The following is a 144,179-nucleotide window of genomic DNA, read 5'->3' as shown; positions in this document are numbered from 1 at the left end:
GACTCTCACTGCAAACTATTGTCTTTGTTACTGGACAACTGTTTCCTTGAAGATGGAGAAATATGAATCACAGCCTATTAAGCCCCCAGACCTTACTTTCAGCTCCTGAAGTCCCTGAGCAGCAATTTGCTGGAGTTCTCCAGGACACTGTTACGTTTGGTTGCCTGGACACCTTCTTCCTAGAGCACTTGCTGTTGGCTATTATCAGGATGGAATAACAAGTTTCCTTAGGCTTTAGTTTCACACACTGTGTTTGTTCTCACCTGTCAGTGCTGCAGCCATGGTAATGTGCACTGAGAGCTTGAGATGGAGGAGAGGCAGGGAGGCAGGGCCAGGAGATATTTTACCTTTCACTCTGCAATGGAAAGAGAAACCTCATTCATGTGCCTGGTCTGTTATCTCTGCCCAAAATCATGATGCAGTGCATCCAGGCACACCACGTGGTTCTGCATGCCTGATGATGGCTGCACTCATTGTACAGTTGTCCAACACCAAGACAAATGCCCCCCAACAGCAAAACATTGTGGCTGATTTCTGGAGCAGAAATACCAGTCATTTCTTTACCTGGAGGCTGGTGAGGTGATCTGGGCACACTGCTGTAGCAGCACAGCTTCCCCAGCCTGAAGACATGAGGAATCACACATATTCTTCAGTGTCCCAGGAGACCACTCGCCCTGGGAATTCCCACTGCAACCATGTCCCAGGAGGATGGGCTGCCCCAAAAAAGTATCAAATAGGAAGCACTCTATCAGAAAGAAGGATGCTGAAAGCTCTCTGTTGGCAGCATTTCATCAATTTACTGCAGATGAGCTTTTTGGTTTGATAGTGCCCACTGCTTTTGATACCCACTGGAGTGCTGATGCTGGAGCCTGGCTGGCTAAGCCCAATTTTTGTTATTGAGTATGTTGGGCCTTGTTGTATGGTACTCAGAACCTTTCCTCCATATCTCACTGGGAAAGGTTAGATTGTGTGGTTATTATTAGCACACATTCAGGCTCTTAGCAGCAGCAGGACACAAGCACTAGCACATGTAAGGACATTGGGTAATGTGACCTTTTGTTTGTGCCAGGGTATGGGCACGAGTTCATAGATACAGAGAGTACCTTAGACCTTTCTTTCCTCCCTAGTTCTATTTACAACCTGAGAGTATTTAGGCTATAGGGAAACAAATCAAAACTGACTTAGACTTTATTTAGCACTGCAGCTGCAGTTCTTATTTTGACCCTGTTAAATATTTTCTTGGTAGATTGATTTCCTTTGGCTCATTAATTGATCATTTCTGATTTCCTTTGGCTCATTAATTGGTCATTTCATACGAGAATTATTCAGGAATCTTATTTATTTTTTCCCACTTTTTTGCCTCTACAGGTAATTTTATGAACTAGTTCTTCAAACCAGTAGATGAACAGTCAGTATTTCAACATAGCTGTTACAGAGACGTGCACCTGGTGTTATCATAAAATGCTATTGAGGAGTAAACCAACCAATATTTGTCAAGCGTGAGCTCAGCTTGCTCATTTAACAGCCTTCTCATGCTTTTTCTTTTTAAAATAAGAAAAGATGCAATAGTAAAAGATGATCATAAAGGAATGCAAAAGTAAGCAAATCAGTAATAATATTTAGGAAGAGTACATCATCTTTTACCTCAAGATTTGAGAGTGCTTTATCAACTACTAATCAAGACTTAAACCCAGCAGGGTGCTACTGTAGTGAGCACTGAGACATCCTACTTCATGCGGAGCTGAAAATGGTCTTGAGCATGTTAATAAGTTTCTACTGTAGACCTCCCTACAGTCAGTATTAACAGGGGCTGAGATATTATGAACAGGATGGCCAGTCAAATATTAAGGCCATAGTAAAAATGGGTGTGATTTACAAAGATGACAGAAGTAATTCCTTTTCAAAATGCCTCTGAGGAAAACAATATTTTTGTTTTATTTCTATTAATACAAATACTTGTTTACCTAGCTGGGAAAAGGTTCCCCTTCTTAAAGTTTCAACTGTAAATCAAGTTCTAAAACATATCATATGAATGTTTTCATTGTTTTACTCTCTTTATTTATGGGGGAGAAGGGTTTTTTGTTTTTTTGTTTTTGTCTTTTTAACCAGAAGTATTCACATTATCATGTGATTTTAGAGGTTTAGTTTTTAAATGAAACATCAGATACTAGGAGTTTTATGATAAAATGGTGAGAAGTAGCAAAAATTAGGAAAGAATTTTTTATTGAATCTAAAGCAATAGGGATTTTAAATAAATATGAATTGCTATAGAACAACTCGAGGGGAGGGGTAATAAAGGTGATACTAAATTCTTACATGGAAAAGGATGAAGCCAGGAGATATTTCAGATTTCTGAATGGGATGTGACACTAAGTTTGTTGTACAGAGCAAAATTGTCATGAATAAGTTTTACGGAAAGTTTGTATTTCTAGTCTCACTGTGAGCAAGACTTTAGTATTTCTCAAGTTTTTATAAACATCTCTCCCAATGGTACTGAACTTCAACAACTAAAAAAATTAATGAGGTCACAGAATGATGCTTTTGTGAGTATTTGTTGGTAAACTAACAAGGAGCATGAAACTCTGTTGGAAAAGAGTCTTAAAGTGCCTTTAATCACATAGAATCTTTCTGGAATTTACCCAGACACAAGTAATTACAGCTCAGTACTTGCTGGATTAATCACAAATTAAACCAGTGATAGTCCATCAAACATGACATTTTCAGCTAAATTAGAAATAGCTATTAATGTTTTCTATTAATGGATTTGGTATACAATTACTAGATACTGTCCTCATATACACCATAGGCTTTTTACCCACTCAGGCAAGGATATAGTTTTATCCCAAATTTGCTGTATGAAAACTGTGGTCTTTCTACACATAAATACCCTTGAGGTTTCTAGCTAGCCAAGCACTTTTTGTAGCCAAGTCTGATATATTGTTCTGGCTTGATCTATTTGTGCTACCCTTCTTTCTTCTCTGTTACACAACTGAAAGATCAAGGAATGAGTTTCAGACAACGAAAGGTCTCTTCTGTCTCCTGATTCAACAGCAGAAGTAGACAGCTTGGAAAACTTGGAAGCTGATGCCTACTATTTTATTTTCTGCTTTTTGTTCAGCTGGGAACATTTTTCTTCTTTTGGTACTTGACCAAAAACATATGCTCTCCCCAGTGTTCAGCACGTGCCTATTTTATGTGTTGCCATAAAGGCAGCTTTGAGCTTCAAGGCAGCTACATCGAAGCACACACTTTATTGCCCATTTCTTGGTAAGATGTAACTCTTCCTTGCAGATAACAAAAACCATACTCACTAAAATGATTTGTGTTGCCTTTGCACTGAGTGTCATTTCTACATATTTTGCTTCTGTTACATTGCTGGGACAAGAATTGTGCACATGACCATTGCCAACACCACATGCAGCCCGTGGCAGTCAGGCATGCAGCCCTGACCATAGCATTGGCTGATGAGCAGTGTTGGTGAACTGATGAAATGAACTGTTTAAACCCACCGTTTAAACTGTGGGTTTTTATTAGGAATCTGTGGGTTTATCTGTGGGTGTTTATTAGGAATCTTTAATATCTGCGTGAGGAGACATCGCAGAAATATATTGTTCATGAGGAGGCCTCTGTTCAACAGTTCCTCTTCCCATTCAGCTAAGTGGCATAGCTTCATGATGCCAGGTGACAGAGATGTGGGCAGGTACAACCTTCTCCTTTTAGGAGGTAGGGGATAGAACCTCTTATTTCACCTCTGAAATGCCTATATTTTTTTATATGGGAATGAACGAACTCAAATACAGCATTTCAATTTGTAAAGGCTGGCTGATCCCATTACCTGTAAAGAAAAATCCCAGTAGCCAGTGTTACAGGGAACAGCTGAAAAGACACAATGGTTAGATACCAGCACAAGAGACAGTCCCAGTGCACTGCCCTACAAGTTACATTCTGACTTTAGAATTATAGCAGACTAATATTAATTTCTTAAAATGCTTCTCTTGTACATGCTTGTGTCCTGGCTTGGGAATCCACCAGCTCTATGGTAAAGTCCTGATGGATTTGGCTCTCCCCATAACTTGGGAGAGGTGTTTGCTACAGGTGGCACAATAAGCTCAGAGAAGCACCCGAGGAATAACCCTCTGTGGTCAGCATCCACCCCCAGCTCAAAGGAGAGCAGAAGCCTGCCTTGAGAGTGATGGAAGACAGAGGGGCTTCAGGGAGCCTCCTGTTGTGAGTTGTGGTTTAGCATTATTTCAATAGCAGATGCAATTTAATCACCTTTCAGTCAATACTCAGACTATTTAGTTTCTGCTTAAGTCAGGCATATACCTCAGAAAAGATATATAGAGCTATTATTTTAAAGCCAGTTGATCACTTTTCTTTGCATAGCCAAAAAAAGTCAGGAACAAAATGGTCTTAGATGTTTTGTAGACACGTTTTTGAGAACTATAACTCAAATGCTGTGGAAACTTAAAGTAGCTGGCAGGAAAGCAGAGCAACTCTGTGCTGCCTTCAGAATCCCTGCATTTTTAACTCTTTTATTGATGTCTCTGGTTTTCCCACAGATATTGATTCTATCAATTCTGATTTCAACCAGGCTGCATGTGGGAGAAAAGTAAGGTCTGAGCAGATGGTTGACATGAAATGAACAGCAAATTATTCCACAACTCTAGGAAGCCCAGCACATTCGGCAGTGCTCTAAGCCTACATGAAATACAGATGCTAAAGCAACCAGAATCAAGGGACACTTGAACATGTAGGAATAGATATAAAGTATACAGCCTGAAGACTGAAATCCTTGATCCTATGAAAAGAAACGCTTAATCAAAATTTCTATAGATTGGACTTCTTGTTACCCTCATAAGAAAGCAATATTGATGACACATTGAGGGAGTATGTAGAAATCCAAATTATCCTTGACCTTGCAGTGAAGCTTTCTGCAGAGGAATCGACAAGATATCACAAGGCACAGGGCTTAGTTATTTTGAACAACTGAACAAGAGCTAGGAAAAGATTAGGCAATTGTCTTGATAACAGCAGTACCTGCAAACAGACTAGACAGAGTGAAACCCCTTGTGCAGTAGATTTCTAGCTCATAATTTTGTGTCACAAGTTAATCAATATCTGAAATGGGGTTGAAATAAACCATTTTTCAGGGCAAATTATTGCATGGCAACCTTGGGGGACAGTTCTTCAACTTTTGGATCCTCCAGAGATGGCTTTTCTCAGAGATGGAGGACTGGACTGTGAGCACTGCTTGGGGTGAAGCTGACCTAGTAGTCCCTTGCTTGCTGTATATCCTACCTAAATAAAAGGCCTGACAAAAACCAAAAAAATAAAAACTACGGTGTGCTCATCATGAGAATGTGTTGTGGTTGTCATCATAGCTGAGCGGTTCCACCCCACCTATGTAGTATCCCTTTTTTCTTCTGGGTAGGAAGAGAGAGATCATAGTTATGGATCTTGTTTTTACATCTCTATTCAACACACCACCTGATTTCAGTCATGAGTGAAGTGTTCCCTGAATTAAAGATATCTCAGAAGTTGCTGACTTTGCAAAATATTTTGAAACCAAAAGGGTGAAAAGTGCTAAATGAAGGCCAATACACAATTTGCTTATTAAGGTGAAAATTCAGTAGTTCTTGGATGATCTGGCAGTGCTATATCCTAACAGTAATTTTTCTGGCCTGAAATTTGTCTTCCCCAGTTTATCTATGTCGCAGAAAAAGTTAATTCAGTATTGCAGCCGTGAGTGCTCTGCTTGGGTGGATTAATGGACTACACTGAGCCTTTACCTCTTCCCTCCTGATACTATGTCAAAGACCATTAGTCAGTAATTATTAATACTATTGGCCTACATTCCTGACTACTTTTATATATACATTCTGTAAAACTATCTTCAGTTTTAGCCTGAGGAAAGAGGTTTTTTGATGTTTTCATTTACAGGCAGGCAGCCGGATCACAGAGAACGAAGGTTCCTGGGCTGAACACAGCACTACCTGTCTCCTCTAAACCTTTCTAGTATGATAGCCAACAAAGCATCCCTTATCCATTACAATCCTTAAAAAGGCAGGCAGGGTGATCTGGGCCTGAAAATCTGGATGGCAGCTTTAACATCCTTTAGAATTGCAGTTTTAGGGGCTGACATAACTTTAAGCCTGTTGGCCTGGGGTGAGCTGGGGAAGTGGAAATGCCTCAGTGCTGAGCACAAGCATAATCAGTGATGCCTTTTTTGTCCTTTCGTCCTGGTGCTGTTTTTCAGCACTATTCTTGCCTTCTTTCACAGAAATAAGGGCTGATCCACCTTGTTTGAGAAAGCAATTGTCAGAGTAGTCCAGGCCACAGGTATATGCCATACAAGTGTTTCAAACAGCTACACTGCTTGAAATGGGAATGGTTTGTCATAGAGGATGTCATGGGATGGAACCAGGTGTTCAAAATAGCTACACAGCAACTATTAAATTTCCATTTTGATAAGTGCTGTGCCAGCAAATGCTCTGTAGGGAAAAAATGGCCAAACTACACATATGTCATTTAGAAACAATGAAGAGAGAGGCCAATTTACTGAGTGCTGATCTTCATGACAGTTTACCTTTTCACATACTGGAGTCTCAAAAATGGAGAAGGCATGGGAAAAATACCTATGTTTCCTTGACTCTGACCTTTATCTTCCTTTTGGAGAGCCTAGAGGGACCATTAAGTTTTCAGTAGTGTCTGGGGAGAAGCTAAACGGAGGAATTGGGAAAATACTAAAGGTTTTAGCAGGATGCTGAATTGCTTGTTTGTTGGGCCATTTGCTTCAGAAGGGATTGACACTAGCTGTTCATGTATTTTAAAGGGCTGAACAATTAAATGAAGTCCTTGTGATACAAAAAGAAAATCAGTTTTAATTTGATGAGGAAGAAGGTGCTTTCTAACACTCTTACTCCTATGACCAGGGATGTTATTCAGGTACGTTGAAGGTATGTGGAAGTATATCATTCATGACCATTCTGGCACATGATTAACTCCATAAATAACCGCTTAGATGTCTGTAAATGGAAAGATGATTTAGGTCAAAAGACCTAAAAAGAGTTTTGATATAATTCTTGTGTGAACAAATTAATTACCATTATCAAAATGCAGCGTTGGCTGCTACTGTTTAGAGCAGCTAAATTTTACAGCCTGGATAGAGAATGGATGCACATCTTGTTTTGAAGAGATTTTGGTAATAACAAAGAAGGTACTAGACAGGATTTTTAAAGCCTTTTTTCTAATAGGACAAAGCTTATGGAACTGCGTTTTCATCTGTCTGCCAGGGAGTCATTGCCTCCCAATACTTCTCAAACCCATCTTTTTCATCAGTCTTGACAAAGATAAGGAGCCTGGAATTTAGTAAGTGGCAGTAAGTTTCAGAGAGGTGGAGAAGAGAGAAATCAGTCAGTCTCACCGTGGCAGTGAAGATGTCTGCAAGCTCCTTGGCACTGGGCAGCATGAGTATACTGCCTGGAGCCTCTGTTCTGGTAGTTCTGGTTTTCTTTACCCCTTGAGCAAGCCAAAAAATGATGTTTATATCTTGTGTGCTAGATGGGCATGTCCAGGTTCAGAGAAACAATTCCTTGTGCAATTAAGGTGCTCTAAAAGTAGTATATATTAATCTTCTATGGCACCTAATTAAGAGGTAACTTGTTCAACAAGCAAGAACTGTTGTGCCAGATTAATTCCCTGTTAGCACAGGTTGCTCTTATTGGCTATCCCAAGCTTTTTCTCTGCATCATTCTGTGCACAGACTGACAATTTACTATGACTTGAACAGCAACATTATTGAACTGGACTCATGGACATATCTGACAGCCCTGTCTCCCTGATGACAGATGCAGTCATCGTCCTTAGTCTGTGAGATACTGGATTACACTGAGCACCCTGCTTGCTTCTTATTCAGTTCTCTAGATCTTTCTTCCATACGTACAGGGCCCTGCCTTTACCCCAGGATGCTGTAAACCCCCAAAAGCTCACAAACAACAAACAAGACACCAAAAGGATCATGAAATGGCATTTAAGTATCCCCAAAGTGGTACTTAGGCATCTCTTTTGTCCATATTTTGGTCCCTAATGTTTGCAGGCAGCCAGTTCTCCAGAATATGTCCATGCAAAGGAGTTTGTGTCCCACAGCTGCAGTTGTCACCATATAATTCAGCTGAGCCCAGTTACTGGATTAGGGTACCAGAGGTCACCTTCCAACGTGACTTGTAGCAACTTTTGAGCAAGTGTTCCCTTGCTCCTTTGATCATCTTCCAGCCCCAGAAGTTTTTCTCGAAGGACTAAGAGAAGTTACAAGAAGTTCTCCCTATTTCCCAGAAGTGCATTTGTAGGGCAATCTTTTTCTCCCAGTTTATTCACAGCCTTATGTGTTCAGAGACAGAGCATAGAAGTTCACAGCAAAAGCTCAAGCTTCTTCCTTAGGAGAGTAGGGAAGAGGGAGCAAGCAGAGCTCTCCCATGCCACTGGGTTCTCTCTACCTTTCACTGTAGTCCAAGTCAGTTGCTCTTCTGATTTTTCTGTCTCAGTATCATGGCACAGTTGCTAAAGCAAAGCTCTATTAAAATGGTTGTTAGATCTTGCCAGGGCACACCTCTCAGGCAGGGAGTCCCTATGAGTGTACCCAAATGGGTTTTGCAGCTGAAGCATTTTGATTTCTCTTTTACATCTTTCCAAGGGTAACTTTAGCAAGGCTATATTCCTTTCCTGCCCTCCTCTTTTCTGTCAGGATGTGCACCCTGAAATTATCACCCACCATAGTTGCTTCTGACCTATATTCATCAGGCCCATGGCTGTGCTGCAAATAACAACATTAGCATAGGGAAGCTGCAAGTCAGCAAACATATTTTTTAGGAAAACAAATTTCCCCTTGCTATTCTACCCTCTCAAACCTTCCTCCCCAGCATTCCTTTGAGCTGTCTGGGGTGGGGGAGCGCTGGGGCAGCTGGCCAGGACTGCTGTAGCTCTGCGGCTCCACTCTCTGCTGAAAGAAAAGCAGGAAACCTGCAGTGAGTTCAGCAGCTCAGAGGTGACACGAAGAGCTGAAAGGAGTTTGGAAAGCAGAGATTAATTCTGGGCAAAGGCATGTTTGACATTCCCAAGCTATTAAAGCTTTCAGATATGAAAAACACTGGCCTGTTTTATTACCAGTGAACCCAACTAGCTGAGTTTCTTTGCCGTGGGAACTGAAATGGTGCTGCTTTCTGATCCCATGAGTCTGTTTTATAACTGTTTAATTGCCATTTCTTTGCCTACACTCTTCACTACATTTGCTTGAGTCGGAGCTGAGTGACATAAACTGGCGTTTATTCCATGTCTGGATTACGTCACCAGAAACAGAGATATTTTTAGCCTGAGCTAAACTGTTGCTATTCTTAGCTTTTTGGCTGGAGCTTCTTCTGTACTCTCCCATCTTCACCCTCTTATATCTCCTAATAGGTTTTTTGCTTTATTTCTCCCAAAGCTCACTAATGAGGATATTGGGAATATATCACTAGTAGAGGAGGGAGTGCCTTGGGATTGCTCTAAATTTTAAAACACAATAAGAATAATGTGCAAGTCTTCTGTAAGAAACTTGCACCACTGAATTATTGGAGGTGGCTTACTTTTAAAATAAATCTGTTCCCAGATTTTTTCATACAGGCAGGGTCTGATCTTGACTTGTTTAGACTAGGAGAAACATAAAGGTAAAATACATACAGCTCCTGACGTCTTACTTTTAAGTGGTGAATAATGAAACATAGGAGAGTTGAAATCATGAGAGGTCCCTGAAAGCATCACCATCAAACTCAGGTCTTCCCACATGGGAATGAGGTTGTCTTTGCCCTGTGATTGCAATTGTTCCCATTTTTCCCACCTTCTGTGCAGTCTTCTGAGAGAGCTGCTGGTTTGAGACTGTGCTGCAGGGGAAAACAAATGAGCTGGTAACATCTCTTATTTTCCATTTTTTTAGAAGCAGAGATATTAAATTAATGCCAAAGTTGTAATTTAAAGTCTTTATCGACAATAAGAAGTTGAGCACCCTCATTTAAATTATGTAATTTAATTAGATGGGAGTGATGGAGCCCATGTCATTCTAACAGATTATAATAATATGTAATAATAAAATTGATAATAGTAATATACAGAGCTCAGGTACAAACAGAACAGGATTTCTCTTGAGATATTACCATGCACAAAGCTGCCAGCTGGAGACCCCGGGGGCTTCATGACAGCCAGACATTAACAAGTAAGCACGTGGATGCTGTATTGAGATAGTTTTTAATTCAGAGGCTGAGCAACTCCATTCTTTTAGCTACTCAGCTCAGTGGCTGTTTCTGACCTTTTGGTTACTCAGGCTGGAATGCAAGGAGGACAGAGCTCAGCCAACCCAGGATTGCCACTCCCACCACCCACAGGGCACTGGACACCAGTGAATAATTATGCAGGTCCCCATAAGAAAGGGATAGAGCTGTGTGGTGACTCTCAGAGCTGTCTCTCTCAATTCACTTTTCTGCTTCTCTTATTATCCTAAATGGAATTTCTCTCAGCTGTAGTAGAAGTCTATAATCCTACCAGCTAGCTGGACTAGTGAGGAAAGCATGTTAGCTGCCATTCCTTATTAAATTCCAGTGTCAGAATATGAAAGTAGATTGTTTATCTTGCACCATAACAGTCCTTTCAAACAAACTCTTTCAGAAGGAGAACACAACACTACATAACATGAAATTACTTTCAAGGTAGGAAGAGCAAGATGACAGACCAAAGTGTGCAGCTGGATGTAATAATAGATTTGATGCTATTGGATCATCTGACATCAACCATTGCAAAAACATACTGGTGCATCACTGCTTCTCTTACCAGTAAGCCTGAAAGATAGACTCATCTCTATCCTTCATTAGGCAGTTACACAAAAACAGATCACTTAATTGCATTTTAATGTGTCTAAAACTATAAAGAGCTGAGCTGCAGAAGGGAAGCTTCAGTTCCACTTCTCTGTACTGGAGGTGATCAGATTTCTGTGTCTCTGCAGGTTTGCTGCCCACTTATGACCCTTACCAATTTGTCATACCCTACCCCAATCAGCTGTATTTCCATATTTGAAGCTTCCTGAAGGTTTGGGATTTTCAGCTGGTGCTTGATTATTCTGCCACTTACACAAGAAAGCATCTGGAGAGTTGAGAGAAGCCCGAGGGCATTTGGGACTGAGTTGTGACATGACAGATTTTGGTCACTTACGTGTAACTGCAGCATCTTGATGTGGGTCTTGGTTTGATATAGCATGGAGAGCAGGCTTCTCCTGGGGTGCAGCGTGGAAATAAAAGAAGACACAGTTTCCATGTTGAGTTAGTGCTGAGATAATGTCCCTGCACACAGCTTGAGAAAGCAGGTTTAATGAGTTTTCTCAAAAAACTCAGTCTCCACACAGAAAAACAACAGAAAAATGTCAGTCAGCCTTGAAGAGAAAACGCGTCTTAATACTGCAACCATCTACTCCTTGTGTCCTCCCAGAGAGCCCTTTGGGAAGGCAACAAGCATTTGTAACTATCACATAGCTCAGTACAAGGAGCTTTGGTTGGTCTTGAGTGGCCCCATTTTGGAGCTTTGAACTCTCCTGAGATCTGATGACAATATTAAACACAAGAGGGGACACACCAGCTCCTGGTCTTGTTCTAGTCACACAGCAAGCCCTGACTGGGGAACTGTAAGGTAAAACACACACAGGTATTCTTCCCAAGAATTCCAAGGCAGTGGAAGGATTAAAACAAGATTTATTTCAAATGCAAGGATCATTTCTTGACTTCGGTGCACGCACCAGGCCCCCAGGGGAAAAAAGCAGTGCCCTGCCTTCTCCAAGGCTTTTTGTATAGTCTCTCTTTCCTCCCCCCCCCCTCTGGCCCAAGGAGGCCTGGTACATGTCTGCAAACATGTAATGTCTCTGCATACCAGGGAGATAGCTTGCTGACAGCTTCCCCCTGCAACCTTCTTTGAAATGCAGAAGGAAGGAAAAAAACCCCATCTAACCCGTTTGAGAAAGCATTTTACAGTCTTCCTAAGACTAAAATTGAGTTCTAGCTTTCTGCCACAAATTCTTCATGTACCTATCCCTACAGGAACACAGAACTCTAGAACAGCCCAGCTTGGAAGGGACTTTGAAAGGTAATCTGGTCTAGCCAGGGAGCCTAGATGCAATGATCTGGCACCCTGCCTCATCCTATCTCGAAAACCCAGTCTCTTTCTCATTTCAGACTTTGAGTTCTTTTTTCCTGGTATTCTCTTGCAATCTAATTTCAGAGTGCCATGGTGCTACTAAAGTTACCAATGTAGCAAATAAATACCAAGTGAGGTTTTCTCCAGAAGTATGGACTGATTAAAAGTGTTTATCTCTAATACATCAATGTGGGATAGTGTATGTGGGTCATGTCACCCAGTCTCCAAAAGGATACAGTACAACTTGAAACAGAACTGAGAAAGGCAACAAAGATGTTTTTACTACTTTAGTATGAGGAAAGGCTTTAAAAGGGACTTCAGCCTGAAATGTAAACAAGAGAAGGAATGTTACAAAAGAGGATAGGAAAGAGTATTCATTACTTTTCACAATCCATGCCACAGGTAGAATCCAATTAAATTACCATGTAATAGGTTTATAACAAAGAAGAGGACATACTGGACATAACTGGAAGTGCAGCTTAGCAGTTGGGCTTCTTAAAGGAGGTCAAAAGTACAAAGAGGCTCTGAAAGGGAATAGATAAATTCACATAGTAATGGGCTATCAGTAGGTATTAGACAGTTATCTGAATGAAGATTCTGTCTAAGACCAAAACACCGCTTAAACACATTATAATTATTTTAGAGTGGATAATTTGGACTGGCTCCACTCTGGCTCTGAAGACTGAACACCCATCAGCGGTGGGAGTGCTTGGTGTGCTCCTGGGGCATAACTCAGATTTTATTTCAGCTGCAAGAAGCTCAGGTCCTGTCCAGCAACACTTGGGGACACAGACTGAAGCAGAATAAGACAATCAAGAGATTTTTTTTCTGGAGTACTCTCTTAGATGTGAATTTTAATACATGTGAAGGCTCATCATTATGTAGTCATGGACAAAGCACTTCGACTTCAGTGGATTCACTTTCTTTGGAAGGGGAGGGCAAGAGAAAGATTATCTCCCCACATTAATATGCAGATGGCATAAATACATGAAATGCATTTAGTACACCTAAATATAGAAAATGGCCTAAATATATAGTAACACCCATAAAAATGGTCATGATGACCATGTGGAAAATGGCCTTTGGGTGGGAAATGGATTTGGCTTTCAAGACTGCCACAAAGGCTTCAGATTTTTACCTGCAGGAACCTGTTTTCAGGACCTGTCTTTCTCTTCTTCTGACCCCAAAGCAGAAATCTTAAGGATCATATATGAGTATTCACTGGTTTGCAATTGACAGAGGATTAGATTCAGCCTTTGAAATTCCCTTCTTTCAAAGCAATGAAACACATAAAAGCTGCCTTGCTTTGATACACCAGAAAAGGAGAAAGAAAAAAAAGGAATGTGGGAATTCTGAAATTTAATTCTTTTTGGTGCAAAGATATCGCTGCTGTTCACAGTTGTTTTACCCCTCATGTTCTTGGAGCATATAAAAAAATTGTGTGAGTTTTAAAACTGAATATATGTAGGAAACAGTGTTTTCCTCAGCTGACTGTCTCCTAATGCCGCAGTGACAGTGGAGGACAAAAACTAGACATTTTTCCTGCCTTGTGAGTTCCGCTTTTCTGGGTTTTTAGAGGGCTGCAGCAATATGTGTTAGTTGATGAACACTTATTTCTCTTTGAGTATCACTCCTTTGTCTGGAGAGGGTAAATCTCATGGTTTGAGATGTCAAGAATCTGCTGATACTTCTGGTGTTGATTCTGGTTTCTGGGTGGTGTTGTTTAGGAAATTTTTTCTTGTGTATTTATAACAAGTTCACCCTTCTTTCTGTTTTTAAAAGTCTTTCCTGCTTGACACTGTGACAAATTAAAAACACATCCAGAACAAAATGTACAGGCTCAAGCAGCAGGAAGCAAGGAAAAAAGTTAAAATATTTATTTAAAGTTTTGCAAGGATTATATAAGTGGCTGATTTTTTTTGGCCTGAACAGAGATAAATGCAGGCATTCACTTCCACCTCACCTGGGAATGTTTTTGGCAACATGAATTTCTAAGATCAACATGAAAATCATATGAAAGTAGCAAGCTAATATTATTCAGTTGATTTCTACACATAATTTTACATTAGGTTGTTAGTGTTCCTAGGGAAATGTTAGGAAGTCGGTACAACATATGGACAACTAGATTAAAAAAAAAAATCAAGGAAAACAATCTCATAAGCTTCAGAATTATAATTTAAGCACCTAGCTTGGGGTAATAAAGTGGTAAATAAAAGTAAATGAGAAACAGATCACAAGGTAGACTTGCAAGACTCCAATCTGCTTCTTAGTAAGCAATCAGTCAAAAAACCTATTGAAGATTGCTGATAAGGTGCAATATTCAGAAGAATAACTGGTTTGCAAAAATTATTTCAGTTTTGTGCTTTTGTCAGAACTAATCACAAATGTTATTGCAGTCAGGAAGGAAGGAGAGCATCAGCATTAATTTCATGAGGACAGAGCTGTTAGATCCACAGGTCGTGCCAGTTCACTTCAGTCTCTGGGAGTCAGTAAATCTATTTAGTTTTTCCAGCTTTTTCCCGGAGACAGACCAGTTCTAAGCCTAGCACATGTCCTGTATTCTGTGATAACTCCTTCAAAGCATCAGGTACTTCTCAAGATTCTTATGAATTTGTTTTTACAAGCCCCTACTAAGGAAACAACTTTTCTCACTGCCATTTTACAAGTGAGGGGCTATGGCATAGGCAGATGAAGGACTCAGCCACACAATCAAGTCACTGTTTCAGCAGACCTGTAGTCCTTTTTCATGCTTTGGAGATGTGGCAAATGTGATTCACTTTGATTTTGTTTGATTCTGACATACATGCTAACCTGATTTGAACTGTTCCACCAGAATAACTGTCTCACAAAGATGTATCATTACACAGAATGAAACTAAGGCAAAATTGTTCAGCAGCCAATTAATGTTGAAAAAATTCTTCAGTTAAATTCAACAACTGGACAGAAACTGGAGATGGAATGACACTTCCAGTGTGCCTTGTAGATGACTGATGGAACCACACAAAATATTTTTGTAGGCCCTTTTCTGCACCTTTTGGTAATACAGCTGCACTAACAAGCCCAGCCTTGCAAAAGTTTCACTGTTCCTGGGGATCTTCTAGCCCTCAGTGAAAGCTGCATGCCTTGGATCCATGAAAATGTGGGTCCTGATTTTTGGCAGCAAGAATCTATTGTTTCAGTTTAATTCAATTAAAAAGGGCACATCTAATTATATCCAGTCCTTTCTGTGTCTATTTCCCCATCTGTGCAAAACACATACACACCTTCTAATGCCTTTTTTGGTTGCAAAGTCCTGTTTCTAAGTCAAGCAGAGTGCTTCCACCGCTGGAGGGATGGAGGAATGAATGCAACCCAATCTATCCGGCTTCTGTGCTGCCTCTCAGCTGCTCATCCATCCTCCCTTCTCACCATGGTCAGAAGCCCAAATGAGAAAAATGGTTAGGAAAACCAGGATATATTTCAAAGGCTCACTGAGTGATTGATGGAACTGCTTTGCCTAAACAATCCGTTCAGATGAGTGGGTTGTTTTCTGAGTCATGGTGTCTGCTGAGATGTATAAAGAACTTCAAACTATTAATTACTGAAGAATCAGTCAACCTGATAATTGAAGTTCTCACAAGACAGACAGCTGAGAGAAAATAATCAAAGGAGCAGCATGTCCTCAACATGTACATATGTTTGAAAGGAAGATGTGAATGGCTTTTATATTGAGTAATCAGAAATTTCCATCTCTTCATTTCATGTCTGATCAGAGGGTTGACTCCAGCTCTTGACAATTTGATTTTTTGTTCTCTGTATGAGTACATTCACCTCTATAAACACAAAAAATTGGCCCAACAGGAGGCAACATGCCGTGTGACCCTGTCTTTCCAGCATTTTGGCTTTATGCAGGAGAAAGGGCCTTTTTCTACCCTGTCAGTATGGTATTGTAATTCACTGTCTGAATAAATAAATCCTCTGCTGGATGTTCAACACTTCTAAGAAGGAGCGGAGGGAAATATTTTTCTCTGGATTCTGAGATGTAATTGAGCATCCACTCCCACAGTTACTGCATTGTTACTTGGCAGGGAGACTGTAAAGGAAGATTTAATTGTTGTTGACTAGGTCAAAGTTTTTTGAACATTCATAGTAACACTCTATGAAATGTAATTAACTTTTCCTATGCCAAAAAGTGACTGTAAAAACCAGCAAAAAGGAGGCAACCCCATCCAGTGTTCAAAATCTGATGTATGTAATTCATCCATGTAAAACCATGCTTAGGGCCTCTGCCAGGGAAACCTCCTCCTCCAACCCTGCACCTCTGATCTGAAGCACAGGAGTACTTTTGAGCTCTATAAACTTTTCTACATATCTGATTCTGAAATACTATGAGGGTTAACTATGGAGGTTCATAGGACAATTTTATCTGTCTCAGGAAAGGTTTTTGGGAACCTTAATGCCCATAAGTTTCTCCATCTTTCTAGTGCAGGATAGCTGGGAACCTAGTGTACCCATCACAGGCCATTAATTTAATAAGTTTCTCCAGAACAGAACACAATGCATTTTGTTTGCATAAAGTAATAACATCAATAAAATCATCATTCTGTATGCCATTTCATAGCAGCTATAAAACATAGTGCTAAAGTTTAAAGATCTGAAAATTTAGTACCTGACAGAGATTCATATTCCTTGGAAAATGTAAATCATTAGCTCCTAGGATAGTAAAACTCTAATCCTTGTTCTTGGTGGGTTGTGTGCTGCTATAAACCACACATTTGCTGATAGTCTATGATTGGAAGTTGCCATCATTTATGTAATATGAGTAAAATTCAGGAAGAAGGGAATCTAATATTAGCATACATAAATTCCTTTACCTTTTGTTTCCAGTCCTATATTTTATCCCTGATGAATGGTATCTAATGCCCAACACAACACTCTCACCTTGTTGATTTGAGTCCTGAACAGATAAATAATAACAAAGTGGCTGAAGACATTAGAAGAAGTCAAAGGGGGAGAGTGTATATAAATTAACCACAAAATTTTCTGTTTGTTTTCAGTCATTATTTAGAAATATATCTGAAATTATTGACTCTTTCTACCTCTCATCTTCTGGTGGCCATTTTCACATACCCCTAGTTTCTGACTACATGGTCATATTTGACACAGTCCAAGTTCCTTGTTCCTTGTGTTTTCAGTAAAACTTAAAAAACAAATTTAATTACTCAAATACCAGATAGAATACAAATTAAAAGGATTTTTTTTTTTAGATGTGATAGCTTTAAAGACACAGTTTGTGCATCTGGTTCCTGATTTTTTTTTAACTTTTGGAGTTAGCACTCAGAAGGATGCTCCCAAAGAGTTAAAATGGAAACGGTTAATCTGAGAGCTCTGTATCCAGACACCAGTGTATCCAGTGCTTATCAGTTCTGACCAGTTTCTCATTCAGTGGAGAATTCATCTTGCTGTCTAGAAAAGATCAGAACTGCAGAGTGCAGCTGCACAGCTCTGCTGGTAGTGCCAAATCCTCTCCCCACAAGACCTGTTGCATTCCCAGCCTCGGGGCTGGGATCTGGGGCTTTCCTGCAGACAGTCTGTGGGATGAGACTGTTACTGAAGCTGCTCTGCAGTCCAGTCTTTGATCCCGTGTCCTGTTGCATCCCTCCTGAGGAAGACTCATAAACAGCCAGATAGCAGAGATGCAGCAGAGCCTGGAGAGACACTTGTTCTATTTTTTTTTTAACTAAGTTTTTGGCAAAGGAAGGGCTTTGTGTCAGATTATGGCCTGGCTTGTTTCCACAGTGAAATCTAACCCCTTTCAAAGTGATGAAACCAGCTGTTTGTCCAAAGGCTGTATGGGATATTTTTGTATAAATAGTAGCTTCTTAGTGAAATAAGGCAGGAACATCAGCAATAAGAGGGACTGCAGAGCCCCACACAAGTGGTGACAACAAGGAGGTGATTTGCTCTTGACACTGGCACAGCACACATGAGCTCAGTGCAACCCTTCTTGGAGCCTGTGGAAGGAAAAAGGTTTGTGGAAGAGATTTCCTCAGCAACCTGGGGCGATACAACCTGTAGTCCAGGGGACCTGATGGAAACTCATCAAAATTACACCCCCTCCCACAGCATAAAGAAAAAGACTTTGGAACCAAAAAACCTGATCTACCAAATTGCTTGCTAGTGCAGGCATTGATAATAAGAGCCTCAAAATGACTACAAATGTCTTTATTTTTAAAACCACATTAATTCTGAGCTGTATGTAAGACTGAATGACCATAATGATGTTGTATAACATCTTAGTACCTTCTCTTCCCATCTGTAAACCCAAAATAGTAACATTAAATCTAACAACAGATATGAGACTAAATGAACTTCTGGCTCTCATCAAAGGATAGAGTTTAGGGCCACTGCCTTTGATAATGCTGTGCTCATACTAATCTCCAGATTTATCCCACTGACTGTTTTATCTGATCTCTTTGCATTGTAGGTATTAGATATAGAATAAATGGAAAAATATTTTCAGTCTGAAGAATGAAGCCATTATCAATTTTGCCAACCATGTAATAACCAAGAAAGTAAAATCACCCCAAAAATTAGTTAAAAAACCCCAACAACATAACCCAATGGAAGTATTTTAACTTGCCATCTGTTTTTTATTATTTAAATGCATAAATATTAAATCCAGCAAAGACTGTTAAATAATTTGTTGTGACAGTCTGAATGGAAGGAGCTTAGACTTCCTCCTTGGGACTCTCAGATGAAACCTAATAGCATGTGTTTGAGTAAAACAAGCCTTTCCAGAAACACTCCTTGTTCTATTAAGATTTCCAGAGAGAGGCAGAAGAGTCTCAGCTCAATACTAAGGTTTAAAATGGAAACAGCTTAATGAAAAAGTAGAGTTTTTTCACTGCCAAATATGACCCACCTCAGCATCAGGGACTTTCAGAAAAATATATTGTGAGGCCACAAGAGTTGGCAACTACAGGAATTTTAAATGACTGATGCTCAGTTCTATGTTGGTTGGGAACCATTAAGCAGACGTTTGCACCTCTAGTTTCGTGAAGGCTTTCCACTTTTGCTCCTGGTCCTCCACCTAAATGCTCTCTCTGATTGGGAGTGTACAACCCAGGCAGTACACTTGGAGTAACACTGACAACTTAACCCTCACCACTTTCTAGCCCTGTTTAAAGGCACTTCTTTTTCCCATCTCTATTTTATGAAAATAAATCTGTCCTCAATATGGCATGTGTTTGACAGATAAGTAAAAAAGGTTTTGAGCATACAAATTAGAGATATGTTCTAACAGAAATGAAAAGTGTACCTACAAATTTTCTAACTTGCCCTGTGACATGCTGGTACAGATCAAGAAGATAATGAGCCATGACCCTTCTGCCTCATTCCCATCTCTGGTAAAGCTGTGATGTAAGGGCAGTTGGACCATCTAGCATGAAAACACGTGCTTTGCCACAGAAAGACTCCCCTCAAATCGGAGGTCTCCTGGTTTGAAGGCAAGGTCATGCCTCCTGTTTCTAATTCTCACCTCTGGTCTATTTTTTTGAATGTTAACAAAACATTACTTTAATGTTTCCTGCAGCTGGCTGAAGACAGCTGTGTGAGCGGGACATCTTCTTGGGCTATTGCATGGTTGGTCTTGCTCCAGCGCTTGAGGGTGGAGAGGGTAAGAAGTACCTGCACATTTTCTCCCTCTGGAGTGGCTGACTGCATGACTTTGGTTCCAAATTTTGTGCATGGACCAGTATGGCATATGACAGGTCCCATGCAAACAGAATGAGAAGGCAGCACTGGATGGAGAGTGTATTATAAATACTGTCTTACTTTCCTCTTGGTGGTCAGTGCTGCAGACTGCAAATGTATCTGTGTAAGCAACTCACTTCAGACACTGCTGAAACCATATTTATTTGTTATTTTCATATTTAGTCGTCTGGCTCAGACCACAAACGGATTGCAGAGTCTGTTATGACACATGGTTGTTGCTGCTGATTGATCTTTGGTTTACCAACGCCACAAAATTTCTCCCCAACCTCCTTCTGCTGATCTATAGTGTGGTAGAACAAGCTGAAGACATATTCTCATTGGGAAATAAATTCTCATCTCATTGTTCAAGTAAATTTTCAAGATCACAGTGCTATGCTTCCTCTACATCTTGCCAGAACAGGAATGGCACATTTTTTTCCAAATATCTGTATTTGTCTCTGGCCAAACCACCCACTGGGCCTTCATATAGCACTGAGTCAATCAAAACTTATGTTAAAAGTGGATTTTGGAATGGATCTTTTATGTTAAGTTGTATAATTGATAATATGATGATGAGGCAGAAAAAAAAAGGAAAAAATAATGTAAGCTTATTTAGAAATCTGTGTTCCTTGCAGACTTTGCCTTCTGGATGCAGAGTAAATAATTTGTCTGTAGATACAGAAAATAATTGCCACATGTTCAAATAATTGTTGCAGCTGACGTTTGGACTTCTTAGAATGCCTGTCTGGCTCAGATAATACCAAAGAGTGGAGATGGAACAAGTCACCTCTGGTCTGCTGAACTGTCCAGGTTACTACACCATGGGGTAATGCCCTAAAGGGGAAGTAGGGGGTCAAAATTCAGTGGAAGACAACACAGACCAACTTTAAGCACCAGATAAAAAAGCATGTCACATTACTTTCTGACTGATAAGAGGCTGTTATAATAGCCAGGTTGGCTAAGGCTTGTCAAAATCACTTTGCACAGAATATTCTTGCATCTTAATCTCTTTGTTAGTCAATGAAGACAGACTTGTAGGGAGTGAGTCATTCTGGTCATTTAAATACCATCATAAAAAGAGACAAACTGAATATTAAATCCTCTTTGTCCACTCTGCAGACTTTTGTGGGTGCCTAGATAATGCAGTTCAGGTGGAGATATGGGGAACATAGTATTTAGTCAGATGAATCCTGGATGTACTACCTAGCTAAAGCTCCTTAACATGCTATATATCCGAACCTTGAGCTGCTTAGGATCATTGTGGATCAGCTGATCTGCAAAAATAACAAATTTTGGGTGTTTTTCAAATACCTGTCCAAAGAGTGGAGAGTTGAACACAGATGTGCACCAGAAATCCCACCCCTTCAAAATGCTAGAGGTTAGTCTGTAAAACTATTACCACAAATTCATGCTGACAATCATCTGTACTGTTTATTAGGTTGAAAGTACTTAGAGGGTAAAAATAATTTAGTTGTAATCATGCTCTGAAACTGAATTAAATTACTTGAGTACTTCAAGAGGTTTTCGTTAAGTTGGACTCTTCTTCCAGATTATGCACATCAATTTTCCTTTGGGAAACATGTGCACAACATAACCCTGACTCAACTGCACAGCAAATGCAATCACATGCACAGGCCACATATTTTCTTGTGCAAGTGAGATCTGGTCTTACAACCACTGAATTTAAATAAAAGGACCTATTAACTCTGGTGGTGCAGGACCATGCTCATGGGTACCTGAGAATGTGGTTTGTAATTTCTGATTTTTCTCTACCACTATCACTAAGCTCCTAAGACTTGCAGGATATATCTATACCATTTTTTTTCCGCTCTAGGAGTTCCAATCAATTTGTGTCAAGTGTCTCCTTGTTGTTCAGGCCAACTGCCCTTTGAGTCTGCCTTCCTATATTGCTAACCCCAGGTATTTGGTATCACTCACTGCCAAACACGACCAATGTTGTACTGCCCTTTTCTCTCCAGCTCCTGAATCAACAGTGTCACTCTTTAATTCAGCCCAAGACCATGTTCTTCGCTTTACCCCCCGTCCTCAGAATGCAACACTTGTCATTGTGGAATGCAAAGGGATTTGATGTTTCACTGAACTCGAGGGGAATTTTTAGCAGGTACCTCTACACACATAGGTATAGATGTATACACCTCTTTATCTGTCTGTATGCCTGCAAATTGACTATGGTATCCATGTTGTTTCCTTGAATCTATAGTTAAGTCACTGTTATAATTGTAGTAAATCCTATCTAAACAGCTCATAAATATTAAACTAGTCAATGGGTAAGTGCTGCTATAGCCTTTTGCACTTGTAACTTCTTGTATTCATATCCTTTGCTCCCTTCCCCTTTTGCATTCCTGGTCTCTGTGTAGATCATTCTAAATTGATTCTAATCTGACTTTTCTCTGTGTGCTTTATCTGTGCTGTAAGTAACAGAGTGAACCTTGCCAATGGACTTTGTTAAATCACACTTTTGTAAATTCATATTAAAATGTGATTTTTCCAGTACTTTTGATGGTGATTCTTTATGTGGCTTAACCACTCATTCACCACACATGAGGATCAAATACTGTCTTTGCTCTCTTTCTTGCTGTATCTTGTTACTTGCTCCTCTGTCTATAAGGGGTAGAGCTATTTCACCTGTACTATTTTAAACAACTACTTCACGTGACCCCAACAGTCATTAAAGGAATAATGTGGCAAGAAAACAGACTACGCACCGGAGTTTAGGTTTTTAACTTATTCCAGGAGAATTCACGCGGTCTGGGCACACAGTGGTAAATTATTATTACCTTCCCCTCACAATGTCTATAGAGAACAGACAGCTCTTTAAACGATTTGAGGAAACTCTTGTCATCAAATAATTGGATAGAGAGGATTAGCCCATCCTCCTTGCCCCCATGCTGCTCCTCCTGGCACTGGGACTGTGAGAGCTGGCAAACACTAGTCCCTTCCTTGCCCAGGCAGTGTGTTTTGGAGAGAGTTCTGGTGTTTGCAGGCTTCAGGAGGTTCCATCTGACATGGGAAAAAAGAACCTAAGCAATCAACATCAGTACAGGGCAGAGTACCACAGAACTTGTCTGACTCCATTTGTGCCCCTCCTGCTGCTCCCATTGGATTCGGCCCTTCCATTCTACTCCATGCTGTGCAAGGAGAAAGTAACATATGTCCGAGTGTCCTTGAACAATTTCCCAACACATTGCACAATCCTTGTGTTACTATGAGCTGGGAGGTACGTGACCTCCACGCATCCTGGGAAAACATTTGATACTGCCCACATGCCCTTACTGGCATAGTTGGTGCTGCCAATCTGTGATCAAAGAGCGCTCCAAGCTTCCTGGGAGCAGGGGGGTGAGATGGAGTGCCAAGGGGGATGTCCTTCTGAACACACCTTGGTGCAGACCCAAGGGAACTACAAGCTGACATGTGACAGCCTCCAGAAAAGCCTCTGAGGAGCCTTTGAGAAGTTCAATCACAGGGGCTGGGCAATTCCTCTTATCAATCAACCTCTCCAGACTAAGAAAACCCAAATCAAACAATTATGTAGTAAATGCATGTCATCTGCAGTGCTTCCCCAGCTGGAGCTGTGTTGGTTCTGAGGCTGGGTTTGGCCTGCCATGAAGACAAGGATGCCCAATGGCTTTGTAAAGCCAAAACCCTTGTACGCAAATTGGTGGCGCTACATCTTTTTCCAAGATGCATTGTCTTTAATCTGCAAAACATAAACCATGTTTATGATGATGAGATGGGTTGAACAGCTGTTAAGGAAGTCCACTCTCAAGGATTATTAAAGCAGGAGCATTGTTCTATGATCTCAGTGTTGGGTCGGGACAGAAAGTGCTACTATCAATCAAATTCCTATCTGTAGGAATATTCTTGCTTTTTCGCAGGGTGATGGGCTTCTATATCTAATGCTATGGCATTGTGCAGGACAGATTTTATAATAAAGGATTCTTTTTTCCGTTATGAAGGCCTAAAAGACTAAACTATCAGGAGGGTAGAGGAAGTTTTCCTTTAAACAAGGACTGAGAAGTAATGAGTGACTGAAAAGTATTTGAATGCTTTAGTGAACAGCAATTTACTTCTCCTGTTCTATGTTTAGATCATAGACAAGCATGTAGTCAGGTAGAAGGATATGGATACAGAAAACACAGAGTTTGGGGAAATGAAGGATTAGGGCTTCGTTTGACCTGAATTCATGTGAAAAATTTCCTACTTCCTTTCAACATTTATTATTTGTCTTAAACAGTGAGATTTCTCTGTGCTAAGCACTGGGAAAAAAAATCACAAAACTAAACAAAATTCCTGCCTGTATGAATTTACCATCTGGAGACAAATAAGGATGAGCATGGGCCACATGCAGACTCTTTGATGCATGTGTTCAGAGCTGAGGTTTTGGTCCTGACCTATCTACACTCAGGATTTCACCTGGATTTCCAAAGCTATTGGTTCTCACCACATTTATAGAATCATAGGAACATTTAGTGGTAGGGGTTTTTGATTCTGAAAAGTGGGCCAAAAAAGCAGAGTTGTGGGGGATGCATTAGAAAGGAATTACTATAAAACCAGATTTTGAGTGTCTTGAGCAAAAAAAGGAGTGTTTCATGAGAGATATGTATACTGTAATTATACACGTTATGTTATTATGCTTCATGTTTTGTGTGCTGTGTGATGCAGAACATGACTCAGGATGTCTGCAACAGAGCATGGTTCTGTGTCCTCTCCTGACTGAATGCTCCCCTCTGTCATTCAGAGCAAATATGCATAGAAACTAAAGAAAATTACTAAAAAAATTCAGATGAGAAACAAATCAGTTGTTGACTTGCTCTAAAAACACTTGCACAATTAACACATATGACCATGAGATCCTGGATCATGCATGTGCTACGTAGAGCCTAGTGTCATGTAAATGAACGAGCTTTAATACTCAAATGACCTTTTCCCAGTGTATTAGGGGAGTATAGCTTGAGGTATAAATCACTGCAAAAGCTACCGAAATTTGCAAGCTAAAACACTGAACAGCTGTGTATTTTTCCACTATTAACTCAAGGGCAATTACAAACTACAGTAATCAAATATGAAGATCATATTTAAAATAAGGACAGAGGTAGGAAGTGGGGAAAAAAATAAAAAGGAAGAAGTAGCAAAATTCAATGTGCTCTATAGCCTGGAGAAATGCAGAAAGGATTGGAATGTATTTCTGCATTTTCTTTCCTTATGTCAATCATTTCCACACAGCATGTGCTGTGGAGGAACCGGAGAAACAGTCATAAAATAGCAACAAGACCTCAATGTACAAGGAAATGTAATCCTGAGCCCAAATCAGGGTAGAACTTGGAGGGGTGACAGTGGCTGTGGCAATTCCTTACTGAGAGGAATTCAGCCAGTATAAAAATAGAAGTTGCCAGGCAAAACAGAAAGTCCTGGAGACAAGCAGGTGGCTGCAGCAGATATTTGTTTGAAATGCTAAGGTGAAGGAAAATTACCATCTTCATCAAGGCTTTCTGTTTCTTGAGATTGAGAAGAAGCCAGGAAAGCTCATGGAAATCTCTTGCCTTCACACTGAGCACCTCTTTCAATGGAAAAATGAAAATAATGTGCAATATGAACTATTGCCTCTTTTCCAATTGATGTATTGATGTTCTCTTTGCTCCCATAATTTGGGATGTCATTTAGAGGCTAGATATTATTCCAAATGTAAAATGTAATTTACTGCCTATGTCAAAGTTTTTTTTAGTTTCTCCAGAGCTCTGAGACACTCATTTGCATCCCTACTAACACTTGAAGGCAGTTGCCTCTGGCAAGGAAGGAAGGGATTTATTCCTGTACTAATCAGATTATATCAGAAATGGGAATAGGCAGGACCAGACATACAACAGCCAGAGCAATCTATCAGTGATTCCCAGGGACTCTCAGTGAACAGCCTTGACTCACTCTGTACAGGAATTTACTGGCAGTGTAACCAAATAAAGCTCAATGCACTGCAAGAAGAACAAAGCATTTTCATCGATTAGATGCTACAGGCAAACCAATAAACATGCCATCAGAGTACATGCTTTTGCAGAAAATCCATTTTAAACAGACTGGGCATAGTCTTTTCTGTCAAAAATACCTCTGCTATGGTTAGATGGGGAAAGACACATCATACCTAAGTTGGGACGAATGTCGTGCATGTATTTCCATCTGAGCTCCTCATCCTAAGCTCCTGACACTGCCAATGGAAAGAAAAAGTAGACAATTTAAAGTGCTATTTATATAGTGTGTTTTAGATATTGATTTTAGAGTGAGATAATGGACAGTTGGAACCACTATTAAGCAAAGTCAGACGAATGTCTCTGACATATTCTTCTCTACATCCCACAAAAGGATCACCTTAAGAGACCTTGGCCTGTGTAGGTTGCCAGTACTCCCCAGTAACCATAATCCTCTGTCCTGTGTGGATATGCTGGTTTATTTAACCCACAAAATTTGACAGTCATCTAGGACAACCTCACTGAACTGCCAGAGCTAGAAATAGGAATTATGGATAACAACAGATCCATGCCTTTGGGGCATTGGCTGAAACAGGTCTCTTTTCTGGACTACGTTGTAGTATCTTTGTGTCTTCAGGGATGGCTGAATGCCGTCCATTTCAATTCCTAAACAGCAGTAAGGACTGCAGTACACTGCCAGGACAGGCAGCCTAGTCTTTTCACACTCTGCTGAAACAGGTGCTGACAGCAGTATACCAGCTTACGAAGTTCTGAGGCATAGATAAGGTCCCTCCAAATCCTTTGGTCTTCAGTCACACACTCTGATATACTCTCATATTTAGGCGACTATTTTCCTCTTGGTTTTCTCCGTTGATCTGTCCGGCTCTCTTTGTCTTTCTCCTGAAGCTTCCTGGCATTTATTTGCGTTATTTTTTCAGAGAATTTTTTCATTTTGCAAATTTATAACTGTTCGATTTACAACTGTTTAATGAAATAAAAATCTGAGGAATACATTCCCAGTTAATTTCTCTCCTTGAAGTTCCTCAGAAATGGCAATTTCCACCATTGAGAAAATCTAGCATTTCTGACCTTCCATTCCAAACTGAAAAACCCCCAACCAACGGGGTTTTTTGTGAAATGTGAAGTTTTGTACCAGTACAGGTACTTTCAGCTGTAGCTGTGTGCTGAGGAATTAAGAGGAAAGTTCGAATTCCACAAAAAAAAAAGCATTTTGCAAATTAAATTGTTAATTATGACATTTTCAGCCACAATTTAATGAAGTTGATCTCCTTATTCAGTTCTGACTTTGTTCACTAAATTCTCTTGACTGGATACTGGCTTAGGAGAGATTATTTTGCTGGCACGCTGTTCTGCAACATTTTCTAATTTTACTCAAATAGTTTTTTCCCAGATAGCCCATGGGTAGGTGGTATAAACAGTAGCATATATATTGTGACTACCTTTCCAATTTCAAAGCAAGTTCAAGTTCATTTTACTACTGTCTATCTGGCAAATTACTTTTGATCATAATCTATGATACTACCTTCTGTGTTGTGCAATTAAAAGGAGATGATCAATCTTAAAAAGTCATATTGTAATGTCAGTGATGACCTTGTGTGCACATTCAGGTGAGGAGCATTTTCCCTGTATTTCTCCTTATGCTAATGAAGTGTCTTTGTTCTTGCTATTGTTATTGTGTTTTCTGTGGCAAAGGTAAGAAATGTTAGGTGCACTTCTGCTGTAAACCAATGCACTAATAAAGGGGCAGATTTGAAGAGCTTTTCTCCAACTGATAGAAAATATGAATATGAAGCATCAAAAAGTGCACAATGGGATACAAAGAGATTTTGCTCTGTGCATATGATAGAGAAAGCAATGTAAGTGCATATATTTCCATAGGCAGGATGCAAAAAGTAGGAGGTTTTATAATGTGTGTACTAGAATGTGAGTTTCTTCAGTACCTTCTGGGTCCTATCTAAAATGAGCAAAGCATTGACAAGCAAGCCAGTCCTAAGGGGACTGTTCAGCCTCACTTTACCTCTGTCCTGGCCTTCTAATATTTCCTCCATGAGCAACAGCTGCTTGTCAGGGTAAGCTCTGCTCAGGACAAGGCTTGACTGGCATTCTCCTCCCTCACCATCCTGCACTGGCAGAACAGTTTTGACCTCTCTTCCTCTTCCCTTCCTTTCTTTCCCAGTCCTCTTCCTCTACCTTCAGTGCTCAGAGGAGAAAAATGTCATTGTGACATCTGTAAGTGAAATCAATACTGGTAACACCTTATAGCTCAGATCTTCTGTGCTTCTCAAAACATTTCAGCCAAATCTGTAAGCTGGCATCTCATTTTTCTGAAGTAGAGGTCTCTGAGGCAGAAGGTGAAAACAAGGACTGTAGGGCAGTATCCATAACAGTTTTAGACATCTAAAAGTCTTCATGTTTAGTTTAAACTGATTGCACATGCCCTCTCTATAGCTATAGGCACCCAACAGAACAATTTTAAGAGTTGACAGAAACAGAACAGAACAGAATAGAATAGAACAGAACAGAATAGAATAGAATAGAATAGAATAGAATAGAATAGAATAGAATAGAATAGAATAGAACAGAATAGAATAATTTTGGTTGGAAGGGCCCTGCAAGGATCATCTAGTCAAATTGCCTGACCAGTTCCTGGGCTGACCAAGCTAAAGCCTGTTGTTAAGGGCATTATCCAAATGCCTCTTTATCACTGACTACCTCTCTAGGAAGCCTGTTCCAGTGCTTGGTCACCCTCTTGGTACAGAAATGCTTCCTAATATCCAGTCTAAACCTCTCGTGGTGCAGCTCTGAGCTATTCCCACACATCCTGTCACTGGATCCCAGGGAGAAGAGCTCAGCCTTCTCCTGCTCCTCTCTTCAGGAAGCTCTAGCAATGATGTCAACCCTTTGCCTCCTTCTCTCCAAACTAGATAAGCCCCAAGTCCACTGCCGCTCCACACATGACACACCTTCCAGCCCTTGCACCATCTTTGTTGCCCTCTTCTGGACACACTCCAGGACCTTCACATCCTTCTTAAATGACGTGACCAAGAATTGCACACAGTGCTCCAGGTGAAGACGCCCTAATACCTTCAACAGCAGGATAATCGCCTCTTTGGATATCTGCATTTGAACCTTAGGTTTCCTTTCCAGTCAGCAGACAGAAGTAGACTGTCATGCCTGTGATAGAGATGAACTGCACTTATTCCTCTCCATTGATCATAAAGGTAATGCAGTGATGACTAGCTTGGCAACCGATGTTTATGTTTAAGAATATGATGTGCTATGTTTCCTCTTTGTGATAAATGTCAGCATTCTCTGAGATTACTTTTGATACACTATCAAGACTACCTGCTGCCCTGTGATGAGAGTCATGTTCAGACTCAGCTCCAAGGTACGAAAGACACTGATGTTGCTTGGTCTTAGGTGTAACTTATAGCTCCTATCTAATGTCTTCAGCAAACTTTGTGACTAAAAAGTTCCATAAGGTAATTGACTATGAAGGACATTTTACAGCCATAACTTGTGTAAAAGGATGAGAAAACAAGACAAAAAGACTATTTTTGTGGTCGACATTACTCAGCATTAGAGAGTTTTAAAAGCAATTAGCCTTGACTAAGGAGAATAAACAACAGGAAAACAGAACAAGTGAACAAGAAATCACCTTGTAGGCTGTTGCAGCTTCTGAGATCTATGTCCTTCCTACCCATCACATTCTGGTGTACATCTCTCAAGAGACCCATTTTTTCCCAGGTGTGGGCCATCCCAGGTAAATTCCCTTTTCTGAATTACCACAGATTACCAGATTTATTCATTGTTAGTTGCTTCACCAGAATGTTTTGGAAAACAGCATCTGTAGGACTGGCATTATGCAAAGCTAAGATCTCTATGTAGGATGAAAATGTCGTATTCCTTTTCTCTTAATTTTCAGTTTTACAATCTTTTATGATAAACATAAAACAAAGCACTCCTCACTCATTACATCTTCCAGCAAAGAAGACCCAAAACATATCTCCTGGGTAGGCAGTGTGGAAAGCGTCTTGTAACATTGTGAGACACCACATCTCAGCACAGCCAGCCTTTGGCTGATAGAAATTGCAGTCATCCCATCATAGCCTGTACAGCCCTTCTTGAAGCAGTTAATCTCAAATCCCATTGATATCCTGATAGTCTTAGTACCACAGGAATCATTTACCTGTGCCTTAAAGAGCCATTTGGATTTAACTAGAGGAAACAGGGAGATAAAATATTATAATTTCATCCTGATTTAAAAACCCCCACATCTCAGATATAATTTTAATGGAGTGGGAGGATGGGTATGTTTAAAGAATCATATCCATTTGGCTGAATTAATAATTTAAATTAAAAGTTCTGATATAATCAATCAGGAAAGATGAAATCATATTGAGAAGCAAATACTGTATTCAGAAATGAAGACACTCGTGTGTATATGCCAAGAGAGAAAGATAAAGGGCGGACGGCTTCTTGATCATCATTTCAGTTGTCATCTGGGTTAAGTCTCACGCAGATGACAGCTTTACAGACCAGGCCAAAAAAACTAAACCAGTAAACTGAAGTATAAAGGAGGAATATGTTTGGGTTTTATATCAACCTTGTGATTCTCTGCGCTGGACAGACTCAGTTCTACCTGAGCCGTGCTGGGCTTGAGATCATGTAATTGTGTGAGCACAATTTCTGGTTATTCCAATGTCATCTTCTTCTTCTGCTGAACTCATTGAAATCATATCTGAATATGAAAACAAACAAACAAAGAAAAAAGTAAAAAACTCAACCAAAAAAAATGTTGAAAGTACAAAAGTACAAAGCCCAGAGGAAAAGGATTTTTACGTCTTCTGTTCAGCCAAGTCTGAAAGTCATGTGCCAAATGTCCCAGTAGACCGACATTTTCTTACAAATCACATACAACTGACTTAGCAGGAGTAGCTCAGAACTGACTGACCCTGCTCTCCTGCCTCACAGTGCTCATGAACTGACTCAACTGTTTCACAGAATCATTTTTGCTCTACATAGAAACACAAGCAGAAAAAGCAGTTTTAGGGTTCAAGCTTTGCTTGTTGTCTAAAGGTCAGCTAGCTGGTTGATTGAATGGATTCCTTTGTTATCCAGAGAGACGACTGCTCTAGACCTTACCTGCAGATCACTCATGGAAGGAAAGATGGACCATGAGCCTGGAAGTAACTGATATACCTGTATTGGCTATTTTCAGAAACAGGTTTCTGAAAAGATGGACATGCCTTAAAGTCCCTGGTACTCAGTTGAATCCCACTAAGGACTCCTTGGGGGAGACATGTTGACTTCAGTAGCAGCCGAATTGTGCCTTATTTCTCCACAGAATTATGATGGAGTATCCAAACTAACTACTGTTGCATTCTATATGTGCAGGCCTATAACCACTTAAGAGTGAACGTGATGAGAATATGAAGGAAAATAAAATATGATGTCCTGTGCTGTTACATTCACCTCCTGTGTCCCTGTACAGAGGGAAGACTGCCTAGACAGAGTAGTGTGTAGGAGCGTGTTGATCAGTCCAGCAAAGGAGTAGGTGCTCACAGAGATGGAAGAATCTCTGTGCTTGGAGATTTCCAAAACTCAGTTACACAAGGCCCTGAGAATCCTGATCTATCTTTTAAGATATCCATGCTTTGAGCAGGAAGCTGGGCTAGACGATCTCCAGAGGACCATTCCAAGCTAAAAGTACCGAAAATACAAATGAAACTGTATAAAGCTGCTGAGATGTTTGAAAATGCAGTAAGAATAGGAGAAACCTACTTGTTCTGAAAAGAAAGAGAGAGAATATTAAAAAAAAATCCAAACCAAAACTACCAACATACAATCTTTCAAATTGTATAGTTGTAATAATAATTGGAATTAGCCATCTTTTCTTCTCATTCTACACCCTAGTGGTAAAGAACAAGTTTTCCTTTTTGCAGCCCTACAGTTTCCTTTTTTCCTTCTTATTTTTGTCCCGCCCTTCTACTTCTTTGTAGTATCTGTTCACCACCACAAGAAAACACACTGTGAGAAGCTACATCTCTTGTCATATTCTCCAGTCACTGAGTTTCATGAATTTGAGTCCTTAGTGCTCCACTTCCTGTGGACACTTTCCTGTATACTCTGACCCAGATTTCGAAGGTATTTTGTGTCCTATCCTCAAAGCAAGGGAAAAAAAGAAAAAAAAGGTAGATATTTTTAATAGTTGAATTTTCTGGCCAAAGAACACAATGCTTCAAACTCAGAGTAAGAAGCAAATTTCACAAACTTCAGCATCTCAGTGAATGCGAGATACTGCTGACTGAAAGAAATTAAGACGCAAGAAACTCTGTGCTGTGAAGGAGGTTTATTGGCATTCTGTCCCTGCTGAACTTTCAGCCCTGGCAAATAATGAGCTCTTGTGTCCATGCTGATACATGAGGGATTAATGTGGTCTTTCTTACTACTTTATAATGCTGTGTACAGGGGGTGTTACAAGACAAAGACTGAAGCACACAGTTTAGTTGAGCAATGGATTCGTTGCTCATCTCAGAGACATGGCCCCTGCAATGCACATTTGCGGGGAAGGACCACAGCCTATTCCTCTGCCCACAAGCTCATGTGTCAAGGGCACAAAGATATCATCATTGCAAACTGCATCAAATGGGCTGTAAGAGGAGCCAGGAGGAAGATGAAGGAGCAAAAAATTAGCTCTGGAGTTGAGCAGTTCCCCAATTAGTGCCTGAGAAACATAAGGGCACCATTCTTATTTACCCCTGTGGCATTTGTGTAACACAATTCATGCATCACACTGGGAGTTTGGGTCTTGAGCTCAGGACTAGGGCTTCAGAGATGGGGCAAGTGGCTTGAGTCCTGATTCTGGGATATTGTGTGCAGCCAGTTCCCTTCATGGACCTCACTCACCCAACCTTAAGATTTTTCTGTGGTGGGTCACTCCCAGGGCTTGTTTGATGTAATATCCATTTTTTTCCTTAAAAATCCTTTGTGCCTATGTCTTTAAACTTGAATTAATATGTACCTATATCCTTTTAATATCCACTTTAAATTTCCCTCTAGAAAACATATAATCCATTTTATAACCAGTATATTAATTTCTTCCACTAGCAGAATCCAGTTTCTCTTACACATTTCTTCTCTTCCAGCCTTGGAATATTTTCATGTTGCATTGATGCAGACAAAAAACCTGCAGTAGTCTGTAGAAAATATGGGAAAATATTAATCTTATTAAATAAAAAAATACATTAAAATAGAAGAAAACTCTTCAAAAAAGGTTCACTGACTCTGGTTAGTTGAGGTGCAACCCCTCACAGTGAAATGCTGGTATCGTTCTACTGACTTTAATTGAAATAAAAATAACTGAGTGAAATTCTAAATGGATTCAACAATCTTCCAGAAACTAATTTCTCATCTAGAATTATTCCTAAGTAAGTCCTTAATTTATTTTCATTCACCATTCTTTGGATAGCTGCATCACTGCCTTTTATTATATCAGAAGAGGGATCATGAAATATAACAATAATCAGTCTTCTGCTTAACCTGTCACAAGTAATCCACTACCAACAGAAATGGGTGGCTGAGTTTGCAGTGGAAACAATCTTTGGAGGATACTGTTATGTGGTACATTTTATGTCTGATCTACGAAGTTCATTTAATAATTAAGATCTGACCTGAGGTCAGGATAAGACATAGAATTTAGATGACATGTCTGCCCTTTTCTTGGTCTTTGAAGTGTCCATGTTCTCTCTGAACCCTTATAGGAGCTATTTTCTTTCTATGTCTTCTGTTCAGATTCTGCATATAATAGTCTGTAAGGTCAGTCTGCATATAATGACACATTGGAGTAAAAAGGTTTAGGAATGTCCTTGTACAATTATAATGTCCTGAGACAGCTTCCAAAATTCGATGTATTGTGCACATCTGTTGTAGTGCTCCCAAAGCACCTATAACTGGAAAGCTTTAAGAACAGCTTTATAAATCCACTGGGATTAACAATAGAGAAAAACAAACTATTTTCTTTGACTATTTTCTTCCGAGTGGCTGGCTGCATTACATGCCTATGAAACATGGACAGCAGAGCAAGTGGCTGGATCTGCCTGACTCCCTCACCTTTCCCCAAGCAATACAGCTCAGCAGGTCACCCAGGCTAATTATTAAGGTGACTTTTGCAGTTAGACTACGAGGCCCCTGAGGTTACCCTGCTACCCTGTCCAGCATGAATGAGGTCTCACCTGGAGCACTCAGAAACAACAAAAAGGCCATGAAATATACATCTGGTTCTTATGAGGGAAAAAGGAATAATACCCATTTCCATCCCAGGATGGGCAGAATAAGAAGCAATTGAAGACACACAGAAGAAGTTACATATTGAAGATCAGAAAACACTTTCTGTGAGATTAATATCTGAGGAATTAGCCACTTGCCTGAAGGCAGGATCCTTCTAATCTTACAGTTTGCCTTACAAGCATGTCTCCCAGCACTTGTAAGTTTGCTCAGTTGTAATTGTTTGAGATGGAATTTCCCAGCCTGAGGTTTAGCAAAATTTTCAACCCAAATAGCAACAAAATTTTAAGTTCTACCACTTCTTTTGTCTCTGTTGCTAACTTGGATGGAAGGATTGGATTTGGGAAAACTGTAATTTTTGCTGTTCTCAACCATCCAATCCAAATTGGAGGAGCCACTTTAAATAAAAAAAAAACAAACCACAAATCTTTGGCACATACCCAACAGAGACATTTGTGTTTTGTAGCTTTCAAACAGAAAGGCTCTGCATTTGGGGAATCGAGTTCAACCCCTAGTGGCTCTTCAAATAAGTGATGTCTGATGAGGAGTTGAAGAAGTTCCTTCTATTGCTAATTTTGGCATTATATGGAAGACTCACAAAGTGCCTTTAACATCTCACATGCGGCTTTCTTTCCCTTGTAAACTAAATAAAAAAGTGATGCAAGTGTGGCTACATTTCCAATAATTGATATAAGGCTTGTCTCAGGCCCTTACCTCTACTAACTTCAAGCCCTTTCCTTGAATTTGGAAACTGAGGTGAAGCACAAACCTTTGCCATGTATTTTATGTCAATCCACCAGGTTCCCTAGATCAGCTGCTTCTATTGTCCATAGTGTTGTAAAAAGCTCCTGAACGTTCACGTGCATCCTGCTGAGCTTTGGGGGGAGAGGGCCATTCAGGTCCTGTTAGCCTTTCTCAAAAATATCCGCTCCCTACTGCCTCTCATGGAACCAACATCCATCTTCTGGGCTGTTTTCAAGATGAAATGGGCTTTTTTTCAATCAAACATCTACCTGAAGTACAGTTTAATTCATCAGCTAGTTAGCTTTAATAATAGCAATTAGTAGATTGGAAGACCATACTCGACCTCTGAAGTTTCTGCAGTAATTTTCCTGCTGATTACTTGAAGAGCAATGCCCTAAATGCTGAGCAGGAATGCAGGAAACACCTGTATCAGAACAGTTGTGAAAATGTGGCAATGATATAACCACTAAAAGAAAAATAAACAAATATCTGATATTCTCCAAAAGAGATGGTTGGATAAATGCTGTGATGACAGCAGGACAATAGTATTTTCATTTGGTCAAATACAGGGGTGAGGTAGTTCCTCCTTTCTTCATGGTTATCTCTTCATTGGTTGAGATGAGGCAGTGTAATCCATGCGAGGAGACAGAGATACCTGCTGGGGCAGTCGTGCTGGGCCTGGGTGGTGATTGCAGCAGGAACAAAACACAGAAAATAAATTCCAAAGGAGTAAAACCCACGTATCTTAGGGACAACCTCCCACAAAACTTTCCATTCCCTCGGACAAGTGAGGCACGGGCCAAAAGCAGACAAAAAGGGAAGGGTGCCTGGAGCTGGAAGCTGTCCCTCAGCTGCTGTAGAGGGACTTCTGTCTGGGAGCTGACACAGGGGAAAACTTCCTAATGAGCTGCCTCTGAAGCTCTGCAGGAGGCACACTGTCACTCGTCCTGGGTGGCAGATCCCAATGGTACTGCCCATGCAAATCTCCACCTCGCCTGCTGTAGAGCCTTCTCACTTTCACAAGACTTGTAGCAAGGCAAGGCAGGGATGGCAACATGACAGGTTTATTTCAGACAAGCCAAAGGATAGGTAGCTGCACTTCAAGTAGGAGAAAAGATTACAGAAGAGAAAGGCAGAAAAGGTCACCCCAATCTCAGATAAATGAACCTAACCTCAGATCCTACCTGTGCAGAAACATTGCTGCCTGGTAGTCACTGAGATGTCCCAAGGCTTTTCTCATCTGGAGAGTAGAAAGAAGTTCAGGCATTGACATTTACCTCCCTGCATGCTGCTATAAACCCTAAATGGTTTGGTGAGGTCTTAATCCTCCCCAAACACCTTCCCCATCCCTCCTAGGATAGCTGTGACTCTGAGATCTCTCTTGCTCATTTTATCTGTGATAGACCTCCATTACCTGCTGAATTTAAATTCTGCTAGCTGGTTCTACCCTATAGTAGGAAGGCAGCCTCAGTGGCTCAGATTGTTGTTGTATGGGACCATCAGCTCTAACATCTTCCCCTGTCATATCTTTTGGAGACAGGCTTGGAGGTAAACATGGAAACATAACAGGATCTCCCTCGTCCTCCCACGCAGCCCCTCAGTTCTAAAGTCTTCTTTGGTTAAAACCCTCTTCTGAATTTGTATGAGTCACACATTTTAAGATGCATTTACTGTACAGGCACCATATGAAATCCATGGCCCTACTGAGCTTTATCTCTCCACAGGGACCAAGAGCTACATCACTAATGCGGAGGTTGGAGTTATCCATACTGCTTGTTCCCACACCTGCCCACATATCCCTCAGAGAGGCCTTGCTGGGAAGTCAATATCTATTTATTTATTGTGCCATGGGGTATAGAGGGAGCAGCTGAAAGGTTTTTCATTACTTTGGTAACTTTTTCCTTGATTTAAATAGCTATGAAGGCACAATTTCAGAGTGCCTCAAACTCTTTGAAGGGTTTTACCACCTCCCTGACTGTGACAGTGTGCATCTCCCTCCCCTTTTCCTGCTTAAGCAGTAGTGACCAGTGGTGGTTGTGATGGCTGCATCCAGCTTACAGACAACAACACAACAGTTAAGGGCCACGAGTCTCACTCAACACCTGAGGCCAATAAGTCTTGCTCAGCAGCTGAGGGCTAGTTGAGCATACATCAACACAAAACACAGCTGCTGTGCAAATGTGACTGTAAGTCAATCACCTTACTCCATGAATAGCAGGCACCCAGAGCCCATTGAATTCTCCTTCAGGGCAGCAGGCTGCACACCAGGATCTCCCCTTGAGCAGGGACATTTCTCAAGGTTCCTGCATGAGTCTGAGATGCCTTGCATGGTAAAATTTGAATTCTCAGCAAAGGGATATAAAGGATTGATTGTGCTCATATAACCCTTTAGACATAAACCATTGACTAAGTCTGGGACTTAGCCTGGATCCAGCCGCACCTAAACTCCCATCAGAAAGGAGCTTAGAATGCAAAGGGGTCCTTCCTGAATGTCATAGTGGATGTAAGTCTTTTCTGAAGACAATATGTTGGGTTACGGGAAGGTATTCTTTGAATATACATGATATTCAAGCCGTAGCAAAGTTCACACACACACATATTCCTGCTAAGGAATGTGTTTAAAGTCTTTAAAAAGATGTTCCTAAAATCCAAACTCTTCTTGTTTTCTCAAAAAAAATTACAAAATCTTACAAAAATGATAAAACTTCTGCCAAATATGAACCTGGGAATTAAAATTCTAATCTTATTGCAAACCAGAAATCAGTGGCTCTGTAACAATATTGCTTTTACGGCGCATGATTCTCCTCTCCCCGATAAACTCTGTGCTCCATATTTTCTACACTATCTTGCCTTCTCTTTCCTCAGGTGATATCTACTTCAGCACCTTCCTCTCCGTCCTATTAGCATCTTTGCACTTGAGAGGCATCAACCACATTTCCTTGGCAATTGTCTGATACACAGCTCATCAAACTGTGACAATGTTTCTCTGCTGTTATGTGCCTGTGAAGCTTCCTGCTTCTATTGCAGATCTGAAGAAGCTCTTGTGTGCCCAAAAATTTGCTTAATTCTTTTTGAACTGAGTGATCTAAAAAGAGATGGTGTCCTAACTTACATTACTTGTCCTCATTTAATAATTTTTATTAATCTTTAACTTTTAAAGAAATGCTTACATAGGGATTTGGTTTAGTATGCCAGAATAACTCAGCTCAGTGCTGCCCTTTGCAGTGTAAGGAGTGATGCATTTGCATCACCAAGGTCCTCATTAGGCCAGGTGGATTTAGAGTCCCTGCAGCGTGGTAACTGCACTGGCAAAACAGCTTTTCTGCTGAAGGACTTACTCTAAAAATATAACTACATGTAACTGTGAACTACTTCTTTTACAAACAGAAAATGAGGAAAAAGGAACATATGATAATACTCTGGGTAGGTCACTCAAACTTTGCCCTTTAATAAACCCTGTCACTTTATGCTTTACCAGTTGGGTTATGGCAAGCCAATATACAACATTCCGTCGAGTTATGATGCAATGAGACACTTCTGACATGAATCTGCTTCATTTCAGTTAACAATAAGAGGTGATCAGGGAAAGCACAGCACAAGATTATGGACAAAAATAGATATCTCAATAAAAATGTAGTGAAAATGGCAGATATGTTTGAAAATTACACATGATGTGCTAGAATCTTCGCAACCTCATTCATGTGATCATATTCTCCATTTTTATTCTTTTTCAAACTGAAATGTTATTCATTCTTTTGCCACAGCTGAAAAATCATTTGATTAGACTCTTTTTCAGCTTTTGCAGTAAAAGACTGAAATCAGAAAAATAGGAAAGCAGTAGGTTTATCTATTGTTGCCCAGCTTGCCTCTGCTGAGCTTTCTGGTTTTTAACCCAGTCCCAGCTCATAACAATGATGGTTTGATTGGTAGGTTTGTTGAAACAGCTTGTTCTGGGTCTGCGCTACAACACAACCTGAACTCAGGAGATCTCTCTCCACTGTCACTCCAAATTGCACTACTGTGTGCTGTACGGTCCTTTTTCTAGCATTGAAATGTTCTTGGCTAAGAGGGTTCAATTCTGTAGCCACTGACTGCTAAAAATGCTTCATGGCATCACCTGCCCCATCTCAGTATGTCCAATGAAGTGTTATTTGCAGCAATAATTCATATCCAGGCTTGGATAAGCATCTGCAGATCTGGTGAGAATGGGCTGATGAGATCTTCACATCAGGTGCTGCAATATGGGATGGTAGGGTGAGCACAAGCAGCTGACTATCCTGCTTCTGCTGTCTCCCAGTGTCTACACCACCTTACCATTGCACACAGGGCATCTCATGGGGGTCCTACGCTGATGTCTCCAAGGTGATGTTTGTGATGTTTCTACATGCCACTCACAGCTTCAGAACTGCAGCCAGTGAGCCTGGATGGGGGAAACTGATCTCCAGGGCTGCAGTCACAGTGCAGGAGTTCAGAGAAGCTTTTTTTCAGAGAGGCTTGTTGTGGGCTTTTTTTCCCCCTTAGCCCTCATCTTTAGTCAGGCACAAAAAAAGTCTGAAAATGTGAAATACTGAAGCTACTTACAGCTTTTTTATAATGGAGCATTTGATCACAGTGGCTCTTTCTTTACTGTGTGTTCTGTTTCTTCCAACATACAAATCTATGAGAAGCACATGCATTTGGTGAGAACCAGCAGAGGTTTTCTCCAAAGCCTTCTGAAGCAAAGTTACTTACTCTCAATCTGTTGGCTGTTTGAAATCTAGCAATCTCAAACTCCACACACATCAGAAACACAACTCCCACCATGTTCAGCAAAAGCAGTGCAGCTTCCCTGTGTAATGGTTTGGGAGAGAGTAACTTCAGATTATTGTTTAAGCTGTGCTGGGGATGATTGACCACACAAATCATATTTTCAGTTAATTAATTGAGCATGAATGTTCTGGTGTAATAGTGTTTCAGGAGCTCTTCTCTGATGGTGGGTCTCACCATCAGAGCTTTGCAAGGTGTGAGCAGGACACGCTTCATCTGCACACAGCTCATCACGTACCTTGCAGCTGCACACAGGCCCCACTCAGTTTGCTTCCCTTTCAGTGAAGCATGTGGTAGCAAGTAAAACCAACCCGCAAGGATTCCTGAGTAAAAAACCTTAAAACCCTGGGATGACAGATATTTTGATGGATTAAAAAAAAGGAGATCACAGTCATGCATATTCATAAGTCAAGAGCCTGGTGAAAGCTCTGAGTGAATGTAATTATAAGCAGTGCAATCAAAAAGTTCTCACGTATGAAGTATTTGCCAGCTGCTCCAGGTTAAAATAATGTTTTTCACTTACAAATTTGCCTTGTTCTCTCAAAAGCACTGAAAAAAACCCATACTGCCTGTTTTTTTCTGAGACAGGGATCATCACTTATTTAACTCAGTTACAAGAGAAACTGCCAGAGGTTTTGAATCAACCATAACCTTTGAAAAACTTGCAAAATATACTGAAATGTCATCCAGCCCAGAGAGCTGAGAAGAGACGAGATTATGTAGGGTTGAGCTATTGCTGTCAAACACTGACCCTGATCGGTGCTGAGAAGCCTCAGCATCAGAGCTTGTCCTCAACCATACATCCCACAGGGCACCTTGGTCCGGCTGAAAAGTCTGCTCCTGTCATGTTCAAGCTGCTCTGAAACCCAGAGGTAGCAGGACCATCTGTGGAATTTGGAGTAGGTTCCTCCTCTGTGATTCTGCTGTGGGATGGAATATGCAGGAGCTGGATTCCAAATCTGGGTTTGATTTGTGCTGCCAAACCTTCTTGTAAAATGCTGAAGCTCATTTTCACTTATTTCCAAGCAGGCTGCAAGTTTTGCAGTCCCAAGGACTGCAGAGATGTGAACCACCTTCTTTTATGGTTTAATTTACAGCCAATAACTGAAGAAAGTCAATAATATAGGCTCAGTAAATAACATGCTGTGAGAATTTGCGCCACATGAAACAACGAAGACACCAGTTAAACCGGGTGTGTGACTGCTTTTCATTGCTGGTGGAAAAAGTTTACTGCATCACTATTTAAAATGAGGTTGCTTTCTTCCAAAGAGGGAATTACTTTTCTGCTCTTGCAGTACTGGGAACAGGTGGCACAGGGGAGAAGAAACAGGAGTTTTAGAAGATGGCTTGGCAATGGCGAATGTTTAATTTTAGCAGTGAGTGAAAGCTGATTTGGAAACCATGTCTTGTGATCATGGACTGCAGGGAGAACCTTGTACCCTTGAAGAATGCAGAGGAGAAGTCTGAAGGCAGGGAGTCACCCAAAGGTAAGGTAGGATTCGTATCACACTCTGCTTGTCCTTCAGCCCTGTTCAATGGGATCAATTAACAAAGCAAGGTATAATCAAAAGAGCTTGTTAAATACTGCAGCCATTCCAAGACCAGACTCAAATAGTGAATAGGTATTTCTCTTCCCAGGTGTCAGTCCCCCAGCCTTTCTGGGAGTCCTCAGGAGCATCCTGTAGGACTTTCTCATGAGAAACTTACTTGCAGGGGGAGCAAAATGAATGGGAGTAAAAAAAAGTCAAACCTTTCACTTTTTGAGAAGCTACCAAAATGTAAGTGATGGCGGCAGCCAGCCTTTAGGTTTGTGTGTAGCAGGATCATTTTCTTGCCATGAATAAATTGGCATATCAGAATACTAACCAAGTAGAACAACCTTTCAGGCAGATATCAGACCTTTCCTATCCTGTGCCTAAAAGAGGTTACATGTCTGGCATAAGCAGTGGAGTGTCTGGGGTCTGACACACACCCAGATACCACAGGGAATTCAGTCAGCATCCCAGTGACTACAGATTTAAGTGATCTACCGGTGCAGCTTTCCTCTTTGGCCCCAATGGGAAGAACACCTCGGATAACCTAATGCCTGCTGGGAAATAATTTGCCCAATGTAGTAAGAAAAGGCTTTGGCAAGGGGAAGTTCAGCTGCACAAGACCACAGACTCTGGGGTACGTTTGTGGAACAGGCCCCCAAGGATTGATGCAAAAACTCAGCTGCTTCTGGGTGGACAGAAGGCCTTGATGACTCCAATCTGATACAGAAAAACCAAGTTCTCATCAGTCTATGCTTCTCTATCCCTAAATCCTGCTGACTTCTAAAATCACTAAATGGGGAAAAAAAACCCCAACTATAAAATTTCAGCCCCCAAACCAAAGGTGATGTGAGAGAAAGTAAGATTCTTGGAAATAGAGATGCTTTGGCTCTTGATCCAAGGCACTGTGTGTGCTCTACAGTCAGTGGAATTATAATGTGCTGTAATGGGATTTGGACTACAAGCATGGTTCTTCCCCAACTTTCCCTTTTTAGCTGCCTGGACAATCTATGTTTTTACAAGCCAAAAATGCCCTGACCAAAGAATGTTGAGCCAGTAAAAAGTGTTCAGCCTTTCCATCTTTCCTTTCTTCATCACAGGTGTTACAGAAAAAAATATGCTGACAAAGCAGCCCAGCTTCACTTTTCAATCTGAAAAACCTTTTGTATCTCAAACTCCAACAACTTGATGAGCTAATAAATTCCCACTTTTTGTTCACATGTGTTGGCCCCACATTGCAAAGGTCTATGGTGGGAAGTGACCATCACCAGTGAGAGATGTTGACGCAGGATCACACAGAGAGCACTGGAGAAGGCAGATATTCAACTCTGTTAAATGTCTATCATGCCCCTGGGAGGGAAAATTGCCCCTGGCTTTGAAAACCATTCTCCATATTTGTCACATTTTACACACATAAGTGGTCCTCACAAATAGCTACTCCAATTCCTTTTGCCAAGAACAGGGAGACTTGGCCATGGTACATCAAAATCCAGCTTCCAGAGCCATCAGCAAACCCCATAGATGCTCATGGTATATTTGTGTAAACTGTACCCTTCCAGCATTCAGTCAAAGCAGAACTTGGGACATGCAAACTATTTCCAAATTAAGATATTGAAGGAGAAGAAATGTGCTAACTGAGCAGAATAAGATGACTCTCACTACTCCTCTTAATGATGGGTTACTCCTATTATCACAGTTTGTTTAACATATTGACTTTTCTGCCCTGTATTTAGTGCAGTTGTGTTCCAAGGCACTAAAATAGCCTTAGAAGCTGCTGTAGTGCAGCACTTTCGCACAAGCTGTGTGTGTCCATCCGTCTGCACTGTGGGTACCAATTCCAGAGAGCCAACAGTCGAAGGCAAATCTGCTCTCCTGGGTCGAACTATTCACACATCAAGAGCCAAGAGCATAATGATGGTGTCAGGAGGCATTTGAAAAGTGTTTTGTTAAGTGCTTTGGTGAGGTTTTATTGCTATGGCTAATTAAAAGTTCATCATAAGCACTAAACACAGCCAATGTTTATTTGCTGTACAGTCATATTGACAGACCAGTGCTTTGTCAGTATATCAGAGCTGTGTGCTTGTTTCTGGAGAGGATTAACTATTGCTTATCTGTCAGGAGAAAGAAACATCACTAACAAATAAGTAAACAAAAAAATAAATCCTTGTCTCTCATGATGCATCAACAGCCTTTGGAATTGCATTTGGTTCTTTTTCTAATGTTTTCCTCAAAGCTGGCATGTAAGCTGCAGTGCAGAATGACATGTACCAACATGCTTTGGGCATGACAAACCTATCAGGATTTCCTTGTGCCTGAAATCTGTCTCTTGGCAGCTGTAACCACTGCTCCTGGGTGCAAGGTTGCTTTGATCCAGAATGAAGGATTGATAGGCAGCTGGACTAGCTGTAGCCACTTAGGCTGCAGGTAGCAAAAGTGGGTGAAGGATCACTCTGAGGTATCCCAGGGTGGCTGACTGCCCTGGTTCAGGGACTGAGGGCACAGGAACACCCTTCTCGATGAGAACTGCAGAGAACAACAAAGAACCAGAGGAAAAGGAATCCACTGGAGGAAGTGTCAGCAGCACAACTATAATGTTCAACCATCCTACCTAAAAATGTAGACACCTGAAGAGATCTTGGTCTATATTTTTTATATATTTTTATATATATTACAGTATTTCCCAGTCTCCAATGATTCTTGATTTTGCCCACTATTGGATACCAAATTTCTGCACGTGCCTGTCCGAAAAGACATTTTAGGGAAGAAGTCTTACAGCACCTGCAGATATTGCCTGCAGGTCTGCCACGTTTTCAGTGCCTGACTTGCCTGGCAAGGGAAAATGCAGGCTGCACCTGGACACATAAATTGAAGGTGGTTTTCCCCCCATCGTTAGCCTCCTCTTCACTCCAATTTCTGAGCCAGCAGTTGCCTGCAGCCACACTTGTGACTTTCCAGTGGCTTACTGGCAGGAACAATGGTGCTTGGAAAACAGTATCAGCCACCATCACAGCAAGAGGGGGAGGCATTGCTAGTAATGCTGTTCTCCTGCTCCAGTGGGTCAAGCACAGTCCTTTTGAGGAGCTGCAATATGAAATAAATTCTGAGCTGTGATGAGCAGGTAACTCTGAAAAAACAGGGTGTTGGAATTAGCCAGTTAATGAGCTGTCAGTGTTATCACAGAGAGTTCAGCCAGGGCCACTCTTCAGTCAGAGGGAGAGAGAGAACAGCCAGAGATCTTTCCAGCTGATTCTTAATGAAGGCGGCCTCTGTTACTGACACAGAGTCCTGGAGCCACGGAAGAGGCATCCAGGAAGCAGACACACAGTTTCTGCTCATTAATGTAGCTCTGAGTAGTCTCCATACCTGCTTAGAGAAGTGATTAAAAGAGAGGCAGTCTGAAAGATTTTTATAAATTTTCCTTTCTCCATCAGAAATATATGAAAATTTATTTGTTTACTTTTGAGACAGAGATTAATTAGGAAGTGGAAAGGAGAGGTGGTTGTCATATACCAAATGTCTGGGAGGCTGGAACCAGATCCTAGGTTGAGCTTTTCCCCAGTCACAAATAGCTGATACAAAATGTATAAATTAGTCTGGAAGGAGACAGTGCTCAGCACTTAGGAGCTGACAGCAAGCAGGCTATTCAGCCAAGATCATAAATATCCCTTTGGAGCTCAGAGTCAGCACACAGAGCAATGAGGAGCTCTGCCTGGCAATCAAAAGCCATTTCTGTGACTAACATGTGGAGGAAAAAAATTCTTTTAGCACCTCATCAGGGAATTTGTTTCTTCCAAATGTGAGTGATTTAAACTTAGTCATTAGTCACTATGAGACCAATCTGCTGGGTCCAGTGCAGTTTGCAGGCTGGGAATAAGGCACAGAATATTCTGCAGAAAGCAGACAGGGAAGACCCCCTGCACACTCCCCTCCACCCCACTGGCTTCATGACCCCGACGAAACCACCTTCCCAAGAAACACCTCCAGAGCAGCAGTAACTGCAATGTTACCAGATACTTCTATGATTTGTGGAACAATTCAGTGCACTCAGATGGCAATTTGTTATATTCCATGTAGGGTGGATACACCTGTCTCATATCTATGCAGCCAGCAAGAGTGGTGGTAGTTAAACATGAAAGCTCTAGGGAACCTTTAGGTGAGGAATAAGCTTCAAAGATCTGGGTAATACCTTCCTTTTTCTGATATGTCCCTAGTATATCCTGAGTGGTAGTGACCTGTGGGAAATAGGGCCTGGAAAAAAAACAGACCTTTGCAGAGAACAGAGCAACTCATTACAGGGATGAGTTTGTAACTCCGAAAACTGCCATCTCCCCAGGTGACAGCTAGCAGCCAATCAGATGCTGCATTCACACTTTTTGCCTTATAAGGAATGTTTTCTGGTTTTGTTTGGCTATAAAGGGGTTGCGACCCTTTGAATAAATGACTCAGTTCTTCACCCCCTGAGTCCATGACTCTTAATGCACTGCTGTGACCACTTTTATTTGCCTTGAAATCAGACTGGAGGTGGAGAACATGTGGTCTACAGCCACCCCACCTGAGAATGCCTGATCTCATCTGATCTCGGAAGATAAGCGGAGTTGGGCCCAGTTAGTACTTGGATGGGAGACTGCCTGGCAATACTGGGTGCTGTAGGCTCTTTTAATTTTAGTTGATAAGGTGGTGTTAAGTCAAAGGTTGGACTTGATGATCTCAGAGGTGTTTTCCAACCTACTTGATTCTGTGATTCTGGGACATCTTGCACTTATTGCAAGGTTCCAAGACTGGCTTGAGATGGTCTAACACATACAGTGTAAAAAGGGGGAAGTCCAGGGGCTGGATGTAGTGGTAGGGAGATGCCCCACTGTCGAAGCTTTAGATAAACTAACTTCTGGGTCTATGATCACATGAACATCAACCAGAGTGCTCTCAAACCTTTTGAGCAGGAAAGAAATGTCTTTGCAAGTAAAATCTCTTCAATTTCTCCAGAATTTTAACCTTTCAAGAAGATTGGGAGGGGGACATGAACAAAAGCACCCCCCACCAAAAAACACAAAACAAAACAAAACAAACCCCACGACAACAAAAAACCAAACCAAACAAAAAAAAAAAATCTAAGCAAAAAATATCCAGTTGGAGCTGGGTGTTGCGTGCTATTTCATGAGCTATTTGTGGTCAGAAACCTGTTGATAAAACTCCAAGTTGCACCAGCTGGACTCAAAATTGAGCCAGCATAATTGTAGATTAATGTTGATTAATTGCTCAGGGTAAGGATCTCTTTTTTTTGAGTGAAATTGATAGGAGCTTTTGACAATAACAACAGTCCTCGGAATAAAACTCCCTCTCTGTTAACCACAAACCCCATGTCACCATAAACTCACTTAAGATGCAAAACTATTACATCTGTCATCTGTATGAGTAGTCCAGCATTGAGTGCTGCTATATTTTGTCTCTTTAACACTTACTGACAGCCCTGCCTCTCTACTTACTTTGTAGCCATCTGTGAGATCATCAAAAGGTGTTTGATTCAGCTTTGTCCCATAAGACAATGCTATCCAGCTCAGCCTACATGTGTTGAGTGTAGTGACAGGCAGTTTAAGAGCTGTGGAAGAGTTAGCTTGCTTGCATCTGGTCTGCATGATACCTTTTTTGTCTAGAATGCAGGACTTTCTCAGAGTGTTCAATGATACAAGTGGCTCAGGAATGATCATGCTGCAGGGGAATGAAGACCCCAGGGGCAGCAGGAGTGAAGGAGATGGTAATTTTCACTGGGATGCAAGGGATGAAGGAGGACAGGGTCTTTGTATGGTCCTTGCTCAGCCAGACCCTCTGGCAAGGGCAGGGGCCTCAAGCCACAGTCCAGTGATCCACACACTTCAAGGCAGCAAGAGCAAACAAGCAGAGTAAGGACAGATGGATACAGCAGCTGCCATGCAGGATCAGGACCACTGACCTAACACACTGGAAAAAAATCAGATCCATTGCCTTTCTGGCTGTCACAATACGCTCTGCTTGTCAATATTCATCTCTCACCTTTTGCACCAAAATAATTTGATTTGCTCTTATTGGAGCTTTTAAATTGCATTTCCAAAATTCATGGTATGGTGAGACATATTAGGAGAAACAATATTTCCTTTTCTGTTTCATACAGGCTCAATTGCCAAATAGCACAAAATTGAAAAACAAGTGGTTTCAGAGGAATGTGTCACTCATGCTGTGTAAGCAGAGAACTACCAGGTAAGGGCCCAATGAAGAGGGACACGAGACAAAGATGGACTCAAGGGTGATCAGCACCTTTCCACATCACTGTGTTGAATTGCTATCTTTAACTAGTGCAGATTCAACCATGTGTTCTAATGTCTTGGTCATATTAAATCCACTTCTAAAGGAAAATAGCCCAACAAAAAACCTCATCCACTGTGGTTCTTTGCCACATGTCTAGTTGTAATGTATTTACTCATATATCTAGATAATTTAGTTTTATTTACTGTATACTTAGAACATGAAATTTAGAAGAAATACTGAGTCACAATCTGCTGGATGGGTAGGGATCTCAGCCTGCCTTTAGCCATCTGCCTTTATCATAAGTGGAATGAGAAACTTCTAGAGCAATTCATCCCATCCAAAATAAGCCTCTAAAATGCTTTTCAAATGTAAAATACTTTCTCTTTGGAAATTTCACTGACACTAATTTTTTAGAATAATGCAATTACCTGAGCTGTAGGCTAGAGGGGAACACAGGGGCTCATTGCACAGCCTTAACAGGCCGGGTGCAAGCAGTACCAGACAAGCTTCCCTTAGAAGTGGCCTCTGAAAATTATTAAGATGTCTGCTTTTCTATTCCTGCACCCCGAGCTTGGCAGAATTATCAGCATTTATAGGATCTCTGTCTTGCCTTTTGATACTTCGAAGTGTGCAAAGGGTGCTCACACATTGTATGAGTGGAGCATAGTGGAAAACCTTTTCTGAAAGGTCACCTTTACAACATGTCTAACCATGGGTGAGACTGGAGGAGATTTCAATAGCTATTTCAAATTCATAACCACTCATTTTAAGGCCAAGTAAGGTCACTGAGTTATTAAACCTTGCCTTGAGCATGACACAGGCAGCAGCATTTGCTGTATTATTTAGGGTGAGGATTTCCACATTGACAACTGTGTAAGGTTTTATTCCTTGTTTTCTTTAATCTTCCATGGCTTGTTTCACTCTGCTGCCCTTCTGTTTTCTACTGTTCTTTGGCTCTGCTTTTCAAGCAGCAGGATTCTGCCTGCTCCCTGTCCTCTACAAGGATCATTTGCTACCGCAGTACCCATGGCTGAGTCCTCATCTTCCTGATCCCTCTCCTCCAGCAACCTCCAACACTTTCAAACTGCAACTGAAAAAGGTTCTTCCAGTCTCGGCTTCTACCTCACTGGCACGTACCTTATTTATGAGTGTGTGAGATGTTTTTATAGAGCACAGCATTCCTACTGAGAGGTGCAGGATGAATTTTGCACATGACATCAAATGAGACAATTTAACCTTAGTTTTTTTAACAAAACCTTTTATCTAAAAATAAGCATGTCATTATACGGTCATTGAAAAACAGTTAGAATAATTAAGAAAAACAGTTAAAATAATGAATTACAAAACTACGCAAAGACTACGTTTATCTTTGTATACAGATTTTGCTCTTAATATTTAATCATTTGTCCATAGAAATAAATACTTGACTGACAAATCAGTTTCTGCATAGTACTGAGGAATTTACTTTCAAACTCACTTTTAGCTACATAATGACACTTTCAATAATAATGTCAATAAAGCTGCACCAATATAGTAATGATAACATACATAAAGGCTGGGTGTGAATGAGCATTCAAGAAAGATATTAAAATATTCTGAGAGCTCCAGTTTCTGATGTAAATAGTTATTTTTCTTTTTACAAGGAATGAGAGGCATTTCAGGTTGATTAATTCTTATTGTCAGAGTTTTATTTTTAGCTGAAGTTTTTGTATATGATTTATTACAATGAGAGCCATAACCTACATTTTTCCTGTAACTATCCTTTGACTGATTGCACCTGGCAGTGTGTAGATGAAGAGCACCAGGAAGACAACGAGAATAAGAAGAATTATGCCGATGATGATGTACTTCTTGTAATTTTTCCAGATCAGGTGATACAAACACTTGAAAGGATTTACAAACCAAGAGAAGGATGTGTCTGGTCGGCTAAAGGGGATGAAAGAAAAAGAAAAACTTTTGTAAAGGCAGATCCATCTCTTTTCAAAGTTATCACACTGCAAAATATATACATTTGAGTCTAAAAAGGACCTTTAACTACCAGGAACCTACTACAGAGTTTAGAGGGAACATCCACGAGTTTCACAAAGCTATTGGGTCACTTTTCTTCCACCCGTCCACAAGCCCAAGCTCTGCACAACACTCAAAATGAAACTCCAGTTTACACTTCATAAATACTCCAATTTATGTCACGATATGGAGTTGAAAATTACAGATAAGATCATGATAAATCCTAAAGAAAACATGCAGGCATCTTGAACTTGAGTACAAAAGCTTTCCCATCATTTTAAAGAATTTAGCATCACGAAAGTGGTAATGAGCCACTACAAAATAGATGATTGCACAGTGATAGTCACAGTGCCATGACAGTAAGAACCAGCTCAGATCTGGCATATGCTGGAAAATGGTGTATTTTCAGGAGGAAATTTAAAAGAGCCCCCCTGAAAACAGGAAACGATGATAAGATGAAACTGGGGTAGTTTTCTTGTGTACATGAAGAAGAGCCACCTACTTCTAGTGGAGAATATCTGCATCCCACAACCCAGGTTTTTAACAAATGTTGCCCCATGTTGTATTCTCCTCCATAAGCAGAAGTTTCTTCACACTGTACAACAAAGCTGACTGCATACAGAGAGGAAAATAGTGTCCTTCTTAGGAGAAATGTTGGCATAGCCTCTCCGCTGACATTCCACTCAGCTTGGGAGGGCACTATGCCTCTGACTTCAACAGCCCTACCCAAAGCAGCTTTGTATGATGGGGTGACCTGATGAATACATTGGTGTGGAGCAACATTAACCTCTGCAAAACTGGGGCAGGTTGTTTTTCTTATCCAATGTTGCTGTAATTGTGCAGATGGTGCAGCAATAAGGAGAAGGAAATTAACTGAAGGTCACACAAAACTATGGCTGTGTCTCACTCCAGAAAGCTGTTTCAGGAATTTAAATAATGTTTTAGTTATCTGGTGAACTCAGCATTCAGCATGTGGAAGTGAATACCAATGTGACAGAAAGTCTGTAAATCTAAAAGGCCAACTAAATATCTTTTAATTAAAGACTGTATTTTATACTAAGGTGGAAATGACTCAGAAATAAATCAACAAGTAAGCCCTCCAGGTTAAAAAGAATTATTAAAAAACTGGATACTCTGAAGAATAGTCTGCATGTTCCATCTGCTGAAGGGCTTTTCATAACCTTTAAAAGCAGAGAAAAAACCCAGACTGTTGCTCATTTAATTTGTTTTCTTTGCAACGTAGGCAATAGAATTCAGTACCAGTTATAGCAGTGCATTTATGGTAACAGACTGCATCCGGAAAAGCATCCTGTCTGGATCAGCAGAGATGAAGAGATGGATAACCTCATGGTGCTTTGGCCAGCAGGAAATTATACTCATTGCACCCTATTTTTCATTTACATGTTTCTCTCTCTAGTTCGCAGACATTTAATCTTCATCCACCTTTGCTCTGGCATATTAAAGAGCCTGCTACTGTCTACAGCTCCTAGAAGATAATTTTGGTTTTGAAATTATTTTGTTTCTTAATTAAAAAAAAACTTAATTATGCAAAACAATCTGAAAATTTCTGTGCTTCTTTGGGTGATCCTACATGATGAGCAAAAAAAAAAGTAAAACTTACAGTACTGGCATAGAGATCTGGAGGTCCTGAAACAAAGCTCCTTGAGATCCCTTCCTTCCTGAAGAGGACTCATTTGAAGGGCAGCAACAGTTATCTCTCAGCTGATTGTGACTACTCTACATATATGAACCACATACTCCATCACTCAGAGGCACTGAGCTGGTGAACTTTAATACCTTTAAACTTTAATGGAACTGAGGCATGCAGTGTCTTCAACTACCAGTTTATTTTCTTCCCAGTAAGTGGGTGTCTAGCTAAATTAGTTTTTACTATTCAAAAGTTGATATTGCTTTAGTAACCTTAGGATTTATTTTGCCTAACTTTAGTGCCTGGCCTGGTCAGTCGAGGGTTGTCTGGGCAGAGGAAGGACCTTCTAAAGGACAAGTCATCTCTTTCCCCAGCTCCCATCCTAGGATATGTGGCACGTAAATGGGCTGACTCCCCCACCTGTGCATGAGCAGCTACAAAAGGAGCCTGAATGTTTTGCTTCTGAGATGGGTAGTGTTGACTGACACTAGCCCCACCCTAATCTTGATTTAATTGAGTCATATATCTAATTAAGACTAGAACTGCATTGAGCTATGTATTGGCTGTGTATTTCATCACAGAAATGTGATGTGGAGCCTCTGATTACTCACTGCAAGATCTGGAGGAAGACTCTGGTTTTATGGTTTCTGGATCAAAACAACTCCAGGCTGAGTGTGCAGCAGAGAAGGGGCCACCAGGCTAGTGACAACCTTTTGGCCCACCAGTACATTTGTGAACTAAATGCCCATGAGGTGAAAACACAGGGAAGACTTGGGCCCCAGGATGCCTGGGGTGCATGAGGTGGGACTGAAAATATGAGAGGAAAATGTGATGGTGCCTTTTGCAACCTGTTGACAACCTCCTGGACAAGTAATCCTTCTGTTGCACAGTACACTCTTCTTAAAACTCCCTAAGCTGATTGCTTCCCACCACGTGTATTTCAGAGCTATCCCAGTCCTTGCTCCTCTGTAAGATAGTGCTTTAGTTTCTATTACTGGGAATCTTTGAGGCAGACATGTGTTAGACATAGCTCATCCTGCCTTTGGGCAAAGATGTTGGGTGAAATGATTGGTTAAAGTCTTTCCAAGGTTAGTTTTCAACAAGTCTCTGATATCTCTAATTTTCAGGATAAATTTACACCCTTTTAAAGGGTATTGGCAATTCCTTTATGCTGTTTCCTCTTTTTTTTATGTTTATCAGGAGATATATATCAAACAAAGAAAATTAAACAGAATGTGTGATGATTACCATTATGATTAGCAATGGATTTTTAGAAGCTTTGGTAGCAGGAAATATAACATCAATTTCTCTCTCTCTCTCTTTTCTTTTTTATTTAATGTATCTCATTACTTTAGTAGAACAAAGCACTTGAACCAAAATAGACTATATGTACCTTTTCTCAAAATGCAAAAAATCTCAGACAATGATATTTTTTAATGTGACAAATACGGAAAGCTAAAATGCTCCTTCTAGATAATTTGCCTTTGCTAAACTACTTAAAATGTCCTCATTAAAAAGTCTTATGATGAAAAATAAGCATCTTCATCCTTTGAGTATGAAGTACAATAAAAGTAGAGAAACAATTTCAAAGTTATATCATTTGCATGACCATAGAAGGGCAATGGAGATGGTGAAGGGTCTGGAGCACAAGTCTTATGAGGAGAAGCTGAGGGAGCTGGGGATGTTTAGCCTGGAGAAGAGAAGGCTCAGGAGAGACCTTATCGTTCTCTACAACTACCTGAAAGGAGGTTGTAGCCAGCTGGGGTATGGCCTCTTCCTCTCCCAAGTAACAAGCAGTGGAATGAGAGGAAATGACATCAAGCTGCTCCAAGGAAGGTTTATATTGGATATTAGGACAAAAATTATTGACTTAAAGGGTCATCAAGCATTGGAACTGGCTGCCCAGGGAAGTGGTGGAGTCTCCATCCCTGGAGGTATTTAAAAAACATGTTGATATGTTATTTAGAGACATGGTTTAGTGGTGGACTTGGCAGTGCCAGAATAACAGTTGGACTCAACGATCTGAGAGGTTTTTTCCAATCTAAATGATTCTATTATTAATATAATAAATATAAGCCATCTGATCTTTATAGGTGACCAAACTGAGGTGTTGGGTATACCTGTAAATTATGATGATTTAAGATGTTATCATGTGCCAGGTCAGCTATTGAGCTAACCTGGAAGGTAATGCCAGCTACAAGTGCCAGCAGCCAGGCTGCCTCCCCTGTTTAATGAGTATACTCATACTCACTTGGGTTTTTCCAAGGGCTCAGGCTCCTTTCGAGCTTTTCCTACTGGATTCTTCTCAGCTTCTTCTGCTGTGACTAAGTGAAACTCAGCTTCCACCTTGCCCTGCATCAGAGACATCACAGGTAAGCATCCAATCTTGGGTTATTATCACTAAATCACAGTAGGACTCTTCTTGTGGAGAAATGATGAAACCAAATGAGGGCAAAGGAAATTGATTAAAGAAAATAAGATAGTCTTGGCAGTCTTAGGGAAACCACAAAGGAAAGCCCGGGCACCAGATTCCTCACTTATGCTAAAGAACTGTGAGGAAAGAGAAGTGGAATATTTTCTTCCAGGCTCATAAATGTATTTTCTGCTTCCTAAATTATAGCATAACTAATCTGAGAAGATATATCTTCTATGACACATCCTGGCAGATCTGGATGGCCAAGCTGGAAGCTGTGTTGCTGACATGGACAAGATGTAGCCCATCAGCAGGGGGAAATTCAGCAAGTCACAAGTGCTGTAGCAGTGTAGCTGTTGGGTCTCAGCTCACAAAAGGAAGATGGTTAGAAATAAGACCTTGTGCAGAAATATCATGCAGCCCTAGAGCTCTGTTTGGGCTAAAAGAATAGGAGACTAGCAGGGTGGTCCAGAGCCCTTTTTCTTCATGGGTGGCCAGAAGATGATACTCAGAGTTGTAACAAAAGGACAACTTTGTTCAGCACCAACTTACTGATAATTTCTAGATTTCAGAAAAGTCATAATGGAATATAACTCCTATTTTAGTGCTTGTTTTCACTGTGATAAGTCATTAAAGCTTGCTGAGTGACCAGTAGAATATTATTACTTATAAAAGATTGTACCTCCTGCAGCTTGCAGTAGGAATATGTAATATGAGTGATTTGAACTCATAGTAGAAATTACAACTTCTGCTATGGAAGTTAGATCTTCCTACACGTGGGTTAAACTTTTGTTTTTTCCCTTGCACTCGCAGCAACAAATCTGTTGATATTTCTGTTGTAATATTTCTGTCTGTGTTAGGTTACAGAGAGGTTCTTCCTTTTCCCTGTTCAGGGATCAGGTCTGTTCTTCAGCGCTGTCTCCACTAAAGATTTAATTAGGCCAAAGGAAAAAAAAGTGAAGATTTCCAAGATTTAAAGATTCTAGTTACAATGAAAAATGAATAAATCAAATCAACTTCATAAAATCTGTGACAGATTAAAAACAGACAAATGGCTCTTCATATATTTGTTATTTTCCTACCCCATAAATTTGTGGAGGGTGTTAATCTAAAGTGTTGATCTATGGCCAGGGGCTGGGATTCAGCACAGAATGGGGCTGAAAGAAGTATGCAGATAAAAGGCATGAATGTGGAAGACAAGGGCATCAAGAGACGAACGTAGACTGTGAGAAAGTGAATCGATTGTACTAGAGCTGAGAAAATGGCAGTAAAGAAGGGATTTAGGAGTGGAGTTCATTCACTAAATCCTTAGAAAGTACACAGTCACATTCAGTTTGAAGAAGGCAACGAACTTGAAGATGGCATCTTTTATTAAAACATTCTTGTTGCTGGAATGGACAGAAATAGGAAGGAATGGCGAGGTTTAGGAAAACCCTTAGAGAATCAATGAAAATTCTAGAGACAGTAGGAGATCCCCTAAAAAGGAGCAAAGCCCGTGAATTTGTAGAGGTTGTACTACAGGAATGTAGCTTGTAGCTCTTGGTCTGTGTCCCCACAGGGGTCTGAATGCACCTAAAAACCACACTAATTCTAGAATAGGGCTCCCCCAGGTTTGGGTTCAAGCTTCCAAAACATCATGGCCATGTAGGCACGTTAGTTTGGGGTTTCCTTCCCTAGGGTTGGACTGGGGGTTGGACTGGATGATCTCCAGAGGTCCCTTCCAACCCTAACAATTCTGTCATTTTGTGAAATGTTTAGGTACGCTCTGAGTGAGATTCACACCCTGCTGCAAGCCTCGTTATGCTAGAGGCTTCAGGTAAATGAAAATTTGTGTGACAGCATTTATATTCTTCTTAGGAGGATTCCTCTAACATAACAAGTCTTGTAGAGTTATGGGGAAGCTGTCATTGTCCTTTGCATTCCTCTATACCAAAAAATATTGAGCATACTGCAACAAGAAGAGGAGACTGTGCTTTTTCTACTTGAAATGTGCCACTGGCAAGGTGAATAATGGTAGACTCCAAAATCAATTCCTTTGCCTAGGTTGAAGTTAGACATAAACAGTAAAGAAATAAATAATCAGGTGAGATCCTTTCCTGGATTTCTTCAGCTGACATAAAGTTGGATGGAAACACCTGATTTTCCACTTTACCCATCCAGTGTGCTGGGAGACAAACAGTGGAAGAAAGCAAAAAAAAAGTACAAAGTGCTCTGGTTGCCTGGGTTTTTCTGAACCAAATCTATGGAGAATCACTAAAGCATTTAGAGGACTCCTACAGATTGCCAGTGGTGGCTGTTCTTCAGATGGCATATCCAAAATTAGCATCTGTTTCGGGATCTCAGTAGAGCATATCAGTCCCCAGAGAAAAGCTGCTCGTCTGTAGTGAGCTGCCTACCGTGAGCTCCCCAGCCTTGATGAAAGGCCACCAGCCTCTGACACGCTTCTGCTGAAATATGGAGATCTTCTTTTCTTCACTTGCTGCCAAAACTGTTCCTAAGTCACAGCTTTTGGCTGTCTTTACTGCTTGAGGGAACCCATTCAGGTCCAATTCAAGAGTACCTGGAGGAAGAAACAATGTGACACCACTCAGGGACCAGACAGACACAAAAGCATTCAAGCAGCATTCAAGTTTCCAGATGAGATACATAGAGCAATGCAGCAGCTTGGGCCCAAGCATCAGAGCAGGGAATCCCTCTGTACTGTCAGTCCTTCATTTTAATTGCCCTGGCATCATCATATCTGAGTGACTCTCCAAGACATGTGTAAGCTTGCAATGTGGTTCTTCAGAAAAAGACAAGCAGAATTTGGGACTCGGACACCATGTTGTACATACCTCTACAAAACACAGGTCTCGTGAGACCTCAGGTGAAGTTCAGGCAGACCCATTGCATACTTACCCAAGAAATCATCTGAAGAGAGTCTTTCGAAATCCCACACCTGAAGTACCAGCTCTGCAGGTATTTTGCGTTCTGTCTTTTCCAAGGAAAATATGTTTTCTCTTTTACTAACCACAATTTGTTTCTCTGCTGGGAGATAGTGGAACGGGAACACAAAGCGCCAGTTGAAGTTGCCCTCTCCTGTCAAGGAATTGTAATGTACATCTGTCTCCTGTTTGTCCTCTTCCAGGCCCTTTATCCACCTACAGGAACCACAGGGGAAAGCATCAGTCACCAGGGGAGCTTGAATTGTAATTGTGGTTATTTGGTTACAGGCAGGACCATTTACTACTTCCTGCCTAATCAGTAAGAGGCAATATGCTGTTCAGGACTGAACAACATATGCAGCAACAGCCCTGGATTGGGGATCTCAACCACCTCCCAGCTGTGCATTATTGGCAGAGGCTGCAGTAATGGCCTGTGGTGATCGAAAGCTGAGTGAGAACAGGATTTTTATTTCTATCAGACCCCGAAATACAAGTTGATCATTTGTTATTGGCCAGGACATCCTCATCTTTAGGCAATGACAGTATCAGTCATTTATCCAGTACTAATCACCCTTCATTCATGTGCCACACGAACAAATTCTATGTCAATATCCCAAGACAGATTTCAGGGCTTGGTGTTGGAGCTTAAATTGCTGTTTGGAGGTATAAACGTGGCATAAGTATGGCTGTAGAAGTCTTTCTGGGTTTTTTTGTGATTTTTTTCTTGGTTTCTGCTAAGGTGTGCACAATATTGGATGTGCTACGGTACAAAAGGACAGTGTTTTCCTAAGCATAATTTTCTCCTCTGAAGAGCTCCATGGAGGTAATGATCCAGGTAGGTATGTTTTAGTTCCAAAGATGATTATTCACAGCTTGAGTAAACATTAGCATTTTTGTGCTGTATCCAGAGTGATTTTTCCCCTGCAAGTCCCAATATTTCAACAAGGAATCGTGAAAAATGGTAACAACCTGAAACATGGCATTGCCCCAAGTGCAAATCCATGCATGGTGACAGATATAGTGCCATAAGCACTGTCTGAACATAATGAGATTCATGTCTTCATCATTAAGACACAGAAGCAGAAAGTTTTCCACTCCTGGCTTCCCTGTCAGACCACTCTGGTGATGTCCTCATGTTATCACACAGCTCAGCACAAAGGCTGGCTCCCTACTTAATTCCTCAATTTTGTGCTCTCAGAGCTACTCTGCTACTGCTCTGAAGACGTTAGTTCAGTGCTAAGTTGGATATATCTCTGTGAACACCAGTGATTTCAGACCAGCTCCTCTCAGGGAACTGCAAGGGGGGGTTTGCTCAGTCAGTGTGTGCAATACCTGCCCCTGTAGCACACTGGGGCCAAGTGGCTGTATTGGTGTGTACTTCATCTGGGCCAGTATCACCTGCTCCAAAGGAGTGGTGGCACTCCTGGTGCCCTACACAGCTTGGGGGCACCCAGAGCTAATGCAAGTTCCCCTGGTAAAATTCATGTAGGTATTTCCTACATAGGAGTAAGACCTACTACGAGACTGCCCTGTCCTTATGCTTTGGATATCTTATTATGTTCATGTGATTTTCAGAACCAGCAAAGTGGAAAACATCCTCTCTTTCCTGATCCATTAGCCCCAGTGCTCCCTCCTTCAGCTTTTTTTTTTATTGCATTTGGTCATTGGCAATACTGCATCAGGTTTTTAAGGAAATTCATTTTGCCACATGCCTAGTGCTCCACAAATTCAGATTTCTCCAGGATTCCACAATGAGAGAATTCATACTGGCATATTTATCCTGCTCTTCAGTAGTGGAAAAATGGAAAAATCTAAGATCAGTCTGGTACCTGAACTTTTCAGTACTTCATGCTGCCACTTTTGCCACAATTTCCTCCAACCAGGTACCTTCCCTCAAATCCTGCTCAGAAGCAGAAAGTGCAAAGCAGTACTCCAAAAGAGGCAAGTAATTAAGAAGTAACCTGCTACAATCGCATCATCCCATGCGATGTTCTCCTCATCTTGGCCATGGTCATTCACCCATATATGCTCCCCTCATGAGGTTAAAAGGTATTTCCAATAGAAATAGCCTGGCAAACACCTGCTTTCTTGTTTTTCATGTGGTCATAATACCCTTTTCTCTGACTATGTCAAACCTCTCTGCATCTGTGTAAGCTCTTACAGTTCAAGTTCTGTAAGTGCTTGATCTCTGTTTTCTAAACTGTGAGTTTTGTTCTCATCTTGTGCCATCTCTGTCTGCGTAGGAACTAACAACTAGTGTCATTTTACAGTTACTTTATTTTAAGAGAGAAAAAAAGAGAAAAAAAGAGAGAAAAAATAAAACAGAAAGCAGTATCCAACGTTGGGCAGGCGTTCAGAGAAAGTGCCAAGGTCACTGAATAGTTTATTGAATATTCTCACCACATGATTTTTTCCTCTGATTTTTTAATGAAATACTACGTTATTTTGAAGTGCTGAAGAACTTACCCTTTCACATAGATATCACTTGATTTTTGCCCTGTAAACATATTTTCATCTTCTAGAATTACATCCTCTGTATTCCAGATAATTACCCGCAGTTCATAGCTGAAAAAGAAAGCTCTAGTCAGACACTAATGCAAACCTCTATCAAATCATGCTTTTATAAAGTGAGAAATGTTGTATTTGTGCATCAGCCTCAGGCCTCTTCTATTTACAAGAGTTTAGTGATAGACTGTGGGTGTTGGTTCCCCTCAGCTCATGGAGTAGGATGGACAATAGCAGGGTCACTGCCAGCTTTGGAAGTGTGGAAAATTCCTTGCTTTTTATATGCCTGTTCATTTTCAATTCTTTTCACAAAAATGCTGCAGTGAAACAAGGCAAAGTTGATCTGGACAACATCATCAGAGTAGTCTTCAAAACAGTGATCAGATTGCTAATAAAAAACAGAATTCCCTGAGAGGTGCTTTTCAGAAGAAATGCCTAAAAACATTGCATTTGGTGCAATCTAGTGCATTAAAAGGGAAGAGAAGGACTGCTTAGATATATTTTCATTTAAACAAATACAATCATCTTTAGAAACAACAGTAAAAGGAATTAAAGTTTTCCCATCCTTTCCACTCCCTATCTACAGACATTTATGGTGGCCATCCATCCATATCTCTCAAAGGTTGAACTGAAATACGGATATTGCAGGTGACATAAAAAACTGATACTGAAAAATTGAGATATTCCTTGAGTCATTGTATGAACTGCAAAATTAATAAAAAAGACAAAAAATCTGTTTGAGAACCAACATATGATTTTTCTGATATTTCCAAGACATTTTGTCTTGGAAATAGCCTCAATCTCAGGGTGTGAAAAAATATGCTGCAGAAGTTACCAGATACTGTGCTCCAGAAGTAACCAGAAGTTATCAAGTCATGGAGCTTTTAAGGTGTTGACCAGGAAAGCCAAGTCTCTGCACTAGCCAAAGAAACTTGCATTTGCAATGCTCCATCAGAGCCTTGTTCAGCCAAAGACTGTCAAAAAGAGAGAGATGTTTTCACAAAGTGTTTGAAGTTTTATGGAGCCTGGAGCCCATTTTGGTGCAGCAAATATGCAATTCTCAGCAAGATGTGTAACTTGTGTTTGCACGTTTAGTTTTTTTTCTTATAACTAATATTTGACAGTATTTTCCTCTGCTACAAAAACAGCAACCACAATTTGGTTTTGTGGGCATGATTAGCTTTAAATCTTTTTGGATTGGAAAATGCTTGTTGTTAAGGAGTTTTATAGAAAGTTATGGTCTGAAGGAGGTAATTGTTACACGGACTCTTTTTTGTTTGTTAGTTTCTTTGTCAAATCTTGGCTTTTATAAAAGGAGAGGAAAACAAACACATTTTTGTTATATTGTATTCTGTTCAAACATAAATAATACAGGGATGCTACCTGATGCTGCTTCAGACACAAAATTCTCAGGAAGGGCCTTGCTAAAATATAGGATGGGTTGAGAAGTCTGTTGCTCATTTTTGTATTTTATTTACAAACATTCAATTAGCTTGAAGAGCTATGCTCACTATTGCACATAAAGCAGCATAAGTAAATGTGAAATTTGAAAGAAGGCCCTTCCAAACAGATCTTGCCTCTTTGTTACTGCTTTATGTGTTTCTTGATCTATCTTTGAACAAAGTGCTGGAAATCCAATAGGTATAACACTATTGCATCAGATTAAAGAGCTCAACCAGGGTCAAGTTATCTCACTGAAAGAGATAGTGAAACCGGAATTACTTCTTTCAGCTCAACAAGTGGATGATAACATCTGAATTACTAAGAAACTCTTGCCTCTAGCCACCTGTAATCTCTATATGAAAAAGGATCTTTCTAAAAGAGGTGTGTGATAGCCCCTGCTGAAAAAATCACCAACAGTTCTTTGAGTTGTTTAACAGAGGAAACCAACCTAGATGATCTTGTTGGACTTGAAGTCATGTGAACTCAAGAATACTTTTCTTGGGACCAGAGAGGTTTTTTTAATAGTTCTTTTTCTATTTATTTCCAGACACTTAAGAAATACTCAGTCTTTGAAAAGTTATTGCTGTGAGAAAGCACAGAGTATTACCCTTTGGGTTTTCTTGGTGAAATGTCCACTGGGGGTCCTGGCAGAGGCATATCATTAGGAAACATGTCGATCCACATCTGTACACGACCCTTGAAATCAAAGAGACAAACATCTTTAAAAGGCTTTAAAAATAATTATGACATCCAAAACCATCACTTTGTCTTGGAGCATCAACCATCTTACTCTCATGTAATCATGATTTCATCTATAAACTTTCTATACAATATATTTTTTTCATACACATACTCATTCAATTTCTCAGGAATTTGGTGAAGTTGGAATAGAGCTCAAACATTGTCAACTTCAAGGTAAAATCCATGTAAAAATAGTATTTGATGAACAATAAAAAAAGAACCAAATTTCAAATATAAGAAGAGGTTTTGTTAATTTAATAAACTAAAACATTTAAAATAATGAAAATAAGCAGTTACACTTGTGTGATTACTGTGTATTGGGTAATACACACATGGGTGACAATTTCCAGGTTGATACAGTACAAAGTTTCATGTATGGTGCAACACTTGGATGCTGACTCTGTAAGTTTGTGGCTACAAACAGAAACCACAACAACTGAAGGAAATGAAAACTGTTCCTGGGTCTACCATCACCACCACCTCTGAGCTGCTCTACCTGTTCCATGCCTGGCTTATCCTTATGGTAGAGAGGCCGAGTCTCAATGTGCTCTGGGACCAATTTGTGTCCAGCTCCAGGGATTTCCTCCCAGGCACGTAAAACCTTTAAGGAGAGATGTTCATACGATTCAACTGGCTCCTCTATAGGGAAGAGGAAAACAAAAAGAACAAAGAGAGCTGAATTATAATACTGAATCCCCTGGTAATATGTTCCATTAATTATTAAAAATAGTAATTAAAAATTTGCTTGAGTTAACAGAAAGACTATGTATTCCAGCTAAATAAAGAAGGGCCTTGAAATGCATTTAGTTCTCATAAATAAGGGTACCCACCAGAGTAACTAAAAGTTTAGCACTTAAGCAGCAGTTTAGCTGTAAAATAGCAAATCATTTCACTATTACAGTAGCAGTTCTTAACAAGAAGATGAAAGCAACTTGCAAATTATCCTTTTTACAAGAAATTGCAAATTTTTAAAGCTCATGAAAGACAAGGCGACTTGGATTTCACAAAGCTGACAGTAAATAGGCACTAACAGTTATCTACACCTTATTTTACATTGTGACAGCTACAGCAAAGACCCTCCTGGAGAACTGAATCACACCTCAAGGGAAGAGAGTTGAAGTCCATGGGCAAGCAAATGTCACCTTCTGACCAGCTCAGCTTGACCACTGGAAGGGAGACCCCAGAGAATGGCACCTCAAGGAAGGACTAGTGCTAATATTGAAAGTAGGGTGGATATTAGAAAGAAGAGAAAGTCTTTTGCGCTCTTGAGTTTCTCTTTCCTCCCTTTTTGTGTGGGCTCCACACTAAAGAAGCCCAGACTTTTGAAGAGTGATATTTCCTAGATTAGAAGTCCCTAAGTGAGAAGAAGGTTAAGATTTATTTGTGTCAGCAAACTGTTATCACTTTTCCTATGGGTGTTGCTGTCTCCAAATTGCTGGTAGTTGACAAAAGGCTCATTTGGAATTCAAACAGTAGGTATTAAACCCTTCCTGGTGGCTCAAAGAGTGAGATGATCCTGAGGTTATGAATCTTGGTTCCCTCATGTGCACCAACATGTGCTTGAGGTGCAATGTGTTTCATCTAATTTTAACCAGCTAAAAGCAAGGTCTCCAGCCTGAGCTAATCAGCCAGGCACCCTCAGTAGTAATGACACATTGTCTTATGATATCCCATATCCTCTCAAAGACATCTTTGTAAAGACTGTTTTTACCTCTGAAGATGCCTATTTCTTCCCATGGGCTACAGGTAGTCCTAGACTACCTGGTAGTAGTGGACAGGCAGTTGGACAAGATGATTGTGGTATGTCTCTTCCAACTGAACTATTCTATTTTATCTGAATTCTCCTTTCCCTTGCAATTTAAAGCTGGATGGATAAATACAATTTTCTCCACCTGTACAGTGGAAATGGTATTGCTTCCTTTTTTTAGTACTCCTCTAGAGCTCAAATCCATAGTATTTGTTAGTTTTACAGATCCAAATGATGACCACCACAGAAACCTGTCAGGAAATAATGATCCAGATGTACTTGTCAGAACAGCAATCTGGATAGGAATTATGCAAAGACTGTATGCTATAAACTATTTCTGTATATCATGTTGAAAAACTTGTGTACATAAGTACTTCGGTCTTAGCCATCTGGTTCTATATTTCCTTGCTTCACATTTCCATCATCTTGTCTGATATTGGTTTGTCTGAATCTCATTTTAGTGAACCAGAATCTTGATTGAGAGATCCTGTTGCTGGGAGTCACACGCAGTCGTCTGCTAGTGAGGAAAACAAACAGCAGTACTGGAGTTAAAAATCTCTTTCAGGCCAAGAAACCAAAAATGGATCAACTTTTTTCCCTTCAATAGTGCTACCTTAGCTGTATTTTGTGGCTGCCAAGAGGAATGTGGTCAGATAATGGAGTGGAGGTTTTCCTACACTGCCAGTGTCCACTACTATCTCACCAAGCCCAGCTCCTCTTTTTCCCCTTAAAAGGCTTCATTCTTACACCTCTTTTCCTTAATCTCAGTATAAAACTGAATTATAGAATAGTTTCAGTTGGAAGGAATCTTTAAAGACCACCTTGTCCAACCTCCTTCCATCAGCAGAGACACCCTTCTCTGATAACTCTGTCCCACTCCACCCTGATGTGATATGGACACACAAGGTCCTGGTAGTTTTGACCTCTTTTTAATCTGGGAGTTCTGAAAGTAAGTTCTGTCCTGCCATCTGGATTCATGGACCCCACAGATACCTGGATTTACAGAGTTCTGTGTTAGTACTTCAGAAGAGCAGTCAGAGTGGTAATAACCAAGAGGAGAAAAACCAACAAAGAGGAAAGACAAGTAGGTAAGGTAGGACTGGCAGATAAAGTGGCCTGGAGTCCAACTGTGGTCAGAGACTTGTCTAACCTTGGGTAACTCCATTCAAATCTGTATTTCTCTTCCCTCTTCTTTGCAATTCTTGGGTCTGTCTACTCTAGTGCCTCAGTTTAGACAGGGATTGCATTTTTTGAAAGGCTCTCCCTGACTTCCCATGCTTTGATATGTTGTGTGGAAGGTTCTCAGAGTGTGCAAGCTGGACTCCTTTCAGATCAACACTAAGTCAGAAGACATGTTCCAAGAGGGTCCCCTGTACTTCAACTAATCCTGGGCATACCATCCTTGGGATCAGGTAGGAGCTAGTCCAAAGTATCTCCCTGCAGCCAGCATCAGGATGTCAGGTCATCAGTGACAACTCTAGAGATTCTTTGCAATTAAGGTAATTTGCAAAAGCTAATATAAACACAACCTTAACTGCCACAGTTATATGAGTGTTTCAAAGCAGACACAGACACTGCTATCTGACTTTGGAATGCATAGCACAACAGGGCCCCTGCTACAGATTGGGCAGGCACTTAGTACTGCTACAATGCAACTGAAGAATGCCAAACTACTTCATTACCGTTCTCATCTTCTGTGAAGACTGTCTGTCCCTTAAAGACTTTTGTTCCTACTTGTATCTCCCCTGGCCTCATGAAGGGTCCATTGATTTTGTAGTCCTTGCACAGCTTAGTAAGGATCTCACTTGGCTTGGTTGCATCTCGCCATGCATTGTACCCTTCTCTGCAAGGAGGGAACAGAGAGAGAAGAAAGATGGGTGAAGTTTTCTTTCAGCAATGTGCACTGACAAATCAGGAATTTCCATGCAGAATTTGCTTTGTGGTCAGTGGCCCTGATATCTGCTCAATGAAACTTCTCCTTTGAATTGTTCAGCACCACCTCTTGAGAAACCCTCTCTGTCTGCTCAGGTCCTGGGTACCAACCACTCCTCTAAAAACACAGGGGAAGCTGAGGCAGCCTTACCCACAGCTTAGATAAAGTAACCCAGGCATTGGCATGCTTCCCAAGAGGAAAAGAACCAGAGCTCAATCCATGTCCTACCTAAAGAATTCAAGTCTACATGTGCTACCTCCATTCAAGAAGTGTTCTGCAGCTCCCAGAGGCAGAGGAGAAGCTGAGATTATCTGGGACATGGAACGAGCACATGAAGAAATATCTCACACTGGAAATGAGCTGGCAAGGGAAGCTTTGTGGTTCAGTCTGTGCTCCTGGATTGCTTTTTTCCATTTTCCACCCTTTGTTTGTAGATAAAATGAGAAACAATCATAGGGGAACACCAAACTCGCATCTGCCAGTTTAGTGCCCCACCCCAGGGCAGTGGAGTTATTTTGGATTGACTTTCTCCACACTAATTAATTTTGTGCACAACATCCTTGAGTGTGCAGCTGCATGGTAGGGACCAGGAGCTCAGTATCATCACCCTATGACTCTCTCCTGTTAGAGAGGCCATGTCAGCAGTCCCACTTTGCTCCCTCTTTGCCCAGTGCCACATGAGTCCCACCAGCCTTGCTGCAATCACTCCAGTTGCAGCTGAATAACAGAGAGCAGAGTAGAGCCCTGGCATAAATTCTCTGGGAGATTTTTTTTCCTATTTGCCCTTTATGCCTGTCCAAGGCAGTTTATCAAGCAGGTGTGTTATACATCAGCTGTTTACTACCTAAAATACTCCTTGAACAAACAGTGCTGCTAATTTTAAAATATCCATTTCCCATTGAGGCTGGAAGCAACTCAGAGCCATCACTAAGCTCTGTGGTGAATTTTAATTAAAAATACCTCCTGTGACACTTTTGTGCTGGAGAAAGCATAATATTTAGCTACATCTTGAATTTTTCTTTCAAGTCAAGTCACTCACTGTGTGCTCTGTTGCTGTCTGAAGAATTACTTACATTTCATATTGACTCTGTAACCCACAGGTAGCTCGATGCCTGCTGTAGAAACGATTTTCCAAATCAATTTTAGTCTCTCCAATGAGATCATCAGTCCCCACAAAGTCATGGTCATAGATCAAGACTCTGAGCAAGGAATCCTTGGGGAAGGTAGCTTGGATTTCAAATGATCTACAGGAAAAATTGAGACCTACATGCAGTCAAGTCAGTTTTGAAGCCTAAAAGACTAAGCTAATGAATGCTGTGCAAACAATGTGTGAATCGTGTCACTTCTAATAAGCAGTGGGTTTTGTGATAGTAGTTTTTGTTTCAATTAAATATCCAAACATGCTGGAAACACACAGTGCAAAACTGTTTTCTTCCTCCTCCTTCTCTACCATCCCCTGTGCAGTTCTAAGATCGCTCTGACAGTAGACAGAAATGGAATGGATCTGGTCAACTGCAATGATTCATCCTGAATCCAATACAGATGGAAGTCTGGAAATTACAAGGCTTATGAAGCTATGTAAGGGTTCTCACATGCTTTTCAGAACCCCCAAAAGGTTCATCTGAGTCTTTTCTATTGTCTTCCAAAAGCTGCAGGTTAAATATTGAAAACAGGAATCTGAGGGCACCCAGCAAAATGATCAGACAAAAGTTTTAAACAAGTCTCAAAAAAGCGAAGATCAGAACTCCTTTTTCACTCAGTGCATTTTTCAGGGACAGGAATCATTACTGTTGAGATGTTTAGGGAATATGAAAATATAAAAGGGATTTTAAAAATGATTTGACAAATTAGTGGAAGACAGGACATCCTCATCAGCACAACACTGGCTCCAGATTTCTCCAAAGCACAGGTGAAACCTGTCCTGAAGGACAAGTTTTGTTCTTTTTCTCAAGGTAGTAAAAGTCTATTTTGTAGCAACAGCAGAGCACTTTTAGGAGGAGAGATAGTTTTGGGGATGGTCTGGAATTGCTAGAGGTTGGTGGTGTCCTGCTGACCAGGGTTTCTAGGATAATGAGAAGTGTTTACTATGACTGACAGTACTGCTGCGAAGGAGTTGCTGGTCCAGTCACTGCAGTACTGCCAATGGCAGCAGCAGCAAGGATAAGAGTCCAAATCAACAGCCCATTCCTTGCCTAAAACAAACACAGTGGTGATTTCCCATTCCATCTACATGTGTCTGTAATGGCTGTGGTTTGTCATAATGATGGATCAGTTGCAAGCTCTGTTAAGGAAGAGCTTAAGGCACAGAAACTGAGATGGCATGCTCTGGAGGGACCACTCTTTTCTTGTCTGTTGTCCTTACACTTTTGTCTTTAAGTCTCTGTTTTTGCAGACAGGATCCTGTCCTAGCAGGCTTTCAGTCCAAAGTGGTTTCTCTGGTTTAATGTTCCTACAGAATAACTGCACCTCAATTCAGAACATTTTCAACCTTCTTAAAACAGTGAAACTTACAAGAAAAAAAAAATCACAGCTATTAGCATTAAAAATATAAATAAGTATAAAGCATTGATAATACAAAGTGGATGTTTATGGCAGCTTGCCCCTGGTTCCCCCATTCAGAAGGCCATACAAGTTCAAAAAGCTGTTTATTTTTGTCCTAGCTCTAAAATTACGAGATTTATTTGGCACTCTATTCAACCTGAAATAGCAACAAAGATTGTGAAATCACTCTTAAGTGTTCTGATATTTATTTCACTTTAAACTTAATGATTGTATTAATTTGCACAGAAAATGTCATTGTTACTTTGTTTCCTCTCATTCATCATTTTGCGAAACCTCTCACAGGTTGCATTACTTTATGTGTTTTGTCAGGTATGAAAATGAAATATTTTATAATCATGCAAGATGACACCAATTCTCAACATTTTAACCAGCATAATTACAAAACATCCAAACAGGCAGAAATCAGCATATAACAAACACTTTGTAATAGCAATAGCAACAGTTGTAGCAAGTGATAAAGCACAAATCACACCAAGTAAGAAAATAAGCCATCACTGACCTTCCAAATACAGGGTTTAGCTGCTTGGGGATGTAGTTTTCCCTGTCTTTAATTTCTGTGTTGCCCAGTTTCAGCACAATATAGGGATCTGACTTGCCATCTGGATCAGCTGGGCTGAGGTTAAATGCCTGTTAGGAAATAAAGCTGTTTTCTCAAGAAGTTTGCTTAAATGCAGCATGGTCACAGGAAATTTAGGTCTCCTGCCTGGTCCTGGATGTTCTGGAAGCTCAGGGGCTTTTCTTGCCTGACGTAATGCAAAATTTGGCCTTTAGCTTTGCAGGCTACTAGGAAAAGATGATCTGGAGGAGAAGACAGTTTGCAAAGGTGGAGCAGGTAAGTGCTGTCCCACTACTAAGATGGAAAAAGATGAGCAGGAGAGACAATGCTGAGGCAGAAGCTGGCTGCACAGGTGCATGTAGGATTCAGGAAAGGTTTTCCAAAAATAGTGTTCCAAGTCCTTGAACAGTGCAAAACAATTCTTCATAGAATCACAGAATTGTTAAGGTTGGAAAAGACCTTTAAATCTTTATAGTAATGAAATAAGACAATCTTTCTTTTCTTGTCTTCTGTTTTGTTGCCACTGTCTCTTCACATGCCATCTTTCTGTCTTAGATTACCTGCAACTCTCTTGTTTCTCCGAAATACCAGTTCCTTCTACCCTTTTTGCTTCTCACACTGTGCTCTCTCATCTTCTTGTCTTCTGTATTTCTATCTTTATTGATCCCAAAACTTGTTCACTTGTTCACACTACCACTTTGGTAATGTGCAATTCACAGCCCCCCAAAAATATGCTCTAATTTTCTCCTTACTGAGGTTTTGTTTAAATGTGTCTTTTTGAAACAACTCTACTGATTAAAACTGGTTGCATTTGCACAACGTGGCTGGAACAGGTTGTCCATACTACGTTAGTTATGCATCCAGCCCTTTCAGTTTGAACAACTAAAGTGATTCTCCAGTCTTGCAGAAATCTCCAGAATTCTCATTAGGAATATAGAAAATTTTCTGCCCTGAACACCCATTTCTACAGCATGAAACATTGTCTGAAATATGACCAGAAAAAATAATACCATATGGATGGGGATTTTCAGAAACTTCACTGCAAAGACACTGAAAGTAAACCGAGCTGAAAAGAAACATCCAAGTTATTTCAAGGTTCAAAGAGCATCTGTCTACTTACTGCCACAATATAAACCCTGATGAGTACTTTGACAGAGTGGTTTGGTGGTATCCCTTGCAGGATGCGGGGCTGCCCTCTGTCCATCAAGCTGCCGTCCTCAGGACTCGGGTATATGCAGAAGGAGCCCTGGTAATACACTGACTTTTATCTTCCTCAAAAATAGGTCAGGTGCAATACAAAACCAACTCTTTGAACCTAAACAAAATATCATTCATGCAGCCTATGCTTCAATACATACATATACACAACATATTTTGTGGTACCACTCACAAGGAATCCAGACTTCAGTGCACTAAACATAATCTTTTAAAAGGTCTTTTCTCTATAACATGGTACCATCACTACATTTAGATGTGGAAGTACCTGCATGCTCTTAGGTCTCTATTTGATTATTTAAAATTAACACCTGCAGGCATTCTAAATCCAGTTTTCCTGTCATTGATATTCTAAAAATAATATTTTGACCTTAACTCTATATTTGCAAATTAATAATTCCATCGGGTAAGTTTCAGAACAGTGTGACAGGAATCTAACTGTATTTTTGCAGCTGCCATATAACTCATATAAATCAATATTGACTCATGCTGCCTCATATTGCCTGAAAGCATCTAACTAGTCATTGGGACAGAAATTTGCATTGCAAAATAATTGAGACATCAATGAGTTTAATCAGTTCCTCTAAACTACAAAGTGCTTGAAACCCGATTAGCATTACTCATGCTTTGAACATTTCAGATTGCCTGATGGTGCCCTGACTCAGGCTGTAGCTGTGAGGGCCTCCATTTAAATTACATGAAGTTGCATATAAGGTGCTGTAACTGATAGTACAGTAATAAAGCTGCGTTAGTTAAAGCTGGACTGCATAATATATTTCTTCTTCCCCTTCTGTGATTTCCAACTCCCTGTAATTCCTTATTTCAAACCAGCAGTGAACACCTGATGCTAGAGGCTGCTTTTTTCTATCAGACAATGGAAAAGGAAAACACATGACTCTAGGTCTAATAAAAGAAATAATTCTATTTACAACAGACTGTCAATGTCTATTTCTTTCATTCCTGGTATACCTGAAATATGTACGAAAACCTAAAGTCTCTAAATTATTATCCATTTAATCAATATTAAAGTTTACCTTAAATTTTCCTATTATTCTGTCTTCAGCATCAGCATGAACTTCGTCATTAGATTTTCCTCTTAAAAGCTGGAAAGTTTTCACCCAGTCCTCAAAGTTATTAAATTCACTCTCCAAGTCTCCTTCATAAATCTTTGAAAACATAAGAATGCTTACTTTTTGGTGCAGTTAATATATTTATAGCCACTTTTTTATGACAGAATGACTAGAAATCCATTTTGACTCAAAATGCAGATTTTAATAAAAACGATGTTTTGCAGAAGTCCTTGAGGAAAAAAGTTAATCCCCCACTTAAAACAGGACCAGTTTTGTCCTCAACCAAAGTCTCACAAGTATTGAAATGACATGTTGATGCCACAGGGAGAAGTGATTTTAGAGGGGCCAAAATGAATGTTTGTGAGCCCTGGTGTGAAAAACAGTGTGGATGTGCTGCTTTTTGCTTCTGTTTCCTCTCTGCATTGTGCCTTTGATGTACTGACCCATTCTGGTACATTAACGTGTCAAAACTTGAGAGCAAACCAGACAATAACAAAGTGCTATGGGGACAGAGCTTTGGGATAGCTTAAAAGACCAAATCATTTTTCAAAGAACATGATTTCTTTCAATACTCTCCCCCTGTAATTTATCAAGTGTTATTCAGTGTGAAATAGAAGGGCCTATACTACTGCCATCTCTTAAAAAATGGAAATTGCAGTTTCAAATTCCCCTTTATTCAGCTACAATCTAATCCAAAGAGTCCTAATCTTTTCAAATCTCTCATCTCTCCAGTCATTTTGCATGACCCATATAGTTTTCTTTGAATTCCTTCTATCACTACCCAACTAAATTTATTGTGAGCTAAATATTATCTCCCATCAGGGAGGATGTAGTAGCGATTGCAGCAATGTTTTCCATACTCCTTTTTAAGTCATTCTTAATAGCCTGCAATACTTCCAACATGAAATTCGAGATTTCCAACTTCAGTATTTTACATGCAAACAACAACACTGATTTTTTACTGAAGTCTTTCTGGGTTTGTCTATAGCAATAAATTGAATGTCTAAGACCAAGTAGGCCACATCCACCCTATGAGATGTATGATTTCCTCTGGGTCCCATGTGCTGAAATGCATTATCACTTCACTATCATTTAGTGTGTTTTAGTCATTGTAAAGTGCCTGAAATAAACTTTAGGAGGGTTTGCCAAACTCAGCTGCTGATGTCAAATTTGGGGGAGACAGTGAATAACAACAGCCTTACCTCTTAGCCTTACTTCTCTCTTACCTGCAGTGTTGCTAGGTTTGGAGTTTCCTTTTGTCTCCTTTTCAATGTCTTATCCTTCTTTTTGTCTGGCTCATCCTCTATGATCAGTGCTATGTGGTCAGAAGTCTGCTTATCTACAGAGATTTAATGACATCATGTAGGTTTTAATTAGCAAAGCATATCATGCTTCAGATAAGGATGTAAAATACATTTTAAAGAGTCCCCCTTGTTCCTTTTCCATTAATTCATCTACTGTCAGGCATAGGGTCCTCTCTTTCACCACTGCTCCTCCCAGGCAAGAGGTGGCATTTTATCCTCTCTGTGGCTACCAGATGAACTTGCTGGAGCAAGTGTGATGGTGTCCTGTATCACTCCTTCTCTACGTTTCCCAGAATACCCTTTTTCTTTCCCAGAACACCCTTCCCTACATTTCCCAGAACACCTCAGTCTTTCTGACTCCTCCTCAATGCAAACTAACAGATCTTAACAGCTTCCACGTAAAATTTAAGGCTTATTTAGAACTGAAAACCAGTATTTAGGCTGACTGCAACTTCAGATACCAGGGTGACCCAAGTTCTTCTCTGCTTAATGGTATCACAAAATAGAGTGTATCTCACCTTGTGAAAGCCTAGAAGTATGAGAAATAGGGGGAGGTATCTGGCCAGCTCAAAGACAGATTCTCAACACAGAGAGGGAACTTCCCAACAAAGAGAGGATGAGCTCTCAAAAATCGCACTGAGATGGTTTAGTTCTTTGGCTGAAATCTGTATTTTGAGTTCACTTTAATTTTTTGAGTCATTCATGTGTGTTTGACAGCACTAAATACTTACAGATATATACATTATATCAGTACTGTCCCATATGTATAATTCTTATCATGACAGTGAAAATATGTAAAAAAAACTATCAGAAGAGAATTTACAAGATCTGAAGTCATCAGTCCAAACCAATATGCCACAACTGCCTGAATAGCCTGTGGGTGGATGTCACAATGTCAAGTAAATTTCTAATCATAAGTGAACATCACACCTTTGTAGAACATTTTCTATCTAAATATTTCCTCCATGTGGACAAGCGAGCTTCACTCAGAAACTGATCTCCAACTCATCTCTCAGCATCCCTGATGATCACCGAAGTACTTTTAGCCTCTATTTCCAAAATGATACCATGTGACATTTAGGTCATGTCTTCCATCCAGAGCAACCTCAACTCCTCCTTTAAACCAGAATTCACCTCAGTCACTGGTAGAGTGCAGTCAGCTCTGGCATGTGAAGGTGCTTAGTTTAGTGAATAGCAGCTCTGTGTAAATAGTAAATATTTGGTTTTTTCCCAGCCTTTATTTTTGCCCAAAAATAAAATTTTCCAGAGTTCTGTCTGATTGTGGGAGGACCTGCTAAGCCACAGAGCATACATGTATAGAGACATACACACATACATACACAGAGCCTATTTCCGGCCAATTCTTTCAGGTTATCGTGCGAAAAACTTTTCTAGAACCTGAGCTAGATAAAGCTTTTCAGTTATGGAAGTAACACACATGATCATGAGTCTGCTAGCAGAAGCTGTTGCTGCATCACTGATCCTGAACTGGATTCAAAATTGAGAGGAACTTCTTTTTCTGAACCTGTTACAAATGCAGCCTAAGATTAGGATAATCTCTACCTTGTATCATTTAGGACTTTGACTTTGCAAATCTTTGTGCATGAGATTTGAATCACAGGAAACCCATGTTAACCCAATGCTGACTGTGAAGCTTTTACCTACCCACCATCTGATCAGCTGTAGAGGAAAGAGCCCACTATACCAGCAGTAACCTGTCACCGGATGTTAATTGTTGTCAGTAAAATAGTAGAGAAGTAAAATATTAGTGGTACAAAATAATAGAAAAATGCAAATAATTTACTCACTGTCCTCGGGTTTTCCTTCACTGGGAAAAATCCCTTTTGCCTTTCAAAAGAAAAAGATGATGGACAAACTCCTCATTATGAATGTCATACCGAAAGGGAATCATTCAGCACTAAATCTATATTTACAACATTGCTCATCCATGAGAGTTTCCAACATACTGGGTGATTTACCTTTTGCATTTTGAGCACAGAAGCATAGTATTTTGACCACCAGTCAATAACATTTTCAGCTGATTCATCTGCAATTGTTCTTTTTCTCCTCTTTGTTGACCGTCGGATAGATTTTGTCATACCCTACCAAAGGATGGAGAAAACACTGTTGAACTCTAGAACTGAGCAAAACTAATCACCTGATTCATTACATTAAGCATGAACAGATGTATATATAGAAAATTTCAACCTCCAAGGGCGAAATAAAATGCAATATGAATTACTGTTTCTGTCTTTTATTCCAAGACACTTCATCATGATCATCATATTATTAAAGCTATCTCTATATTTCTTACTGACAATGCCAAAAGTTTGACCATTGGAGATGTTGCCACAGGAGCAATCCATACAACAGGCAAACCTACATAGATAAATAAATAATGGTGTTTTAAGGGATGCAAATATTCAGATACAAATTGGTTTCTCCACTTAAGTCTGCAAACATTTTAAGGGTCTATTAATGGAAGTAATGAAATTATGTGGGATCAAAGCTGCACTGATAATTAGTTCTCTTGAGGGCCAGCAAACTAGCGTGGGCATGAACATCAATACGCAGAATTTCTAAATCTGAGGTCCGTAAGAGGTTACCTTTTTATAAGGAAGAGCTAAAGTCTGCGAGATTGCAAGAGAAAGTTAGGTGGTAGCTTCAGCTATACCCACCTTCTTTTTCCTCTCTTTCTCTGTCTCGGAGGCAGAGTGCTCTGGTTTAGTGGCAGGAAGCACTCTCAGAGATGGGTCTGGCTCTACGACTGTAGATTTACCCTGCTCCACATCTACGTAGATGTGATCAGCTAAAAACGGTTCTTCGTGGAATAACTCAGCAGGCTGCGATGACTCAGGTGAAGCTGAAATCAAACCTCTACAAGTTAGGTAAAATTTTTGCCAGCAATGCTATCATAACATTTGATGATCATCAAATAACTATGTGGGTAAAGGTTTGACCCTACACTCAGCACAATAAAGCATGCTTGTGAGTGTTAAGATGCTAAGTAGGTCCTTTACCTTTTTATTTGGGGTCAGAATGGAACACTTACCTTCCTCAACTTCTGCAATGTCTAATCTGTTAGGTGCAGCCTGAAGATCCAAAGGGGTTTTACACAGGAATTGTTTAAGGCAATTGATGGTATGTGTTCCAACAAGAGTACTCCTCCCAAACGCTCTCCAGTCGACAACACAGATGCTTAGTGGTGGATGCAAGAGTTCATTTTCAGGCAGCTCCTAGTGCAGGGGGACAGACAGCAGCATGAGGATTGCTACAGAATATAGAACACGTGTAGAATATTTCTTGTGTGCAGCAATGAGGCTTTTACTCTTGACTCCCTTCTCCCCTTCAGCTACTAACATACTCAAAAGGCAAAATGCATTCAGCACAGGCAATATAATTTCATCTGTGGTTTTCTACAAAATCTGGAGAAAGCCTTGTTCTTAGGAATACAGAGTGGACTGTACAGACTGTGCTGCTGAGTTGGGTCCCATGCTGTCATATACAAGCATCTCTTGATAGAATAAACTGGGAGAATCAGGAACATCCAGAAGGAATGAATGCTTTGTTGGAAGTTGGGAGTCTCAATGGCACTGTTACTGTGGCAAAGGCTCTTAATCCTATGTGCCTGAGTTTTCCCAACCAGGAGATGTGGACACTGAGTGGTTACATGCCTTATAAGATGAACTACCACAAGCTCTTTGGACTTGTGACATACAATGGATGCTAAAAATACTGTAGAAACTGTACTTTGGTATCAAGGCTATTGTTTTGATATCCTTTTCTCTTATAAATAAACCTCTCTCTAGATCCTAGCAACAAGAGCAAATTGAACAGACTAATTTTTTCTGTTGCTGACCTTTGTTCACTGAAAGTACCAGCTCTTATAACCCAACCAACAGGCAATACACAACTTTCCGGTTCAAAAAGGCGAGGGTGACAATGTGCAAAGGTCCAGAGCTCATAAGCCAGAAATGATCAGTGCCCTTAACAGCCCGTTAACACAGGGAGGAATATTAAAAGAATGGAAAGAAAATAAAGGAAACTGAACTGTCAACAAGTTCCAACCTATCAGCTGGAAAATAGGTTGGTAAGTAAAAATCTGATTGCTACATATTTCCTTGCCTACTTGGGACATAATATGAGGAACAACATCTTCTTTTGTCATAGAGTTTTAGCAGAAATCTTTTAAAGCATCTTCAAATCAGTAGCTTTTGCATGAGAACTGACATCCTTTAGTATTTGATCAAGACACAGAGGAAATTATTTGACATGAAAGGAAGGACAATGATAGTTAACACCTTGCCTAACCAGAGCAAGACAGGCAAGGGGCAGCATGGTGTACGCACCACTTCAAACCAGTCTGCAAGGCCAGTGAAATTGGGATTTTTCTTGTAGCTCTGTATGACAGAGGATTTGACTCCTTTCCCTGCACATTCGATGAGAACCTGGGGGCGATCTACAGAAAGGAGCTGGACTTTCTTCAGCTCTCGAAGACCCCAGAACAGGACCTGTGTTATGCAGAGAGAAACACTGTTAGCCTGCAGAAACCCCTCAGTCTGAGGAAGCCACTGCTGGGATCCTATAACCACATATCCCATTGGGAATGCACAATTACCAGGAAAAAAAGAAAACCAACATAAATCTAATACTCAATAACCACCAAAATTCATGATGGAAGTTAAAACAATTAATAACATCCAACTGTTATCAAGGAGTTATTGCCAACAGCAAGCCCTAATAATATATTTGCAAAAGGTGTTTTTTCAGCACGGCAAGGGGACTACTCATCTGAACAGCAGGGGCTTGATTTGTTTAAAGTGTTGGAGCTGTTGAAGGAGCAAACAAATCCCACAGGAGCAGAGGTGATTAACAGAGGTTTGTCAGCCAAGCTAGCCCTCAGGTCTGCACTGGATGGCAGGAGGTCTCCAAGCAGCTTTCCTTTAAAGGACTGTGCTCCTGGTCTGGAGGACAAGGAGACTGGCTCTGTAGAACAGGGGTCTGCAGGTAAAATGGGACTTTATACAGCACATGTTGGGAAGCCCTAAAGCAGAGGGCTGGGACAGTTAGAGATGGTTATGTTGTGGTTGGTGAATGAAACTGTGAGTCTCATGAACTGAAATGAAGACTGGTAAGGAGCACTGGAGAAGCATGAGGATTGATGAGATCCTGCTCTGTTGCCAGAGGTTCCCAGTTAAAACTGGGGCACACTTGTGTAGTGACAATGGCTACGTGGCCATTGTTGGATCTTTGAATGCAAAGCTAGAATTGCTTTGGGCTTCCAAAAAAGGATTTCTGGGGAAAGACCATCAGGTAACACAAGCAGGATCTGACTTGGCATGGAAAAATGGGCAAATAAGCAGGTGGTGTTAAGGCTGTAGGATGAGTGACAGTGATTGGTGAGGCTGGGCAGGATCTAGGCATTGCATTGATACAAAAAGCTGCCACATTACCCTACTCTCTGACATAAGGGTACTTTAGACACAAATGGTGCAAGAGAGAAGGGCAGGAAAGGTGTGGACATTTGTAGGTAGGCAGAGGCATTGTTTGGCTTAAGGTTGGGCCTCAGAAAAAGCCTGTGAGGTGACTGATGCCACTGGAGCAGACAGCTCCAGTGATGTTAGTTGCAAGAGGAAGCTCTCTATCTCCTATAGACACTTCCTTGTGTTGCACAGAGTGGGGTCCATCATCTATGCTCTGCCACAGGAGCAGTCCCTTCCCAGCAGGTCAGGACTAAGACACAGCCCTTGCTGACCTTAGTGAAAGTGCTGCCTTGCATTCCCAGCCTCAGAGAAACAATTTGGTCTGAGCTTTCCACATTCATTTTGGGATCTATATGCTATTTTCATGTGATTCCTATTGATCAGGATTTTAAAATCATCATCCCTTACTGTTACATTTCAATAAGAGAATAAAAGGAGCTGAGGTTCGCAAATGGAAATGTTCAAAGTAACTCACCTCCACTCTGTATTTGCTTAAAACAGGTCGTATGTTAGCTGGGACTGGGAAAATCTGGCCAGCCTCTGGTGGATCCAGTGGGGGAAGTCTGTCTGGATCTGACTCAGGAATCTGAAAAATGAAGCAGTCATAACTTAGGCCAGTTTTTGGAATAATAAAATCAGTATCAGAAGTATCTGTGAATGACACATACATAGAACACACAAATTTAATGCTGTTTTATAAAATACATTGCAGAGCAGAGCAGTTGTGCTGTGAGAGGAATGTGACCTGGATTGCTATTGCTCATGCTAAAATATTTGGCAGAAACAGTATTCAATAGATTGCATTTATGCACCTTTCTGAAAAAAGGACTCCTTTGTCCTAGCAGGACATAGTCTGCCCTAAAGATATGCATATGCTGAAGCATGGTAATTCTATTTACTAAAAATGGAAAGCATCACAATTCTATTTAACAAAAATCCTGAGCAAAACTGCTTGGAAGACTTCCACAGGAAAATTCTAGATCTGATTCTAGTTAGAAAGGGCTGTTGGACAGACAGTGCACATCAGCTAAACCACACATTTGCCAGAGAGACATAATGCTCTCCAGCTCTCATGGAATAGTAGTCCTGAGTTATTGCATGCTCTCTCCATTGGAGGACTTGCAAACCACCTCTCCAGCATTAGGGTTGGGTCTTCTCTGTGCAGCTTCTAAAATCTTGTAGCAGGTGGCACTTATGTTCTCTGCGTGTGATTGCACATGAGCTTGTCCCACATTCAGGAGCTTATCTGGGTGCACACGACTGCTCTGTGCCAGCTGGGTGGGAGGAGAGCAGGCTCCACTGCAGTTCTGAGGCTTGACCATTTCTGCCTCTTGCTGTACTCCAGGCTTTGCTGCCTGCTTGGTTCACTTTCTGTGAGAAAGCTCCTTGGCTTAATTTCCCAATAATTTCCTAAATTTTAGCAGTGTAATTATGACCTTCTCAGTCCATAGAGGGCAGATCTCAAGCTTGGCCTGATTTAGCAAATTTCTACATAAAAGAGCTGAAGCTAGCACCTGATGATGAGTCCTGTCAGAAGCTAAGGCTGTGACAGCAGACAACAACCTATGGACAGAGCTCTCCTCAGCTTTCACTTGAAGCACAGTACCTAAAGTGTACTGTCCATGCAGCTCCTGGGAAGCAGAAACACGTTTTCTGGAGTGCATCAGGGTCCCTAAGCTAACTCACACCGTTGAAAGGTGAAGCAGGTGAGATACAGCTCTCAAAGGATCTGTGAAGTCTTCTGCTTCATTTAATTAGGTCGTCTGTCTATGGATGTGTGGGAGTTTAATTACCACAAGGGAGAAAGGATGTGTTCCCTAGTACCTTGTAGGTGAATGAGGAGATAAATGGAAAATTAATTACTTATGTAGCATCTGCAGCATAGGTGAGTATTTACATAATTAGCAGTAACATTTCACATGTATATGTGATCTTTCCTTTATCAGTAAACCCAAAGCAATTAATTTAATAAATGCATAGAACAAGAGGTAAAGAATGATCTAGCACTCAAATGACAGTAAAAGAAAATATCCACAAGATGTGTTTACATGGGGATTTTGCTTTTTTGATTAAAAAAAAAAATAAAAAATCAGTAAATCCTGAGCTCACTTTGAGCAAAATCAAGACTCCTAGTATTCATTAGTCTGTATTTTTTTAGTCTACTATTTCCTTAAATGCCCGGAAGCTTTGTTCTAAGTATAATTTTATTCCTTCATCAAGACCCAGCATTCATTTTGAGAAAGGAACATGCACTTCTTACACAACACTCCTTCAGCTGAACCAAACATCACCTACAGATTAGAGTTACTGAGCACAGTATGTCAGGAAATGTTATGGATTCAGAATGATAATAAATCAGTAATGAGAGATTTTTGTTTCCATCCTCACACAGAGCATCATCGGGAATGCACTGATTTTGGAAGCAGCCACCAGCATATCAGCTCTGGGAGAGCTTTGAAGACTGGTAGGTGTATATATTATATGGGGTTTTTTCCCCTGAAAATGTCTTTAATGTTCATATTGCTATTATCTGCCATGTGAGATGCTGTGCAGTGTTGTTACTGAGAAAAAGTGCAGAGTGTGAAGATAAAAGACTCTAGAGTTTTTATTTTCTAGAGAATTCTTAGGAGTACATTTGAGCATATCCCCAAAACAGCGCTCTTTCTTTGTCCCAAAAGATGGCAAAACAAAATACAATACTCTTTTGTTCATGTGAAAGTGAAATTCAATTTAAAAATGGAAAAATTATGGCTAAGATACCAGTCTCTACCCCTTGGTACCTAGCACAATGAGGAAATACTCCACATGGTGTCATATTTCAGGCTTTCACCACAAACATAATTAGCCATCATGCTTAAAAGCCTGTTTTATATTGGTAATATCTATAAACCATGTCACAACGTTCCATATTTTTCCCATTTCAGATTTCAGAATAAATTGCTTTAGGATTTCAGAAGATAGAAGTTTCCTCTAACTGGTGGCTCTGCAAATTTCATTGAAATTCCCTGAAATCCCAGGCATGATGCACCCCAGTCATGTATCTATCAGGCTAGCCCAGGAGGTAAGCTGAATTTTCCTTTTGTCTTACAGGTGGAAATACAGTAGGGATACCTGAGGAAATACAGTAGGAATTTTAATACAGTAGGGATACCTGAAAACTCAGCCTACCTAATCAAATCTGTATTATTCACCACTTCCTCTTCCTACAAGTAAAAGCAGCATTGGGAGCTTTGAGGCTGGTAAAGTCAGGGCCATGTGCTACTCCAAAGACCAAGCAGTGTGATTTTCTCAGGTGTTTCTCAGGTCAGAGCATAGTTTAGGGCAGGGCAAGTGACAAGCAAAGGAGGCTCAGAGCATGTGAAGGGCTGGCAGTGGTGTGTACGTGGGCAGTGGCCCCTGGCAGGGTGGAGGGGGTGACAGAGATTGTGTGGGGACTATGAGGTTCAACGGCAGAATGACCCTGCTCCAGTTGCAATTCCCATTAATTCAAGGGGTGATGGACCTTGATGCCATGGCAGCTTTTGCAAGCCCAGAGTGTAAAAGTGTAACGGCCAAGAACGTCGAGTTTACCTCCAGAAGCTCAAATGTAGCAAGAAGGTCTCCTCCTGAAAGATTTCCACAGTACACTGGGTGGTAAGAAAGTTTAGGTGGTTCATAGCTTTGATGAGCAAGTCTCACCACGGGGGCAGCCACTGTAGATCCAATATACTCTGCCTTACCCTAAATAAAGGAGAATACATGTGTCAAATGGATTTGGATTTCACAGCTGTCCTAGGAGCCAGGATGATGCAGAGCTTAGTATTCGTGAAAAAAAGTCTTCTTGTGAAGAAAAGGGCAAGGTAAAATGCAAAGCAGCTATGAAGATGGAAGAACTGAGTACTTACTACCTCTTCAGAGCATCCAAAGTTTCTGAGTTCAATCAGTAAAACTGTCAGAGTCTGCATGGTCAGAGATAAAGCTGTCTTGACCCAGACTTAGATACAAAATTTACAATTGTGTTCAAGGGAGTTGGGAGCAAGATGCTTCTGATTTCTGTAGGCCAGCCTTTGGGAGTAAGATTCACTTGGGGAAAATACAAGGCCACAGATTTGCAAGCACATGAAGTGAATCTCAGGGCTGTTCTCAGGTATTAAACTGCAAACCACAGTAATACTGAGCTCCATTCAGCATTTAATCCCTATTCAGTGACTCGGCTTTTCTTTCATGCTGGCAGTGTGACGTCAGAGCCCAGGTTTTCCCTAAGAAGAATTTTGAGTTTACCACTGCGTCGTCATCGTACAGCTCGATGACGATCTCTGGTGGGAACTGAGCGATCTCCTCTCTGTCGCCATGGAGCACAATGCTGTTGAAGAGCAGCATCTGGTTCCAGGTGGGGGATAATGTCTGTGAAATAATCTAATGGAAGAGAGGAAATGTTTAATGAGCTGTGGACTGACTGGTTTGGAGTCCTTCAGCAGAACATGCTGATCTGCTGGTTACATCCTTTCCCACAGCCTGAACAATTCCATGTCAGTGACACCACATCTTTTGGCAGCTATTCCCAGCCAGAAGAACATGAATCTTTCACCTATCTCTTTGCCTCACGGATCGCTTACAAGCATATCAATATATGACCATCAGTCTGTGTAGACAAACCTCAGTATTAAAGTTAGAGGAAAGTTGTTGGTTTAGGAAAACAGGTGCGTGCCAAATGCTATTAAAATAAAGCCTTTGCCCTAAACTGAGGCCAGTTTTCACATCTCCAGAGTACATTTTTTCAATCTTGTTTTTGCTTCAATGTAATGACATAACACTTTATAGGAGGAAAAAAAAGAAGATGTTTTCATGAATCACTTATAATAAATCAAAAGTTTTTAATTCGTTGTAGTTTGGCTTATGTGGATGCTTATGGCTTTTCATCATAGGCAATGTTATAACTATCTAGGCAGGAAATATATTTAACAAAGATAACATTTAAAGAGGAAAAATATGCCAACTGCAAAATGACTCATAACTTGCTATCATTCTTTTGAATGGAAATAAGGCTCTCAACTACAGTTTATTGGCACTTGGCTGATGCTTTTACAAAAATATTTAAGTTATCAGCTACAATATTTTATACAGGCAGGGAATAAACTTAACTCTTCTGTGCCTATAAATCCCTGTTATTCCTGGGCCAAATTCTACTTTTCAGAACCTGGTGCATCTAAACACTAACTTCATTGGATTCATTCATCGGCTCCTATTAGAAGTTAAAATTATATTACAGGAAAAAATCGATTCATAACCTTGAGGGGAAAGCAGCACAAACAGGCATCTACAACTTAGAGAAAAGTTCTTATTTCTTGTTCCCTTTGGCAAATGCTACAGAACTTGCTGCAGAAGTGCCCTCTTCTCTCTAGAGACTTCATCATATGTCCAGAGGAGGCCAGTTGTGCCCTGGAGATGCCTGAGGCCTATGGGCAAGTTTTTGCAGCATTTAAGTGGTGCAGAAAGTCTCCCACTTCTCTATTTTTGGCTCATTTCCACCTTGTCACTCTAAAACCACCAGTGTGCTCTGCCAAATTCCATCACAAGGAGCCATTCTGACTCACATGGCTGTGGAAGCCAATAAAGGTCTTCACCATGTTCAGTCATTGCAAGCATAGACTATAGGAAAAGAGAACCATGAGGGTTCATCTTTATAACAAGCAATGACAAGAGCTCAAGAATCTGCCATCTGAGCTAAAATAAACTAGTACTAATGCACCTCATGTTAGAGTAGAGGGTAATGTTAACTTTTGCCTTGTTTGCAGTGGACTGTCAGGAGCTGACCTTTAATAGAAAGCATCTAACTTTTCCTGCTAGGTGCCTCCTTGCAAAACCAAGATTTTTCCTTTTCATAGCTTAACTGAGAAAAAGAAAAAGGAGTTTTCAGGCCATAAAAGAGACTTTGGAACTTACCTTTGTGGTCTGACAGCGTGATGTGAAAGTAACTTTTGCAAAAGGATCGGAAAGTCCAGTGCTGTCAGCGGCAATGAGCCCCCTCGCCTGATACATGTGGGCTCTCAGCTGGAAGAGGTGTGAGGCTGCATCATTGCAGAGAAAACAGTAATGTCAGCTTCAGGGAAATGATGCAGCACATAGGTAGGAAGGGAAGATTCACCACCTGCTGTCCCACCAGGGTCTGGCAAAGGAAAATGTTGCTAGTGCTATCTCACTAAAGAAACACCTGAGACACTCAGAAGTTGTGCAAGACTTCTGAATCAATGACTGATGTCAGTCTCTACTGCAAGGCTGTTAACTGCAAATTTTTATCTCTCATCACTATCTTATCTACTAAGTGTTCAATTCAGCAGCTTCATCAGAGAACTGAAGCATGCTTCCTCCACAAGGAGACAGACCCACGAGACAGGGAACAGAAATTGCAAGCGAACAGATTCTTTCTTTCCCTGACATCTACAAAATGTCAGTGACAGAACTAATGACTTGGCAATGAAACCAGTCTTTGTGATGAAAAGATTCTAGGTCATGATCATCTTAGAACAGTTACTTTATACAGGGGTTGTGCCACCCTCTGAATCAGAGCTTTTGGGGACATTTTTCTTAATTGCTAATATGGAAATGAAACAGTGCCTTACTTTTATACAGCAGGCAGGCAGGTGAGGGCACCACACCGTGCCCTGAGTTGGTGTTTGATGGTAATTCAATCTCATATCCTACAGGCAAATTCTCCATGACACTGTGGGCATAGCTGGCAGGTCCAAGCCACAGGTAGATGTCCACCTTTGCCTGCACAGTCCAGCCCAGAGGGCGCTTGCCTGGTAACTGTAGAAAAAATCCCCCCATCACCAACAAGCTCAAAACAGATGGCTGGATGCCAAGTACTACCAAGCCAGAGTAAAATAAAGGAGCATTCACTGAGCTGATATGATAAATGGAATTTCTCTACAGCAAGAGACCCTGAGACTCATTTAGCACAAGAAACTTCAGTGATTCCTAGGGAAGAATAAGTAATTTTCTCAATTGACAGTCTATGTAAATGACATACTGCCTAATATGCAGAGGTTTGTGCAGGCTACCTTATAGTGCAATCAGTCATAACTGATACCCTACTTTGCCCAGACTTCAGCCCACTTTCCATGTCATGAAGTTTTGCTGGTCTCCCATAGTTAGTCCCGTATATTACTAAAAATATTACTCCATTGGGCAGGTTAGAAAACATTTCCACTCTAAAATGTTACTAGTCTTGACCTATTATTTCCTTTCTTCTTATTTCATTTATATCTGCTAGATATTTGCTGAGGACTGCAACTAGAGTTTAGTACTATCTGTTCCTAAGGTAATTCTAGATACTGAAGTGGGTGGACAGTTAACTGTGCATTTTTTTGTTTCATGAAGGCAAATAGTACTTTGTTTAACAAGTACCTATGGCAACTATCAACAGCTTAGATATTTCTATCTAGTCTTCAGCTGTGCTTTATGGGAGTACTCCCAGCAGCGCAAGGTGGAAAACCAAGTCATTATATGAAGTTACTGTTGTCTTGTGCGTTTGGGCTTTTCCTGATGGCCACAGTAACAATTATATTGCACAATATTCCACTGCAGGTACTACCAGTCACAGTGCCTTTGCAGGAGTGTATCCACTAAGACTTCCTTCAAGATGAATAATCCCATAACAGTATTTTATACATATATTGCACAAACCTAGGCAGGCTTTAAAAAGAAGTATAAATAATTGCTATATTACCCCTGAATAGCTAGGTTACCTTGCTATCTGAGTTGCTGAGTGCTGATCTCTTACCAGTCTCCTCCCAGGCTTTCATGTGCTGCATTCTGACATCTTTGCCAGAAAAGAGGCTGTACCTCTTCTGTTTATGTATACAGCCATAGATAAACAATGCTCTACACTTGCCATAACAAGCAGTCAGAGAACTAATTACTCATACATCAAAAGCCTAGCAGTGATAGAGTGCTTGAAGAATGACAAGCATACATGTAAGAAGCAAATATTAATAAATGGCAGATATAAATATGTATACTTTATACATTACAAAAATGAGCCTGTAAAATACAATCCCTGGAAGAAATTTAAATACCAAATGCTCCACAGGCATTACCTGTGTTTGCAGAGTGCCACAAACTTACTTTGAGGAAATAGGTTTTAATCTTCCCACAGTCCTTGCCGCTCTGCTCCTTCGCTGGGGAGTAGAGTATGTTTTTTGCTGGGATTCTTGCATATGCAACTCTCTTGTTGTTGCTGAGCATCCAAATGAACACATCAGGCACTGTATTCTGTGGCTGTTCAATAGGAATATTGAAGTAAAACTGATTTTTTTTCCGTGAACCACCACCATTATTTTTTGTTGAAACACTCTCTACTAAGAGCTGATTCCCTCATGGCTCCTGTGTAGCGGCAGATATGCACCTGAACTACAAGAGGCTGTCACCTCGTGCTTTGCAGTCCATACCTCCATTTCTAATTACAGCTGAAGGTAAGGAGCTTTGCAGAGTGACTAAGGAGAGCCCACTTCATAAATCATTTTATGACAAACTAAAACTAAGAATCTGGGTGCAACTCTGTCTCAGGAAATAACTTACCCACAGGCTTTATAGTAACTCCCATGGAAATACCATCAACTTCATCTATGCTGGCAAACCAAAAAGGACCAGGGCCAAACTCAAGCACTGGCATATGATCATCGTTCTGCTTGTAAGGATGCTTGATGAGATTGCCTTGCCCTGTCCCATATCATGTTTCCCCATATAAAGCCTGAGCATGGTTTGCAGCAGAGATCTGCCAAGGAGCTGTTCCCTGGAAGAACTTTGTAAAAGGTCACTCTGTTTTAGGGAGGAAGAGAATTTTGATGTAGGCTGCAAACCATGCCAGGCTGTGCCACTTGCTCTCTGAGCCAGGGAATAGCCATGGCCCTGCTTAGTTTGCTAGCACAGGCAGCTCTCAGAGGGACAGCACTCTGCTGCCCGGATTTTCGCCTGACCAAACATGTCCATTCTTCTGCTATTCTCAGGCTTAATAATATAGACACCTCTGGGCTCCTATCTGTCCAAATCACTACATCCATGCAAGTGGACACATGAATTCAAATCAGAAAGCTGGCTTCTCCAAGCTAGGATGACAAACCTATTTTAAAAAAATTACCTTATTTAAAAAAAAAAAAGGGAAAAAAAAAAGAAAAAAAAAGAAAAATCTCTGTAGAGCATCCACTCCATACCAGATAGCCCAGTGTTTCCTGTCTTGGTTTGTTAATAACTTTACTTTATGCAAAACAATACTGGGTCCAGATATCCAAAGGAGAATTCTTTAGATAACCAAGCCAGGACCTACTTCTAACATGAGATTATTAAAATCAAAGTCAAGTCCTGGATTTTAAATTCATCTGGATTCTGTGTGCATTACCTCATCAACTAAGAATCGAATTTTATCTATGAAGCTCTGAGTCTCACGAATCATTTCATCTAGTGGCATCTTCTTTTTCTGATGCTGAACAATTCCCTTGGCATCACTGGACATTGCTTCCTGCAGCCAAGAAAGACAATATGTACTTTTTTATGCATCATCAAGTAGTTTGAACTGGAGGAGAAAACAGTCAAGTTGAAAAGAGAAGATGGAGACAGTTCAAGGTTTCTTTGTCACAACAGAAACTGATCAACTCTTTGAAACTGAATAACGTAAAATGAGAATATCCCCCATTTTGTCTCTGTCTGTACATACACTGCATGTATGGAAGTCCTAAGAAATATGTGATTACCACATGGAATTATTGGGCCTTGGTTCTGACAGAAGGTACAACCTCCATCCAGTTTGGTTTCTTTTCACTGGTTCCTTAGAGGAGGTGACTAGGTCCAGGAATATCAAATGCCAGACTTTACTGGTTTTGAAGTTCAGCACCACCACAGTAATTAAATGCCTAACATTTTGTGTTAATTTAGTGATTTTCCACTGGACTCAGCATCATCCCATTTTAAGATGCATGGAAAAGTAAAATCAGCTCATTATTATAATGTCTTATTTGTATTTAAAAACAACATTTTCTGATTTAAGGTATCTCACTACTGTCTATTAAGCACAGCAGGTTATATAAAAAAAAAATTGCTCTCGGACACTATATTAATATGAATTACAAAGAATTCCAGTATGGTGAAATCAAATAGAAAATAAAACGTCTACAAACAGCATGCTTTCAGTTAACATAATTGCATCAATGCTTATAGGGGAAAAAACCGCATACCAGCTCTTGCTTGAACAGCATGACTCTCTTTTTGTCCAAAGCAGTGTAGTTCAACCCTTTGGGCTTCTTTTCAGCAATGGTCATGAAGACCCTAGGATACATGAAGAACAGATTCTTTAAATGTGTTATTTTTTTAATGTGAGCTGCTAAAATACATTGGAATGTTCTGTGTCTGCTGCAGTACACGAACCAGAAGACAAAGATTCTGAAGTTCTCTAAAACAAATGTTATGCACCCATAAGATTCAAAAAATAGAGTCCAAAACTTCTGCATCACACTTCACAGAAATGGGTTAATATGTAGAAATTAGGGTTTATATCTATTTTGAGCCAAATCATGTCATCTGACACAGAACCCACTGGGTGATTTATACCAGCATATGCAATCCTTTGTTTTTATCTTAACACCATTCTTTTTTTGCAGTGTGTCTATCACACACTTTATTAAGTCCTACTTATCCCATATTCATTCTATTCTTAGGGTCCAGGAAGCAAAAAAAAAAATATGACAGTGATTGGCAGTGATCTGTTCTCAATATTGAATATTGAAAATAAAAATAAAACATTTTCTCTGTTTAAACAGAAACTGCAATTTGGGAAGGCCTCTTCCCCTATAGCAGAATAAACAAAATATATATATCTCAGTAAGTTTACTGTACTTTTTCTTGATTACCATCAGTTTCCTTGTCTAGCCTTGAATTTGTAGCCAACATTAAGAGTGATTTTCTGTATTCTAGTATTTGTAGTTACCTGCTTTGACTGATAAAGTCATTTAGGGTCTTCTTCAGTTTTTCCTCAGCTGCAATCTCTGAAACCTTGATCAAGCCCTTTACTTGCTCTAATGATTCTTCCTATGAAAAACACATGGAAAAGCTGTTATGCAAAGGAGGGCACTTTGTCACTCTGCCAGTGCTGTAACACCATTAGCCATGACAAACAAGAATGAGGGAGGTGACTTTGTAACCTGACAGAACAGAACATTTGATATATTGTTACACTGGAAGTGTGCAGAGAGAAGACTCCAGCAGCAGGATGTATTCTGACCTGTTCCCAGTCTTTCCAATTACTAGTTCAAGATACTACTGCTTGTAGCAGCTTTTTTTTTTTTTTTTTCACTTCTTTGATGAAGATCTGCCAGTGGGAAACATTATCCACCAGGTAGGAGAAAAAAAGTTATTTCTCCTTGGTTCTGTTCCAGCAAGGCCTGTAGGTTATCAGGTGCCCTGACAAATATATCTCTCCATATATATATATTCAGATGTTCAATTTTCAAATATCTGAGTTCAAAATGTTGACTTATAAGCTACTGCTTTCTCGTGATACAGCCCTGCATAAGTATGACTTCAGCATTGCTGCTCATGAAGTATAGAAGGATAAATAAGGGATGGGGCACTCTTAATCTCAGTGCCCAAAATTAAAATATTCAACATTAGAAGTCACTTTAAAAAAAACAAAACCAAAAAAAACCCACAAAACAAAATCTACTTACTTGAGACTGTTGATAATCAATTTAAACAAGGGTAGAAAAAAACATCATTATGGGAAAACGCTATGACTAGGGCGTCACAGTGGCTGCCCATGAGATGATATGCCATTCTGTCTCTTGCAATGTATTTAGAAAACTAAAAGCAAAAAGTGTCCTTTAAGGTGTCCAGAATAAATATATGGCAAGAAGACATTAGAGGAAGAGCCAAGGTGAGAGAATTATTCTACGTCTCATATTTTAATTCTTTGAATGTTCTTACAAAGAATAAAACACTTTTGAGGAAAGAAGACCTCAACTCTATAGGCCCCTCAGAGAAATTGTGGACAAGAATGTTTGACTAGCTCTAACAGTTCAAAGCAATTTGGGGGGGGGAAGGAAGGGTTATCAGCTACTTTCTCGCAAAATGAACAGCAAGGAATGCATCTGGGGGAAATTTTGAAGGCCTGATTTGGGAAATGTGGCTTCTCACTGTCATACTTTGCTGAATACATGAGCCTGGGAGGATAGTTGCCACTTACCAGGTGATCTGCCATTTTCTCAAGGGTGTTGGAAGAGTATAGACGAAAGGTCTGGTTGCCCCAGTAGCTCTTGACACAGACACAGGGCTTCCTCTCATCATATGGCAGGTACTGGTAGTTCCTGTGGAAACAAAGTACTGAGCAGATCATGAAGGTGAGGGAGCAGTTCAAGGGGAAGCATAGAAAAGAAAAATTGTTTGGCGCTCTCACAGCACAGAAACTGAAGACACAATGGGATGTGTTCACATGCGTTAACCAGCAAATACTGGAGAGAGCCAACACAAACATCACTTATGCTACCTGTGAGATCCCTGAAGAGAAAAAGTTTGAAGTCAGTGGATCTAATTTTAGTGCTTTCCAGGGTGGGAGAAAAGCCAGGCAAAGAGGCATGCACAGAAGCTCTGGAATATCAATGGTGGGAAGCCACAAGGGAAAAAGGAGCAAATATTAATATCTGATCACCTCTTCAAAAGGAATGGCTCCACACACTGCACAGTGGGAGAACAACGGCCGCCTCAACACCATGTTGCTTTTACAACATGCTCTTTTTCAGAAGCAATAGCTTGTGGAGATTGATGTTCCTTGGCAGAAGCTAATCTACGCGACCCTGCTTAGTAAAAGCGATACCAAGCTCATAATAACTCAGTGATAAAATGCATAGAATCATAGAATCATAGAATCAGATGGGTTGGAAAGGACCTCTGAGATCATCAAGTCCAACCCTTGATCCACTACCACCACAGTTGCTAGACCATGGCACTAAGTGCCACGTCCAGCCTCATCTTAAAAACCTCCAGGGACGGAGAATCCACCACTTCCCTGGGCAGCCCATTCCAATGGCTGATTACCCTCTCTGTAAAGAATTTCTTTCTAATATCTAACCTAAACCTCCCCCGGCATCTACCGCTCTCTCTTTTCCCACTTTTGATCTTCAGTCCAAGCTGTCATATTGACTGGTTTGTAATGCTGCTTTCTTTGGGTGTTCAGCTACATGAGTGTCCTGTACTGAAAAAAATGAGCATGATGATAGCAAACCAGAGTCTCTGCAGACCTGCCACGAAGCTGGATGTTCTGATTAGAACTGTGATAGGCACTATGTCAAGTCCAGGTACCCAATAAGCACGTTGTCCTCCATTTATATAAATACTATAACTTTATGAAACACATTGCTCAGCCATACTGGACTTAATACTAGAGGTCTCACCATTTTCTGTACTAATGGTGGGACAGTGGAGAATTTTTTAATGCCTATGAATGTTTATAAACTGCTTTATGTTCTCAGATACTCTAAGGCATTTCAGATAGAACTGGCCACATGTGTTTGATCACTAAGCCAAGCCCACAGAAACCAAATCCCTCGCCACCCTTGAGCAATAACTCCTAACTTCCACACATCCCTAAGAGGTTTATGTGAGAAGTTCTTCTGTTTAAAAAGATTAATATCTCCTGAACAACTTCATTTTACTGCCCTTTGTGATATCAAAAGATAGACAGAATTTCCCATTTTCTTTCTCCTCAATAATCTACAGCAAGGTGAGCATTAGCCATTGAATTTGGTGAATAGCACAGCTACCCAGGTCTTGGGCATCATTAATTTTGGTGCTTTTGTAAAAGGGAAAAACAATTCAACTATCTCCTAGAGCCAGAACATCTTAACCTGAAGTTCATAGAGATTGTGAGTTTTTAATTGGATTTACTAAGAAAATTATATAGCCATGAAATAATTCACACAGACAATTGAACTCTCATGTCTGTTATTCCTGCTATAACAATTTTGGGGAACTTTTTCAGTGTTAGCTTATCCTTACTATACATTTTGACATAAATGTGGAAAACTCCTGGCAGTTCCATGTTGTCTGCTTTAGAAGTCTTATTGTTCTGCCTGTTCCTTTTATTAGTTAGTGGTCTTAATCTCCGAAATGGACTCTTTCTTTTGTTTTTCATTGTTCATTTATGATCCTAAAAAGCAGAGTTTATCTAAACTATCGGATATCCCATTAAGTACTTATTAATACAAATACTGGTGAGACCAGTAAGATGCCATTATGAGATGACATCAAAAAGTCATTAATTGGTAACTATGGCTGGCCAAACTGTTTTAGATAGCACAGGAGGGAATAAAAGATGCAGTATTCTACATAAATTTGAGGAAAAGGGAAATTTAATGAGAGAACTTGGTTAGTATTGGTGTGAGCCAAGAAGCAAATATCAGAATTGAAGACTGATACATTCTTTTACAATGGTTCTTTAAATCTAAATTCTTGTTAAGGGAAAAACTAAAAAGTCCCACAGTCTTTCCGTGAGGATAATAGTCCTCCATATGTATGCAAATCTGCAGTTCTGTTAATGAAGAGAGGCAGCTATCCTTCTATCAAACGTTCTTTTTTCCCCCCTTCTCTGCAGAAACAAAATTTTCTACGATGGTACTTTCATTCTTATTTTCTTCCACTACCTCTTATTTAATCCCACTGAGCAATTGATTGCAGGAAAGAATGAAAGTATTTTTTAAGTTCAGAGATGTCCAGAAATCAAACAGATCCAGGTTGATACTTCCCACCTGGTCCTTGTATCTGTAAACTGCTTGGCCTTCTAAAGAAAGAGGTACCATCTAGTCATGGCAGTCAACAATATGGGGTTCTACTATCAAAGCAACAAAGAAAATATTTCTTTTTATTAGCACCTTTGAAATTAATTAAAGCTTTATGCTTCTGCTTATAAACAAGGCCATTTAGAACGGTTCTGCATGTTATCATCCATTGCTCCATTCCTTTTTTCAAGGATTATTTCCTCCTACTTCTGTTCCTACTTGCTATTTAACTATCTGTAATTATTAGCTCTAGAAAGTGTTCTGGGAAGCTGACTTTGTCTTGATCAGATTTCAATATTTTACATGTGATATTCTGCTTTTGGAGCTGGTAACTGGGTGGATGTTACTTGTAATCACAACGTGGCACCCTAAAACAGGGATGGCACTGGAGAATTTGCATTTTTCTGTAGCTTTCTGATGTACAGTTCGTGTACCACAGCCCTTTTAGAAAGGGTTCAAAAGCCCATGAGGCCAAGATCAAATGAGTATAAAATGGCTCAGAGCCATTCACTTCAGTGGAAACTGAAAATTTACTATTGTGAAAGACGTAATTGAGGATTTGAAAGCCCCAGTTTCACACAAACTGTTTAATACTGCCAGGGCTCATCAATGAGTCCCACGGGAATAAAAATTAGGAACCAGAGTCCTATATGAAAAACAGATCCTCACCTGTTTCCCCCTGTGATCAGTGGTTTCTCAGGGAGTGTGGTAGATATCAGGGGTACTCCAAGGTCATGAGAAATGTCATCCCCCCCCTCATGCAACAGACTTTCTTCTGCTTCTTCATCACGCGTCTTCTTCTTCCCTCCAGCTCCTGCTGACACCCCATCAGTAATATTTCCAAAGTTACCTAGAGACATAGCGTTACCAGAGATGACTGTCTTGGAGGTGGTAAATATGAACGAGGTTTAAAAAAAGATCAGTCATACCAATGGAAAATCTTTGACCCCTCCTGTTCATTAGCCATTCTGGCCACACCACAGTTTATAAAGGTCCTGATAGGTTATCTTGGCACCAATAACATCAAACTCCAGGACAGTGCTTCCTTACCTGCCCTCTGTGATATATCTAGTACATCACATCACATTACTAAGAGATATGATCCTCTGATTGCTGGCTTTTGCAAAAGAAATTCAGAAACAAAAACAACACTGCTGTTGACATTTCTAGTCTCAGGAGCCCTGATATGGGACTGATTTACATAGAAAATGTATGTCTTTACAACATATGGATGATCATTCCAGTCTGATCTCAGAAGTGCTAAAAGTCATTTTTAGACAAGTAAATTCTGCATACTAGAGTTGCATAGATAGTAATAACAATGCTTTGAAGCCTCAGCTTCAAGCCTAATGCCAGACAACTCTGCTAATGATACAGTCATCTTCCCTGATAGGATTTTGCCTTAAAGGGCAATTATCAGCACTGGGAAAGAGGTGCATCCATCAAACTGATAACTACAGATTTTGAGACAGGCAGGAAACATTCCCTACAGGAGAAGGACGTGCTGAATCACCCCATAGGACATCCTGATCTGGACTTTTGGTTCAGCCTTTCATGTAAATAATGTATTAATTCCAACAAGAATCACTATAATTTCTTGCCGAAATATACAAATGAGTTTCTTGTGATTCTTAGCTCTGCTTCCTACTAAGTTTCAGCAAGAATCAGTATCACTCATTGCTTGCCCTGTTTGTCACAGACATCTCTCCCTGCACACACGGCCTTACAGTTGAGCACAGTCATGTACACAAGCACAAAGACTGGAAGTTCCAGGGTGCTTCTGTGCCCTTAACTCTTTGTGGGTCTGGTACAGCAATAAACCCCCTCAAGGGAGATGAGATCAATTCAAGCTTCTCTCTCAAGAGAAATTTCTTTTGTTTTGAAAATATCCACTCACTGTTCATGAAAATGTCTTCATTTTCTCTGCTCCTGGGGACAATTTAGCTCCACCATGAGGAGATCCCTCAGGCAGTACAGTCCTGCTTTACACTGGAGGAGGACAAGACTTAAGGAGGAGGATCTTAGGACAAGCTGTGCATGCATTTTGAGGCTTGCCTGTAAATCACCCCCATGCCACACTCATAGATTCACATGTAGCTCAGTGGGGTTGGCCAAGACAGTTCCCAGGGATCCTCCCCACAAAGGGGGTCCCTCAGTTAGCTGGGTCCCTCCCAGTTAGCTGGGAACTAACTGCAATGGACACCACAGAATGAACTCTGCCCTGAAGTGAATTATCTGAGTTTGGTCTCCCAAGAGATTAAGAGGCTAAATACTGGCTAAGCTATTGTATATAGTGGGTGAGAGGATTTGTATTAATACAGGGCATTTGGGAATAGAGACAGCTAGGAAATAGTATGCCCAGCTTGACTGCTATCTGGAAAAATTATGGTCAGGGTTTAACTAAAATGTCAGCTCTACTCTGAGGCTGATTCCTGAGCCCTGAGACACAGCTATCAGTAACACCTATCAACCCCTTGCTCCTGAATCTCCTCTCTAGTTTGGAAAAGAGCTTAATATACTTACCAACAGAAACCTCAAAAGTTATTGGTTTGTCCCCAACCTTCCTATCAATCATTGTGGCTTCAAAAAATGTCCCAAAGAGAAGAAATTCCTCAAATTTTTCTTCATAGATCTATTGGAGAAGAAGGAGGAAAATTTGACATTTACTTCCTACTCTTTTTTGTACAGCACAAAGAAGTCTTTGTAAGTCTCAAGCAGTTGTGTTACTATCATAGATCTATCAGTAGGAGGTCGTCAATGAGGCACATTTTGTAGGAAAAAGTAACAGCTCTTGTCTGAGAAATTGATATGTCTGTGTGACTTTGGTCTTGTCAATAGTGTCAAATTATATCATAACTGATTATGTAAAAGCCATTACCCCTCACTTCAGCCCCAGGAGTTGTTACTGTTTAAAGTATTTCAGCATCTTCATGTACTCTTATCCCACCATTCAAACGATACATCTGTGGCAGTTCAAGGGCTGTTTAAGGGCACTCTTTTAGTACAACAGCAACAAGTGAGTGTGGCCATAGTTTTCCTTTTCATTGCAATAGTAAATGCTGCCATCATAATGCATCCAGTTCCACTTTTCCCCTGGATGTCTTTAACCTACTGCCCATGTGTTTGTACTATCAAGACTTTAACCTTGCTCGGAGTCAAGACTTTGACATTTATCTCCCAGTGACGCTGGTAAGATACAGAGATTTTTAGTGTCCACATTTAGATGGCAGCTGTATGCCAAAGCCTACTGAAACAAAGCAGTCCATTGTGGTTTTTTTATCCTGTTGTGTTTTAAACCACAGGCCCAAAGGTAGGAGGGTCTCAGTGGTGGGGGGGATGTGCAGTTCTCTGCTCTTTGCCTTTCCTGGCATCACAGCACAGAAACCAGCAACCCAGTAATCTTGTTTTCAGCTTTTGACAGAATTTGGAAGCATGGGAACGAGAGGGTCTCAACACAGCAACACATCCTGGAAAGTGTAATGGCCTTTTGTGAAGTTTTAAGGATCTGCTAGGCTCTGTTTGCACCTATCAGAGACCCAGCATCTGCTTGTCCCTGGCACAGACTCTCAAGGAAGGGCAGTTAACATCTCTGACACCCTTGGGTCAGTAACAAAGCAAGCTATTAGCACCAAACCAAGACTAAGTTCAAAGGAGATATATTTTATGGCGTGAGTTCTCCCTAAATTTACACCCTGGCTGCCATGATCTTTCGCATGTAAACGCTACTCATTCCACAGCATGGACACCAGCAAACCGTAGCCTACTAGGCAAGATCCTTCTGCAACAGAGCAAGAGGAGAATAAAATATCAGCTGTGCAGGAATATTTGTTTCCCTCACTTTTGCAAAGCAGAAACAGCTATTGACACAGCCCATGATTTCTTCATTTTGAAAAACCTCTGTTTTACACAGTAAAAGGGCATAGGTCTTCGGTGAAAGGGTTACCAGCATCATATATCAAAGCCAACACCACAAACAGATTGCAGCTCCAGAGTAATTTTATCTTCTCTGCCCCTTTTTATTTCCACCATGGAACCCAGAGCATAGGATGCCTAATAAAGCCAAGGCTCAGAGACTATGACACACACATCTATGTCCCATTGCAAAGAAAAAGAATTGCAAATGTTTGATATCTTCTTTGCTGCTGGAATAGGTCAATAAACTTGTGCTGTGGGGATGGATAATTTGCGTCTGTTGTCTCGGAGGCTCTGTGAGACATTTTTTGCATTATATGTAATGTCTCCAGTTCTTGCTTTTCCTTTCAGAGTGTTATAATACAATTACTGTGTCTACTGTAGCATGAAATATTGCTGAATGTCAAAACCAAAAGAATATCAAGCATCACTGTATCATGTTGTTGCCCTTTACTCATTCTGTATTTGAAACGGAGACACAGTATGCAGAAAAAAATCCTTACTACTACTATTAACGTTTGTTAGTGTTACAGCAGGGTTTGTTCCTCTACCTGAAGTATTTTTTTAGAGCCTAAGACCATAGTGTCTGAGCTATTCACAATAATGTATTTCTTCCATATATAGGAAAATCTATATGGAAATCATGGCTGGGCTTCATGAACAAAGATTTGGGGAAGGCTCTACCCACGTTTGTTACAAGCGCGCTGGTGGCTAAAAAGGCCAATACAAGATAGGCACGTCCGGTTGCAAAAGGCACAGCAGAAAGACTTCTTAGGTGGTATATTCTGCAAGACACGATTCTTTCTGCGTTGTCTTTTCTCCTCAAGGGTGATCCTGCGTGCTTTCTCAAAAGCATCAGCAGCGTTATAGATGGTGTGTCTCCAGACCTCCTGATTGGAGGCCAGAGTAGACCAGTTATGGTGATCAACATGGCCAAGGCTGAGATGTTGTTTCAGGGAGTCCTTGTATCTTTTCTTCGGGGCTCCTCTCTTGCGTCAGCCGGTGGCAAGTTCACCATAAAGCAGGATCTCAGGGAGGCGGTGGTCCTTCATCCTGGAGACATGTCCTGCCCATCGCAGCTGTGTTCTGAGCAACATGGCCTCAATACTTGTGACTGCTGCTTGTTCTAGAACAGATGTGTTGGTCACATAATCTGACCAGTGGATGTTTAGGATTGTACGGAGGCAGCGTTGATGGAAGCGTTCTAGGAGACGCAGGTGGTGGTGGTAGATGACCCATGATTCAGATCCATATAAGAGACTAGACAGCACTATGGCTCTGTAAACACTGATCTTTGTACTTTTCTTCAAGTGTTTATTATGCCATACTCTTTTATGGAGTTTTCCAAAAGCACTGTATGCCTTTGCTAACCTGTTGTCTGTCTCTCCGTCGATCTTACCATCCGAGGAGATGAGGCTACCTAGGTAATTAAACTACTGGACTGATTTGAGCTCTGATTCCCCAATGGTGATATGGGGATGATGGAAGATTTCTTACAGTCTTCAGAGAAGAACTGAGGGACAGAGGTAATTTACAACTATATGAGTATATAAAGCAAGACCAGGCCACAAGTTCACACAACTGGCTTGCAGTTAACCTATGCCGTTTCTCTACAAACACACTCCTTGACCTGCTCCAGGGCACAGGCCAAGGAAGAACTCTTGTCAAGGCTAGGCCTCAAGACCAAAGAACAATTGCTCCTCTCCCATTTACTTGTAGAGATGGAGTTGAAAGACCAAGAATCATATCTAGTAAAGAACACAAGTATCTTGAGCACTGAGCCAAAGTTTTGATCAGTGACATAGAATCATTAAGGTTGGAAAAGAGCTCCAAGATCATCAAGTCCAGCCTCCAACTGTAGCAGTTATTATTACAGGAAGGATGCTGAAAGGCATTCTGGGACTTGTAGTTCTCTAGGACTTTCACCCATGCATGTTGAAGTGCTCTAATGTCATTAGTTGAAAGATCACATGTTACAGTTTGACCATTGTATTTAAGCTGGTGTTCTTTGTAATAAACTTAATTCAGTTACTGCACCAAATGTGAGTAATTGAGTTTGTGCAAGACAGGTGCCACATTCAACCAAACACCACCCTGCCCAATCAACCATATCGCAAAACGCCACATCTACTCAGTTTTTGAACACTTCCAGGGATGGTGACTCCACCACTTCCCTGGGAAACCTGTTCCAATGTTTAACCACTCTGAAGACATTTTTCCTGGTATCCAACCTGAACCTCCCCTGGTGGAATTTGATGCCATTTCCCCTTGTCCTAGTTACCTCAGAGAAGAGGCCTCACCTCACCACAGCCTCCTTTCAGGTAGTTCTAGTAGACGTACTGAAGTGGGAGAAAAATTGGTTATGAGAAGAGTTTTTTCCTATTTATTGGATAAAAAAAAAAAAAAAGAGCTTGCATGTGCACCAATGCCGCTCCCAGACAGTGATGTGATGGAGCAGAGAAGCAAATCTCAGGTACAGGCTCAGCTCCCAAATCCCTGCCACAACTGCACAGCCTTCCCAAAGCACTGTAGTGCAGATCTTCCCATGATGTAACCCTGTACAACAGGTGAAGTTAAGCAAGTAACATCAGTTAACATTAGTTGAAATTGAACATATAATTTTCATTAACTCTCTCTTAAAGTGATTATCGATCTAATACCACACTGGCAATGCAGGGTTAAAGGAGGAGAGCAAAACAAGCTAGACTGTATCTATCTCTCTGCATTTGTACAAAATCTATGTCAGTGATTCCCTACTGACTTCAACTGACAATTACCAATTTTCTTGAATGAATACAGGAAATCAGTACCAGCTGCCCCTGTTGGTTCTCTGTCAATTAGCAGATAATGCATCATATAAGTTTCTGGTGGGGATGTGTGGATGCAGCTAGTGCAAAAGCAACAATAGGACAGGAAACCTGAGTTTTAGGGACACCAAGTCCTACTTAAGAGTTTTTTGAGTTACAGGTACATATTAATGATCCATTTGTGCTGAACTATTATGGGAAGGTCCCAAGACTATGGAGACATGGAGATGCTGTAGGGAGCAGAAAAAGTAGTATTATATGGCCTGAACCCAAACACACGTACCAGTGTCATCCTTGGAGGTTTAGGGACACATGACAACCAATCTCTTACATCATACTGACCTCTAAAGGTACATCAAATGGCTCGACTTCCACTTCGGTTGAGTTCATCTTATTTGAAGGAGCAGCTGACTTTCGATCCTCTCCTGTTTTCTCAGTTTTGTCTTTTCCTTTAAGTGCTTTGAAGTCTTTACCTTTGGATGACAACTTGATATCCTTGATAATACTTGAAAACTTTGACTCTCGGGCTCCTCCTGAAAGTATTTCCACAGCAATCTCAATGAAGAGACGTCCCCTGAAGGAAACCCCTTCTCCAAAACCTTCATTAAGCTCCTGGTGGTCATCAATGAGGCTGTGGTTCCGGGGTGAGCCATAGAGATTGATCCAGGCAGGCCCAAAGGTAGGTAAAAACCCTGGAGATAAAGTACCTTTTATGGCATTTCTGTTTGGTGTTAGTATGCTCTCCTCACTGTCTGCTCCAAGAAATCTTGCCTCGTGCACACCAAAAGCCAAATATCATTTCTGTGCAGTGGGGACCACTTCATACAGAGCATGGTTTTGCCTCTGCCAATACCCAACCCAGGACTGTGCTGGTATGGAGCTCTTTCTCAGAAGGTGTTTGTACCACACATGCTGGGTCAGGAGGTCTATTGCATCTCTTGAATAAAAGAGCTTGCTTCTATAGACTGAGGGCTGGGACATGAAGGGGGAGTAATGAAGGCTTTCTCTTTTAGGCTAAAATATTTCCACATCCATGTCACTTCTCAGCTTATACGAATTTTTCTTTTATTTTCTGATTAGGGACTTGGATACACATTTGAATTAGCGGGTTTAAGGAGTTACTGTGCCTTTGCTGAGCTGTGATAACTGAACATGTTCCACACATGGATCACACAACATAAACATGGTTATAAATGTAGACTCAAACACAGGTGAAAAGACTCCAGGTAGTGAGCCTCACCTCACATAGGTGCAGACAACACACTAGTCCATGGCTGTGATAGCACCCAGCTGAGCGTTACCTAAACACTTTGCTTTTACTGGGTAGATAAAAAACACAAGCCTGCTCTGCCTTTGATTTTCAGTGATTTTCAGGTTTTGTGTTTATTGCCCAACAGAAACTCACATGAACTATGAACTTACATTAGTCATCCTTAATGACTAGAGTAGACTATTGCCACAGTCACAAAGAAGGTACCAAATTATGCAGCAGTCCTTTAACAAGAAAGACAGTGGCAGACCACCATACAACAGGCACAGTGTAAAATGATGTCAAATTAAGCAACAGAAGGTCTCTCAGAACCAACACTTGAGCTCTGGACATTCCTAAAATGGGATTAACCAGTGCCTAGTTTCCATGCAAGTAGATTTTACCTTAGGGGCATTATCCTGGAACATTTTCACCTTTACCTTTGTCACCGTCCTGTTCATTTGATATTTTCTTCAAATCAATGAAGTGTGTGGCTAAAGCCACATCATTCATGCTGCCTTCATCCCAGACCTGGATTTTGACTCTTCGACAGAGTGGAGGGAACATTTCCTTGAAGATAATCTGTTCTTGCCACACTGGATCTGCACAGTTCTTTTGTACTGTTGTCCGGCCCTGAAATGGAAGTCCAGTAAACTTAACCCCAGAGGGGTTGAAGTCTAGAGAATGGCAATGAGCATAGCACAGATTGCACTTAGCAATATCTCTCTAGTAATTTTTAAAGCACAAATATCCTATCTTGAAAGTACTTTGGCTTTTCTATTTGCTTGTTTATTTTGCCTTCCATATCTAACAAAAGACTACGTTATTGCTAAAGAATTCTTACCTGCACATCAGAACCTGGAACAAAACTCTTCAGGGTCCCTTTGCACAAAATATATCTGTAAAGACAGACTTTGGCATTTCTGCTGCAAATTGCACATCTTCAAATGGCTTTTGAAATATCTGGGTAGCGGTGATGTAGTGCAGTTTGTCTCATAAAAGATTAAATTCATTAATTCTGCCAGGCTGCATGTACCAATGGGATACCTTAAACGAGGCAATTTATCTAGCAAAAAATCTAGCCATTTATTTGGCTCACATTCTGGTCAATGCCTATGCTAGAGGTGTAGGTTCCAGAGCTATTCCTCCTAAACTGTAGGAGATGTCAGGGTTGTATCATAATCCACGCAGTTGCTGGCTGTGGCAGAACTTCTGCTTTCACATTCAGTGGGGAGAACTGAATCAGGAAACCCACGAACACTACTTCTGAAACCATAGTTTATACACCAGTGTGCAAACTCACATCAGTGACTCATTCTTATGTATTCTTCAGTCCTCTATTGAACCTGAAGGTTTCATGCATTTGAATGTTTTAACCCATACTAGTTTGAGAAGTAACACTTTGCAATTTGGATTCACAACAAAACATGAAATCAGCACCAAGGGCCTTGTTCTCATGCCTGAAATGTCTGGAAAGGACTGACTGAACCTGTCCCTAAGGCTTCCTTGCACACAGAAAACATTGCTGGTTTAAAATAATTGCCAGTTTGATTCTTTCCTTATTTACACCAATAATCAAGACTCCCTGACACACGTTTCATGGATGTACCCCAGAGAAACCAAGCCCCTGGACCTCCTCTACACTCCTCTTCCACCAAAGTCAGAAGCTCCTCTCAGCAGTCACACCATGTTTGATGTCAAAGTTGCTCTGGAAGCAATGAAGCGAGGCAGCACTGAGACAGTCTGCTACAATGCTTACTCTACCCACAGAAAGCTGCAAGGGTTCTGAATTTCAGTACAGTAATTCAGAAATCAATACACAGCCCTAAAATCCAGACTGAACCATCCTTACTGATTTCAGTCTTGCTTCCTTATTTCACTCTAGGGAGACCAGAACATAGCACTTACCTAATACCATGCTGGGTAAATCACTGTCTTGTAACTCGATGTTTTAGTAACAGTGCTACAGAATCCTCTTTCCCCTCCTGCTGCCTGCCTCTAACCTACTGCTGTGAGGCTGATAATAGATCTGCTGGCATTAAGTGTCTCCATCACTGTATTCCTGCATAATTTAAGAACTGAAAAATTTCTGATGGCAGAAATATGTGTTTTACTTAATTTATGTAACTATAAGTTAAAGGACATCAGCATAATCACCTGCCTGTAGCACAGCTAATAGGAAAGAAGGTCTATTTTTGTGATCAAGAGGATCCCAATTACCATTTGACCTGCAAACATGACCACCACATAGGGATCCACAAGGTCCTTACTGTCGCCTATGAACGCTTTGGTGACATTGGCCATGATGCTAGAGTTCATCTTCGGAAGTCCTTCTGCTTTGTAAATTCTCACATAAAATCTGGCCCATGGTCTTTCAGATGGAAAGCCTTTGGGGATCAAGAGGTTTCTGAAAGAAAAAACAAGAAGCTGTTTTCTTAAAATTGAAAACTCAGACAATGAAGTGATATTTTTTCCAACAGTACTGTCACCTCAAGTTAGCATGCATCCTGAGAAGACACAAAAAGGTGTATGAATTTGCTTCTGCATCTAAACTAAAAAAATTCTCATTACCATGAGAAAATGATACAGCATTACTCGACAAACTTGTCTGTGTGATATAGAATCAGGTCCAGTTAGATCAGACTGCTCAGGACCTTGTCCAGTAAATTCTGAATATCTTCAAGGACAGAGATTTGCCCCTCTCTCTGGCCCCCTGTTACACATGACCATCTTCATGGTAAAAAAATCTATTCTGAAATTCCCTTGTTCTAACTTGCATCCAAAGCCTCTCCTTCATCTACATACTTCTACTCATTCATCTGAAAAGAGGCCTCTTCATGCAGGATACCCCTTAGACTGCTCTTCTTAATGCTCAAGAAACTAACATCCACCACCTTCCCCTGTGGACCATTTGCTCCATCTCTCCCTCATCTTCGTGACTCTCCACAGACTTGGTCCAATAGGTTAGCACTGACCAGAAGCATTGCCCCAGTAAAATTTGAAGTATGCTGGTAGCATATTTACCACATTGAACTTCTGTGTTTTACAAGGAGAATGATAATGCACTCGAGTTTATCTAAGGATATGGAAAATATCCACGCATACATATCTGATAGTGGCAAAGGAATAATTTTTCCTCATATTTTTTCTTCTTAGTTCACTGTTTTAAGAAATCTTTAATTGGTTTCAGATCAATCTTCTGTCAGAGATAATTTGAAACTTAGCCACAGAACTTGGCCGATTCTATCAGCTGCAGAGGAGTGACCCTAACCAACCTTTCAATTTAGTTGAGAGGATTGTAAAAACTCTTTTTGAGCACATCAGAACAGCCAGGTGTACAATGCTATCCTGCTAGTAATGCTGAGTTAACAAGGAAAGGACAGAAAGGAGGGCAGAGGACATACTGAGGCATCTAGTAAAGAAGAAAGCAGTTTAAAATAACCCAAGAAACTGTTGCAGTACTTTTCAATCTGCTCCTCAGTATCAGCTGTTTTCTGCGTAGCTTGTATTGCATCACCTTTCCCAGTTACACTGATGTCACACTTCAGGTATCCCTTGGCTCCTGTCCTAATGTCAGCAGGGTCTGTGAGAAGCGCCCACTTGTCACAAAACTGATGACCTGTAAGAAGGACAAGCTTAAACACTCAAATAGAGAATGCAAAACAAATGCAAATATTTTCCTCTTCACTCCCAGAAAGGGCACATCAAACAACATTTGTGCTTCCAGGACTGTGCTTGTTTATCAGACACAGCTAGAGGGTCCAAAATGTTGTGTGACAAAAAAGACAAACAAAGGATTGATCCAGAGCTCATTAGAAAAAAAAGCCCATTTTCATCTGTGTTTACTGAGATCACTGACTAAAGCCCAGTGGAAGGCTGGGTGGTACTTCAGCAGCTGATGATCTCAGAACTCTGCAGCAGCAAAACCCTTTCTGGGAGCTGTGGCCAGGTGTAACACTGGCAGACAGCTAAGAAACAGAGGAAAGAGGGTGGACAGCCACCAGAAGAAGAAGAAGAAGTAGCCAGGAGCAGGTTCAGCTCCATCTTTCAAGGGGGAAAATGCACACGACAATTCACCCTAAACAGCCCTTGATGTAGCACTGCTTCAACAACTCCCTTGAGAAAGGTCCTAACATCCTACATTAAGTCCTTGGACATCACCCTGGGTGTATACAGGAGTGGGAAGGAGAGAGCACAGTGTACCAGGGATATGAGCTCAAGATCAACCCTCAGAAACCACCCTCCTGCTAAAGTGTGAGCAGGACATACAGGAGAGAATTCAGAGACTAACACAGTCTGAGTACAGACAAAAGCTGCTCACTTCAGATAGGCCATTTCTCTCTAGTGACTGTTGCAGGAGCCCTGAAGAAAGGGTGGCTTGAATAACTTCACACTTTTGTCATACCTGTGTGACATGTACAGCAAGTGGCCTAAATGCATTCTTTCCCAAAGACCAAGAGCCCAGGTCCTTGAGTAATTATGGAAGAGAGGTATATTTTTTGTGAATGTTTTGGTTGTAAAAACACATTAAAAAAGGGATAGATGATCTTTTCTTAGCTTCAAATTTCAGAAAGCACTGGACAACTCTGAAGATGACAAGACAAGAGGACCCATGGTCACCTCTTTGTCATCTTCACTCTCCTATTCTTTTCTGCTCCTTCATTTGCCTCATGCTCTCCTCACTATTCCTTCTACTCTCCATCCTGCTCTCCCTCCCTCCACTCCTTCTACCCCAACACACACAGCAGAGCTTTGGATGCTCTACAGCAAATGAGTGAAGTTGGGTTTTGTAGAACTGCCCACTCTGACCACTTAAAGAGAAGCCATCCTTGATAAGTGCTTCCCACCAATGAGCAGGTTGACAAAGTGTTTTCAGTGTTGAACTTTTCCCCAACAGTTTGGCTGCTATCCAAATACAAACACAACACTTCCAAAAACTTTTAAGTCTGTCCCTCGGCATAAACCACAAGCATCTAAACAGAAAAGCAGCACATCTCCCTCTCCTTCCCTGCTTTACATCTCATTTAACAGACAAAATGGGCAGAAAATGCACCACTTACCCGGCTGACTGTACACTGTCCCCAGATCTACTTTAAAGGAGCCTATCAGCACACTCCCAATCAATTTGTTGTGCATAACCTGTTAAAAAGGTTAAAGAAGGGTTAAAGAATGTCACTACCTCTCTTCCCAGTCAGCATAAGAAAGAGCAATCGAGGCAAAGATCACATTTGGTTCAGAGGTAATAAGCAGCAACATCCAGCACCACCCAAAACTGGGGACGCATAGCCACAGAAGGTACAGTAAGCATTTGAAATATGTTCCCTACCCAATATTGTGCCAATTTAGAAAACAATACAGTGGCATCTGAGCAGAATCACACAGGTTCATCCCAGGTCCTAGGATTATATAAAGCAGCAATTAGATGGATGTGTCTCCAGAGTAGATGCACTTATAGTACTTATTCTGGCAGTTTTAAATAAATCATAATGAACGTAAACACACGGGGCAAAACTGGTTTCACTGAAGAAATTTTATCACTTTCTGTGTATAGCTAAATTGCTGTAAGAACTGAGTACACTCAGAGGACAAAGAATTGAAGTGTTTCTTTGCAACATTTCAATGTGCACAGAAACCAAGAGACTCAATTCTGATTTACCCCCCACAATACTAATGAAATCAGAGGAGTAATATAGATGTAAATGAGATGGCAAGCAGGCCCCAGCAAGTCTGTCTCCTTATTCTTCATGCCAAGTAATGAATTCAATTTAATTTAATTCAAATTTAATTAATAATTTTCAATTACCATGATTCCCAGATCTATTTATCTCCTTGTCTGGTTTTCAAATACTTGTATGTGGCTCACTTCACAGATAAGGCAGAGGCTAGAACTGTATTTCTCAAAAAATGTATATCACCTGTTTTCAGAAGAGCTTAAAAGGTTGAAATCTATTTCTTGGCTGTGGAAAAGCCTCTGAAAGCAGGATGAATTTTCTGGAACACCTTGACCAAATTGCAAAGAGAAACCAAGCCCATTCAAGTCCACAGAAGCTAACTCTAAACACTGGAAGTAAACAACTAAGCCTCTGACAGCATGTCAGGAATCTGGAAGACCTCATACCCTTTCTTTGGACCTACACTTCCTGGATTGGGATACACGACTTCTGCAATTTTGCACTGGATTTGTAATGTGACTTTATTTTGGGTATTTCTCAAATGCAGGAGATATAAATTTCAAAGTAAAGATCACTGATGCTTTCATCAAGACTCACCAGAAAATTCAGGTTTCCAGTTGCAGTATAATGTCATTCTCTGTTAAGGGGCTGGGGCCACTGTGCCTCTGTGATTTAGGGAACACACTCAGTTGTCCTTGGTAATTCCTCACTTCAGCAGTATTTCAGTACTAATTAGCAGGTGCTGATAAATTGAAAGTCTCATTTTCCTCTCAAATGCAGGGTTTGGATACGGCTACACTAACTGCTGAACTGATGGACAAGGGCACTAATCTCCTTTGTTTTCCTTGAGCTTTCATATGCAGATAAATTCATTTGTACAGATTAAGCAAATTCAGTGCATGAATGCTGGTAATGGAGGCTGCCAACCTTTGTTTCTCCTTAAGTGAGATTCATGCTAAGCAAGTGCTGTGAAACTTTCCATCCCTCAGGGTTTCCTTCACTCCCAGCACACACATTTCCTCTGTTTCTACTCCCCTGAGAGACTGCATTCTCCAAAACTGTGTTGCAAGGTAATGAATCTCTGTTTTCAGTACCATACATAAGCACTGCACTGGGTTAGTTTGTTGTTGTTTGTGGGGGTTTTTTTAAAAGTAATTTTTATCTAGAGGATCTTTAATTTCTTAGTGTTGCACCTTCATCAGGCATAAATCAAATAAGTTTGCTGAGCCTGATGAAACCATGCAGATATACAGCAGATAAAGGTGACACATTTTGCCACATCCCCAATACACTCAGAAAGATGGCACTCTCCCCTCCATCACTGGATATATGGAATCTTTATCAAAAGAATGTGAGATTGGAAAGACTGGCCATATCTTGGAGAAAAATGACTACATGTCCCCCAACAGCAGCAGCAGCACACAAGAGTTGATGCCTTGGCACTGTGCTCATATGAACCATGTCAGAAACACATATAGGGGCCATACACTGGGATGTGAGTCATAGCAGCAAGGAGACATCTGCTCCCATGCAAAATAGGAGTAATTTTCAGCCTGTAGTAAATTCTGTCCTCAGAGATAAGAGCAGATTAGGTCTGTAGATACCTCCTGTATGAACTTCATATATGTGAGCTGTGCATGTGATACAGGGGAGTTCAAGTGAGCCTTAGGATTCAGACTGACAATTTACTACCAGCATTGAAAACCTAGTTGTCCAGCTGGCCATGTGTAAATGAACACTTTTTATTCTGTAGGAAAAAGTCACTCTATTAGCAGCCCAGAAAAGCAAGTATAAGATGTGCCCTATAGGTCCTGACCACCGCTTGTCTCTGTTAAGCACAATCAGCAGAAACCCTTTCCTGGTGTACAGTTTGAAATTGACAAAGCATTTCAGAGAAAAAGAACCTTTCCTCAAGCAACAACTCACTATTTATTTGCAGAGAAATATCTGGCAAAGTGGATGGACTTTTGGAAAAAAAAAAACAAAAAAACAAACAAAAAAAAAACCCCAGTTCATGAAGGGCATAGCCTGTGGTATTTCTAAATAGTACAAATACAGCATTGTCCAGAGTCTAGTGAGATCTTTAATTCCTCAGAAACCTTGCTAAATGCGGTGATGAGTCTCAGACAAGATAATTAACATGGCTCCATAGACTTGGACTTCCAAACTGCACATCATTATCTAATGCCCCAAGTCCAAAAGCATATGTGTCTTCCAGCAGGACTGTTCTGAGATGCCACAGAATCATAGAATCATTAAGGTTGGAAAATACCTTTAAGATCATCAAGTCCACCTGTTAACCTAGCACTGCCAGGTTCACCACTAAACCATGTCCCCAAGTGCCACATCTACACATCTTTTGAATACCTCCAGGGATGGTGACTCAACCAGTTCCCTGGGCAGCCTGTTCCAGAGCCTGACCACCCTTTCAGTGAATATTTTTTTTTTAATATCCTCCCCTGGCAACACTTGAGGCCATTTCCTCTTGTCCTATCACTTATTACTCCGGAGAAAAGACCGACTCCCATCTGTCTATAACCTCCTTTCAGGTAATAGTAGAGAGCAATAAGGTCCCTCCATAGCTTCGCTGGAACCTTACTTGCAGTGAGCAGTGGAAGCATCACTGAACACTTGGAGCCCACTCCCGTGCTGACAGCAACCAGCCACTGGCACTCCCAGACAGCTCAAGAGCCACTGCTGAGGATAAAGTACCTGGACTAGTTTAGTTAGAAACAAGTTGTACTTGAGGAATTGAGATAAGCCAGACATTTCAACTCAGTCATTTGAATCAAGTGGCAGCTTGAAATTTAAAGGGATGATGACCATGCTAACAAAAGTGAGCTAATCTGAATTTTCTCATTCTATCTTGTCAATTGCCAAGCCAGCAACGACTGTCCTTGAAAAGGCAGACTAAATCTTCCTTTAGGGTTATGTTCCTTCAAATCACTGCCAGCTGCTTCTCCTCTTTTTCCTCTCCTTTATCCTTTTTCTTTCCCACACTACATGCTGACTTTATAGCACTCTTGGTACCTAAAATTATTTCTCTTTTTAATTACATTAGGAATCATTTAGAGCCAAAGTTACACAAACAACAATGACCTTTACGTACTGTGCTAAGCTTTCCCAGGTACTTACAGAGATGTTGATTATTTTGTCGAACAGCAACACTTGTGGTCCAACGAAATCAAACACAAAGTACTGTGGGAAAAGGTGACAGCAGATCAGAATCATCCTTGTGATGGCAGCCAGCACAGTCAGCCGAATGGTTCAACTCTTTGGGTTGCCACATAGAGTCCTGGTGAGACACTGAGGGTGCTGGGGAGGCACTGGTGGACACAGCAAAACCCTTTCCTTGCCCCCAGCTCGTGTCAGCTGTGGCCCAGACTAGAGGGTATTGTCAAAGGGACAGGAGGCACAAGGAAACCCAAAGGACCTGTTGGTTTCTGGGGTTGTTTTGGTCTTGTTTGTCACCAGCTGGAACAAGCATATGTTAAGGAAAGGCTGAAACAGTGAAACAATAGGAAGGGAAATGGGCAGGGTGAGCAGCACTATAGACCATGCTCCCAAGTAGATAATTTGAAAAACTGCAACAGCAGTGGGAGTTGAGCAGAATTAATTGAAGAGGGTGGGGAACAGGATGGATAGTGTTTGAGAAGAGAAAGAGCAAACAGAACTAAACCGAACAGAGCTGTTGCTGGTGCTTGACCCCCTGGACCGACCTCCCACTTCAGACATGCAGGTTCTACAAACTTAATTCATCCCCTTTTGGGCTACTAAATAATAGCGTACACCCAGAGCCACTGAAGAAAGTGTCTTCTTTAAGGGAAAGCACCTACCTCGTTGTAGAAAGGGGCATTCGTGCCTTCCTTTACTGTTGTTTGCTTTTTCTCATCACCTATCTCAATGATCACCACAGGATCGATGTTCTCACCCACCAGCTGCCTGGCCTCAATGATAGTGATGGCAATCTGTGGGGCACAAGGATACCAGGCACATTCCTGGGCTCAGGTCCAGTCTGCCTGAGGAATTCAGAGGCACTTAAGGGCTGTCACTCCCTGCTCACCTGATAGTTCTGGGCTTTCAGCTCCTCTTCGTGAATTCTAGTCACCAGCTTTGCCCTGTTTAAATGACAAAACAGGTCATTAGGCATTTCTAGGCAAGAGCTGGTACTCAGACACATGTTGGAAAGACTTCTCAGCACTAAGCTAGTATTGTTTATGGCAGGTAGCTTTGTTGTGAACTGTTAGGCTTGATTTCAGCAGCAGAGACCACCTTTGTTCTCATATACTTGTTAATAGGGAAATGTTTGGCATCCACACAAACCAGTGCAGCTACCTGTCATGCATGGGAGTGATTTCACTTACTGATCCCATCAAACCTGACTCCATTCCTCCCCTGAATGAAAAAAACAAGTGCACAAGCCCTTTGGTATAGAGATTGCTGTTCCCTCTGGCTTGTTTTCTTTAACAAAGTTCATTAGCACAGTTGAGGCACTCACAGGATCTATTTCAATCTCTCCCTGCACTGGATAGCATCTGTTGATATCTTTGAGCTGACAATATTTTGCTGACAAGTACATCCCACTCTGTATGTGGGAGAGCAGGAATAAAGGGATCACTGCCATCAGTAAATGGATTATCTGTCAACAGATGTATTGTTCTAGGGCAATGCCATTCCTGAGAAGGATGGAAAAGGTGTTTTGAGGAATATTAGATAAGATACACAAAAGAGCACCTTTTCCTCTTTGGGCTTAGGGATCCAAAAACATTGGACAGAGCATTGCTGTTCATTGAGTCTTCCTCTTCCTCTTCTCCTCTTCCAAGGTTGTCATGGAGAAGAATTGCACTTTCATCATGATCACCTGATGAAGAAAACAAACAAGAAAGTAAAACTCCCATCTGATTTCTTCTAGCAAAAAGGTCACGTGGAGCAGAGCAGTGGATTTATCAGCATGAACTGAATATTTTATTTTTTGGGGGGGTGTCCCAGTTAGAGATAAGTAGTGGTTTGTATTGAGCAGCATTGATTGCAGTAGCAGCTCCCCTCCTGTGCAAAGCACCAGGTAGGTACAGAAGACAGACAAAACTTTGCTTCTGTTGCAAGGCAGGCAGGCACAAGCCAGCTCCACAAAGGTTCCTCCCCCAGCAATCTCATATAACATCTGCGCTCCCCAGCTGTCCTCCGGCTCTTGTCCAGCCTTCCTAGAACACAGGGAAGGTGAAATTGTCTCTGTATCTGTGTAGGCATAGCCTGATTTTCAGCCCTTGAGGAAAAGTCCATAGTTTTCCACCTGTAGCACCAAGTTCCCATGACTGCCCTCCCTATCCTATTTGCTCTAGAGCACATTGTTTGATTATGGGTTTGCAGTAGCCTCTATTGTTTGCTCTGAGGCTAAAGCAGATAAAACTTCTCCCCAGCTGGGAAGAATGCCTTGTAATTAGTAAGAAAATGATTTTTAGTTTTCTCTACTCCAACAACCCAAACCCCTTGCTCTGCTCTAAGGACCAGAGGATAAGCTTTTTAAAAATATTGTCCTTTAGCTTAATAATGCTTATGGTACAAAATAAGCATTCCTGTTTCTGCCCAAGCACCAGTCAAGACACATGTGACTGGTTTATTACAACACTGTACTTCAAGGGCTGCAAAAATAGTTCATGAGACTACAAAAATAAAACTATAGAAGGTGAAGATTTTATTGTTGCTAAACTACAGATCCTGGTGAATTGGTGGTGATAGGAGAGAAATGACAATGGTAGGATGTGCAGGGGAATGTATCCGTAGTTTGGAAACCAGTGGTGTGTTAAGGGAAAGAAACAGGAGAATTTGTGCATCCTATGGGTGTACCCACATCAAAATAAAATAAAATACAATAAAATAACTGCTGTATATTTAAGAGGAGAATTGCTACTAAGTAAAGTTCACGGCTTTATTGAGCCAGCCCATCCAGCCATCCTGGCCTACACAGTTTTCTAAAAGAAGAAGAACTTCTGGAGGAATTACACACCTGTAATGACTTATCCATCTCTAGAGTAGAAAAAAAAATACTTTCAAAAATATCTCTCTAATGTAAAAGTCAGACAGTTTTATTTTACTCCCACCTGCTCTTCCCAGTTGCAATATTGATTTATGAGGCCTTACCCAGTGCATCTTTGTTTGTAATAGTCAACCCTTTCTCGCCTTTTCTCTTCTTCTTCAGCTTCATGCCACCAAACAGCCCCTTTCTGAAAAAGTAAGGAAAATTGATCAGTGCAGTCTCTTCAAGGTCTTTTCTCTGCTGGACTCTAATTTAACTCAAGGAGGTGTTAAGAGGAAGTTTTGATTCCCAAGGAAGATCATTATATTCTGAATTTCCTTTTATTGGGAGAAAACAAGAGAAAGCTCTGATTTTACGCTTCATCTAATTTTGTTTATTTTTAAAATTTGCCCATGTACAGGCAAAAATAATGAGAGAAGAGCCAAAACTTCTGGCTGAAGAAAGGCAAGAAGATGCAAAGAAAGTAAATCAAAGAAGTTTCCGATCTACTGACTTCCCAACATGTCGTTCTTATGCCTGTGACAAGACCAGAGATAAAAGACAAATTACAGGATCCAGATCAAAAGCAGTTTTCCACTGAATTAAGATAAACATAAATGTATTTGTGTAAATTCCTTAGTGATGACACCCATGCTATCAGTGGCTCATACACCACAACAGCTTTGCCTTTTATTTAGTTAGTTCTCACTCCCTTCCATCAGTAAAGCTATGAACAGGCCTGGACAAGTGTTTCTCTTCAAGCTTTTTTAGAGAAATGCCTCTGCCCAGCATCAACTGTGTGGGGCTTATCTGCCTCCTTCCTGTACTGCATTTGGGAATCAAACCATCTGAAAACCAATCATGTCAGTTAAAAATCGGTGAGGTCCTTTTTCAGATCATGCCTGGATAAAGTGGCTCTGTAGCCTCATTAGGTCTTCCATATTCCTTGTCTTCAACTCAGTTTTAGCCCCAAATCCCTGCCAGGAGCCTGCCACAGTCATCCAGGAATGCAATGTGTTCACAAGGTGAGATGCAGGCAGGGAAGCATGGCCTTAGCTGGTTGCCATCGGAGGTAAACCATGGCAAGACATTCAGCAGGGACCCATGGTGCAGTTCTGCTTCTTGGGAAACTGATGGCAAACTCCCCATGGCCCCGAGACAGGAGACAGTACAGCTGCCAAGCTAAGCACCTAAAGCACCTCTCCCAGCATCAGCACGGGGCCAGGCTGGCTATTTAGAGGTCTCTACTGGTTGTCCTTTTCCTATTTTACTCTTCTATTGGTCCTGCAGCTCTTTAGTGAATAGAAGAAGTAGGGAGAACAGGGGGTGAAATGAAATATCCCTACAAACGTCATAGTATTTTCCTCTCAACAAAGATCCACCAGTCCCTCCTTGGTTACCAGCCAGCCTCATCCCACAAAACTCTTTGTTTGTCCCATGTCAGGCTCCAGGAGCACTGATCCTGCAACAGGACACCAATGGTGTTGTGATACTTTACAAGTACAGAATGAAGTATAACTACAAGACTAAGAACTTCAAGTCTCCAATTCACACCTGCTCTACTGCTCCAGCTTCTGCTCTGCCATACCCTACAGACAAGGAAGGAGCTGATACACTGACAGAGAAGAAAAGCTGCGGGAGAAAGGTGGGACTTCTTCCCCTTGCCCCTGAGCCCAGCTCAGCATGGCATCCATTCTTAGCAACATGGAAAAGAAACACCATTTTCTGCAATAAAGCTGTGCCCAGAGAGCTCCTTTCAACAGAAGATTTTGGAGGAGAGATGGGAAGATGCCAGCTGTCCTGCAACTGCCTCCCTGAAAGATTAAAGAGGGCAATTTAGCACAGTTATCCTTACACATTGGAAAAGTTTATCTTCATTGTTTTCTTATCTTTTCATCCTTTTTCAAAGTGTGTGTTTTCAAGGCATATGATTCATCATTCAAGAGGGAGTTGGGGCGTGGAAATCAAATCTCTGAGCACTGGAGCATGCAGTTCAAGTTTTCCAGGTCTTTAAATGTTTTTGGAGACTTGAATCAGTATTTAAAAATAACCCCTAGAGTCTGCACATGTCTTTTTACCAATCAAGGTCTGGTAAAGTAGCCACAGTAACACAGGAAACATACACGAAAGTTCTTCTTAATGGTAAACTGGACTGTGGTTGGAAAAGAAGTGGGCAGTAATGGAACCTTGGCTTTGAATGTCTCAACTAAAATAAAAAAATAAAAATGGGATAAGAAATCAATGGAACCAGACTGATCCTGAAAGACTATTTTCATTAAATAAAAGCCTGTGGACTTAAAATTTTGAATTAACCAGACCAATCTGAATTATACTCAGAAATCCAAAGTCATTGCAAATTATTCATCTAGCTTTATTTGATGGTGAAAATGTAAATCCCATTGTTGCAGATTTTAACTGCTTGCTGAAACCAATATAGTTCAGATTTTGTATTACACAGTAGTGAAATATGTGGCTCAGTTTGCAGGCAATTTGGTCTTTTTTCGATTTGAAATGTCAAGAAAAACATTTCAGCATATCTGAAACATTTAATTTTGAAATGTTAAAATTACATGGCTTTATATTTTGAAAATATACTTCTTTACACCTCTTTTTGAGAGCTGAACAATCACTGAATCCCACACAAATTTGTGAGCAGTGGTGTATTTCAACTCACCTAGGACTTCACTTTTATTAGTACATTGCTCTGTACTATTTTCCCAACTATTGGTTCCATTGGTTCAAGAGGAGCTCTCTGTGGTCATGATTTCATACTATAGTTCTTCCAAGGAAATAAACATGCTGCATAGTCCAGATGGAGATACAACCTATGCTGCTCGAGAATTTTGTGCTATTAAATCTACTGGCAAACAAACCAGGGACAGAGTCAAACACAGAGGATTTAGTAAAATGGCAGCATTTTTGGCCAGAAGCATGCAGTGACAAATTTTTTTTTTTCACTGTCATCAGAGAACTTGTTTGCCTAAATTGCTGTAGGCATAAAAACTTTCCTGGGGAAGCACACAGTCCAACTAGCCAAAACAAGCAGGCACCTACCAGCTGAAGGCACCTGATAGCAACCAGTGCTCAAACATCTGAAATCACCTGCAAACTCAAGGTGCATTTGGCTGTGGAGGAAAAGATATTGCAAACTGAAAAGAGAAGCTGATAATGTTTAAAAATTGTAGTCAGAGCAAGCAAATTAAGTTTACTGGTCAGGCCCAAGAGGAATGTCAGCAATGCCAGGAACAATAGCAGAAAACGCACAACTTCCGTGTGCAAAAGAACGCTAAAATTTGACAGTGTGAGTGGAAATATAATACCCAGATAAAACATGGCTCAAGCAAAGCAAGAGTCAGAGGGTGACTGGAGGAAATGACCACTAATAAAGCCTGATGTGGAAACTGGGCTGTCTTCCGTGATTCTTATGTTTATATAACACTGAAACTGCTTAAAGACAGAACTGCAGAGGGTACCACAGGGTGACAGATAGAGAAACAGCCAAGTTCACCATAACTAATGGTGCCAATCTAGGAAGTAAACTGTATTTCAGTCTCAGGTTTTTGGTCTGTCAGAAGTTTGGGCACAGGAGGGCATCAGGATGCACCTGAGCTCTTCTGCACCCATGGACCAAGGGCAGCTGTGACCATGAAGAGAAGTGTCCCTCAACAGTACCAGAGAGGCAGCAAGCACAAGTCGCCTGCAAGGGTCAGCTATGGGAAAGAAGAGTATGGGTTTGTTTGCCAAGATGGCAGGGCAGCACTCACTGTGCATGGGATTTGCCAGAGAGAAACTTCTCTGTAAGGGTCTAAACTAAGTAAATGAAGTTTTCAGGGAACTGAAGGTATCAGTCCCTCACAACAGAGAGGCTCCATCACTTTGATATGTAAACTACTTTTCATCCAGTGTCAGTATATACACTCTACTATTGTGCACATGGGTAACAGCCATGCTGCTTAATAAAACTATTTAGCCTTCTTAAAAATGTCTGTGGATACTCTTTTTGTGATAGATACTTTGCTCTCTTGGAAGGAAGAAAAAAGTAATCTTTCCTCAAACTTTCACAAACTGTTTCTCTTCAAACAGCATCTTCAACATAGCTGCTGAAAACTCAAAAATTACTCCATCCCCTCTGCCCAAAATGGTATAAATTTTAATAAGAGAAGGTTTCAGTCTTCTGTGTAGTTTCACCAGATTTGATAATGTCCCGATAGTTATTCCTGCCCATCTCTATCCCTAAGCCAGCCATAAAACTGTGTGCCACTTCTGGGTAAGCCCCAAAGATGTGAGGAAGTGCCTCCCATGTTCCCCACAGGACATCCTGGCTATTGGTGAGGCACAAACTTGGCACTACAAGAGCCTGGAAAATCAGGAGGGACTTGGGGCGTAGAAGTCATTCACCCATCATGGACCTGTGGTGAAGGTGGAGATTGTTAGTGTTGTGATAGTACTGACAAACTCAACAGCCCCCATATGCTACATGGTGCAGGAATACAGATCAAGATTTTCTTCCTTTCTGGATCCAGCAAGTTAACTTAAGACACAATTAAAAAATTTCATGTCCAAAGAGAAGCAGATGAAAGAATTCCTTCAGGCTACCAACAGGTTTCCTGTTTTAAGTGCCTTGATTAGAAGCAATTAAAAATCAGCCATCTCAGCTAACCAAGAACATTGCTTAGTTCAAAGAGAACTGAGTCTCCCAGCTCCTTTCATAGGGGGACTGTAAAAAAATCTGGAGATCAGACAACTTTTTCTCTTCTGCATATGTACAATAACAATGTGGGCTTTACTTTATGATTGTGATTCACTGAGGTGTTCTTGATATAAATAGTAAATAAGAGTGGGACACCAACCGTAACACAGCTGAGTACATGACTGTACTCAGATCATGGTGAATTTGAACCAGAACTCTGTAAATACAAAAGTTAATTTGCCATTACCAGTGCCACAAGTCCACTGGGTCTCTGAGTTAATTTTCATACTCTTTGAAAAAAAGACTCACAAATTGCATTCTCCTCTCATTAAGATTCACCCACAGCAGTTTCCAGCTTTTAAAAAAATCCTTTTGTGCTCTTTCTTTTTCATTTACATTTTCCCACCATCACAGAGGGTTCGTGATCACTTCTTGCACAGCATAATGTTCTCTCAGATTTCCAATAATTGCAATTTACAGTCTAATTTAAAGAAAAGTTGGCAAAAAAAGCACTTCAGGGTTGTTAGTACGACAGTACAAGTGACCTTACTAATTCAGAATTTCCTTGCAGTTTCTCCACGTCGTTTAGACTTAGTTTCTTCTTCCAGTAAAATCCTTTCAGAGGTGTGTGTGCTTGGAGAGTTGACGTATGAGGAGACTATCTTCTTGCTGTGGGAATGGTCACACATCATCCAGAGACAAATGGGCACCTCTGGAGTGCAGGTAATCTACTTCACTCTAGGCACTTACTGTATGATGGCAGAAAACACTTCTCCATCAGTTACAAGGTCAGAAGAATAAGCCAAGCCATCTAAATACAGGCATGTGTAGCTCGAGGAGAGACCTTCTGTCCCCTTCCACAGAGCCCCCTCTCAGTGCAGCTTTCCAGCTCTTGCTCAAGCAAAACCCAGTCTTGGGCTTAATCTGCATTAGATCAAGATGCTTATCAAGGTCTATTTTCATAGCCTTGAGCCTTGGGATGCCCTTTTCTAGTGCTGGTGTGTGAGCTGCGCTCCTGGTGGGCACAGAGGAATGAAACCAGGGAGTGAGATATGGAAACACAGAGGACAGACACAGATACAAACCCTGTTTTATCCAGCGTGTCCCCTGAGACCATCCAGTTCTCACGTGGCCATGGTGAGTGAGCTGCCAATGTGCTCCCGGCAGCAGAAAAATCCTTATTGGAGCAGCTACCCTGTTTTTTCCCCCCAAGTCCCTTCTTCCCTGGAAGCAGCAGTCTCAGCAAACTTTTTGGAACCATCAAAATTGTGCAGTTCAGGGATGATCAAAGGTTTGTGCAGCTCAGACCTGAGCCAGCTTCAGTGCCTCAGGATTGTAAAGCTATGGGTACAGAGACTGCCTTGACTGAGGAAGTGTTACAAACTGAAGAAAGAGGAAAAACCCTTGAGCCTTCTTACACATGAACATGAAATTGAATAGGTGCCTCTGTAATTTGCATTCTGTAAGGCGGCTTGGTGGGTGTTTTCTTTCAACAGAAGTTCATTTTCTGAGGAGTTTTGCAGTAGATCAAACTGTATTGCACAAGGTGAATAATTATCTACACATGATTGTTCTAATTTCCATCAAATAAACACAAGCAAAGGGAACGTAATTCTCGAGGTTCTAAAAATGTTTTATCCTTTCTTTCCAAATGCAAAAAAAAAGTAAATCAAAACCATGTCTCATTTTATCACTTCCACAATATGTACTAGTCAAGGAAATTGAAAGGAAAAGTAAATTATCTCATAATTTAAAAGTCTCATTTCAAAGAATACAACATAATTACAATACAAAGATGGGGTTTCAAAATGAAAAGCCTAATCAATCTAAAACAATCACATGAGCAGAGCTGGTTAATTCAACACCATTTTTTTATTACGCTAGTGTGTCATTTGTGATAATAAATGAAATCCCAGCAAGAAATTTATTGCACTACATTTAATTATCAAAGAGGGCTGAATAAAATAGCTTCTATGTTCTTGGGTATATGGAAAGTAAAAAAAATCTTAATAAGTGGGTAATGATGTACTAATTTCATGCCTTCTTTTCTCAGGATTTCAGAAGTTAAGGGAAGATTTTTCCTGTTTATTTATTTAATTTATTCTGCTTCCCAGTGCAGGGTTGCTTCGTACATTATACTGTCAGATCCTTCATCCTGTTTCAGCAATGAGCTTCCCTTTATTCCAAAATCCATTATTTCTACTGTGGTTCTTTCACAGTTTGGAGCTCTTATGAGCTGTCTTAACTTGTTTCCATTTTTCCTGCTTTCCCACTGGTTCCACTGTTTTGACAGGTCCGAGGATTTGCAACAGAAAATTTTCAGCTCCTCAAGAAAGTGAATACAGAATCCTGTATGAGAAGCTACTATTTAAAAAACAGTTGTAGCACACACACAGGTATCAGTCCTGAAGCTTGGGTTTTTCACATCTATGTGATACTACAAGATTACATGTCTCAACTATTAATATCTCATAGATAAGAAAACAAAATTGCAAGGTAACAATACAGTGGTCATTATCAAATGATACATACTAACTGTACATTCAAGAACAGGCTCTAAATGAGCTACTGGGGAAAGAAATTCTGCTGTCTTTGAGGATAATTCTCTGTAAAACTTCAGTTTCGTGCACTGCAGCAGTCAAAGCCTGAAATCAGCCATTAGAAAACATAAGAAATGAGATAAAAATATGACAGAGAACATCATATGCCACTAAATTACTGCATTTTGGCTACAGCTCGTTGCTCTCTTTGCTCCTCTCGAAAGGAACTCAAAACTCAGCAATGTGGAGAAAACACTGCTAAGTGTGATCAAAGGAGGGTCCTGGCAGAGTCTGTTCAGCCTGAAAAAGATACAATATTCTGTATTTTTGAGATGGTGCAGCGAGTAAAAATAATCAAGCATGCCTGAGAAGCACTGAACTGGCAATCAAACACAAGAAGATGGTCCTGGAGTCATCACTGCTGGTCTCTGAAGTCAGCAGCTCAGTGTGTAGCATCAGTTTAAAAAAGTCAACGCAGTTCTGGATATTGTCAGGATGGGTGTAAGGAAAGAAGCAGTGAGTGTTATTTTGTCTGTAAAGCACTGGTGAACCTACACAAGAGGGTCCACATAAGACAGGACACAGAATAAATCAGGTCAATGTTTCACGTACTTTGGTCTCCACATCTCAAATAAGATAACGCGGTTAGAGGAGGCACAGAAAAAGGGTGGGAGAAGCCAGCTTATGACAGACTGAAATAGCTGGGACTCCTCATTTGGAGAATGGATGACTAAGTGGGAATAGGATAAAAATTTGTAAACTTTAACTGGTGAATGAGGTGAAAACAGAGCTGTCTGTTACTCAGCAAACCCCACAACACTAGAATGAGGATGCACTCAACAAAACAAGACTGAAAATACTAAAAGGACCAGACAGGGATGTATCCACTAACATATGATAAAAATGTTCTGGATGCTGGGGAGAATGAACCAGAGAAACTGCCCAGGCTCATGTGCTCTCACTGAATATCACTTCCTTTTGCCACTGCTGGAGAAGAGCACAGTGCCAGATTGATATGGGATCTGACCTCAGAGGGTATTCTCATGTTCTGTTTATTCCCTGGTCATAAACACCAAATCTCTGCATGGCTGGGTAACCTGGCAGTCATGCTAGATTTCAATCAGGAATCTGTTCACTATCACATTTCTGTCTGAATGATCAAAGCACATAGCATAACCTTTCACCAAAACTATATCTAATCCAGCATAAAGCCTGATAGTGAAAAAACTAATCCATTCTTGGAACACACTTGAACAGGAAGGTGATTTCATCCCCAGTTAGCAGGGTCTCATGTGATCATCATGTTCTTGAGAGGTATCTGAGTTTACTTATTGTGGTATTGTATAACCACAGCTGAAGCAGTGTTTGAAAGTGAGCTATAAAATAATGAGTGACATGAAAAGATGGATAGAAAAGAATTTTCTCCATTTCAGTCCCCAAAACCACAAAACCACAATGCAGTGACATTATCAGGCAACAAGCTTAAAACAAATGAGGGTGTGAACAAATGAAGTGTTCTTCAGTGAGAACATAAATCATAAGACAGGTTGCAAGGAAGGTTTTTGAGCTGAAGAAGTCAAAGAGATTTCAGGTATATTTATGGAGCTTGTGGACAGAGTGTCTGATATCCATCCAGCTTGTAAACTTTCTAAGTGTGTGAAACTGCTGAGGGCCTGATCCCTTGCTCATACCTGTTTCACAGACTCTATTTGCAAGTATCTACCTTTGGTCCCTCTTGGGAGGCAGAAACTGGGCTACAGGAGACTTTAGTGGTTTGACCCAGCTGATTCCATGTTTTTCAGCATTTTAATTAAAACATATTATTTCCCTTGATGTTGTTATATGCAGAAGAAGATATACCAGATATAATAATACACACTCTGAACAGCATATAATTTGAACTTTTGAACTGTGCACAGTTCTGCCACAAACTATGTAAAACTCCAGACTCTGAGGTTTCAGAGGCAGCAGCACCACAGCATGGGACCTCTGCAAACAACGGCCATTTACCCCGGCACATACAACCTTGTTCTTTCAAATCCTGTCCCTTCTGCATAAAATCAATGACTTTTTATTGACACATTCAGCATCCTTCTACATAATGAATCATGACAGCAAAGAAGCCACATCCTGAACAGGTTGTAGTGGTAATAGTCAACAACTTCTCTTATCTCAGTGCACAAGATCTGGGTAACAGATCTACTAAATACTAACCCATGCCCAGAAAATAAAGAAAGCAGTTATTACACACAGGGGCATCATTTCTCCGGTTCCTGCACCTCCCCTCCACAGGGAGCCTGAGCCATTACCTGATGAGCTCAGAAAGACTTCCCATGACTTTGTGCAGCTGGCACAATGCATTCTAGACTAGATAAATACCAGAAATAATAATCACACCTCCCAGGAGCAGTTAAAAGAAGCATTAAAGGACTCGTTGATTTTCTTTTCTTTCAAGAAAAAGTCTTTAAATATAATTATCTGAATTTAATTCAAACCTTGGAAGAATTTCCTGAGGATATTGGACCTACCTGTGGGCCTGAGATGCCACTGTTGAGGTCTCCATCCTGCTGGGTTTTTTTCAGTTGCTACCTCATACCTTCTAAACAGGCTCTCCAAGGTTATAGAATCATTTAGGTTGGAAAAGACCTCTAAAACCATCAAGTCCAGCTGTTAATCCAGCACTGCCAAGTCCGCCACTAAACTCTGTCCCTAAGTGCCACATCTACATGTCTTTTAAATACCTCCAGGGATGGTGACTCAACCACTTCCCTGGGCAGCCTGTTCCAATGCTTGATAAACAATTCAGTGAAGAAATTTTTTGCAATATCCAATCTAAACCTCCCCTGGCAACACTTGAGGCTGTTTCCTCTTGTCCTATTTGCATTTAAGGCTGCATTAAAGTTTACTTCTTGCTAGTAGCAAATGTAGTGCCTGGTTAGTCAATTTGGTAAACACTGAACAAGAACAAAGACTTACCCCTCTGCAAACATTAACTCCTCTTGCTTTGCAGGGAACTGCAAGAGCCAATCAGTGACCCAAGTGCTGCCCTTGAACAACAGCTCTGAGCTAAAAGGCCACCAAGATTTTCACACCCATCAAGACACCTTAAAAACATTTGGATTTTCTATAGACCTAGCAACCACTCTCTGGAAAAAAAGGTCAATTTAAAGTATTCTTGAAATTTGCACCCACTTATTTTTTAACAGGAACATAATTTCTTTTTCTCTATTTTTTCTCTTTTTCCATCCATACCTTCCCTGACTTCTCCCTGTTGCAGCCCAAAGTACAGGACTCAGGATTGTGGGTTTCCCTTCTATTCCTCCCACCTCCCCAGTTAAAAGGCTTAATATGTGTTATTTTTAATTAATAAACCATCACATTAGTCACAATTCACGCCTCCAGTGTTGTATGTACAGATTCTTCCTTGACATTTCCTCTTGGACATAGTCCAGTCCTCGCTGATTACAAATTACAGAGGCACAAGACCTCTTTTATTCTGCACTTCCCAAAGGCCATTTTCACACTGTTCTTAACCCTGTCTCATGGGAACTGACCTTTAGAGAGGACAGTATATTACCATGAGGTGGAACGTGTCATTAAGGGCACCTTTGGAATTAAACATTTGAACTGCAGCAGAACCCCAGCAGGGGGATTCATTATTCCCAAAATACATAATTAAGCTCCCTGCTGTGATGAAGTACTATGATGAAGCACATGAGGCATCAGTAGTTTTACTGGAGCAAAAAATGCAGAGAAATGAAGCTACACTAGGCAGCTTAACCCAAGTGATCAACGAGGTTCAAAATTCTGCATCCCTTTGTTTCTTCTGGGGGAATTTAGGGAGATGGCTGCCTCTGTAGGTCAGCCTTATTTGCCCTGTCTCTGTTCAAGAAGATTCCAGCCTAGTTGTCCTGCCCTTCACCAGCACCAATTATACTCTTGTTTGACTCAAGTGACTGGGCAAAGCTCTGCTAAGAGGAGAAATGATAATTAAATCAGATATCTCATACAATCCTGTATCTTTAAAAAGCATGTGCAATATTCCCTTTTCTCCACTGGAGCAGAAAATTAATGCTTTTTCTTTTTATTCATCCTTCTGAATTTTGCAGTTAATCCCAAATTCTTATGCTGACTTTTACTGGGGGTGCTCTTCTTGAATTTCTTTTTCTTATACAATCAAGCCACCATGAAAAACAATAACAGAAATTACCAGCAGCTCATGCTTTAGTTTTGGGTGAGATCGTGCCTAAGTCCCAGGCAGTTACTATTGATTTAGCTGTCTAATTCCCTTAAGAGGCTTAATAACTTTTTCTTTAAAAAGCTTGAGCTACACTAAGGAAGGGAAGATCAACAGGGATAATAGCACACAGCAGCACACCTAGTCCAGACAGACTTGGCCAACAGCAGAACAGTGTGGCCCCTTGGGACATGTCACACAATGCTGCCACTTCAAAGCACATTCACCAAAGTGACGTTTTAAAGCTCTCGGTTCCTAGATGAATTCCTAAACACTGTGAGAAGTCAGTGAGCCCTCTCAGGGGAGGAGTTGCTCAGAGTCTGGTAACATGGAAAAGAAAAAGAAAAAGGAAAATAAAAAAAAAAAAGAAATATGTCTTCTGCAGGGCTGAATTAAGAAACTATTCATGACGTGTACAGAATGGTTCCACTACCCTGCCCTAAAAATTGTGATCAAGTAAGCCGAACTGGCAGCTCCGCAGGAAAAAGCTGTCAGGGAGAGTCAGTCCTGGGCGCTCAAGTACCCACCAGTGGATATCAGTTTTGCTCACCAGCATCTTGGCAGGAAACCAAACTCTCCTTGACTCTCCAGAGAGACTCTCTGCCGGGCTGCAAGCCACCTACACCATCCAGGTCCCAAACAGCTTTTCTTCTAACTGGACAAAGCTTCCCATGTGGCCTGAAATAATCCAATAAACATCCCCTTTGCTCAGCTGGAAACGGTGGCTCTACATTGAGGACTCAATTAGTACTTGAGTAGCAAAAGTTCAGGTGACTTTCAGCAGCTGTCTTGACCTAATTGAGTCTCTCTTTTTCTTTCTTTCTTTCTTCCTTCCTTTCTTTCTTTCTTTTTTCTTTCTTTCTTTTTCTTTCTTTTCTTTCTCTTTCTTTCTTTTCTTTCTTTCTTCCTTCTTTTCTTTCTTTCTTCCAGCCTTTCTTTCCTTCCTTCTCTCCCTTGTTCTCTCTCTCTTTTGTTCTCTTTCACTCTTTTTTTTACCATTCTTTTTCTCCTTCCTTCTTTCCCTTTTCTCTCTTCTTTTCTTGCCTTTCTTTTCTTTTACATTTTGAAATGGTAACAAAACCAAGTCTTGATTAAAAGAAGAGACACTGTTGGGAAAAATGGTAAAGTAGAGAATATGTGTCTCTTGACTGCTTCATTTTCTATAGGAAATGTTTTCAGACTTAGGAAATCGAACAGTTAAGGCTTAATGTGTAAAGAGGTGTAAATCAGCCTCCAGGCCATATGGGATGCCTGCCTTGAGCTGCCAACACGGCTTTTTTAAGCAAATGTAAACATGTACACTGCTCCTCAGTCCATGTGCCTCCAGACTGGCAAGGCTGGCTAGAAGTCCCACTGACTGTTCTGTAACTAAGTACTGTAACAGCAAGGAAAGCCTGTGAGGGTGGTATCTTCTCTTCTTATAGATGGGAAGGACCACGTTCCACTTGCAACTTCTGCTTGTGTTTCCTGAAATTCCTGTTTCCAGAGCTGCTGTGCGACAAGTAAGGCAGAAGCAGACTGTGTTTGTGTCTATACAGACACTGAGATCAAACCATGTTTGCAGAGCACTTGGTACAGCGGAGAGTGTTCTTCAAGGGACTACCTTTTCCATTTCTTATTACTCACTAGAAAAGTCATGGCTGCCATATAAAGATAGGTACTGAATTACTGAAATCAGACTGTGTGATATTTCCTATCTGCATGAGTCAGTCAGTCATTCATGGCTGGACTTCGCGAACGAAGATTTGGGAAGGCTCTCTCCACATTTGTTGCATGCACGTTGGTGACTTATGAGGCCAATACGAGACAGACATATCTGATTGCAAAAGGCACAGTAGAAAGACTCCTTAGATGGTATATTTTGCAGAACATGGTTCTTTCTGCGTTGTCTTTTCTCCTCGAGAGTGATCCTGCGTGTGTTCTCAAAGGAGACAGCTGCGTTGTCTCCAGGCCTCCTGATTTGAGGCCAGAGTAGACCAGTTATGGTGATCAATATGGCCAAGGCTGAGATGTTGTTTCAGGGAGTCCTTGTATCTTTTCTTCGGGGCTCCTCTCTTGCGGCAGCCAGTGGCAAGATCACCATAAAGCAAGATCTTAGGGAGGCGGTGGTCCTTCATCCTGGAGACATGCCCTGCCCAACGCAGCTGTGTTCTCATCAACATGGTTTCTATACTTGTGACTGCTGCTTGCTCTAGAACAGATGTATTGGTCACATAATCTGACCAGTGGATGTTTAAGATTGTTCGGAGGCAGCGTTGATGGAAGCGTTCTAATCTGTACGATCAATGTACTGATAATTCCATTCCCCTCAGCCTTTGCTAGAGAAACTAAAAGCTCTTCACACTGTGCACATACCCTGGCCCAAACACAGTGGGGTCCAGGCCTCTATCTGCCATCTTATCAAGGACAGTGAAAAACATCACGAGAATAATTCCAGCTGTTGCTATGTCACACAGGAAATGCTGGACGAGGAGTACAGCGTCCAGGATTGGGATAACGGGCTTCAGGGTTGTGGTAGCCAAAAGTGAAGCTTTCTTCAGCAGATGATTAACAGCATCCCACTAAAATTGGTGTAAAATAAAGGGGGCTGGTTCCAGCTGTGGTGTTAACACAGGAAAGCAGCAGCAAACAGCCCCATGGGTACCCTGCCTTCACCAGCTGTCCACCACAGATCATCTAACACACCAGAAATGATCACATAACACACCACAAATCACTGTCTGAGGGGTAACATTTTTCTGAGCAGTGCCTCTTTTCTCCCCTCTCTCAGTAAATCCATCAGTGGCAATATTTGTTAAACTCATTTTTTCCCGCCCTACTCAAAGGTCAGCTTTGTATCTCCCATTGCCATTCAGCACAAACACCCCTGACCAGCTGTGGGCATCAACCCACTGGCCACAATGCCAGTGCCTTTGTGCCTGCTGTGCAAGGCAGCACAGGGCAGTAATCCCTCCGCCCAGTGGATTGCTCTGTGCCACAGGAACAGGTGGACAGAAAGTGCTAGGCTGTTCATTTTATGAATCTTAGGCTGAACAGTAACTCCCATGTATTTACAGAGAGGGTGTTTCTCTGAGCTGCCTGATAAAACAAGGTGGGGGCTGTGCCCAGCATCAAGTTATAGGATACTTAGGAGTGTCAAGAAACAGAAAGCTTACATAAGGAGAGGTTTTCAATAGTCAATATGTTAAAAAAGTGACTCAGCCTCTCTATTGTCATAAAAAGTAGACCAGACCTGGGCTAAGCCCAGCCTTCAGGGGAAGGGAAGGGATAAGAAAAAAGTCAAGATGTAGAGTCTATTTCCCGCCTCGTTCCTGGCACATCCAAAGTTATATAGTTTTGAGTGGTCTGTTCAGTTAATAGATTTAAAACATTTACCTGTCCCATGGGAAGATCATCAGGAGACTTAAGTGTTTTTTGAGAAGTGGTCTGATCAAAACTGGTGTTTATAGAGATGGGCTGGTGCCTCTAAGGCTTAGATAAAATGGTTCCTCACAACTACCCTAGGCACTTAGTGATTCACATGTTTTGTGTTCAGTTCCTTTAATGGGTGTAGAATATTGTTCTCAATCACCTTTGAAACCCTGAGGGACTTGGTGACTTTTGCCCCACCGAGCCAGGTGGTAGATGCCCTGTTCCTTGGAAACATTCAAGGCCACATTGGACAAAGCTCTGAGCAACCTGATCTTTCTGAAGATGTCTATGGCCAGGGGGTAGGACTGGATGACCTTTAAAGGTCTCTTCCAAGCCAAACCATTCTATGACTCTAAAGGGTCCCAAACTGGGCATGTTGCTGCCAAAATCAAGCAGCTATAAACAGATGTTAATTCATTTTGTGGCAAGTCGGAGAACCTGAAGCATAAATCAACTGCTGCCAGGGAGTCATCAAAGCATTGGAACAAACTTATTTGAGAGAAATTGATACTTGGTTAGAAAAACTGAGAAGCTTAAACAGGCTGTCTCCTCAGTAGGTATAAATTGGTGTGTTGTGTTCTCTCAGTAACTGGGTGGCCCTCTAAATGGGATTGCTGTAATTTTTAAGGGAAGAATCCATGTGTTAAACACTACACAGAAGCATCTAGCTAATGATCCAGCTGAAAATAAGTAAAGAGGTTTGATAGAGCCAAGTTTAAAGAGCAGGATTTGACTTTTGTGAAGAGATGCTGAAAAGCTGATCATGGGCCAAAAGAATTGCAGATATGGAAGTGACTGTACAGGATCATAGCAGGAGCTTTTTTCCAATGCTTCCTACAGCTTTGGGGAGAGTGCTGCTGGGTGTTCAGACAGGGATGGAGAGCCAGGACATGCTGACTGCTGCAAGACCTGGGTGGTGTGGGCCAGTGCTGTTGGGTTACCCTTGGTGAGTGTATTTCTTCTTAATATTGAGCAGATGGGTGCTTTGATGTAAAGGGAAATATTTAAAATTTGAAAAATATAATAAATGCTTTGTGGAAGTGAAGTATTACATTCAGTGCCCTACCCAGGAGGACATCAGAGTTGTGATACCATCTCTAAGTCAATCTTTTAGCACTTGCTGTACCAGAAGTTTTTATTTTAGGAAGATAAGACATACTGAAGTGCAGAGGGGGTGGTACTCAGGAGCTCTGAATTGTAATCCCAACTTTGCTCAAGGCAGCCAAGCAGCTGCGGGCAGGTTTCTGTGCCCTTGCTTCCCCTTCCACCTCCCTGCTTCTACAGCAATGTGTTCAGGCAGCAACGTGACTCAGGCAGCACAAACTGACTCAGACTCCTGCTAATGCCTTTGGTTCTACCTTTGCAGGGTCATAAAAACCTACTCTATCTACAGAAGTAATGAAGCATCAGTGACAGACTTGGGTCTGTGCTGGTCTGCAAAAGAGACCTGCTCAGCTGAAAAGGCAGAGAGCAGCCTCACTGCCAGGTCAGCCAGGAGAGGCCTGTAATCTGCCTGTAATTAGTCTTGATACCTCACTTAGTGCCCTGTGGGTGTTAAAACAAGCCTGGGATTCCGTCCTGGGAAGAACTGCTCCTGACCAAGCTTTGTCCCATGAAGCTAGGTAGACAAGTATCCCTTGCTGAGCCATTTCTCACAGGCAGTGGTTCAACCCTTCACAGTTTGTGCCAGGTCTCAGCATTCCGGCCCATGTTTTGCAGCTCAGCTGTGCAACCTAATTCTCCCCAAGGGGCTTGTTATTTTACAGTACTCCCAAAATACTTAGTCCTTAACTTAGCAAAGACCGCTGGCATGATTTGTCAGCAAATTACTGCAGAGCTAGAAAAAAGGAAAGGAATCATAAATCCCATTTGGGTGGACTTGGTGCACAATATTATGTATGGTTTGGATGCCATCATAAATCCCAAGTCAAAGGTTAGTCTCCTGTGAAGGTATGAATTAAGTCATGGTGGTTTAAGTCCTCTCCCTCCTTGCATTCCTAGTCATCAAAGGCTGCCTGGGCCATGCATATGAAACATACTTAGGGCTGCCCTATTTTGTACCAAACTCAGTCCCAAAGGTTCTCGTGTGCTCTGATGGGGAAGCAAGATTCTGCCTTCTGTTCACTACAGCTATCAGGACTCATGACCCAAAACTACAGCCCATCCCAAGGTTCATCACCTCCCAGTGATGCTGTAAAATATACTGTGAAGGCCAATTAAGCAGTGACATTTGCAAAACTGCTTCTGTTTTATCAGTACATTGTTTACTCTGGAATGTAACCACTGACTGTTCAGCAGGGAAGTATTAATCCCAAATAAATCCTTTCTGGCACAAGAACAAAAACAGATTGTTTGCTGTGGAAAGTGCTCAGCATCTGAGTTTATCACACACAGAGTGATATTCTCTACCAAGCAGACATGAGGTTCAAACACAGCTCAGGAAGACAAGCAGGTTGGTTTCCACAAACAAAAAGGTGTGAGCACAAAGCAGCTCAGAAATCACTACACCTGGCATGGAGCTGACTTTTTGTTCCAGCCTCAGAAAGGTTGTAGCTCACCTTACCTAGACAAGTACAGAGGTAAAGTAGCAAGAGGCACCTGCAAGGGCCCTGATGGGCATATGTGTAGCATAAGGGATGTACATTGCCCTCCCAGAGTTTTACCAAAAGCTACTGCCAATTCTTGAACACATAATATAGTTCTCTGTTTACAACTGTCAATGATTAAAGTAAGGATTTTTGCATTTCCCGTGTCCTGACAACACTTTTTCACTTCTTGTGTCCTTGTGATCCCACACCACCATTATTAGATCTCTTTCCTTTTTAAATCCATCCTTCCTTATAAATCTGTTCTTATTGTGCCTTCTTCAGTCCCAGTCCAAAAAAGTACAAAGACAGTTGTTGACCAAAGTAAAAGATGTCCCTCTATGAAGAGGCCAGTAGCTTGTGTTTCTGACATTTCTTGAAACAGGATGAATATCCTGCTTATCTTAAAGTGCAAAGGACTCATTTATTTCTGGTTCAGTGGGGTTGTGAAATGCTAGAGCTTACCAGTCATATGTTCCAGAATAACCTCATGTTCTGCAAAACTTTCAAATTAATCTTCAGTATGATTTTAGAGGATTATCTTCATAACAGACATATCTTTTTAAAGCCAGAAGAGTAGATGCTGCCTTCAGTCTTTCTACAGATATTGAGTTTAAAGTGAGCATTTTATGAAATAGCTGGTTCAGTAATTGTGTCCAAGTCCAGACAGCAATCATTGCTGGGCGATTTGTTTTTCACTTTGCATAGCCTGTACCCTGCCAGGCCAAATAAACTCCTTTCTTCTCCAGTCCTGAACTAGTTGTGAGAGAGAGAAAAAAATAATAATGCCTTGAAGAATTACTTGTAGAGTGTGAGGACAACTGTGCCAGTCAAATCCCAGCCTTCTGCACACACCCAGCCTCCTCACTGGTGGGACAGCATGAAAAGCTGTCTTGACTGAGTGTAAGCACTGCTCAGCAACAACTAAAACATCAGTGTGTTACCAACGTTGTTCTCATTCTAAATCCAAAACACAGCACTATACAAGCTACTAGGAAGAAAAATAACCATATCCCAGCTGAAATCAGGACAACGTGCTTCACACTGGTGCTGCCAAATGCCTTTAAACTGGACTGGAAATAGGACTTCTCTGGTGTTGCAGCAATTAAGTTTCCATTTGCTATCAGCAAACCCAAACTTGTAAAAAGAAAGTATGTGACCATCATAGACTTTCCACAAAATCACCCTTTATTTCAAAGCAAGTTGTATCTTTCAGAGGAGGGGCCTGAAAGTTCTGGAAAAATATCTTCCTTCTCACCTTTTATCATAGCCATCAACATAACATCATTCATTAATTTTGCTCCTTCATTTTACAGTTGTTGGAGAGAAGCTGTTCAAATAAAGTCTGTTTAAAATGTCTAGAGCACTACTAATGTCTACAGTAAACATCTTTATGTCTCAATATTTGTGTCTCATCAATGTCCCTGAGAGCAGCCTCCCTTCACAAGGTGCAACTCAGAGGAGTTTGCTGTTCAGGGCTATGATTCACACTTTGTCAACAATAAGCACATTTGGTTGAACCAAGTATTTTTGGTTATTGCAGTATTTCTCAAGGTGTTTGAAAGCAACCAAGCTGCAGCAATTGTCATAAGCCTTGTTAGTATCAGAGATGGAAAAGGCTGGTCAAAAATAGCTGTCTGTGGAGTCTGGCAAGAAGCCTACCTCTACATAAAAAGGGTTGCTTTTGTGAAGGATTGGGTCTGCATCAAATTTCGTTCATATTTTACTTGATCTAATAAAGAAGAAAAGCAAACAAACACGAAAGAAGATACAGATTATTATATGAAGAAAGACTGTTGTAGGAATGACTAATATGCCCCTTTGTATATAAACAGAGAAATAATTAATCTTCTCTTTATAGAATTACAGATTAGTTTGGGTTGGAAGAAACCTTTGAAAATTGTTCATCCCACACCCCCACATCCCCCAGTCAGGGACACCTTTCACTAGACCAGGTTGCTCCAAGCCCCATCCAACCTGGTCTTGAACTCTTCCTGGGTTGGGGCATCCACACTTCTCTGGACAACCTGTTCCAGTGTCCCACCACCCTCATTATAAAAAAATTCTTCCTTATGTCTAATCTAAACCTACCCTCTTTCAGTTTAAAACCATTGCCCCTTCTCCTGTCACTACAAACCCTGGTAAAAAGTCTTTCTCTGTTATTCTGTAAGTGCCCTCTATATGTTGGGGGGCTGCAATAATGTGTCCCTAAACCCTTCTACAGGCTGAACAACCTCAGTTCTCTCAGCTTTTCTTCACAGGAGATGTGGTCCAGCCCTCTGATCATGTTTGTGACTCTCCTCTGGACCTGCTCCAACAGGTCCATGTCTTTCTTGTGCTTGGATCCCCAGAGTTGGATGCAGCGGTGGCAGGGGACTCCAGGTGGGGTCTCGCAAGAGCGCAGAAGAGGGAAATAATCACCTGATGGCCATGTTTCTTTTGATGCAACCCAGGACACAATTGGCTTTCTGAACTGCAAGGACACATTACCAACTGATGTCCAGTTTTTCTTGCACCAGGATCCCTAAGTCTTTCTCCTCAGGGCTGCTCTCAATCCATTCATTCTGCAATATATTGATATTGGTGATTGCCCCAGCTCATGTACTGGACTTTGCACTTGGCCTTGTGAACCTCATGAGGTTCACATGGACCCACTCCACAAGCCTGTCCCTCTGGATGGAATCTCTTCCCTCAAGTAAATCAGCTGTACCACTCAGTTTTGTGTCTTCTGCAAACTTGCTGAGGGTATTCAGATGACTCAAGGAGAAAAGTAATACATCACTGAAGTAATTTTCCATATCCACTATTTAAAAAACCTTTTCTTCCTAGCTCAAATGACTTGCTTTTCCTTGTGCTGCATTCCCTAACAGAGCTGCCGAGCTGTAGTGAATAGGAGTGTAGCTCCAAACTTGAAATAAAGGTCACCCACCATGTTCACTGTTGCTGGGATTGAGGGAGGGAGGGTCTGGTCTCACTGCATATTAGCATGCAGGACTCTTCCAGCAGACCAGTGGAGACAGACAGCCTCTTCCTGAGAGCATTTAGCTCGAAAGGCTTATCTGGTGTTATGTGAATTGTTTTCAGAAGGAACACTTCCCTCAAAGACATCAAGCGGCCTGGATCCTAAATAATACCTCAAATTAATCAAAAAAATCCCACATAGCCTCCTATTGCCTTTCTACTGTGATAAGCCCTTTTCAGAACACACTTACTTTTGCGTGTTTTAAAGGTATTCCTCAGTAATGCAGTAGAAATATCTATGTGATAATAACTAGAAAGTCTTTCTTCTGAGGATTTTAAAGACCTTTGCAAGGGCAAGCACAGACTCATTTTAAAGATGAGCACACAACCACCCAACCCATGGAATTGATCACGGACTGACCAGAAGGGAAAGATTTTTGCCTCCAGAGGAGGAGGTGACATGTGATGAAGAGGCCCTGCTATATAATGAACTACAAGAAAATTAAAAGCAGTATGTCCTATTTACTAATGGGTTGATGAGAGCAAAATGCTCCCCATGTAGCTCATGAGAGAATTCTCCCATTGCCCTTCCCTCAGCAGTGGTACAGGTGACAGCCCAAAGCACAGGACACAAAAAGGAGGGATTACAATTCCTTGAGTGCTTACAGAGAAGCCCAAACCCTCCTCCAAAACAGATAAGCACAGTCAGATGTCTCTTGCAGCTGCCCAGAACTTGCTGAGGGGAGGCCCAGCTCCTTCCTTGCACTTGTGTGGTTTTTCTGACAAGCTTCCTGTGCCTGCCACAGCCCAAAGTTGCCTTGAGACACCTGTCTTGCCCTCCAGCATTGCGCACAACACAGCTGCACCTCAGCTCTGAATACCCAAAGTATTCAGCCCGTGGGGTGGTAGAGAGCTATAGAGTCACAGAACAGTTTTAATTGGAAGGGACTTTTAAAGGCTGTCTCATCCAACCCACCTACAATAAGCAGGGACATCTTCAAGTAGATCAGGTTGCTCAGAGCCCTGTTCAACCTGACTTTGAATGTTTTCAGGGATGGGGCATCCACAACCTCTCTTGGCAACCTGTTTTATCATCCTCATTGTAAAAAACTTCTTCCTTGTATCTAATCTAAATCTATCGTCTTATACAAGTAGGAACAACTGTGCTTTGTATTCAACTGTAAAGTGACTTTTGGACAAATCTGTAATAATTGTGCACTTTTTAAAAAATCAGTCATTTACACCTTAGTAAATAGCTGAAGTTACATCATTTATTTTTAGTGGATTAAATCCTGCAGTGAGGTACGCTGATGTAAATTCTAAAGCAATTCCTTATTTCTCCAGAGCTCTCCCAGAACTGCATCTGGGACAAAATCAATAACAATTAGCAGAATGTCAGCAATAATATTACCCATATTTCCTTATCAGCCAGAGAAACCAGGTTCAGTTCTGAAGTTACAATAGCAGCATATAAGAAAATCAGACCACGGACTGAATGAAATACTTCAGCATCCTCAAAGTAAAAATCCATTGACATCAAAAAGAGCAACCTTGGCAAAGGACCTAGATGAAATTGGTATTAATATTTTTTAGATTGGATTCATGTAATTGTTCTAGTTCATGTTTTCCTATGAACAATTCAAATTCTCAAGTGTTTTATCACTGCTTGTTTACAACATTTTGCATTGTTAAAGCTAGGGTTTCTTAAAAATCAACAACATCAACTCAAATGAGATACATCTAATCCATGAAAAACAAACTATTACTTTCCAAAGCTAATAAACTGTTTAAAGTCAATTTTAAGAACCCTGAACCTGGGAACTCTCTGGTGCAGAGACTAATCCAACAACCCAGACATCTGATGGAGATTTCTGTCCTCTGCAGGATCAGACAACAGAACATTAAATGACTTGGACTCCAAAATCACATATATCTCTCAGCAGAACAAATCCATTTCAGCAGAAGAAATAGAAAAAGTTGATCTAAATTTTATCAAAGCTAATACTAGATTAGTTTTAGGTACATTTTCTTAGATTGTTTCAATGAGGGAAGCAAACCACTGAAACAAAACATGGCTTTCTTTTCACACACACACACAAAAAAACTTGTGCAGTTGTCCTAGAATTTAAGGTAAGGTACAAATTAAAATTTGTCGCTACATTAAATTTATTTAACCACTACAATTTATTTACTATTTACATAAACTATTAAAATTTCTATTAAAATTTTCTATTAACTATCAAACTATTTTCTATTAATTATTTTTTATTAAATATTAAAATTTGCAAATTCTAAGGCAAATGCTCTATGCACTTTGGCCAAGCTTTGGTCTCAGTTCCACTTTCCTGAGTGTGTAAAGACACTACTAAATCCATGAAAAAGTTCTGGATTTGGTCTACTACAGCCAAGGCAAAATTTGCTTACAAGAACCATGTTCAGCTCTACTGCAAAAGAAGGTAAAAAGAAGAAAATACTTTATAAGCAGGATATTCTATTTAAATAATCTTACTGTTAACAGAAATACAGAAACATATGAATAAACATGGATATCACAGAATCAAAGAATATGCTGAGTTGGAAGGAACCCACAAGGATCATCAAGTCCAGCTCCTAGCCCTGCACAGGACCATCCCCAAGAGTCACACCAGGTGCCTGAGAGTATTGTCCAAATGCTTCTTGAACTCTGTCAGGCTTGGTGCTGCGACCACTTCCCTGAGGAGCCTGTTTCAGCACCCAACCACTGTCTGGGTGAAGAACCTCTTTCTAATATTCAACCCAAACCTCCCCTGACACGACTTCAGAACTTCAGGCCATTACCTTGGGTCCTGTCACTGGTCACCACAGAGAAGAGATCAATGTCTACCCCTCCTCTTCCCCTCACAAGGAAGTTGTAGGATGAGGTCTCCCCTCAGTCTCAGTCTCTCTCAGTGAACAGACACACACATACACTCAAAGTCGCAAACACTCACGTGTTCCACTCTCTTACAGCAAAAAGCCAGTAACCTTTCCTTATGAAAAACAAGCACTTCACAAATTAGAGCTAATCCTCAGCTCACGAATTGGATCTATTTCAGGAAAGTAAGATTATTTCCAGCCGCTTCACCTGAGCATTAAAAGATTTAAGTGTCAAATTTTGCCCTTAGATGCATCCTATTGAAATCAAAAGACATTCTCACTGGATAAACTGACACAAACATGTATCTACATATGAAGCATCACGAGGCTGTTTCTAAGTACTTCTTCAGAGCACAATCAGAAATTAGAGGGAGAGATATCAGTTATGTTAGGCCAACTGATGCGGCCACAGAAACTACTCTTGTACATTCAAGCCCCGGGGCCCCGTACTGGGGCACTCTGAGGGATTTCTGTTTTCTTACTCGCACTGCCAGGTCAGTGCACACCAAGTGTGAATCAGGGTAGTCCTGAAGAAAAAACTTCTAGAAAACATTGGACAGAATGAAAAAGAAACACCTAAAACCACAAGAAAATATGCTTGCCAGAGACATTCATCTCCTTCCATTTGATGTTCAATGGAATTAATGATCTTCCCTTAAAGACTTCCAAAGAAAGAAAATAATAATGTAAAACTCGCTGACTTAAGTGAAACCCTTATGCAAGCACCTTAATGTTAAAATTTTAAGTCTTTCAGTATTCCTAAACTTCATTTTTTATCACTGCAGAATATCCTACATTTTCACTGCTGTGGGGTTTTTCTGACAAGCTCCCTGTGCTCTAGAAAAATATAAAAAAAATTACCTAGGCTTTTTTTCCTCCATCTCCTATATCTTCCTGTTGTCCAGTGTCAAGGTGGCCTTCAGCAACTCATCCAGCACCCACCAGACACACCACTGTTCTTCCCTTGGATGCCATAGGGGTTCTGCCTGTGTTTATGATTAACCCACCCATCGAGAGATCCGCCACAGTAGGGTGAGGCTGTTTGAACACTTAATTATATTCATGACGGTTATTGTAGATAAGGTTTCCCAAAGCACTGAAGTGTACAAGTGCAGTTAGCTGCTTACTGAAGCCTAGAAAAAGTCTGTGGTTTTGGCTCATAGTACTCCTTTACAGAGACATTTTTTCCTCCTCCCACCACAAGTGGACTCTCCCCACCACTGCCATCAGGTGGAACCAGCTTATGACTCAGCCAGTCACTCCATGGTGGAGTGGACAGGCACAAGAAAAGTCCTGTGAGTTTAGTTCCCTTCAGGGTTCAGAGATATTGCTTCCTATATGTCCTGGATATATAAAAAATGTTTTCATGATGAGGATAGTCCAGCTTTAGAAAAAGCTGCTCAGTGGGGCTGTGAGTCCTCTGTCCTTGCAGGTTTTCAAAACCTGGTTGGACCAAGCCCTGAGCAACCTGGTCTGCACTCATGGCTCACCCTCTGAGCAGAGGTTGAACTAGAGACCACTAAAAAGCCCTTCCAAGCTCAGTTCTCTTGTGATCCCGTCCTATATATTCTGATACTGGGCATGGTGTGTGCAGGTATATCAGGATTTACAGCATGAGTGGAGGATGAAATCTGCTCTCCGTAGAGATGATGATGTTACTGTGACTGCACAAGTCATACATCCTCTCTGAACTACAGCTTATGTAGCTACAATAGGGGAATCATTCTAGTTCCTTATTTCCCTGGGGCATTTGCAGGAATAGTATAACATTTTAAAATTATTCATATGGCAAATGATGTTTTACAGTCTCCCAGCAATACAACTGATGCATCATTTTCATGAGTCCTTGAAGTAATAGAAATGTAAACTTTAGCACAAAATACAGACATAGTTTATGCAATGTCTTGCTTAAGCTAATTAAACTAACAACATCAACCTGCTGCAAACACAGAGGGTGTTAACTATCTGATCATTTAATCTCATATAAAAAACATATACATGCTACACTGTGTTTCACAGTTCTGCAAAAGTAAACCTGTTTCATGTATTAAAAAAAGCCATTAACACACGAGAATAAAGAAACTGCTATAATGAATATAATTAGCACAAAAAAGGGGACCTGGCTTACTGAGCAGTCCATTGCCTATACAATCATTTTGCTACTCAGTGCAGTACCTTGGCAATTCATGTCCAAGTGTTACCAAAGAGTGGTGTTGAGGAGCAAATGAGAAAGAAAAGAAAAACCTGTCTTCTCGGCAAGAGAAATGTCTTATGTCATAATGGTTAATTCGGGTCTTTCCAAACAGAAACTGCTCTCTATCTTAGCTAAAAATGGTTTATGACAGGGGGAAACAGCAAAGGGCATCAGCATTTGTTAGTATTTTCTTAATTGCTTTTTCAGGGTTTATAGCTGTTTTAGCACCTGGATACTCAGCACAGATGCTCTAGGTGCTAAGGGAAACTCACAGGGACACATTCATACCATGTAGTTTAGACATTTATATTTTCACACAACAATCTGACTTAATTTAAGAGCTCTGTCATGCTGAGAAAGGATGGGAGCATCACTCCCCTTTACCAATCCGCTCTTCTGCTCTCAGCCATCTTCCTGATGCTTATGTTATGCCAACTTTAGCAACACTTCTCTGAGACAATTTAATTTACTAATCCACCACAAAGGAGTGGACAATTTGGAACTGTCTTCCAGGAGGAACCAGAGTCTGGAGCCAGGAGGAAAGGAGAGAGAGCCATCGTGAGGTTGGGAACAGAAGAGAAAACACAGGAGGAAAGATGGAGCCATTGGGTTGGCTCAGATGCTGATGAAACCCCAATCTTAAGCACTTGTTCTAGACTCACAGGTTCCCTTGTGTGGCCTCTAAAGGTATCAGGCGAGCGGCTTCTTCATTCCTCCACCCAAGGATGCAAAGGGAGCAGTTCTGCTCAACTGGGGCAACCAGTGACATCTGTGGTGCTTCAGGACATCCTGCTTGGTCTCCCTTCACTGCTCCAGAAATGTTTGGTGTTCTATGGATCCTGTATTATACTTACCAACCCTTGTGGATGGCTGAGCTCCACTGCATCTCTAATGGCACAAGATGCCTGTGTTTATACAGTGCCAAATTGGATTGTGATACAGCACATTAGGGGGATTGAGTGTGACCCACTAGTTATCAGTAGGTGATGCTGCAGGGCTCAGTTTTGAAAACTGATTAAAATAAAACAAAATATGTAAACTCAATTTTTTTAAAGGTATTCTGAGTAACCCTCAATCAGTCCAGCTCCCACATTCAAGAGAGTTTGCCTTTCACAGTGTTGAGCACTTTTACTTCATAATTATTTCAGGCATTTTTCTGGAGTGCAGGTAGCTCAGTGGATATTATAGCTGCCACTCATCGTGACTTTGCAGAATTTATGTAGTTTCCTTCACATTTAGGATACCGACCTATCTTAAGGTGAGAGAATCATCTCTCTTAGTGACAGACATCCATCAGGTATAAGCTGTCCTTGATTCAGCCCTCCATGGCACTTCCTAGTGTACCTGTCCAGAGGAGGCCAGCAGAGCTGTGCCTCACTGCTCTGTATGAGCTGGAAAAGGCTTTATGAGATTAAAGGGGCATTAATCTCACCCTAGATACTTTTATTTTTCTAATTCCCTAAAAGACACCAGTCTCTTGGCTCTGTGGGAGATCACTGAGGGCTGTACTGCACAGGAGGCACAGGGGAGTACTCTGAATTAATGCTTAAAGTGGACAAATTCAACTGTGTAGAGACACATGCTCAGAACTATTATGACAGTAATTTGATTTGGTTTCCTTAAGTTTGGAAATGAAATAAATGAAAGTGAGATGAGGGACACTTCAGTGTCATCGAGGAGTCCTATGAGGTCTGTCTGATTTGCTTGAACATCATGGGGGCAGAGGAGACTGCAAAACATAACTGTGAGCTGAAAAGCAGGGACTGTAGGGAAGGCCTGTTGTCTGCAGGAAGGAAAGGAAGAGGGAAAGTGTGTCAATAGCTTTAGTCTGCTGATATCTTAGGGTTAATACATCCTCACAGAAATGGCAGGGTACTTTGAAGCGCAAATAGTATTTGCAAGGAGAGATAATTGTTGACTATTGGAAATCCAGTGGGGCTTCTGCTGTCCTCCAACAGTGGGATTTAGGTTGGTATTAATTGATTCTAATAACTCAAGAAGAACTTTTTTTTTTTTCAAAACAGCTACCCAAAGATTAAACATGGAAAACTGTTGTATTTCAATAGGGAGGGGAAAAAGGTAACAGCAGATCTGTCTGGACCCATCTCCCACAATTCAATGCTCTTTGGAGAGAGCTCCCTGGTTGAGGGATGTCCTAGTTAGGACAGCTGAGACCAGTTCATCATGGCATGGGTGTAACCCAAAACTGTGTATTCTATAGCCTTCCATGCCATTTCCCAGAAACTGTTGTCAACAGACTATTCGCACCCTCTGCCCATAGAACCTGACTCCTCAGGCTATAAACTAGGTGTTAAGAGGCCTGTGAGATAGGAGGATGCTCTTGTCCTCACACCCTTTGTGGAACTCCCTGCCCTGAGGGAAGTACTGAGCATTCCTGCCTGAACTGGAGGATATATAATCTTGGAGTCTTGGAACATTTTTTAACCACTCGTGGGATCCAGAGGAAGACTGCAGCTCATCGCTCTCAACCAGACTTAGACCACCCTCAACTGGACTGCAATCACCACTTTTGACTAGACTGCAACAGCTCTCCCACCAGCAGGTTCTTCCCCTCTCCCTTTACTTTGGACTCAAGCGGGGCCCAAGGAACACCACTTTGTTCATGCCCCAGGGTACTGGGTTATACATTTGGGTTTTGTGGGTTAAGACCAATTGTTTGTTTGTATGATTGTACTTACTGTATTATTTTAATAAATTGTTATTCTGATTTATAATCTCTCCTTTGAGTTGAGTTCATTTCCCCTGCTGGTTAACTCTAAACCAGCACAAGGGATTACATAACCCTGGGTACTTTCCTGCTTCCCCAGCAGGTGTCTTCTAGAAACCACTGTGACTCATAAATGTTTACCTATCAGTATTTCCTCAGCCCCTGACAAGGGAAGTTGATTAGAGAGTTTATCTGAGAGTAGCCAGAAGGTGTGGTTAGTTCTTATTGCATGGTTATCATTATTAATTTGAGCAGTGCTACTATGCTTGCAAGGCAGGGTTTGAGTAACACACTGTAATGTATTGAAATGCTGAGGAGAAGCACAGTCTGTGTAAAGCACATTGCTAGACAGATATGGAAAAACAAGTAATGAGGAAAAGGGCTCCACCTAGGCAGATGCAAAGGTGGAAGAGATTCTTACACACTTCGGAAGGAAAGGGGAAAGAAGGACAAATTAAGAGGTTCATTGTGAATACTCACTCTGGGATTTCATTACAGGGACATTTTATTTATGCAGTGGCCATGCCCAAGCGTCCCTTTTGCGGATGAAGCATCTATAATTTCTTCGCTTTGTGACAAAAAGTATTATGCCACTTACTACACTCCTAGTTCTTATACTCTCTACAGTCTAAAATTCATTCTGTGCAGGTGTGCCAAAAGAAGGCAGTAGAAACTAACAAGGGACAGAGGACAGTGACTGAGGTCACCAAGGGCATGGAGCAGCTTCCAGACAAATTACAGCTCGGACACTGATGCTTGAAAAAGACAAACAGGTGGGATACATTAGGGCCTCTAAAATCTTTAGTGGAATGGCAAAGATGATCACTTGTTTCTTACTGTGGAAACATATTGCATAAGACACATAGCTACAGATGAAGCAGTTCAGCTGCTGCTACTTAGCACATGAGTGTTTAATATTGAGATACCAGAAGAAATTAAGGGTAAAACTACTCCATTCAGAGCACAGAGGACAAGGTTCTCAAATACAGTAGTTTTTTAAATAAAGGGTTTTTTTAAATTCACAATTAATAGGCTATAATCTTTGGTTTCTCTAGCAGTTCATGCTTCTTGGAAAAAGTTGCTGGGCTTTTATGAATAAATTCAGTCCTGAAAAGATGGTTATTGATGTAGAAGATTTGGAATAGACATCATGCACAACCACTATAAAAACATTTTCCATGCACTGGAACGAAGAAGAGTTCTCACGTAAATGAACTACAACCTGCCAACTTTGATGGCTCCTTTCTCTCTGCTTTCAGAACAGGAACCCCTTGAGGTACACAGATAAAATCTTATGCTGCCTAATTGAAGCTAGTGTGAAGTCTGGAGCATATAAGGGAGGCTGAAGCCCATCCCTGCCCTACCATAGCCTGGGCAAAGCTTGGGACATCCTTCCCAGGAAAACCTTGTGCTAGAAGTCATTCAGATGTGAGGTCTCCTGGAGGTCCAAGTCTTCCCTGTTTCTCTCTGAATTAGTTAGTAGAGACAGCAGCAAAAGGAATATCTGCTGGGAAATGGTGACAGGGCACACTCCTGAGAAACACTAAGGGTTTCTCAGGAGTGTGCCCTGCCACCATTTCAAGAGGCAGATTTTCTTGGTCTGTAGCAGCTGAACTGGGAGGAGAGAGAAGGAAGAGCAAAGCACTTCACCCCAGCATCTCTACCAACTACAGCACTGACTCACTGACATGACAGGCCTAAATGCTCTACGTGTTTTCTCCCTGGTTTGCTGTGCTTAAGTATCAGGAAACAAACATGGCAAAGATCTGTTCTCTCTGTAGCTCATTCAACAACACAGGTATCCTACAACACTGGTATCTTCTCTCACTCAAACCCACCTGCTACATGATTGCCTCTACAGCAGGAATATATTTAATTCTGCTCTAAAAACACACAGTATTAGTCCCCAGAATACTGTCATTTTTGCAGAGGCAGAAACTCTCTTTCATTTGTTTCACTTCTCAGTTTACCCCCAGCTCAAATCAATCCATTTCCCTTCTTACCGACTAACAAAAATGGTGCAAAATGAAGACAGCCAAGCACAAGCCGACGCTAACATAAAAGGAGGAAGTTGAACCTGCTGTCAAATTTCTTACTTTTCTTCTGCTCTAAGAAAGGAGTTGTGTTGGAAGTCACAGTTTGCTTGGTCATAATCTGCCTAATGTGGGTGACAGAGGTGAGATTCATCTCTCCTAACTCCAGATGTCTGCAGACTAAATGTTTACATGTGAAATAGTCACCTAGAGCCTCTAGATCAATGGAGGTAAAGAAGCATTTTGACAGCTGACCTAACACACTCCTAGAGAGCTCATGTGGGTGTGGACATCTACCAGGGGAACGTCCTGAGCTCTCCTGGCAGGTTTGGTTTTCACACTTGCAGCCATGGCCCAGGAAAGAGGGTGGAATAAAAGACCCAAAAGTCCTTCTCAGTTTTGTGGTACTAAGATTAAACCTACCAGCATAACAAGAAGACATATCTAACAACCAACACCATGGAGGGTTATTGCTCCTGTTCAATACTCCCCTCAAGTTCAAAACATCAGGCCACCCTAGTCTTGCTACAAACAACGTCACCACACCATACTAGCTGGCACTACCCAAGAACTCTGCAATATTTGATTCTGGCATCAAGTAGAAAGGACATTGTGCAAATATATACAAGATTGACCTGATCTGCAGTGTGACTGAAATCTTATCCTTCTGCTCCACAGGAAAAGCTTCAACCATGTCCTTCACTTTGTTTTACTTAAGAAAATCAAAAGCAGCTTACAAAGGCTTGTACCTGGATCCCTCACTGTTCTTAAATGAGCACTTCCGAGTGGTTTGAAGGTAACATACAAAGACATCTCAGCTTCATATGCATCCATTTCTCAGTTTTATATATAGTATGAGGAGACTGGAATTTACACAGCCAGATTTCTCCCATGTGAATTGAATAAAATTCTTCTCCTCATTTTTATTCTTACAGCTTCCCATGCAGCTCAGATATAGATCTTTTGGTTTCCCTCTATGATACAATTCTGTATAAATCCTTCAAACATTTGTGTCTGCACAACTGTAATTAAAAATATGATAAAGTTAGTTGCTTCCTCAGATGTGTTGCACTAGAAAAGGGAAAGAAAATTTTTTTAAAACTGCATTTCTTGGCTCTGTTGGTTTATTTAATTCACAACAAGCTTATTCATTTAAATTGAATCTGGAATCCTGTGGGCAACATTTTCATGCTCATATGTCAGCAGATGCCTATTTTGTTTTTTTTTTTTTACTTCAACAGAAACATAATTTTCTCTGCAGTGTCCATAATACAAATCCCACCTCTAGGCAAGCTTCCGCAGCTTGGTCATGTGCATGAGGGACTGTTCTGTACTTTAAAACCTCACACAGCATTACCCACAGTAATATTCCATTCTCCTTTCCAAAGTTTGCCTTATTACTGTCCCCTGTTGACCCTGAACCTAATTTTCCACAAGCAAGTTGTTGTAAAGCTAACATTACCCATAAAATTATTTTTATACCTTCTCCCCTTGTGCAAGACCAGGTAGTTACTGCACCTGTAACATCACATGCTTCTTCATTTGTTTAGACCCTATTCCATAGCATAGGCTTGATAAGGCAAAGACAACTATAGCTTTGAAATGATTTTCACTTGGGTGTGATTCAGACTGAGTTCCTGATTATATTCAATGATTTGTCTTCTTTTTCCCAATTTGTGCATTAAACACATTTAATTCCTTCTATAGGCACATGTGAAACATTCAGTTCTTGTAAAGTTAGTTTGCCATTAATTCTGATTTTCCCAGCCTTGTACGTTTTATTCTGTGTGTATAGTTGTGGAGAACAGTTATTGTCAGTGCCTTGCACAGTTCCCAAATTACTATTCCAGTCTCAACTTTGTGAGCATTGCTTGGAGTATGCATTTTTATCAATTTATGGACACCTGCCCACAAATTTCCATAATAGGCATGGGGTTTCTAAGCATATCCGCTGCTAATGGATTTGGAATTGCTCCATGTATTTTATCTGCATTGCTTTGCCTTTATAATATTAGTGGGATGATTTGTAAAGCAGTTTTTAAATTATATCCTTATTTAATTTTCTTCTGTGATGTCTCAAACCAGAATGAGACCAGAATGGCGATGTCTTCATACGGCTCCACTTCAAAGCTGCATACAGGTCTTAAACAGGAGATCACAGCAGCAATAGGCAGCAGTCTCTCTTCCTGATGCCCTAACATCCATGCAGACCAGCTCCAGAAAACAAAATACAGCAGAGGGCCAGCTGCAGGGAGGGACTGTCTGAAGAGCAGCCCCCAGCAGGGGTACTACAGTCCTTAAAATGCCCAGTCACCCAAA

At 40.9% G+C, this 144,179-nt stretch overlaps 1 protein-coding gene and 1 pseudogene across 1 annotated transcript; one reads left to right on the top strand and one right to left on the bottom strand.

Annotated features, from left to right (window-relative positions):
• Positions 1-45,840: 45,840 nt before the first annotated feature.
• On the top strand, positions 45,841-45,958 carry LOC113991037 (annotated as a pseudogene).
• Positions 45,959-49,250: 3,292 nt separating this feature from the next.
• On the bottom strand, positions 49,251-121,360 carry FER1L6 (fer-1 like family member 6). Its single transcript, XM_027726978.2, has 41 exons — positions 121,345-121,360; positions 111,712-111,794; positions 110,308-110,434; positions 109,637-109,691; positions 109,410-109,541; positions 108,709-108,771; positions 104,962-105,040; positions 103,364-103,520; positions 102,122-102,308; positions 100,342-100,534; positions 98,995-99,344; positions 94,457-94,565; positions 92,603-92,783; positions 89,347-89,467; positions 88,093-88,193; positions 87,344-87,434; positions 86,512-86,631; positions 85,242-85,394; positions 83,735-83,921; positions 83,058-83,182; positions 81,396-81,530; positions 80,706-80,855; positions 77,611-77,721; positions 76,002-76,163; positions 74,705-74,888; positions 74,331-74,515; positions 73,632-73,754; positions 73,461-73,500; positions 71,575-71,687; positions 70,313-70,444; positions 69,184-69,309; positions 68,007-68,134; positions 66,019-66,189; positions 64,695-64,855; positions 61,762-61,904; positions 61,132-61,220; positions 59,043-59,141; positions 56,551-56,792; positions 56,049-56,212; positions 53,491-53,591; positions 49,251-49,510 (listed from the first exon to the last, which is right to left on the bottom strand). The coding sequence occupies exons 2-41, from the start codon at positions 111,773-111,775 to the stop codon at positions 49,324-49,326; spliced, it is 5,541 nt and encodes a 1,846-aa protein (XP_027582779.2). The 5' UTR covers positions 111,776-111,794; positions 121,345-121,360; the 3' UTR covers positions 49,251-49,323.
• Between the last annotated feature and the right edge of the window lie 22,819 nt (positions 121,361-144,179).

The sequence above is a fragment of the Pipra filicauda genome, unplaced genomic scaffold, assembly GCF_003945595.2.
Source record: "Pipra filicauda isolate LSUMZ 115617 unplaced genomic scaffold, ASM394559v2 scaffold25_size4600443_pilon, whole genome shotgun sequence".
Classification (NCBI taxonomy): Eukaryota; Metazoa; Chordata; class Aves; order Passeriformes; family Pipridae; genus Pipra; species Pipra filicauda.
Note: the sequence above shows the minus strand (reverse complement) of the source record. Positions and strands in the feature narration are given on the sequence as shown.

Bases quoted from the DNA above. Each gene is read 5' to 3' on its own strand.
- FER1L6 (XM_027726978.2), bottom strand. From the start codon at position 111,775: ATGAAGCTGAAGAAGAAGAGAAAAGGCGAGAAAGGGTTGACTATTACA. The intron at 99,345-100,341 runs GTAAAGGTGAAA...CTTTATCTCCAG, and splicing joins TGAACAGGACGGTGACAAAG to GGTTTTTACCTACCTTTGGG. The intron at 76,164-77,610 runs GTGAGTTACTTT...TGCATAACACAG, and splicing joins TAAGCAAATACAGAGTGGAG to GTCCTGTTCTGGGGTCTTCG.